Source organism: Cavia porcellus, unplaced genomic scaffold, assembly GCF_034190915.1.
Source record: "Cavia porcellus strain 051 isolate PalLab524CR breed Dunkin Hartley unplaced genomic scaffold, mCavPor4.1 scaffold_31, whole genome shotgun sequence".
Classification (NCBI taxonomy): domain Eukaryota; kingdom Metazoa; phylum Chordata; class Mammalia; order Rodentia; family Caviidae; genus Cavia; species Cavia porcellus.
The window spans coordinates 21,516,344-21,660,522 of NW_026947514.1; the positions used below are offsets into that span (position 1 = coordinate 21,516,344).

The following is a 144,179-nucleotide window of genomic DNA, read 5'->3' on the forward strand; positions in this document are numbered from 1 at the left end:
TTCTGCATGGAGGAGTAGGTAAATGTTTATTGAACAGCATCCTCATACATGGACAAAACTGGTTTTACAATTTTGCAGAGAGGCCGTATCAGATGTTGTTAACCATTACACACTAAGCATGTGAAATTACAGGACTCTGGCAATATTAATATTGTCCATGAACGTTGCTGTCTTGTCACAATCCAATGTGTGGGTCGGGGGCGGGGGTGTTCAATCACCGCAATCAATCACTTAAAGGAGCTAAGCACCTGCCTGGTAAGCACAAGGCCGTGAGTTTGATTCCTGGTACCAAAAAATAAAAATTAGTTACCTATGGCATACGGAGGTATAATTCTAGGAAAATAAAAGGAATTTCATTTTTTAAAAAAAGAGCTCTTGCAGCACTGAAGCCCAATCCACTCTGTGGATCGAGATAGCACTGGCAGCTTCCAGTTGTGAATTCTAAAATATGAGAATGGCGGGCTCGAGTCAACTTTCATTCCCTTTTGAAACTTCCGCACAACTCCGTAAAGGCGCCAAAGCAGCGAAGCTCGCAGGCCCAACCCACTCAGGTGGAGAGATGACTCCGCATTTAAAAGTGTGCCGGGTGCGACCGCGCCAGGGGCCGGAAGCCGCGGCACGTGACCAGCTCTCCAGCGCAGCCATTCCTAACAAGGCAGCCGTCACCGCCCCTTCCAATTTATCTAGCTTCTCTACCGCGGGACTGGGCGGAAACCTCTCATAGGAGGCGGTCCTAGCTAGCTTTTGACTCTCACTGCAATTCGCGCCTTTTCCAGCAATGCTTTGCAAAAGTGGCTCGTCTCAAACGGCCGTCAGAGACTTCCGCCTGAATGCCTACCAGGTGATCACGCGAGACTTAGTGAGGCGGTGGTCCTCCTCCACTACTGTATTCCAGTCCCCGGGCTCCGCCCCCCCAGCACCTTCTACGGCGCGTGACGTCACGGCTTTCCGACAGCCTCCGCCCCGGCGCGCCTGCGCACGTGGCTCTCGCGGTGTCTCGCGCTCAGCCCCACCCACCTCTGCCCCCGCCCTTTCCGCCCCTCCCTCCCCCTCCGCCCTGTCTCTCGGCGGCAGCGGCGGCGGCGGCGGTAGCTCGCGCAGCTTGTTGGCTCGCTATATAAAGGGGAGAAGCAGGCGGACCGGACGGCTGGAGCTGCAGCCGGTGGCGGCAGCGGCGGCGCGGGGAGCGGCCACCGGTGGTTTCCCTCCTTGGCGCGGGGTGGGGAGCGGACAACGCCCCCTAGACCCCTGAAGGGTCGTGTTTTTTTTTTTTTTTTTAAACGATTCTTGAGGTTTTCAGCTCAGGGGAGGAGTGCCCCCCCACCTCCTCTTCGCTCCTCCCCCTACTCCTTCAGGATCAATTTTGTTTAAATTTTTTGCCCCGATCTTGCGGTGACTTGGGTCACCCTCCAGGTCTTTTTTTTTTTTTAATTTCTTTTTTTTTTTGGTTTTTATCTTATTTTCTCGGGGTTGCTCCCCTCTGGTTTGTGTTGTGTGTGGAAATGGCGAACTCGGCAAATACAAACACCGTGGTAAGGACGTGGTTCGGTGGCCGGCGGGGGCTTCGTGCAGGCGGCAGCAACGGCCGGAGCGGGCGGGGGCGGGGACAGCGGCGACTCCCGGCCTCGACCCCGCCGTCCTCCGCTTCCCGCCGCGGGCGGGCCGGGCCAGGCCGGGCCGGGCGGCGACGGCGGCGGGCGGGGGGGCGCCGGGGCTCGAGGGCGGCGGGCGGGCGCGCGGCGGGGCCGGGGCCGCCGGGAGGGCGGGCGCGAGCAGCCTCTGCGTCCCCGTAGGACCCGGCCGCCGGTCTCCGCGGCGCCCGGGGGACCGGGCGAGGCCCGGGGCTGCTTCGGGGGTCCCTTCGGATTTCTCCGGCGGTCGTGCTTTGGGAACCTTCACTGGGGCCATCTTATATATCTTTTTTTTTAAAAAAAAGAAAAAGAAAAAAGGACGAAGGTTGAAAAGCACTTATCTCAGTTCCTTCCGAATGGGTAAAATGGCGAAGGGGAAGCAAAACCCTCACCGTACCTTGCACTAGCAAAAGCACCAAAAACAAACAAAAAACCTGCCGTGGTCCAAGTGCCCCTGCTTTCGCCTTGAAATTTGCCTACTTCCCGCTTGCCCCTTTTTGGTTCCTTGTGATCACGTAGGTTTGCAAAAAGCAGTCACATATATAACCTTTTCCGTCACCAACGCAGTGTGATCACCAGTCCACCCAACTCCTTATTTTTGTTATGACAATAAAACACGTCCTTGCCCGGTCCCGAAGGCTGCAGCCCGGCCCGCGGCCGCCCGACCCCGTACCGTGGGCGCCGCGGGTCGATCCATCATGGCTGCGGCCGCGCACCCTGCTTTTGAGTCCCTCAGCCTTGTGGTCCTCCTCCCTTCGGCTGCCCTGTTTATATAGAGCCATTGCCGCTCTCTAATATAGACTCTGCCAGGATGGGAAGGTGCTTTTCAGGCCTACGTCACCGCCTCTCCATTTAAACACCAGATCCGGCTTTAAATAGTGAGAGCTGCTCCGAGCGGGGCTGGGAGGTGCGTGCTCCCGAGGCGAGAGCGGGCGCGTGCGGAGCGCAGTGGATTTCCAGCTCCTTTTCTTGCGGCTGGCTCGTGTTTTCGCAGCCGATGGGCGCAGCGTTCACGGCCTCAAGTTTTTGTTTGGCTGCAGTAGCAAGCTAGGATGTCTTTTGTTTGTGTGGGGGACATAATACCCGACTTGCCGTGCTTTTTTCCTTTTTTTAAAAACAATTTTAGATGAGATGGTCTGATCGTTTTCCTTGGTGTGGGAAGATACCTGCATTATTGTTGGAAATTAAAAGGCTATATTAAATGTTACTCGTAGACTTTGCTAGTATTTTGTTACTGAGGTACAGTATGCAGGAAATGTGTTAAGAGGTGTAGCTTATATTTCGTTGTGTTTTCCAATAATTGCATAGACCCAAAGCTTTTGACAGAAATACAAGACTAAAAAGCTTCCATGTACAGTATCTATATACTCTTATGTCTGCGAAGGAGAAGTGTGACACAGGAATCTTGCAGCAAACTTCGTTTTGAAAAACAAAAACTAGGGGATGTCTGTATTGCACTGGATGTTAACACAGTAACATTTGTAAAAATGGATCCAAATTACTTTGGACAACATTGTGTCATAGAACTGACACTTTTAAAGGATCCTTCTAATTTATTACTGGATAATGCCACTCATGGGCCTCTAGTTTGAAATATTTCTTAAAGCTGGGACAAACCCAAATTATCCTATGTAATAAAATGCAGTAAAAGACAAAAAAGACTTTGGCTCAAGTAAAGCTTGGAATTTTAATAATTTAGAAATTGGATATTTCGGATGGTGCCTGTATACCAACCTGCTTTTAAAAAACATTATTTTAAGGAACTTCAAATTGAGGAATTATATTAAATTGTTCTTTTGGCATATACATGAAAACAATGCATTTCCCTTTTCCCTTTAACGTTGATACTTTCCAGTTGGCTAAGTGATCAAGTGTTGGGTTCACTAAGGCTCAAAAGCAAACTTTTAAAGTATCATCGATTCATTAAATGGAGAGTATCGAAAGAAGCAGAGTCTCTAAAGCAAAAATATATGTAGGGGTGACTTCAGAAACATTAAAACATTCAGTTTTGGGGAGGGGGTGTGGATGCAAGGTGTGAACCTAAAGTACTGTTAACCCCCCCCCCCCACACACTTCAAAGCACTTAGGCTACTTACGCCACTTCCAGCATGCTTGCCACTTTGTGAAACAGTTGTGGAAGTCCTGTTTCCTGAGTGTTCCTAGTTGTGCAGTTATGGCTGCCTGGATACATCAGATGTATTAAAAACATTTGCCTTTCATGCTCATTTTGACTTTGGGGAAGAGCCAGGCATTGCATGGTACCAAGTCTGGTAATAAAAAGTGAGTGAGGACACCATCATGCCTCAAATGTTTTGAATTGATTCAGGACATTGAGGCAATCATGAAAAGATACTCAGAAAGAATGACTTGCAGAACTGCTTCAGAAAGTGTGGGGGGGGGGGGGATGCGAGTGTTTGAAAAGAGTGGGAATATTTTGAGGGGCATTAATTGCATCATGTCTTTTACTGTAATTTTTTAAACATGCTGTCCTTTTCTGCTCAGCTCTTGTATATATCATCAATTTGAGATCTGTCTTGCCAGTTTGAAATTGTATTGTCTGTTTATAATGCCTTGAATCACAAGGAATAGAAAACACTTTGGATAAACTTTTATAATTTTGTAGTTAAATTACTGTAGAGTAGATACCTATTGTCAAATATGTAATAAGGAGGAGCTCTAGAGATGCAGATTTTGCTGATAAGTTTACAGAGGCAGATTTGGCAAAATAAAACTTGTTGGTGAATACCCAGATCTTTTAATTACTTGGATTGTAACAAAGGAATAGAAAGGAAATGAAAAGTTTTCATGGTTAGGGTATATTGTCCTGACAAACTCATTGTGTTTTTGGCAGGACAAGGACTTTTTTTTTTTTGAGACAAGGTCTCACTTTGTAATTCAGGCTGGCTTTGTGCTCACTATATAGTTCAGGCTGGCCTCCAGAGTGCTAAGATGACAGGTGTGTGCCACCACATCTGGCTGGAGACAGATTTTCTTAAGAGATTTCTCTGTGATGACACTCAATGAAAGAGATGATAGTGAAGCATTCATTTCTGTTTGGGATTTGCTTATAAGGGCAAACCATTGGTTTTATTGGATAGCCTGTAAATTTTACCTTAAGCAAGATACAAAACACAAGTAACAGGAAAGCATTAAGCCAAAAAAAGTTAACATTAGTTCTGTGATGCTGGATAAGATTTCTAGGGAGGGAGCTATTGTCTGACATGCAGACTTCCTTTTGTCTAACAAGTTTAACCTAGGACGTGGATTAGGCTGATTATTTACTCCTTTTTTTTTAAAACTAAAGTACTCTACATCTGATCTCATTTTATTCTTGTAATTATTTAGAAGCTGATCTGTTCACTTCTTTACCCTAACTGCATTACAAGTAATACCAACACAATAAAGGTGTGTTGATTTTGTTCCATTGTATCACTTAGGCAAGACTAAAAAGAGAATATGGTAAACGGATCAGAGTGCCTTGTTCCTCTGGGACCTTGAGACCTGTAATTGTGGGCATAGTAACAGATTAATGGTATAGTTTAAAGGTACAGAGTAGGTCACAAAAAGAAGTGAAGTGATTTCTAAACTGGAATGTTCATTAGCTTGCTGGTTATTACCAGGTAGATGATTATTGGAAATAAAGCTTGTCAGAGTCTTAAGACTATGGTATGATAATTAGATATAACAGGGATTAAACCAAGCATGAAACTGTGGAGCTATTTTAAACATCATGTTAGGTTTTTGACTACAACATAGGAAATTATTAACGAATTGTATGGGCCTTGTATGCATAAGGACTTTCTATTTTAAAATTGCATTAACTCCATTTTAGCTAGGGCAAATAATGTATTGAAATAGCCATTTCAAGTTTTTAAATTCTAAAATACATTAATGATGGTCATATCTTTAAAATTTTAATTCTTAAATATGCTTTAGATCCTTAGCAAAATAACTGTTGTGGTTGGGATTTGTGAAAACCTGTTAACAATCTTTTAAAAGACTTTATTTTTCCTTTAAAGCCTAAATTATATAGGTCTGTGATTGAAGATGTTATCAATGATGTGCGAGACATCTTTCTGGATGATGGAGTAGATGAACAAGTCTTGATGGAACTAAAAACTGTGAGTTCATCTCTTTTGCTTACAGTTCCCCACCAATCTCTTTACCCAAAAATGAGTTTATAACTTTTCCATTAAGATGAATGTTTGACTAGAAGGAGGTAGGATAGTTCAGTGAAGGATGTTAGTTTTAAATCCCAATTCTGCCATTCATTCTTCCCCTGATGTTAGGCAGGGTACTTTTTTACTTTTGTTTTTTTTATATTTCATATTTGATAGTCACAAGTAGATTGAGAAAGAATCAAAGAAGTACATACTAAGAAGGAAGTGCAGGTGCTCATAGGGTAAGACTGTCAAGCTATCCTTACATGTAAGAATTGGTATACTTAAACCTGAAGAGTTGTTTGAGGAGTAAATGTAAGTAATAGCTATATAAAATGCATGCACAGTGCTTAGGAATAGCATCAGCTCTGACTATTGGACAACTAATATGCTATATTTTTTAGTCTGGTTACTTGACATGCATGTAACAGATTTTGTTTTGTACCAGGGATCGAACTCACGATCCTGTGCTTACCAGGCAGGTACTTATGCTCTGAGCTAAATCCTTGGCATGTAACAGGTTTCTTTAAAAAAATTTATGACCCTAATATAACTATATTGTTGAATTTGTTTTAGGTTGTAAGGATCAAGTAAGTGCTTAACAAAAGAATTTAAGGTCCTTGAGTCAGATCCTTGGTCAATGGGCTAAAATTATCTAAGGAGAAATATTTAGATTTCTTAAAATCAGATTTGTGGAATATTTTGCCCTGTTGGTTAGAGTACAGGTTTTCAAAGTATAATATGTCTTTGGATTCGTGGGTTTTCTTCCAAGATTTACTAAATGCCCAAGTCTGAAAAACTGTGATTTGTCACTCTTTCAGATAAAAGTTGTATTCTGTGAGAAAAACAACTGGCTCACAGCTCAAACACACAAATGCTTTTCCTTCAGATAATAGTTCATGGGCAACAGAATTTTACTTTATGCAAACTTTTCATTCTGATGAACTGAATATTAAAAGAATGTTACTCAGTATTGAAGAGATGTATTGATAGTTGAAAGATTGGCATATTTCATTTCAGTGACCACTTTATAATGTTAAAAATCCCTCCAAAGTACAAGATAAATTAACTGATTTTATCTAATAGTACAGACAGCTCATTGGCATATGGTTTCAGATTTTTGCAGAATTTTTAAGAATGCATCACTCAAAATATTTTTTCTTTTCCCAACTACCTGTTGGAGAACAAATTATTTTCATGTACTTTAACCAAAACAGTACCATGCAGTGGAGCGGTGGCATGAGTCACTGCACACTTTTGATTTTATTTCGAAAATATGGTCACTGTGTTTTTAGGAAAAAGTCTTAATTTATGTTAACATGTAATGGATATTTTTATTTCTAAATGAATTAATATTTTAAAATATTTTTATATAAAGTCTGTTCCAATAACTTTAGGTAGTATTCACAAACATAACAGTGATTTTGGGGTCCTTAGAAGTTTTTGAGAGAACATCAAAAAATTTTAGTGTTGCTGGTTTAGAAATTGCATATTGATTCTGTGATGCTAAGGAACGTTTGTTATGGTCTTATTTCCCTATTCACAAAGATGTGGAGGCTGCAACTTAGCAACTCATTATTTTAAATGAAACAAATCTCTTTATCGTGATGATAGAATATGCCTTCGTATGTTTATGCATCCGTTAGTAACTTCTCTAGAGTTACCTATACTCACAAATCTGACTGTGTGAGGAAGGAAAAAATTCAAGTTTAAGTGAAATGTGGAAAACATTTACCCTGAGGGAAATGTAAGGGCTATCAGTAGTGAAAAGTAGATGTCTAAAAACGCAAATGTGAGAATGCTAACTATGAGACATGAAGACATGAATTGGAAGAACACTATATACTGCTCAGACAGCATGAAGTACCTCAGGGATATGACTAATAAGAAAATAAGTTTATTTTGATCTTCAGTATTACTAAAGTAAATGTTTTATACTTTATATTTTCCTAGAGGTTGTGCTTATAGTTTTGAAACTTTTGGTATAGAAAAATCAGTCATAAAGATTTCCAAGTAATTTACCTTAGGTCAGAGTAGTGGTCAGTCTAGATTGTTATCTTCTCTTGCTTTGCACAGTGAAAATCTGGAGAATTGATTTTTCCTATTGGTACCTATAGAAGAAATTCCAAAGAAAATAAAAGTCTTTGAAATCAAGACTTGCATTTTGTTACATTAGACTTTTTAAATATACAGGGATGCTTTCTAGTCATGCAGAGATATTTAATAAGATTTTGATGACAAAAATGTGCAACTTACTGAAATTTGAATCCCCAGCCTTGACCACAATGCCTGTAATATGTAGTTGATATTCAGCTGTACTGGTAGGTAACAGATGCAGGTCTAGAGTCTAACTGAACAAAATAGTTTAATGTTTTATTTTTTAAATGAGTTGTATTCTTCTGGGTTGCAATAGAAGTTAAAAGTAAAACTAAGACTAAAATGAGTTTATTATTTTAATTCTCTACATTAAATTTCTTGAGGATCTCACTAAAATTTCCAAAATATGCTTTGTATTTAACACTAGACAACCGGCACCAGCACCATCCAGAAGACTTTTTTTTTTAAACTTTTGAGACTCATGGTGATCCTCCTGCTTCAGCCTCCTTAGAGCTGGGATGACAGGAATGCACCACCACTCCCAGATCCAAAAGAACTTTCTACAATAATGCTAATGTTCTGTATCTGTGTTCTCCATTATAGCTGTCACTAGTTGTGTAGTTATTAAGCACTTAAAATATGGTAGAGGAACTGAGGGATTTCATTTTTTATTTATTTTAGTTAATTTGAACTTAAATTACCACACATGCTTGGTGACTCTGACATATTGGGCCATGCAGGTTTGGACATTGTTTTATATTATGAATAAAGACTGCAATGTAGTTTTAGCCCCTTCTCTTTATACAAGGTCATTTCTAAAATTTATAGAAACTTGATAAAGCTATAAAAGTTGTAGTGTGAATAAGATACGTGATAACTGTAATTTTAAGAGTTAACTAGAAAAAGTGACGGTTAAAAATATTGTACCCATTGAAATTAGTTCTTGAACTGTTACAGATCAACTTTAATGTGTGACCTATGGGAGACAGATAAGATGTATTAAAAGTAGATCTGTAATATTTGAGTGTGTACAGTGTGTTTTGGATTGGTGAGTAGATGGGGATGACAATCTAAAATTCTCTGCAAAATGAATATTAAATTCCTGTGTCCAGACTCTCAGACATACTGGATTGAAACAGCAGGTACTATGTGAAATACAAAAATATTACCTTTCTTTCTGATAAAACAAAATGAGAAGTTTCCTCAGTCAGAAGTAAATGTGAAATTCAGTTTGGTTTTGTTGTTGTTGTTTTCTGAAATTCAGTTTTTTTTGTTTTGTTTTTAATCTGTAATGAGGATCAAACTCATGACCACATATTTGCAAGGCAGGCGCTTATGCTGCTGAGCTAAATCCCCAGCTCTGAAATTCAGTTTTAGCCGCCCATAGTTTAGGTTCCTCTGCCCTGATGTTATTGGTATTTTGGATTGGTTAATTATTGCAATATTCATTTTGACAGGTTAGCAGCATAACTAGCTTCTGCCCACTAGATGCCAGTGGCATTCTTCAGTTGTGACTAAAATGTCTAACCATAACCAAACCTCTCTATGGGCAAGGTGCAAAATCATTCCCAATCGAGAGCCACTCAGAATTTGTTATTCCAAATGTGCTTTAATTTTATGTAGATGCTTGATATCTACTTAGGTATGTATGTAAATACTTGAACATAAATTGAATAATTCATTTTTTACTTCCTTTGCTCTTAGGGAAACCTTCTGTTGTCTTAACATTTCTGGGAAGCCCCAAATGGAATTACTCATATGTTTTATTCAGGAACTTGATGTTTTATGAAAATAGGAGACTCCTTCACAATTTCTAGCTTAGTATATTGCCAGGAAGCAGTGGGTTCATCGTATTTTATACATCAGAAAGTAGCTTTACACTGTGCTTTGATGAGGATATTTAGCAAGTAGTACAGATACAAATCCAGGTCTTTCGTCTTTTATGACATAAACAACACTGCATAGTAAAGATTCGTTCAAAGATGAGAAGCTTGGCTTAGGGCTGAGGCCTTACACTTGAGTAAGGCAAGTGTGAGGTACTGAGTGCAAAACTCCAACAACACAGCAAACCCTCAGACTGAGTCTGATTGCCTGGGTTATATTCTAGTTCTGCCTAAGTTGCTTCTTCCTTAGGTTATTTTTCTATAAAAAGGAGATGATAATGTCTATTTTATAGGGTTATTTGGTGAAAAAAAGTGTGCATATAAAGTACATAGTAAATATCCAGAACTCAATACATTTCAGTTACTAAAATGTCTTATTTAGCATGTATACAAATATATATCTTAATGATTTGGGGAACAGAATATAAATTTTCTTTGTCAGTTTTAGACACCTGGACAAAGATTGCAAAAATAGGGCTACAAGAAATAATAGTTACTTGGGAAAAAGGGAGTACTGAAAAGATACGGAAAGGGTTCTTCCAATTTTCTAAGCAAAACAAGTCAGTCCTGAATTTCTAGTTGTCTTCCAGAGTATCACTGTGTAATACTATAGCATAGTGATTACTGTTGCCAAAACAATATTACATTTGCTGTTAACCAATAATTAAAACATAGACCTTTTTGGTTTTTTTTCCACTTTAGTCCTGGAGATTGAACCTAAGGTGTTTACCTGGAGCTTTCTCGCTGGTCTTTTATTTTTATTTTGTGATAGGGCCTTGCTAAATTGCCTAGGCTGTCCTCAAAGTAATAATCCTCCTTCCTTAGCCTTCCAAGGTGCTGGGGTTACCAACTAATTTTAGACATTTTAAAATTGTATCAAAACATTCCATGTTTTAGCTGAACCTGGTAGCACACACCTATTTGAGCCCAGCCTGGACAGTTAGCACCTTACTGAGACTGTCTCAAAATTTAAAAAAGGCGGGTACTCTGGGAATGTAGCTTAGTACAGAGATCCTGGGTTCAATCCCCAGTACAATCAAAAAATTTAAAAAAAGATATAAAATGAAACTGAAGAGACACTGAACATACAGTTAATTCAACTTTTACATTATTTGATTACTAAGTTCAGTACTTAATAATGCTAACATGATGTTATTTTGATACTTTTCATGTTTCCTAGTACAGTGTTAGATTCTTGGTAAGTACCAATTCTCAGTACTACTCTAGTAACCCCTGCAGAGCTTTTGGAAATGTTGGGCTGTGTTCTATGTTTTGTGACTAGTGGACACCTTTGCTGTATAGAAGGCAGGGACTGGGAATGTTGATTTCCCGTGGGGCTGGCTGATACTGTAAAGAATTGCCCTGCCAAGAGTATTGGTAGCATTCTTACAGAGAAACACTATTCTGAAATAGTTTGTTTTACCATTTTTTGTGTGTTTGAATTTAGTATTAGATGGCTGATAAATCTTTAGTCATTTATTGGATCCTAAATAAGACAGTCTGCCTTGACGATGTTCATACTTAAAAGTGCAAGCGTAGAAGAGTCTAATACTCATGCGTAGTAAGTGATTTTCTTTGAAGCTGTGTGACTTCAACTTGTTTTGGGATCTGTGAGAGAAAACCGTTGGTCACAAGGAATATAGTTTAACATTAGGTATGTTATATTTTGGGAAATATGCTGCGTTAAGGAAATTGATATTAGAATGGGAGAGAAAATCTAGGGTGCTAGTTAAATGCAAATTTTGGGGTTTCTTCTTCAGAATGAATGTTTGACTTTATAGTGATGGTAAAATGGGATCCGAGAACCTGCTTTGTAAGTGAATATAGTAGATTTCCTTTATGCAGTTTCATTTTTTTGAGATTTCTGTTACAGGTGTCACTGTGGTTTGAAAATATTAAGTGAAAAATTTCAGAAATAACCAATTCACAAGTTTTTTATTGTACATTATTTTGTTTTGTTTGGTACCAGTAATTGAACTCATGACCTTGTGCTTGCCAGGCAAGTAATTGTGCCACTGAGCTAAATCCCCAGCCCTTGTACATTATTTTGACTAGCATGATTAAATCTCTCCTACCAGCTTTATACTGGCCCGGGATATGACTCATAAAAATGTTTAAAAACATTTTACTAAAACATTAATCAATTGTGCCTTTTATTTTTTACCTTCATGTTTTGACTCAAGAGAGATTTTATTTTCTTTTGGAAGAAGAAGAGATACAGGAGGTTTGGGTGATAGAGGAAGAACCTTACTATATGTAATACATTAATGTGTTTTCTTTGACATGCAAGTGCCTATTTTAATGGTATGTTATGCTAGGAGCCCACTTCACAGAAATGAACCAGACAAATTTGAGCTCTTAATAAATAGTGTTTTGTAGAGCTACAAAAGGAAACTAGCTGTTTTTTAATCTGGGGTTTGCAGAGACCTAGATTAATTAGCTGAAAGAAAGTAATTGTATCCAGTTTTTTCTCTTTTTAGATGAGGAAAATGCCTAACCAAGATAAATGATTTTGGGCTTATTAGGTAAACAAAAATTGATTGATTTCCTGACATCTAGTATAATGCTCCATTATGCAATTAAAACCTTCACTATCAATAATATTAACTAAATATTGTTGATCACTAACTTTAGTTTTTATATGGATATAATCATGAATTTTCACAACTATCATGAAAAAATATGGTTACTATCTCTAGAAGAGTAGATTTCAGGCAAGATTAGATATTTAAGGATTCCTCATTTAATGACCAAGTTCTTTCCTGCCACCAGGTCATTAAATCAATTGGTTGCTAAATGAGGAATTGTATATAGTATATACATTATAATATTCAGAACAAAGAAGTGGTCAAAGGAAACTTAAATTTAGTGACTGCTTTTATTTGCATGACTCTCACATGTGCTGTAATGTATAACAACATAAAATTATAGTACCATACTGTACAGTACAATCAGCAGAAATTACAGTACTGAATAAACAAGGTATACTGTGCCAGAGAAGACATTGCAACTATCAGCTAGACATACACAACTGTACAAAAGACAGGTTGTAAATCTGAGCTGCAGTCAGAATAGTCATTAAACAAGGAATTTCTGTACTGGGCCTTTTAGAGGAATGGTTGCATCAGGAAAATTGTTTACTATTTCATTAAGTCATTAAACAAGGAATTTCTGTACTGGGCCTTTTAGAGGAATGGTTGCATCAGGAAAATTGTTTACTATTTCATTAAGTGGTTAGAAATGTGCTAGATTTGTTATTAGCAAGCAGGCATAAATCTAGAATGTTTAGAATAGGAAAGAGTTGGAAGATGAGTAAAAATCTCTGAATGGCAAGGACTTAAAGGATCTGCCAGAAGCTTTGGGTGAGTGAGGCAGTGTCCCAAGAGCAGACTCCAGAGGAGAAAAAGGGTGTGTAGATTTGTATGCAAAATGACGAGATTAGGGGCTGGGGATTTAGCTCAGCGGCATAAGCACCTGCCTTGCAAGCAGGCAGTCGTGAGTTCGATCCCTGGTACCGATAAAAACAAAAAAGACAAAAAAAAAAAAAAAAAAAAAAATGACGAGATTGTTTATTTGTTTTTATTTTCCAGGATTAGTTTGTGACTTGGTGGGAAGTTTCTTACAGAGGTGTTAGATTGAATACTAAACCTGATATAGAGGAAATGTGTTAGGGAGAAGCATGAAATAGTTGGATTTTCTTTTTTGCCTTTTTGCCCTTCATTGGTTTCTTCTAGCAAAATGAAAAAATACAAGCTGGGTATCGCTTACTGGAAATGCTTGTCTTGGATGTCAGATTTTGCCGTATTTATTTGTATATAATCAAATTCAGTTGTTTGATGTACATCTTATACTCTTAGCTTCAGGGTAATTTTGTACATGAAGCAAAATTTCACGTTGTAGAATTTTCCAATTGTGGCAGCATGCCAGTGTCCAAAAAGTTACAGATTTTGGAGCATTTAATTTCTTGAATTTTTGGATTTGAAATGCTCAATTCAACTTATAGAAGTCCATAAACCAAAGATAGAAAAAAATGCTTGTCAGTCTTTGTCATAATGGAAAAGACTATCAAGTACTGCTGTTTATTTTTCCTTATCTGTATGGTTTGAAGGATGAAAAGTTGGGGCTTTTCTTATTTGGGGAATTGCCTCTATTGCCTCTGTTTCTCATTCTTCCAATTTAAGAAGAGATGACTTTTTGTTCTTTATTATTTAAGAAGTAGAAAATTTTATATTAAGGAAAGAATTGTATAAATTGCTTTATGATTTTGATATTGTAAAAGACCTTTTTTTAAAGACAGGATCTTGCTATGTAATTCAGGTTGTCCATAACTCACTATGTAGGCTGATCCTCATGGTTCTCCTGCCTCAACCTTCCAAGTGCTGGGCTTACAGGCATATGCCACCATAATTTTTGATTTCTAAAAACACTGTCATGAAACTGTTTAGTAATACTGTAGAAAATTTGTTGACGATATTTAAAAAAGGAAAATTCACTACTCTAAAATGCAGCAAGGCTTGATTCTTAGTTTTCATTGTTTATACTTGCATAAGAATGATAGGGCTGGGCATGTTGGTGCAGGCCTATAACCTCAGGCTATAATCCCAGCACACAGGAGCCCAGCAAATTTAAGGCCAGCCAGCACTACATAGTGAGACTCTCTTAAAAAAAGGGTGGGGGGAGGGAATTGATGATTGGTTGTATATTCTGTGACTCAGTTTTAAAATGGAAAAATTTAGTGAGACATTCTGTCTTGTGTCTATGGCTCTAGCCTTCTGGGAGACTGAGGCAGGAAGATAAAAAATTCATACCCAGCCTGGGCAGTTTAGTGAGATCCTGTCTTAAAGACACAAGAGACTGGAGATGTAGCCTATTGGAAAGGCCCGAGGTTCAGTCCCCATTTCCACCTAGGAGATGAGGGTGGGTATGAAACTAGTAAAAATACATTTTATCCAAATATCCAGAGTTACATAGTTTTTTGTTTTTTTGGATACCAGGAATCAAACTCAGACCTTGCATTTGCCAGAAGAGTTATGTAATCTTATTTCATTAACAAGTCTTTAATGTTCTTTGTCTTAGCTGTGGGAGAGTAAACTGATGCAGTCTAGGGCAGTGGATGGATTTCATTCCGAAGAACAGCAACTCTTATTGCAAGTTCAGCAACAGCATCAGCCCCAGCAGCAGCAGCACCATCACCACCACCACCACCAGCAAGCGCAGCCTCAGCAGACTGCACCTCAGCAAGCACAGACCCAGCAGGTTCTCATTCCTGCCTCTCAGCAAGGTGAGACTGAATTTGTCTTCCTGGTTGAGTCTGAAGGTTAGAGTTGTTTTTTCTCAAAGAAGAAATACTTTGGGTTTCTTGAATCTGTTTTTTTTTTTTTTTTTTAAGAGGTGCTCAGTAAATAAAAAGTTACATTATTTTCTTTCAAGAAAGCTGTATGGTAAGTAATATGTCAGTTCATGAATGCTGCTTTTTGCAAACAATTCCATTGTCAAGCAAAAACATTCAACAGAATTTTGCTTCCTTTTACAAACTCCACATTGGGTGACAAACACAACCAAATTATCTTCCTTGCACAACCAAGCTATCTTCCTTCCCCCAAATCTTAAAACATTAACTGAGGTACCACTATATATATTTCCTTAAAAAAATCCAATCCTAGAAGTTATTACTAGGAACTTCATTATTTCATTTGATAAAAAGTTATCTCCTTTCTTTATGATGTATATTCCTTCAGAGACATGTTTGAGTGTAGTTTTTATTCATGTATCAAACACTGGAGTTTTATAATGTTGGTAATCTGATGGTAATTCAATCCCATATTCATTTGTACAAGCCTAAACTGACCGATTAGATTACTTTAAAGAGTAGATATAGCATAATGTAATTTTTATTATTTGCTTTAAAGTAATTATTTATACTGTATGTCCATAGTACTTTGCAATGTTAAAGTCGTTTTACACTCTTGTGTTAATACTTTATGTGGGTTTTGTAAAAAAGCTTTCAGCTCCATTTCACAATTGATGATAATCTTGGCCTGAAAGGCTAAGAAGCTTGGTTCATTGCAGATTTTTTCTCTACTGACCAACCTCAATTCAGTTACAAAATTTCCTGAGCATTCTAATTTGATGAATCTTAACTGTAATTGGATAGGAGTGATGGTAAATGAAAAGTTTAAGGTAACCATTTAGACAAAGGTAACCTCTTTGTCTCATCTGATAATACACGTAAGACAGAAAATTGATGGTAACATGCAGTGGAAAATTCTGTTTGGATTATTTTGCTGTTCATATCAAAGACTTTGAATGCCTTATTTTAAATTTGTACCTTATATCAAATCATTGTATCTTGTACATCTTTGATGACTGTTCCTCCTATTGCTTTGAGTCCTGGCAGTGGGATTTTAAGTCATCATAAATTGAAATTTGATTTTCTTCACTCAGAGAATATTAGGATAATGGGGTTATCTGTCTGTTCTCTGAAATTTGCGGTATCAGACAATTCCCTTTACACTTAAGTAATATTGCCATTATTTCTGAGTTGTATTTTTAAAACAATTAGTGAGAGAAACATGATTGTTGTAGTTGTCAGGTTAAAAAAAGGACTATGTAAATTAAAAGTTTTAAATTTTTGAGCTTACTCTTAATAAATTAGCAACTCATTCTAATGGTGTATTAGTTAACTAAAACAGTTAATACTGAATAAAGCAAGATTAATTATATTTGAAAATTCTAATTTATGAAGAATACACAAAAATGTATTTCTTTAAATATTGAATATCTTAGCTATTTCTTGTTTCTCTTATTATATCCTTGTATTGTAATCTAAGTATTTTTATTATTTTCCAGTATAGAGTCGACATAACGCAACTGTTAAGTGTTCTAATACATAAAATTGAAAAACATAAAATCCAACGTGGATATCATTCGTGTGACTATGAAATAGCCTCATGTTTCTTTGTTTGTATTTGTACTTGTTTTTTCTCTTAGCTGCAGCACCACAAGTTATTGTTCCTGATTCTAAGCTGATACAACATATGAATGCCTCAAACATGGTAAGACATAGGACATAACACTTAGATTGGCTCAACTTATTCTAATTCAAATTGTGGATTTGCCAAAGTATCTGGATATTAACAATTTAAAATTATTGAAGACTTGGACAAAATAGCCCCATCACTCCCCAATTTAAATTTTCTAAATGCTGCACTGAGCAGCAGTTTTAAAGTTTAACTTGATACTTAGGCATTAAGATTCACTAAAGAAAGCAGTTTTCTGTTTAAAAAAATACCAAAAGGATAGTGTTTTGTGGTAGATAATCCAACCGCTATTTTTGAAAAGCTGTAGGCATGGGTTGGGGGATATAGCTCAGCAGCACAAGCACCGGCCTGGCAAGCTTGAGGTCATGAGTTCAATCCCCAGTACCAAAAAAAAAAAAAAAAAAAAAAAAAAAAAAAAAAAAAAAAAAGAAAAGAAAAGCTGTAGACAAACCTTGGGAGAATTGCAGATTTCTACATGATAGTAGTTGGCTGTAATTTTTAAGTTGACAAATACCAAGGATCTCTATATTTCCAGCTCTTGTGGAATTCCATTGGTATGCACAAGAACTTTTATTTAGAAAAATTCCATGTAATTCTAAGTTCTCAAAATATCTTTTTAACCTTCATCTTTTAGGGGGAAAAAAAAAGGTCTCACTGTGATTAAGGACATATATAAGAATTTGTTTCAGGAATAATAGAAATTAAAATGGAGACAACAACACAAATTTATAGGCAGAAGCTTTACTTAAAAGAGAAAAGAAAATAAAGAAAAGACTTCCTCTTGAGAAGAGTAGCTAAAGGAAATAGAAGTCTGCCTGAGAAGAGCAGACTGGCCTCTTAACCAAAAGAATGAGACCAGCCAGGTGGGCTAGTAGGTGGTAACTTTGAGTTGTGTCATCTGTGTAGCCTCAGGTTGCAGATTTCCTCCGCAGCTCTTCTTACTGTTGGGGATATCCTGGGTTCCTCCTGTATTCCAGAGCACTTGGTCCTTAGGCTATACCAGTGAGACATGAGGCTGTGTGCCATCCAGAACTGGGATGGGATCCTGCTTTGGACCTGTGGGATCAGACTGCTCAAGGGACAAGGATGGCTGAGTTGCAGTAAGAACAGGGAATAAGAGAAGGACAAATTCTGTACACTGTTAGCCCAAGAGGAGGCTGGAAAAAGAGGAATCTTCTCTTCAGTGAGTAGCAGGTCGTGTGTGAAGGCCTGAGAATCACTGTCGTGTCCCCTGAGAGTATCTGTCCCATAGGTTCATGTTACAGTTTGTGTTACTAAGGTAAGACTGTTCACTGTGGAAAAACTCAGAAGTCATTTTAAATCAGATTTTGGCATTATGACAAGGAGTGTCCCTCTGAATAGTGAAGATTTTAAATGTGTTGGGAAGAGAAGTAGAAATTAATACTATGTTTAAATTTAAGAAACTTGGATAAAATCAGTGGTCTATTTCTTACTAGTTAGATTTCTGGCTCTAAAGGGCATGTGGCGCTGAGTATGGTGGTACACAACTGTAATCCTAGTATTGGGAGGTTGAGGCAGGTGGATAGCTTTGAGTTCAAGACCACACAGTGAGACCTTGTCTGAAAACCAACCAACCAGTCAGTCAATCAATAAATGGCTTGTGTATGGCTTAAACAAATCAGAGGTCAGAAAATAGATTAGCATTTACATATATTTTAGCATTTTATGTATTTTTAATCGCTGCTTTCTCTGTGAATTTTACATATTCAGAAAATCAGTAAAGGCACTTTTCCAAAAAAAAGTAATTTGGATTTTTGTTGGTTTACATTATTATTATTCCCAATTTATAGATACTCAATGAAAATACTTCTGACTTTGCTAATGACTTATTGAAAAAATCAAGTGATTTCATGAAAATGTATAGTGGGAGTATAATATTTGGCAGAAGGCTCTTTGGGACAGTTAGAGCAAACCACTTGCCAGGTACTTGTTTTGAAATGATCTATCTAATGCATTGTGTTTGAGCAGTTTCATAAAATACAAGAAAATTTCAGTAATTAAAATTTGTGTGTGATATATCATTCAAATGTTTATTGGTGAACTTGAATGCATAGAAAATGTGAGTAGTTATGTATGCTGTATAGTCACTACCATGTTAGTTTATTTTTAGAGATAGATCTGTTATCTAAAATATGAATTATAGGCATTTAATGTTTGTAAATAATATTTTTCACTAGTAAATGGTTGTTTAGTATGTCAGACATACTAAATGTAGATTACCTTATTTTGCCTATGTAGATTTTTTTAAAAAATTGCATGATTGGGTATCTAACTTACAGATGGATGAACCTGTTGGAATTTGAAACTCAAGGTAAAGGAATTACTTAAGCTGATCAAGCAGCAACATTGAGTCTGTTTTTGTAGATATTTTGAGAGAGGGTCTTGCTGTGTAGTCCAGGCTGGTCTTGAACTCATTACGGCAGTTCTCCTGCTTCAGCTTCCTGAGTGCTGGGATTGTAGGCATGTGCCACCATGTCTGGCCAAATCTGTTTTCTTGAAAGCTGTGCTTTGAACCCAAATTAGATAATAGTTGTATCATTAACTCAGTACACTTTTCCAAGTCATGTTGACTTCTCTGATATTAGTATCTTCAAAATGTATATATATTTATTTGTCTAAGATTTGTCCAAATATGAGTGCTTCTAAAAATGTACAGATTAAATTGACTATACAGAGCTTTGATACTTTTAGGAAGAAAGAAGGGAGAAGGGAAAAAGACATAGTTGATAGATAAATGAAAATATTTAAAATACAGATTAAAGAAACAGACAATGATGTAATTCTTCTGAGGGAAAGCAAGAGGAAAAAATGAAGTATCCAGAAACAGTAAGTAAATTTATTTTTGGATTTAAAGAAATACAAAGTGTAATCCCAGATACTCTGTGTATGTGGGTTACATGTGAAACATGGTTTAGCTCCATTTTAAGATGCAGGAATTAAAAAAGTTACAACTTTTCTAAGGATTTTAAGGCTTTAAAAATTAATCTATTATTAGTATAGGTTGAGCATCTTTAATTTGAAATATGAGATCCTGCCAGGTGTTATGACACATACCTATAATCTAGCATTCTGGGAGGTTGGATAGAAGAATCACAAGTTCAAGCCCAGTTTCTCACGATAGCTCAGAGTGGAGGTTATGGTTCAATCCTCTGTACCACAGGGTGGGAAAAAAAGACCAGAAAAGAAAATATGAAATCCAAAGTGTTCCAAAATTGGAAAATTGGAGAGCTCACATGATACAAGTGGACAATTCTATACCTCTCCTTATATAAGAATTGCAGCTAAAACTCAGGGCTCACTGAGAATATATAAAATTACCTTCAGGTTTTATATATATATATATATATATATATATATATATATATATATATACACACACACACACACACACACACACACACACATACATATATACATATATATATAAATGCATGTGAAACATAAGTTAATTTCGTGTTTTGACTTGGGTCCTGTTCCCCTGGTATGTATATGAACATAAGATTTCAAAATACAGAGCACTTCTGGTTGTAAGCATTTTGGGTAAGGGATGCTCAGTGGGTATATATTTCACCTAGACTCTGATGCCAGTATGTTTCTTTTTTTTTTTTTTTTGACAGTACAGCATCTTAGAAGGATAGGATTGCCAGCTATTCTTCGATACAGTGTTTTCAGTGGTGATCTGTTTGATTCTAGTAGAAATTTCAAAAATTAAGAAGTGAAGATACAATACTTACAATTTTGCCTCAAATGTATTAGTGGAAGAAATTGTATTTAGGGTATGGGGATGTAGCTAAGTAGCAGGGTGCCTGCGTGGCAAGTGTGAGGCCTTAAGTTTCATTCTCGGTACCAAAAGAAAAGAAATTTGAGTTTAAGGAGGCAACGAATGGGAAAGGAAGCAATAATGTGGGTATGTCTAAGAATATACAGGTTAAATTGAGCCTATGAAGGCCTTAAAGAAAATTGAAGAGGGAGGTTAAAAATAAAAGCTTACCTGTGAGATTTCCTTAGAGTATGTTTCTTAGGGAAAAAAATACAAACAAATAATTATATTGCTTCTTAAAATACAGTAATCAGGTTATTTAGGCTAGATGGTCTTATTTAATAACAGTTTTAGAATTACGTTAAAACATTGTTTTGGTGTGTACTACACAAAAAGTTTTGTAAGCCAATTAAAACGTGTTAGAGAGAAACTGAGGTACTTATATGTACATTTGTGATTTCTGTATTTTTCCATGGTTTTTATATTTTCAGAGTGCTGCTGCTACTGCTGCTACCTTGGCACTCCCTGCAGGTGTGACTCCTGTTCAACAGATACTAACAAATTCAGGTAAATAAGAATTAATGAGTGAGACCATTTCAGAAAATGGCATCTAACCTGTGTTTTATATTTCTTTAACTATTTGGTTTAGGTTATTAAAGTAACTTTGAGGGCTGTCCTACAGGCAGCCGTAATCACTTGAGAAAATGAAAATTGCTCTTGCAAAGTACTCTGTAATCTTTTTTTTGTTGTTGTTTTTGTTACTCAGTTAATTTCTAAATTCATGAATAAATTAGGGACTTGTGTTAATTCAAGATTCTGACTCATCTAAAGCAGTCCATTTGTGAGATACTTGGTTCCATGTATATAAGCTGGTTGTACAATTAGTATTATATGGGACTGATAATTAGTTAAGCAAACTTCGATCGCATTTTGCGGTTTGAAGCAAAGTATGATGTTTGCATGTATGCACATATGTATTTATTTATTAGTACTGGGGGTTGAACTTATGACCTAGCGCTTGCCAGGCAGGCGCCTACGCTGCTGAGCTAAATCCCTGGCACTTTAATGTAATGAACTGTTATGTATTTGTTTTTAAAGTTTCCAATCTGTTCTGGGTTTTTTGTTTTCTTTGAGATAGTGTCTTGCTATGTATTTTAGGCTAGTCTTGAACTTACTGTGTAGTCCAGCCTGGTGTGGAATTCAGGGTGATCCTCCCACCTCGTTCTTTTGGGGGCTGAGATTACAGGTGTGTGCCCCCATACCCAGTTTATAGTCTGTTCTTAAGCCCTTATTGAAACCAGTTGCATGACAATAGTATTGTACATATGGAAAATAAAACTTAAGCAAAATATTTGAGCATGCAGAGAAGATAGGGAAGATAAGATAATGATTATATAATAAGTGATGACTCTCAGTAAGATTTTTAGATTTCTACCTTAATTTCTAAATTCTTTGGTGGTTTGATAATCCTGTATTGTTTTGAGATGATTACTGCTAAAATGGTAACTTGGAATACTTGTTTTGTTTTGTTTTTTCTAGGCCAGCTTCTTCAGGTGGTCAGAGCAGCCAATGGTGCCCAGTATATCTTTCAGCCTCAGCAATCAGTGGTTCTACAACAACAGGTTATACCACAAATGCAGCCTGGTGGTGTACAAGCCCCTGTTATACAACAGGTAAAAAAGAATTTTGGTTGTGAGCTCCTTAGGGTTCTTTTTTCATCTTCTGTATGGGTTACTTGGGTGGTTCTTCTCTTTTTCTCCTTTGTCCTCTAGTACTCCAGACCCTGTTTTAAACTTCTGTGGTTAGGTCTTGCCACTTAATTTATTGGTCAGCATGTTTAAAGCTGAATTATTGTCTGGTTATCCTTTGCTATCTCTCAGGACCACGGCAGTCCATTCAGTCCCCTAAGCTAGTCATTTTGCCTTCATTCAACAAGTAGTTACTGGATCCCAGGGTCTTTCCAAGGGGTGGAAAGACAGACATGTCTAATTTGATAATGCTTATGAGTTTCCTGGAAGGGGAAAGGGAAGTTCTCCCTTGATCTCTAATAACCGAGAAGGTACTAACAGTGCTACCACTTTTTTTTTTTAACCACTTCTTTTTAGTAGTTTTTTCTTTGAAGTTTTGCCTTGTTTACAATCTTTCTTATATTTGAAACTGGTTTCTACAATCTGTTTTCTTAGTTTATGCTGTCATAATTTATTACTAAAAATACTGTATTATCCTCTTAATTTCCCTGCCTCTAGTCTTCTGTCCTCCTAACCTGATTGGGTTTGCAGCCTGGTTTATAATCTTCATAGAGATGTTAAAACCTTTTAGTGATTTTTCAATTGCCTGTTGGAAAAAAGTCTAAAGTTTTCAATATGGTTTATAAGATTTAAAACAAAAGGGGCTGGGGAATTTAGCTCAGCGGCATAAGCGCCTATGGGCGCCTAGGAGTGGACAGGAGTGGACGGTCGGGAGTTCGATCCCTGGTACCGATAAAAAAACGAAAAAGACAAAAAAAAAGATTTAAAAAGATAAGGCATACTGTTTCTTGAACTCTCCAAGTTTATCTGTATCCATGTCCCCAGTTACTTGCTTTAGCTGCAGTTTAAAGTTCACAAATACTTATACTGTACTTACATGCCAGAAATTATATTATTGTATGGCAAGAACGAAGGTGAAAGAAGTGTGGTTATTTCTTAACAGAGCTTAGGTGCTTTAAAAAAAATATTTCAATATAATAGTACTATGATGAGAGAACTAAAATTAGAAAACAGGATTATTAATCCAACCTGATAACAACTTTCAAAAATTGTGTGCTGTTGTCACTTGCGAGTTTAACTTGACATTATTCTTTTACTTAGAATACTGCCTCTGGCCTTCTGTCCCACAACTCCTTCCACTTAAACCAAACAAAAAAAGCCTAGCTAATTTCCTTAAGCATAAATAGAGACTGAAGTATTACTTGTTAGGAAGATAATATTGATCAGTCCTTGTCCTCCAAGCTAAAAGTGGTACCTTCTTCTCTATTCTCAAAACAGCCTACCCTGCAGGTTGTTTCCTTTATCTGAAATGCTTAGGATTAGGAGAGTTTTGGATTTTGGAACTTTCAAATCTTGAAATATTTATGTAGGTTATCAATTAAGCATCTTTAAATTGAGCATATAAAATGGAGTGAAACCCTCTAATACCTTTGCTCTATTACAGTATCATTTTTAGTTGATTTTGCTTTATTTCTCTTGCATATTCAATCTGTAATTTTCTTACGGGAAATATTCCTTAAACCTGATGGCATTCAGTACTTTCAGTTTTTAATGACTGGAAATGTTAGCTATAATCCATATAGTCAGTATTTGTTGATGTATTCAGGCTGTAGTTTACTTTAGAATCTTAGAATGCAGAACCTGGAAGAACACTGAATGTGGCAGTGCACCCTGAGAATTTCAGCACTTGAAAGGCTGAGGTGGCAGGGTTACTGTCAGTTCAAGGCCAGCCTGGGCTACGTGAATGAGTTCAAGCCAGTCTGCATAATGTGGTAAGGCCCTGCCTCAAAAAAGCCAAAAGAAAGTCGGTGGGGTGGGGAACCAGGAAGGAACTTTTTTTTTCCCAAATCCATTTTATTTCAGGGATTAAAAAGAAAAGAAAAAAAAATTTTTTAAACACATTAATCAGGGGGAGCTTTTTTTTTTAAAGGTAGGAAATTTTATTGGAGGAAAGAAACAGGGAATAGGATAGCTCCTGAAAGAGAAGAGAGATCCTAAATGGGTTGCTAGGAAGGAACTTTAATAGTGTTCATGTTAGTTTTTGGATGTGGTTGGATGGAAGAAGCTGAAGAGTTTTAAGTAAGATTAATAGCTTTTATCTCACATCAGTTAATTCAGAATGTATAGTGGAATCTGTGTTCCAGTACTTTCTAAGCTACTAGCTGGTTCTGATCTGCTGCCAGTGTTGAGTGAGGAACGTTGATCTAGCCTAGCAGTGAAGTGACAAGCTTGGAGAAGTTGAGTGATTCACTTCTGCCTTATCTGTATCTGATCTTACACAAAACTGGATCCAGATCTTTAAGTTTTCGTTTCACTTTCATGTTGAGACAGTAGAGTTTAATTAGCATAAACAGGGCTCTAGACTACAAAGACTAGATTCTGATTTTTTTCCTCTTAGAAGACAAGATGTGCAAGTAACTAAACATTTCTATCCCTCAAGCAAATAAGCTAATGACTTGTATAACTTTTGGCCTATGCAAGAATGTCTGACACATGTACGCTAAATTCTAAATGAAACAATGAGCTTTGGATAATCTTTTTCTTTGAGAGTTTTGAATGATAGAGTAGAAATGTGGTGGGTCACTACACTAAAGTTGCTTTGTACTTTTCTAGTTTTAACTGTGTATGAGATAACAGCGACTGCTGATGATTCTTTAACATTTGGACCAATTTCATTCTACTGTATTTGATTCTCTAACCTGTTCCTCGTATGTGGTTTTCTTTTGCCTTACTTAGGTTTTAGCCCCTCTTCCTGGAGGAATTTCACCACAGACTGGTGTGATCATCCAGCCTCAGCAGATCTTATTTACAGGAAATAAGACTCAAGTTATACCTACGACAGTGGCGGCCCCTACTCCAGCACAGGCACAGATAACTGCAGCTGGTCAACAGCAACCACAGGCACAGCCTACCCAACAGCAAGCTCCATTGGTCTTACAAGTTGATGGAACTGGAGATACATCATCTGAGGAAGATGAAGAAGAAGAAGAGGACTATGATGATGATGAAGAGGAGGAAAAAGAGAAAGATGGCGCTGAAGATGGGCAGGTTGAAGAAGTAAGTTTATAGCAAAAACTTGAAAAGAGAATTTGTTCAATCATTTCATGTTTTATTTGGTTCTGAGCTGATGAATTAACATCTTTTTTTTGGAGGCTGTTAGGTGCCATGCAAAATAAAATTTTAAAATATAAAGCTAGATTGCCTTAACTTTAGTTTATAGATTTTTCTGGCTGTATTTATATTCATAAAATATAATTGTTTCATGTAGCTGGCAATAATAAATGTATATATGCTAAATTAAATTTTATTAATAAAGTTAGTGGAGGTTGGAAATAATTCTGATTCTTGGACTGGTGGATTTATAATGTGATTTAAATGTAAGATATTGGTAGAACAGATAGATGTGGTTGATATTTTGCTTTGTAATTTAAAATGTATGGCAACATTTTGAGGAAAGAGAAACTAAAGGTAGCAGTTTTGGGTTTGGCTCTTTATTCCATACTAATTCAGTTTGCATTTTTAATCACTTTCCTCAGCATATGATGTACTTTTGATCCTGGTACAAAGTTCTTGTAAATTAAGTTTAAAAAATTTATTATTAAATATTGAATCAAAGCAGATGAACATTAGGGTTGTTTCTACTTGTTTACTCTTAGAAACAGTTTTATGGGCGTTCAGTGTTTTATATTGTCACAGCCACATTAAAGTGAACTTTATGCCACATATAATCCATAACAGTTACTATATATAAGTAGTAAAACTCCCCTTTTAAAATATTTTTATTAAAACATTTTAAATAGAGCAACAGGAGCACAAAACTAGAGGGGTGTTTAACTTTGTTTTTGTGAAACTACTGCATCATTGTCTGGTTTGATGAAAGTGATTGCTGTCTTAGTTCTCAAGATGCTGTTCAGAAACCTTTGATTTAGCTTTTCTCATCATATGCTTCACCTTTGTAAATGGTGGCTCACCAGTGTATTTACTACCTAAGAAACAACGGCATGCATAGGAGGTGATTGTGAAGTGAAGGAATGTTTTTGTCCAGTATAGTAGGTCTTAATGAATGTCTAATAAAAAAGACATGCTCAAGTTCAATAATTGAAACACTATTCCATTTTAAAATTAGCAGGAAATACATTTTTGTATACTGAAAATGAAACTTTCAGAATCTTGAAACCTGCTCACAAAATGAATCAAAACACAAAGCAGGGCTTCATGTTTTTCACTGTACTCAAAACTGTTTAAATGTATCAAAATGCTTAAAGTCTGCCATAACTCAAGCTTGCCTTACGCTAATGCAGTAGTACAGATATGCTGATTTTCACATTAAAGGTGACTAATACTTTCAAATGAGTGGTCAGATCTACCAAAAATGCTAAATCCGTGAGCCAATTTTTCATCTTTAGGTTCTCGCACAAATTTTTCTTTTGATTCTATAAATAACTTGATTTCACTTTGCAGATCGTAAGTCTTTTCCTCATGTTATTGCGGCTTAGTCACCTTACTTGAGATGAGATCAGGTACTTTCAGAGTGGTATGGTCAAAGACAGCCGCCTTATTTGAGAAAAATAAATGATGTCCTCAAAATTGACATCCATATTAAAGAATTGGCATTCATTTCATCTCCTGACTTATGAAACTCACAGCTCTGACAATTTGAATGACATGCATTTTTAAAACTTGTGCACATAAATTTTTTTTAATGTATGATGCAGTGATAGTACATCAACTCTGACTTGTGAGTGATACTTAATTTGTAGGTCTACTTTTTTACCAGCCATCATCAGGGAATTGGCAGTAGCTATAAAAGGTACATTGATAAAAGTTAAAGAAAATTACTTTAATTTAGTATTTACTGCTTTCCTGCAAGCCAGAAGACTTTCGTTTTGTCTTTTAATGGCACCAAAAAGCCATTTTTAATAACTTTTAACAAAAATGGCAAGTTGAATTGTATCTGTAGTATCATTACTTTCATCTGTTGTCAAAGCATAAAATATGAAATTCACAGTTTTACTCCCAAATCTCTTGATAAATTATCCTGTTTCTTCAGTTCACCTAGCTAGGGTCTGGTGAGACAAAGTGATTTTTAAAAAATCTTGTCTTTTTTTAGGACAGATTATAGCTGCGTGTTTTGTATTTTGAGACAGGGTCTCACTATATAGTTCAGGCTGGCCTTGAAGTCACAATATAATCCTGGCTTGCTTGAATTTGTGGCTGTCCTCCTGATTTAGGCTCTTGAGTGCTGGGGATTACAGACAAGTGCAACCATATGCAGTATATATGTGTGTACTTTGTGAACATTGCTTAATAAACATACACTCAGTAAATGGTTTTGAATTTTTTTGCAGTTAGATTTACTGCTAGCTTTTATAATAAAATCTAGTAAGTATTCCTTGATATAATTTGAATTTGGCAGCATATTTTTGCATGTAATGTCTTCAGATTGTATCTTTGAAAACTGATACAGTTTCTCCACAGATTAAGTACAGTGTCCTATTTATTATGACAAAAATATTCATATGTCCATTTTTTCATTGAACACTTCTATTACCAACAGTTTTTCTTAGGGTTAAATTTTTATTACTTATTTGAACTATATAGTGATTACATTCGTTGTGGGGAATTGGCATATAACACATTTTTAATTTTTTTTATTCCCCATTCCTTCCTCTTCCCTCCCCCTTCCATGTGTTGATTCCTTTCCATTTGCAAAACACCTATTTCTCTTGTTTCCTTATATGTATCTGTCTTTTGCTCTTTACATTATTCATGCTTTGAATTTCTCCTGTAAGAAAACCATATTATATTTAAACTTGCATGTGTGGTTTACTTCATTTAACATTACTGCCTCATGATATATCCATTTTCCTACAAATAACTTGTTTATCCTTTTTTATCACACAGTAGTACTCCTTTGGGTATGAATTCTTTTTTTTTTTTTTTGCCAGTTCATCTATTGGTAGACATATACACCCTTCTAATATTCAGCTATTGTTACAAACATGGGTATGCATTATCACTATAATAGGATGTCTTTAACTTGGGAAGATACCTAAGAACGGAAATTACTTGGTCAAATGGAATTTCTCATTTAAGCTTTTTGAGGAAACTCCATACTGATTTCCATAGTGGTTGCTTCAGGTTATATTCCTACCATCAATGGAGAAGGGTTCATTTTTCCCTAAAGCCTTACCAGCATTTATTGTTATTTGATTTCTTGATGATGGCCATTCTTTCTGGATAAAATGGAAACATAGTGCTGTTTAAATTTGCATCTTTGGGGCTGGGGATTTAGCTCAGCGGCATAAACGCCTGCCTTGCAAGTAGGCAGTCGTGAGTTCGATCCCCAGTACCGATAAAAACGAAAAAGACAAAAATAAATAAACAAATAAATTTGCATCTTTGATGGCAGTGATTTTTCAAGTTTTTCTTGTATTTATTGGCCATTTCTGTTTCTGAGAAATGTCTTCATTTCAGTTGCTCATCTTTGATGGATTTGTTATTTTGATTACTGTTTAATTCTTGGAACTGTTCATTTTTTCCCTTGACTTCTGTGACCCATTGAGTATTCAAGGGTATGTTATTTAATGTTTAGGAGTTTGTAAAATTTCTGTGATTTCTTTTGCAATTGATTTCTGATTTGAATGCATTATGATATGGTATACATGGAGTGATGTCAGTTCTTCTGTATTTCCTTAAGCAGGATTTATGAACTAGGATATCTGGTTTGTTTTAGAGAAAAATTCCTTGTGCTGCTGAGAAAAATGTATATTCTGTTGTCATTTGAGTTAAGTTGGTGTGTTCAAAAGTGAGCTCTGATATTTCTTTAGTTTTGTTGATCTGTTTACTTTTGTGGGATATTGAGCTTGTTCACTATCATTGTGTTGTTCTTTATTTGATCATTTATATTCAGTAGTGTTTATGAAGTTGGGTGCACCGGTATTCAGTGCATATATACATTTCTTGATTTATTTGCTTAGCTAATATTTAGTGAGCTTCTTTGCCTGCCTGTTCCGATCAGGTTTAGCTTGAAGTTTACTTTGAGAATAAAATTGGTATCTCTGCTTGCTTTTGGGATCCTGGTGAATGTTTTATTGTTTTCAGTGCTTTGACTTTCAGTCTGTAAATTGCTTTTTGGATTAAATGAATTTCTTGAATGCGATAGTCATTGGGCTTTGATCCATTCTATTAGTCTGCATCTTTTAATTGGGAATTCAGGTTATTTACATTGAAAATCATTACTGAAAGTTGCTGACTTTTATGTCATGTTATTTTTGTGTTGATTCCTTTATTCTCTTTTTTGCGTAACACTCCTCTTACTTGATGTTCCGCCATCTGATTTTTGGCTTTGTTTCGTTGTTTGTGTGTAGGATATTCTTGAGTATATTTTAGAGAGCTGGTTTGGTGTTCATGAATTTCTTACGGTGTTTTTTTGTCATGGAATGTTCTAACCATCAATTTTGAAAGATAGTTTTGCAGAATATGTGTATTATGCTGGGTTAGAAGTTTTCTTTTAGGACTTGAAGCACTTCACTGGAAGTTTTCCTAGCCTTTAGTGTTTTTATTGAAAAATCTGCTGTAATCCTTCTGTGTTTACTTCTGTAAGTGATGTTTTGCTTTTCTATGACAGTTTTTAAAAATTCTGTGCTTGTGTTTGAGTTCTGAGATTTTGAATATGATGTGTGTTGTGGGGTTTTCATTGTAGTTGTTTGGTATCATGTAAGCCTGGCTTACCTGTGTGTTGAGTTCTTTTCCTGTGTTTGGAAAGTTTTCTGCTGTGTCTGTATACAGATTTTTTAATTTCATTTGTTTAACTCCTGTTAGCCTTGCTTTTTCATTTAGTATATGTTCATAGGATGTGATAATTACGTTTATCATGGAGAGTTTTTACATATACATAACACATCTTAATTCTGTGCATCCCCCACCTGTCTCCTTCCTCCCTTCTCTTTCTCTTGGTTCCCTTCCCATTTGCACAAAGCTCTTTTCATTTTTCTCTTCAGTGTTTTGTCTGTCCTCTTATCTCCGTCTTCCCTCTGTCTCTTATGCTCCTCCCTTTTGAGGAAGATCTCCTGACTTCCTGTTGTCTGACTTTTTAATTTTGTTCTTCATTTGTACAGTAGTACCCTGATCCACACATGTTTTTGTTTGCAAATTCTCCATCAGGTGACAAACACCACTGCAACCATCTTTCCTACACAACCACAAACATGGTATCTTTTCCAAAATTGTAGAACAAATTTAAGTTTGAACGGAAGTACCTGGATTTCTCATAAAAGAGAAATTAAGCAGTATTTAAATATTTTCTTCTGACTTATTTCACTTAATTTCACTTAATGGATATCAAGATATATCCATTTACCTACAGATGCCTTGGGTTTATCCTTCTTCCTCCATTGTGTATAAATACCACATTTTCTTTACCCATTCATCTGTTTATGAGCACATGGGTCATTTCCAAGATTTAACTATATAAATCTTGGTGCTGTAACATAGGACTGCATGTGTCATTGTAATGTATCTTTAACTCTTTTGGGAAAATAACCTAGAAGGGTAATAGCTGTGTTACTTGGAATTTCTAGTTTTAGCTTTTTGAGGAGCTTCCATGGTAGCTGTATGAGTTTACATTCCCACAAAAAATGTAGAAGAATTCTTTTTCCCCTGCAGCCTCACCAGCATTTGTTACTTTGATTTATTAATGATAACCATTCTTTCTGAAGTAAGATGGTATCTCACTGTTTTTGTAATTTGCATTTCTCTAATGGCCAGCAATATTGAACATTTTTTTCATGTATTCATTGGCCATTTGTACTATTTATTCTGAGAAGTGTTTATTCATTTCCATTGTCCAGTTTTTGATTGGGTCTTTTATTTTGGAGTGGTCTAATTTTTGGATCTATATATATATATATATATATTAGACCTAAGTGTTAAAATATATTTAATCTGCTGAAAGGTAAAATAGGTAAAACTCTTGAAGATGTAGGCATAGGCAAGGACTTTCTGAACAGAACTCTCATGGCACAAATGAGAATCAACGTATGGGATCATAGCAGATTAAAAACTGCAGCAAAACAAAGAGCCAACAAAGTGAATGAGAAACTTATTTTCCAATTAGCCTTATGTTTGTCTTTATTTCATCATCTAGTAGATGTTGGATGAAATTTCCTTGTTATCATTTTTAAAGTTTTGTAGAGTGTATCATGTGATTCCATTTTGTTTTCAAATACTGAGACCATTTCCTTACATTCAGTAGAATTCATTTATTTCATGGTTTCTGTGTGGAACCTTTTCATGGAGCACATATTTCTTTGATAAATTTGTCATTCATGTTTTGAATAGTTTGGGTCAGCTCTTAATTTTTTTTTCTTCCATAACCACATTGGTCAGTTTAATTTCATTATCTTTTGGGTTAAGTCATCTTTGAACTTGCTAAATTCCTTACTCCTTTAATCATTTCATGTGGCTCACCTGTTTGGTGTTTGATTTTCTCTCCATGGTGTTCTTTGAATCTGCTCTGGGAGAGTTGGGAATCTGTGCTTGTTTTTTCTCTGTATGTGTGCACTGTAGGTCACATAACGACAATTTTTTGTTGGTGTGAGGATCTCTTTAGTTAGACTCTGTTTTTCAGTGATGTGTTTTAGATTTCATGTGCTAAGATGTATTGTTTACCCCAGCTTAATTGGGTTTTACCCTGCCACTCACTATATGTAAAGAAGAGACTTTCTCCTGAGTATCACAGTATCATTGGATCCAAACCAAAACATGTTTTGATAATTTCACCCTTTTACCACGGCCCCTTTACAGACTATATTATATTTCTGTTTGTGATCACATGTGATGTTGAGGATGAGGGAAGTTAAGAATGGGAAATGGAAGGGGCTATGCCATTGGACAGATAAAAATGTCAAAATGTTTTGTGTGTTGAAGACCATTATCAAGAAAGCAAAAAGATAACTCACAGAATGGGAGCAAATATTTTACAAATCTTAGGTCTAGTGTCCAGATTAAAAGTCAATTTAAAAATGCCCAAAAAGCTTAAGTACACATTGGAGAAGTGCAAATCAGAGCCACATCACTGCATCACACATAGGATGGCTGTGATCTGAAAACAGAGATAGTAAATAAAAATTGGTAAGCATGTGGAGAAAATAAAACCCTTATGTTTGCTTGGTGATAACATAAAATGGTGTCACTTCTATGGAAAAAGAATTTTGCACCAGCAGTTCTAGCCCTGATTATATAATATGCATAAGAGAATTGAAAGCCAGTTTTCAGACAAAAACTTGTACATGAGGGTAGCAGTATTCATGTTAACCAAATGATGAGAACAACACACATGATAAAATGATCAGATAGGAGTCATATGTTGTATTATTATTTAGCCACAAAGAATGAAGTATTAATATATGCTACCAAATGGCTGTGTGTGTATGTATATATGTATATATACATATATACATATATATATATATATATATATATATATTTTTTTTTTTTTTTTGGTCTTTTTGAGGCAGGGACTCTCTGTAGTTCAGGCTGGCCTTGCTCATTTTGTAGCCTAGACTGGACTCGAATTTGCAACGATCCTCCTGCCTCAGCCTCAGTGCTGGAATTACAGGCATGAGGCACATGCCTGGCTATATGGCTGTATCTTGAGAACAAAATAAGAGAAACCAAATACAAAAGACTACCTGCTGTACTCTGGAGGTCTGAGGCAGGAGGAGCACAAGTTAAAGCCCAGTATAGGCAACTTACTGACTCTGAAAAACCCTGTATCAAGGAAATTTTGTAAAGGCCTGGGAGTATAGCTCAGTAAGACAGATCTACATTCAGTCCACCACCAAAAACAAAAAAACAAATTTTACTAATTCCATTTTTATGAAATGTCTAGAATAGATTCATAGACAGCAGATTGGTAAACACAACTAAATTGTATACTTTAAATGATAAGTCTCACTGTTCATTATACATTGGGGATACTGATGTTATTGTGAGTAGCCATAGATATGGTCTCACCATCTTCTCATTTTCCTTTCTACTTCTATTTTGTCTTTTTTCTCCCTTTATTAGATACCTAAATAAAACCTTTTATCTTTTATTACAACTGAAGTATAATTTAACATAGTTGGTCATTTTATGCTCTACTTGGGTTTGTTTGGTCCTTCGTTCTCTTTAATACTGAGATTTTCTAGTCCTTAAGACAGAATTTTAATTTACAATCTATGCCTTCAGCCACAGCCACCATCATAATGATGGACAGTGCTAATTTTTTTTTGTTTTTGAACAATGATAATTTGTATTCAGAGGCCTGGTTGTTGCAGTCCCAGCCCAGACTGCTAGCCCGTTGTAGTGACCTCCTTTCCTCCTTGTTTCACCAGATTTTACTTTAATACTGTTGCTGGTACATATCGTTACCTCCCATTATCTCATTAAACCTCCCATATTTCCTTAGGTTCATCTGTTGGCATCTCGAGCGGTAATATTGTGGTGTTCTCTTGCTGAATAATTTGAGAAATAAAGTTGAAATCTGTACCAGCTTACAAATATATAAACTCTTTTAATTATATTTAATTTCTTACCAGAATCTCATTAACATTAGAAAATAATCATCAGATAACAGCTGAGTAATGATACTGTGCTGTCTCTGGTTTATATAAATGTGCAATTCACATTTGGTTCTCAAATATCAAGGTCATTTTCTAGCTTTGAATATTAGAAGGGGCCCTTTTAATAGAAACACATGAAATTTATTTATAAATTTTTTCCTTACCTGTAGGAGCCCCTCAACAGTGAAGATGATGTGAGTGATGAGGAAGGACAGGAACTCTTTGACACAGAAAATGTTGTTGTATGCCAATATGATAAGGTAAGGGTATGACCTTCAGGTCACTAATACTATTTTTGTTGTAATTTCTTTCCTAGACTTTGATTTCTGCCCCACTGAAACATTTGGGTCACTGAATTATGACTCTTACTCTTTGTAAACAATTTGAAATGTTGCCATATCATAAATTATTTTTAATAATGAATTTCTTAGTCTTAAAAAATAACTAATAATTTTTTTCAATTTAGACTATCTCAAATTGTAAACAAAGCTATTTGGAATGTGTCCTTTAACAATACCTATTTTAATAACATAATTTTGTTTTTCATTAACTTAATCTCAAAGGTAAAAAGATTTAATTGAAATCTCTACATTTATTACTAAGAGGTGGAGTAGGACAATTGACTGCAAAAAACAGTTGTTATACTGAAAATTACTTGAAAAATTTTACATAGCTTTGATGTAATCTTGTAATAATAAGGAACCTTTAAACTGAATCCATGAGAATTAACTGTTGATTCTGTATGTTCTTAATTCTTAAACAGGGTGCTTTTTCCAAGGATTTTGTTCGCTATTGTTGTTACTAGTGAGATTTTCATAATCAAAACATTTAAATTGGAATACATTGTCTTCTGGAGTTACTAGATTTAATTTCAGCAAAAGTCCCTACCAGATGCTGAAAACTCTTAATAGAAGTAATTGGATATTTTGGTAACGATTCATTCAGTTTGTTTAATAAGTGTATATGGGACCTACAAGTAGTAAACACTGTACTGGCACTATAGTTAGAGTCCTGAACATGGAAACTGTGTACCAGTGAAGTTTCCTGTACAGATAAATCTTAAATTGATTTTTTTTAGAAATAAATTTATTCTGTAACTCTGCTTATTATAAACACACTGATAGGGAAAATACAACAGTGGATTTTATTTTCTAATAAAATGATAGTATCATGGCAGTTATCTACCAGTGATCTTTATAAAGTCAGAGGTTATTTAGAATTTTGTTGCATCTGCTTTGTGTGTAATAATTTCTGGGTGAATTGTTTTTCATACTTTAAACATTATATCACATGTGATTGCCTCATATATACATACAAAGCGAGAATAATGGGGTTAAAACAGCAGACACCAGTAAACCTTTCTTTGGGTCAAATGTCTCAGGGAAATAGATTTTAACTAAATTATCCAATACACTGTTTCATAATAGCAAATGTAAGTTTTAGCAAGCAAGAGAAGAGGACCTTTGTCGTAGACTGACTAGAGAGTTTAGTTTTGAACCCTAAATTTTAAAATTCCAACGAGTTTGTGAGAGAAAATAAAAGGAATGCATGATGCATGATGCCAGTCAGATCGGTCTTAATTATTGAATGCTAATAGTGTAGAGTTCTCAAATTTAGGTAGACGATGACTGTTCCAAAATTTGGTGAAAATGACATACAGTGTAGAGGCTTCAGCTTCATTTATAGATAATTTTACTTCAAGAAGTTTTCACCGTAAAATTTAAAGGGCCTTTATCTTGGCGTTTGGCATATTCCTTCATGAAGGGCTTGTGCTAGTAAACGAATTGCTTATCAAATTGTACTCTGTGCTTTTGTTCAAATAAGAATATTTACCATCTGGTGGCAGAGCTTGCTTGTTTTATATGAAGAGCAGACAGTGCAGCTAAATTGGGGTGAAGTGGGGAGTTGTAGACCAACCTAGGGAGGCAGATAGTATGGGTCTCTATAAGGACATAGATTCCTATTCTGAATATATAGGAAAGTTATCAGGTTTCAAATGGAGAAATGGTATGATATGATTTAAAGGATTATTGAAAAGGATTATTTTGCCTTCTTGGTTGAATGTAGAGTGTAGAGAGGAAACCGGTAGAGATACAGTGCAGTAATCCAAGTAATAGAGATCGTGGTGCTGTTAAAGTTGATGAGGGATAGTTGGATCTTAGACTTTTTTTAAGAGTCAGCAGGATTTCCTGCCTTTTGGTTGTATGATAGAGGGGAAAGAAAAGAAGCGGGAGGTGGGGAGAAAAGAATCAGGGTCCTTTGATGACGAACTAGATAAAGAATGATGTTGCCATCAGCTCCGATGGGAAGGGGCTGCACTTGGAGTAGGGTAGGACAGGGAGTTCAGCTTTGGACATGGTAAGTGTCTGTTAGAACTTTAAATCACCTACTGTAAGATGGAAGATCTAACCTCTACTTTTTTGAGATCAGAGCTGTAAGCGATGATGTAATCTGTGGGTCTGGCTCTTCTGTTTAAATGCTTGTGTTCCTGTTTTAATAAGAACAGTTTAAATTTAGAGGAAGAACATGAATGATTTTCAAATACATTAAGAATTTGGTAGTTCTTTAAGTTTCAAAAGACAGAGCTAGAATCAGAAGTGGAAGTTGGAGAAGGCAAATTCCAGTAGGGGAAAGTACAAAAGACAAGCTGTCCCTACAATTCATAACTTAATTTAGAATGCTTTTCCCTCTACTTTTAATCATATTCAGACTGACACTGAACAGCCATTGGCCAACAATATGGAGAATGTTTGTACTGAGAGTTTAGGTGTGGGATTTTAGAGTTGGAATCTCAGAAAATGTCTGTACTTGGTGAGCATTTCTGCATTATTGAATGAGAAGTTCTGTGTTAGGTCTTGAGTATACTATATAGGGAATTAGAATTTCTTTTTTTGTCTTTTTCCTTTTTATTGGTACCAGGGATCGAACTCACGACTGCCTGCTTGCAAGGCAGGCACTTATGCCACTGAGCTAAATCCCCAGCCCCTAGATTTTGATTTTTAAAAATGTTGCTTTCCATGAACAAGCAGTAATATAATACTAATTATAAGTAAATTTACTTTTTATAACCCTTGCAGTGAGAGACTTTTTGGGGATGAGGTGATCAAATTAAACTTAGTAAATTAGAAATACAATATTGTATAATAGGAAGTTTTGTGAATGGGCTTTTCATTTTTTAAATTTTATCACCTACATTCTAATTTTATTTTTGTTTATTTAGATACACAGAAGTAAAAACAAATGGAAATTTCATCTCAAGGATGGCATTATGAATCTTAATGGAAGAGATTATATATTTTCCAAAGCCATTGGAGATGCAGAATGGTGAAGAGTTGCTTCTTTTCTTTTATAAATAAAACAAAAGAAACAAAAAAAATTAAAGTGGATGGTTTGAAACTTGGGACATACACCAACCAGAACTTCACTTCTGCATGTCAGAAAAGTGCAGTAGAAGCAAAGCTACTGGAACAAAGATAGCCCTTGACAGCATAGACACTACGTGTAACTGGCAAGCCATGGAACTATAGTACCTGGGATTGTTGGGGTGGGGGCTGGGTTTTGTGTAGGAAAATCATAATTGTCAATTTTAAATACAGGAACTTGCCACCGGTAATTAGCATGTAAAGCTTTGTCTATATTCCTTCCTCCAACTTGGGCTCAATTAGAAGACACTTGTTGGAATGAACTGAAGAAACTTCCTTTTGATAGATTGAAACGAAACTGCTTATTGTATGTGGTTATATTTGGTAAAAATTACGTGTGAGCTTTTTACAAAAGGGTAAGAATTATGGTGTTGAATTTTAATTCACTTGTATAAGTAAACAGTTTAAAAGTCTCATAATAGGTCTTAAAATTTTTTTTACCTGTTATTCTCCCTCAGTAATATATACCTCTTCCTTGCTTTATGAAACATCTATTTAAGAGTTAAAGGAAGTATAATCAATGATCATAGTTTAGAGACAAAAATTTGACCCAGGAATGGATGTTTATTTTAATTAGGTTTTCGTACTTTAAAGACTTGGGTTTTAGTTGAATGGAATTAAAATGACAGCTTTAATTTACTTACAAAAAACCTGTTTAGTCCTACACTTTAGAAAGAAACTCTCAATTGGCTCCTCAGGAATACATTTTTATTTCATAAAGATAACCACCTAACTGAAATTGTATGTACTTGAGTATATGAAGGTTTTTCTTGTTGGGCTGAAGTGTGTGCTTATATATGCATTTAGTCTTTAAGCTAAATATTCAGATATTCTGTACATTGATTGAAGCATAAAACAGGTGGCGAGGACCTGGATTTTTATTAAACAATTTAGTAATTACAGAGGTTTCTTGTGTTTACTAGTAAAGAATTTAAAAGCCTATTATTTTAATTGAACGAGTTTTTTAAAAACAACTTTGTAATCTGAGGGGGAAATTTGGGAGGGGGGATGAGGGAGGAGGGCCACTAAGTACCTATTTACCTCTTTCATTGGGTGGCTCATCCGGGCCATTGATAAGATAGACTTGGGCTCCAGTTTGCACATGGGATGAAGCATAGAAATTTGACTGTATATGAAAATAATAGAAATTTTAGTATGTATATTAAGAATGCAAAGCCCTGTATTTCTGTTAGGGCTCTGAAGAACAATTTGGCAGTATTTGTATCAGCTGCCTTGGAGAATTGCAGAAACACTTAACTTGACTTTTGTGTTCTAAGAACTAATTGGTTTCTCATGTTTTGCTTGACAAAATTCATAGGTATTTAAGTTACTTGTGTATTGATGGGTTTTTTTGTTTCGTTTTTGTCTTCCGTTTTTTCTTTTGCCTTTTAAGTATTTCCAGAAGTAACAGTAAAGTGTATATTACCAAGGAGAAAACTGTGAGCTATTACAGCATTTTATTTTAAACAAATTTCTCTTAAAGGCTAATAAAAATTTTTTTTGTCTACTTCCTACCCCTCTTACCAACTGATCTTTTTAATTTATGTTCTAAACTTCGGTGCAGGTGGTGGTATCTAGCATGCTCCTTAGGTTTTATTTAGATGCCACCACTGGTAATAACTGCTTTTATTTTGACAGTATTAATCTGTCTTTTTAAGGGGACGCTTATTTACCCCACTACACTCATAGCACACACAATTTTTGTTCTTGTGTTTTCTGTTTTAATAAGACGGGGAGGAGAGAGGGGGAGAGTAAAATCACAGAAGTCTTGTTCAGTTGTCCTTCAGTATGGTTACTAGTAGGTTTGTATTTACTCAGTGAAGAAGTCAGCAACTTGAACTACCTATGAAAGTGCGGCAGTGCTGCGGTGTTGTGTAAGTTGAAACCCTTTGGCTATCTAGTAGTTCTTATGCTACTAAAACTTGGAATACTGTAGCATGTTTTGGCCCTCTTTGTAGACAAGCATTCATATTCATAGCAGCATTGTATACTGGCCTGTTACTATAACTGTATTTTCAAACATGAACAACCACTGCTTTCAGAGTGACTCACTAGTGTTATTTTGAAGCAGGAAATAATCATTCGTATTTGCACCTGTGTGCAGCATATTAATTATAGTATACTTGCAAATGCTTTTCTTTTACATGTAAAAATGCTGAAAGCTGGTCCAAACAACACTGCATATCAAATTGTGTTCTTATATATTACTGCATTATGCTCCTTTTTAATCAAGTAGCATGTTTTATTTTTATTATAGTGGCTTTTGCCATATGAATGTTACTTGCTTTGAATTCTTAATCATGCTTTTAACATATTTAAAAAATAATTTTGTTAGGTTACATTAAAGTGTCATTCCTTTGAAAAAGCAAGGAATTCCTTCAGGATTTTAAAATGAAAGTAGTTTGTTCATCCAAAGGGGGAAAACAGTTCTTCTGACTTTGTATTAAGAAAATAAGTAATGGTTTCAGAAGAGGATTTGTTTAGATTTGCACAGATGGTGACGGCACCTTTTACTTTAAAAAAAGTAATATTAATCAGTAGCGTGAAGGAAAATTTACAAAGTTACTGAAGTGTGGAATGTGTGCCTTTCAGTATCCAGACTTGCTTAGTGGTCGTTTTTAGAATCGGATCACTTGAATGCCTGAGAGCACATTTAATTTCTGTGGAGTGCCACATGTGGCTAAAACAACTCTTTAATGTGCAATTAGTTTCTAGAGCAAAATGTCTGTTTATGAGGGGGATCTTTATATTGGGCTTTTATATTTTTTGAAATACATTTCTTTCTGTTTAGTGTCATCATGTCACATTTACACTATTGCCTTTTTAAAAATCAAAGCCACTGATAACTCTAGTATTGCATCATTTTGAGCAGTGTATAGTGATTATAATGTGTTCTTAAGCATAATAGACTGCTTTTAGAAAATAACATAAAAATATAATAGCTTTTGTATAAAGATTTTCTTTTGCTATAGTGAATATCAAGGATTTTTTTCCTGACTTTTAGGGAGGAATGAAAAGAATTATCTCCCTCTAAGAGTAATTTTTTTATTGTCTCATAGCAATAATGTCACCATTATTATCAGAGAGTAAAATATGCCTTGTATGAGAAAACAGACATGATTTCCTCTTGGGAATTCCCTTTATAACTTAGTATTTTCTTCCACTTGAGAAAGTTCCTATATTTTCAGATTATTTCACCTTGAACTTTTTTGAGCTTTCGTGCAATGTTTTATTGATCTGTTTTTGTACAATTTCATTTTACTTCATATGTCCGTCTTCTGCCTATTTGAATCAGCTGTAGCAGATTTTGAATTTGTTGGTTTAAAAAGTTGTTTTATGTGTTGCCTCATGGATTTGTGTTACTTTTAATCTTATACTATTCTATGGAAATTATTCTGAAGTTTATATTCTTGAAGTCTGCCTTAGTCTGCCATTTGTCATTTTCTGTGGTTTAAGGAAGAACACCTCAAACTTAATATTTTTGTGTATCTTGAGGAACAAAAACTTCTTTGCCTTCTCTTGTAAGGGAAGAACTATGTTCAGTTAGTAACTACTTTCAGTTAAGTTTTCTTGAATCAGTCCAGTATGCATTAGCGCTACGACTTGGGGGAGGAGCTGATCCTTTTTGCTGTTCTGAGCTACTATTGTCAACTGCTGTTGTACATACTGTTATGTGTAAGGACATGAATATATTTATTATGTTTGTAAAATTCATTCTGTACAATTGCAGATCAAGGTTGCTCTTCTGTGATATATGGGTATTATGTTTTAAAGACCATCTTGAAATACAGTTAGAGAACTTAGTATTTTGATGTACTAAGACCTATTTTAAGTTTAATATTTTACCTTTGCAAAAACTTTAATTAAAGATGTTATTTAAAAAAGTAATGTTGCTTGCTTTGCTTACTAGTCTATGTTATTGTTACATAGATAATGATAAAATTACAAAGTTTAGAAAGGAAAATGCTTTACCTTGTTAATGAGGATAAGTTTAACAACAATAAGGGTATCATTAAATTCTGTACTCTTAAGATGCATTGTTTTGAATGTTAGTCTCAACTATTAAACTTATAAATTCATAATAGCTTTTTAAAAAAGTTGTATTTTCAAGGCACACAGGAATTTAGGTTGGGATAAGCTCACACTAAGTGTAAGGATATAAAATTAACATACTGTATTACATGGATATTTCTACTCCAAAGTATAGATTACTTAGGATAAAATTATTCAAGAACATTGTTTCTTATTTGTCTAGCTAAACCCTTTCTCTTAGTTCATAGTTTGTAAATAATTGCTCATTAGGAGAATTGGATTATTGAGGTTTATATTATATATTGAATATATTTTGTGTTATTTTAGAAAGTATTGAATAATTAGGTATTTTAATTTTATAGTTAATTCAAATGAATCATTAAGAAAGAGCTTGCCTTTTTGTAATTTTTTATCCTGTTCTAGACTACTTTATCAAGGAAACATGCAAATTTTAACTTTTAAAATAATCATAATAAAGATATTTTATTTATTGTCAGCACATCTTGTATTTTGCAGTTTAATTGAAGTTTCTGCATTGATTATGATCTTAACCTTTGTGTCCTTAAGTTTTCTGAAATGGCAAGGATGAAATTTTGAGGATTAAGTAAGATAATACCTACAGTGTTCTTAGAATGGTGCTTGATACTTTGCACTCTTCATAATTTGCTTAATTTCATAATTAAAAAAGACTAGAGCTGAAAAACATTTTAAATAGTCAGAATAAAAAAATTCCACACAGCTGTAACTGTGGAAGTCACAAAAGATAACAGTTGCAACCAGAGTAAGCTTGGGAGGTTGAACTGATGAGGCAGTGCATCTGACTCCAGTAGACAGGAGAGGGATGGCATTTTATTTATTTATTTGAGGTAGGGCTACCACTGGAGGTGCATTTGTACGAAATGATTCACTTGTTCCAGAATCATTAATGTCTGAGTCTGTTTAAGCTCAGGTTTCCCTGCCGTCTCTACAACTTTCTCTCCTTTATTGTGAACATGTATCAGATCCCATGCCTATCCTGAAATGGCATATGCAATCTATAGTGTATGGAGTATATGTTTACCCTGATGTGTACTTAGTATTATTTTCATGTTCTGAAATTTATGTTTTTATATCCATATATTCTGGAACCTCCACGTAGAATTTCACCTCCCACAACAAAAGAACCTCATAAGACAGTTCTTGTTCTCAAATGGGGGGGGGGGATTAAAACTGGAAGATGACCAAAGTGCGGTGGTGCATACCTGCAATCCCAGTACACTGGGAGGCTGAGGCAAGAGGATCACAGCTTTCAGCCCAGGCTGGGCAATTTAGCAAGATCCTCAAAAATTAAAAAAAAATTTGAAAGAAGACTGAGGAGGTCGGTAGCTCAATGTAAAGGCCCTGGGCTAGTACTCTTTAGTCCTGAGAAAGGGCAGCAGGGAGGCCTTAGACAGATTTCATAGACAGTTCTTGGTGAACCAGAAAGGTATGTTGTGTGTGGGGGGGGACACAAACAAACCTGGTTTTAATGGAAGGATAGGGACAGGGATTAATGCCAAATAACCTCACCTGTTCTTTTCACAAAAGCCTGGAAGAAAGGTGTTCGTCATTTTACAGATGAAATTTGTGGAAGCCAAGTAACTTGTATGAGATCACAGTGCATGATGATAATGAAACTTGGGCAGACTGGAGAGTGAGGTCAAGATGCTTTACCTTTGGCACAGTTTGGATGAAATAGGTCTTTGGCCCCCAGTTGCCATGAACAGGTGGTTTCCCCCTTAGACCTGCAAATGAGAGCCCATGGCCCTGCAGCAGCCTGGTCTTGGTTTCTGTTTAGAGGAGGCATTTTAGGAGCACCCTGCACTCCACTGTACTCATCGCCCTGAAAAGACAAGGTGATAAATAAAAACCATGCTGACTTGGGAATCAGCAGTGAATTATGAGATTTCCCCTCCCTTAAGAGTTAAGTAAGTGATTAGAAGGAAGAGTGTTCTTTTCTGCAGGGGAGAAAAATGGTGTTTTGTGTGAGGCAGAGTTGTCCTTGGATGGATCTGACAGCAACAGTTTTTGACTGTATTAGCTTTTTGTCCCTGGGCCAGATACCCAGCATTCACAACTAAAAGGAGGAAGTGTTTGTGCTCAGGTTTCAGAGGATTCAGTCCTTGATGGCCACGTCTAAGGCAGAAACATGGTAGAAGGGTGCCGTGGAATAGCTGCTCATGAGAGAAAGGGGCCGGGGGGTGGGGGCCCATACATAGCACCCAAAGCCCTCTGCCTCTGCCCTCCCACACAACATCAGAGTGTGCTTTACTATAAAATCCTAGGTGGCTGTCAGGCAAATTGATACACCAGTTTGTCACTGTTCCTGAGCTTCCTATTGCAATCAGAGTGGCTGTCCTGGTAGCCAGGCTTACAGCTGCCTTCTCTCAAGTTGAGTTTTCAAATAGTGCTGCATGACGGAAGAGCCACATGGCATGGCTGTTGCTTGGTATTGCTGTAGTTTGTTCTTTCATTTGGAAAAGAGTAGAGGGCCTGGAAATTACCAGTGTAACCACTCACTTAAAGTCGGGACTCCTCCTTTTACATGGTACAAAAAACCTAGTCAAACTGGTTTATGCAAAAGTAGAAATAGGAGTCACAGAACTGGAATCACAGTTCTGGAGAATCACAGAACTGGAGTCGCAGGCTTCGAGGAAAACTAGAATTGGCCTTAGGTTACTAGTGGTTGTCTTAAAGACATTGATGAGCAAGGGAGCCTCTTCTAGGAATGTAATCCTAGATAACTGCTAATCACGGGTTCTCCTGTGTTGGCATTTAGGGCAAGGGAATAGAGGGAAAATGGTCTTTAATTTTTAAAGCATCTTACTGAGTTTTGTGTGTCATCATATGTAAGCTTCGGTAGGCTCACGATGAGATGGGAGAGAAAAACCTACTCTATGACAATGAGAAGATACTGTGAGAACTAGAAGGCTTGATGGAGAAGGACTAGGAAAGGAGAAGGCTGATTCCGAGCCAGCTGTGGGAGTATGGAGGTCCCTAAGGATCAAGGTGGTCCAGGGACTGTGTGGAGCACAGGTTCTATGAGGGAGGCACACCTGCCCCCATCACCACAAATCCCCTTACTCATAAGCCTTCAAAACACGTTCTGATTCATTCACATGGTTTGGCATTGTAGTGACTTTTGAGGAACCAAAGGTAAAAGGTGTTGGGCTTAGTGAGGATGAAAAGGAGACAAAGCTTCAGGGGCAAATTGGAGTAGGTGTGAGGACTCCATGGATCAAGAAAACCTAAAATCTAGGGAAGCCAGAGCTGTTTGGCATGGGAGCCAGCATGCTATGTTCCCCTCTGTGTTTGAATGGAGCCGTTTTAACTGAAAAGTTAAAAATACAGTGATCTTCAAGGACTAAATTAAGTTATAACCTTGTGGCTTTTGACAAATGACAAACCTGAGGACCATGAGGCTTGAATGACCTGCATGAAGACAGAGGAAGTGACAGGTTCCAGATTTGAGTCTTGATCTGGTCAGTGGTACTCGATGGATGGGTCCTTTCCAACTAGAGAGAAAACTTTGTCCCAACACACACTGTATGCCTGCTGCTATGAACTTTTATTCATAGCAACCAGGATGGTTGAATGGGAAAATGCAGAGGGACCACGGCAAATTTCAGTCGTTCTTCTTTACAGTAGTTTTGCAGCTATCAGGAATGGCTTGGAAAGTTGTGGCAGGGTTTATGACTAGTATTTAAGTTCCACCAGTTTAAGTGTTAGATGATTAAATTTTATTAACATTATGTTTCTTTTCAGTAGTCTTTTTTATGTCTTCCCACACAGAATAGACATAGTATAGGCCCATTCTACTAGAAAGAAACCTCTAGTTTGACAGGGAGAAAGACAGATGGGCTGGGGAGGGGAGGGACAGAGAGAGGGAGGGAGGGAAAGAGAAAATACGCCCCCCAGGGATAATGGGGGAAAGAAGGCAGAAACTGATTGTTTCCTTATGTGTAATAACCTACCTTGTAAGATTGTTACAAGGATTGTATGGTGGTAAGGATTACATGAGTTAAGTAAAACACTTAGGACACTAAAGAGTGGATATAATATGGTGTGTTAACTGCTGTTGCATTTCAGGCAGGGAAGTTTCTAATTCGCCATTGAGGAAGGACTGAAGATGGGTAACAGAGTCATATACTGAGTTAAATACTGAGGGTCAGTATTATTACACAGTCAAGTAGACACTGAAATTCATGTAGTCTTTAGAGTCTGTACTTTTAGCCTCTACTCTGTACTACTTTTCAAGGAGGTGTGCATCTACTCAGGGCTCTGGAGAAGACCATCATCTCCCAAGAAAACTTAGTTCCAAGTCTATGTACAGAATTGAGATTTACATTTAATGTGGACTCTCAAAGCTAATAATAATAATAATAATTGACCCTGGAGCTATACTAAGTATATAGTAGAAGTAAAGCAATATTTCTGCATATAATGCTGTCATTCCTTTGGTAAGATGGAACTCTAATATCGAAAGTCAAGCTTTGTTTATGAGTTATTCAGAGGCAAAATTAGAGATTACGTGTGAAGCCGGTTCACTCTAAGGGAACACCGGATGTCATCATCAAGAGGACTTACAGTCTAAAATACAAAATGATAGAACAAACTACAAAATTATATACATATAATTAAAATCATTAAGTAGGTAAGTTAAATCCTATATTTACAAGTAAATAACACTATACTAAAAGGTCATCTCTGGAAACAGTAAAATACATGGCCTTAAAAGAACTTGTGGGGGCTGGGGATTTAGCTCAGCGGCATAAGCGCCTGCCTTGTAAAGCAGGCAGTCGTGAGTTTGATCCCTGGTACCGATAAAAAGGAAAAAGACAAAAAAAAAAAAAAAAAAAAAGAACTTGTGAGGGTGAACTTTCTGTGCCATCTTGACTAAGCCCAGGGATGCACAGATAGTGATAAATGTGGTTTCTGGGCTTGTCTGTGTGGGTGCTCCTGGAGGAGGTCAGCACTTCAGTCAGCCTGAGTAAAAAGGATCTGCCTTCTTCAACTTGCATCACCCAGTCTCTTTGGACCAAACAGAGCAAGAAAGCAGAGGAAGGGTGACTTCTGTGTGCCTTAAGCTGGGACACACATCTTCTCCTACCCTTGGTCATCAGAACTGCTGGTTCCCATACGTGTAGACTCATCCTGAATTGCGCTGTCCACTTTGCTGGCCCTCCAGTTGCACATGGTATATTGGAGGCCTCTCAGCTTCCATAACTGTGTGAGCCAGTACCTATAATAAGCCCCCCTGATTAATACATGCCTGAGAACCCATGTCTTTAAAATTAATTTCAAAAGGAATGAGTTATGTGGGAGAATATTCATAACTAAGAATGATTCTATGAAAGTAGCTTTTGAGAAATTAAAGTGCAACCCATGAAAGACATTAAAAGTTGGAAAGGTTGCTAGGAATAGGGATCATAATGATAAAGCCTAGCATACATTTATTAGGAGTTCCTACAGGGAGGCATGGGAGGAAGAAAGGCAAGATTGAAGAGATGCTGACCAAACTTTTCTAGAAAAATAGTAGCAACACAATTCACAGATTCAAGAAGACATGTACTCCTGAACCAGATAAATACGAATGCTTTTATAACCAAGACACTAGCTATATAATACATGAATTTTCAATAACAATGTAGTATTCCATTTTACAAATAGGAAAATCGAGTCACAGCATTATAGAGCTTTTTTGTGTGTGTTTGAAATGTTTATTTCAGAAGGACCTCATTCTGACCTTATGTTTAATTTTTGAAAATGTGTTTTATCAGTATGAATGAAAGCAGCCCACAACTTGTTATAACTTTAAAGCACAAAACATAGACAATAACTGTTTTATATTCCAGTGGAGTTAGAAGGAGAATGGTGGACAGGCATCTGTATTTAAAACTTCAGATGCTTCTGCCTGTGTTTTAAATCGTAAGTACCAGAAGAAATAAATGAAAGATCCAAGCATGTCACGCTTGCTTTTAATGCTTGAGAATATGTGTTGAACACAGGACTGAATCCCCGCTAAGGATTTGAGTCCTTTATAATTCATCCTAAAACAATGTGAGACTTTTATCTTTTTCGTGTAAAGCATGTATTATTTTCAAAGAAGCATTAATAATTTCATGGCCTACATTAGTATAAACAAGGCAATAGCTAGTGGCAATATGGTCCCCAGAACTGGAGATCATATGTATTTTTGCACATGCCTGAGTTCACGAAGATTTGACGAATTGAGGGCACACACATGCACACATAGGCACACGCATGCACACTAAGAGAACAAACATTAAGGTGCAAAGGTGGCGGGAAGTATAGCTCAGTGACAAAACACTTGTCTAGCATGACTGAGGCCCTGGGTGCAATCCTCAGCACCGAGGGGAAAAAGAAAAGACAATCAAATAGAAGAAGCAGAAGCAGGAGAAAAAAGAGAGGAAAAAAAGTGAAATATATTGCCTCTGTCAATGTCCTCACCATCCGTACTTACAGAGTTCTCCCAGTCCTGTGATCTATAATGTGTTGGAATTAGAGGAGAAAGTTCCATTTTACAGAGCCAGACAGTTGTCCTTTCAAATGCTGGTAGAGGTAGAAAATAAAAGAACATAATAAACAAAAAAGGAAATCCATGAACATTTTCGTATATACCAAAAGGCAAACACTATGACAAAATGTTTGCAATAAGAAAAGCATGTAAGAAGAATAAATTCTATCATTAATATATTTTAAACATAATTTTATTTGCTCACAAGAAGTGGGTTAGTTTTTGTTTCCTAGGGTAGGATTCTAGATTTGGTCCAAAGGCATACAACAAGTAATAAGTGCCAAGTCTGGGCTCCGTCTGACTTTAGAGTCTATCTTCTTAACCAGTGAAGAAGCAAGAACAGTGGTTTAGTTAGTGGGATCAAGTGTTAATGAAAAATAGTTCAACCTAGAAATCTATGCTAAGCTAACATTTTTGATGAGAATGAAATCAAGACATCTTTAGAAAAATAGTTTTTGTGAAGATGAAATAGATATATTTATTACTTGTATGACCTCTGGGTTAAAATAAGTAATAGAAAATTATTTTTAGGAAAAAAGATTATGAAAATTAATAGGACAAAAGAATGAAGGGAAAGAAATTAATAAACATGGGTAAGTTTACCAATTACAAAAGCAATAGGGTAGGAAATCAAAGCAAAATAAATACGAAGTAAGATTTAATTACTCTGACTTGTAGACAGTGAGAGTTCTTTATATAAACAATAGCATAAACTTTTCAGTCTAATTACAGAGCTGGTAGCAAATAAATCTTAGGTGTAAATATGTAACAAAAATTAGAAGATAAAATAGTATCAAAAGTATTTTGTTTATGCCACTATTACCTCTTAAACTAAATTAATTCTACTTGGAAAATGCAGTTTGGTTACTTAATTTTTGATATTTTACTTTGGTCTAGCAGAGATTTATAGATGATTAACTCTGTTCCTCCTCCTATGGATTTTGAGTTGTATTTGTTCTAGGGATATATTGATCTTTTATTTAGGTCAAGTAACTCTTATGCAGCATTAGGGCAGGTATCAAAGTCAAAACTATTCTGAGAATAAGGTTTTAATAAAATTTCTTGTATAATTTGAGAATAAATGGAATTAATAGGCTGTGTGTCAATTTGATTGGGCTAAGTGTTGGGAAATCAAATTAATTTCCTGTATAATGGAGAGGTATTTATTGACAATAATATCATGAAGACAAAATTTACCTTTTTATGAAGTCTCTAGTGAGAAATTATTTAAATTTTTAAAATTTTTATTAGTAAAAATAAAATATGTTTTGTGCATGTTTGCAGTATTTAATGATCACATTCATCATGAGGAGTTAGTCCATGTACATCACATACCTTAACTTCTTTATTTCTTTCCCCACTCCTCCTTTCTTCCTTTCTCCCATCTCTTGGTCCCCTTCTTCTTTGCAAAAGATCTCCCTGTTTTCTATTGTCTTATCTTTCATTTTTTTCTTTAAATTATTTTAATTTGGGTTTTGTATAAGAGAAACCATGCATATTTAAACTTATATACCTGATTTATCATACTTAAAATTATTGTCTCATGGTGGATCCATTTTCCTACAAATGACTCAGACCTACTCTTCTTTATGACAGAGCGTATAAATACTACATTTTCTCTGTCCTTTAATCTGTTGATGAATATACAGAAATAATAATGAACCTGGGGATTTCATTCAGCGGCATAAGCACCTGCCTGGCAAGTGCAAGGTATGAGTTCAATCCCCGGGACCAAAAAAGAAACAATGACTCTAATACCAATTAAACATTTTCTCCCAACTATTTGTTATTTGGATTTTATGCCAATTCTTTGAGAATATTTTTATTCTAAATTCACGATAATGAGGTAGCGTGTATGTCTGTCAGCTTTGCATCCCTGTGACGAATACCTGAGAAGACCAACTAAGAGAAGGGAAGAGATTTACTGTGGATACAGTTTCAGAGGGTCCAGTCCAAGGTCTGTTGGCTCAGTCATTTCTGGATTTAAGGTGAGGTGGAGCATCATGGTGGAAGGGTACGGCAGAGCAACACTGCTCACCTCATGGCTACCAGAGCAGAGGGAATGGGAGGGGGGCAGGACAAGATGTAGCCTTCAAAGACAAGTCAGCTTCCTTCTCCAACTGGGTTCCTTTCCTGACAACCCATTCAGCTATGAATTCATGATCTGGTCACCTCTCCAAGTCCCACCTCCGAACACTGCTGCATTATGAATCAAGCCCTCATGAGTCTTTGGGAGATGCTTCATACCTAACTCATAACAACATAGTTGCCTAAAGGATTATGCAAGACGATTGCACAACTCTTGTGTTACGTGCTGTCAAATTGTTTCAACACAGAAGGACTCACCTAACTCAAGTAACATGGACAAAGAATTAAAATATGTTTTAATTATGGACAAAATAAATACATGTTGTCCATAGTTGTTAGAATTCTGAAATAAGGACAGCATACAGTGTAAGACTATGAGTTATTCTAAGAAAGTAAACCAGCAATATTCATGTAATTCAAGAATTCAGCAGCTGAGCTCAATAAAAATTCGTTGCCTCTATTTGTCACTATCTGCTACAGTGTCGTATTGCTGTGTAGTCATTCAGGGACGCAGGCGATGGCTTACCTGACACACACTTTGCCCTTTCCTAGGCTCCTTTGCACCTGTCTGGTAGGTATGAAAGTTCAAGAACATTGTGTGGAAGGGCTTACGGGGATGGACGTAGCAATGCTGACCCTGGGTCTATTCTACCTGGAAGATCTCTGTCACTGAGAACATGCTGGTGAATGCATATGTAAGCGTGTGTCCAGCATGTGGGGAAAATGTGTTTGGTGAGTATATATTTTGGCTTTTGCTATAAAATACTTGACCATGACTTTTTTTTGCAAGTATGCAAAAACGGTGATAGTCAAATTATACAGTGGTCATGTTTATAATTCACTGTTGTTAAGTTTTTCCAAGTTAATTACTCTGTGTTGTTTCTTAATAGCCATCAGCATAAGCCAAATTTCCTAAAACTAGATTTATTTATGTGTTTGGACAACTTAGTATTCTGTCACATGCAGCTTGTACTTCAGTTTATGTGATGGGCAAAGTATAAATGTTGCCTTACTTGAATGGTCGTTTGCCAAACATTTTGTTATATAAATTTAATTCACCTTTCACCTACAAATATGCATCATCTTCAAGTCTGTATTTTAAATACAATATTCTTCATTGGAGGCTTAATGATTGACAAGCATTTTATACTTCTGTGATCTTCGGAGCTCTGTGAACTACAAAGGTTAGTTTCTGACTGTGAATTTTCATAGAAAAACAAAGAATAAGTATTGTCAATTCAAGTCTGCCTTCTCTCATAGACGCTGACAATGCTGCCTGGAATTATGTTGCTTTATACTTAAGATTTGGCCAAAGATTTCAGTACGCGTGGGTTGTGTCATAGGGGCCTAAGTCAGTGGCTGTGGCATCACTCTAGTCTGATTCTGATTCTTGTGAGAAACTGTGGAAGGGACAATCCTGCAAAATCTAATGCTCAACACATAAAATTATTAACCTGCAAGAATCATTTCTATCTGCCATAATTCTTAATTTTTGCCCTTTCACTATTTATTTACAAAGCAACCTGCTGTCAGGTTGCCCTAGAATTCAAAAGTCCTGTCCTTTTTGAGAAAGGGAACTTGCTTTCAAAAGCACCTGAGTAGTTTACAACAGTGTGTATGTGGGGAGGTGGGGATTGGAAAGAGATAGGACTGTCTACTATTTCCCAGTTCTCCTCTCGTTATTAAGCGGGACAAACAATCTCTGAGAATTTCAGTTAAAACAAGAAGGTGCTGAGAGGGCTCATAAAATGATGGAAATCTCTTTGACTGGTTTTCCGGTACTGTTAGGGTCAGGACAGCATGGGGGTGTCTAACTCATGATCTCTACTGAGGACCAGATAACTCTTTCAGGCTCACACGTTACAGTGGTTTTGCATTCCCTTGTACGTGAACCTGCAGCAAAACAACTAGTTGTTATGACAGTGTGCTGGCTCGGAGAACGACAGGCACGGCTGGGGATTGGGAGACATGTCAGTCCCGCATGGGGACCGCTGTGAGCGGTGTCTTCCTCTGAGTTTCAGCAGTGCAGCCTGTAATGGGAGAGTGTGGGGGTTCTATATGTGACATCAGCCAACTGCGAATACATTTGACAGGTCACTAATTCGCTGGCAGGAGAAAAGGGGAGGAAGAGATGTTTAAGCAGCCCTAGAAAGAAGGCTGTGCCTTATTCTCCACTCCTGTTCTGTCTTTGTTCCATTGGTTGACAATGACTCTTCAGTTTGGCAAGTTCTTGACCTCATTCACTGACCTGACAGACTTGCTGAGTAAGTGTCTATAATAAGTACTTAGTGACGCAGGTGCACTACATTCAATCTCTCTTTCTCTCCCTCCCCCTCTCCCTCTTTTTCTCTTTTTTTCTCTCTCCTCTTCCTTAAATTCTATGTAGAAAAGTTATTTGTTTAGGTCAGTCTTCTCCCCATTTGGAATAAATTTCAGCCCCCGGCCACATTTTGATTCTGAGACTCAGTCTGCTGAATCTTCTTGGGCTACTTTTGTAGAGCTCAGCTTCCTTGCAGCTGAACTTAACCTGGGACGCAGGTGAGAGCTCAAGTGTACGAGACACAACATGTAAAGAGTCAAAGACCTCTTCAGAGATCACGAGTGCATTGTGAATCAAGCCCTCATGAGTCTTTGGGAGATGCTTCATACCTAACTCATAACAACAAGGCTGCCTAAGGGATTGTGCAAGACGATTGCACAACTCTTGTGTTACATGCTGTCAAATTGTTTCAACACAGAAGGACTCACCTAACTCAAGTAACATGGACAAAGAATTAAAATATGTTTTAATTATGGAAAAAATAAATACATGTTGTCCATAGTTGTTAGAATTCTGAAATAAGGAAAGCATACAGTGTAAGACTATGAATTATTCTAAGAAAGTAAACCAGCAATATTCATGTAATTCAAGAATTCAGCAGCTGAGCTCAATAAAAATTTGTTGCCTCTATTTGCCACTATCTGCTACAGTGTCCTATTTCTGTGCAGTCATTCAGGGACGCAGGCGATGGCTTACCTGACACACATTTTCCCCTTTCCTAGGCTCCTTTGCACCTGTCGGGTAGATATGAAAGCTCAAGAACATTGTGTGGAAGGGCTTACGGGGATGGACATAGCAATGCTGACCCTGGGTCTATTCTACCTGGAAGATCTCTGTCAATGAGAACATGCTGGTTAATGCGTATGTAAGCGCATGTCCAGCATGTGGGGAAATGTGTTTGGTGAGTATATATTTTGGCTTTTGCTATAAAATACTTGACCATGACTTTTTTTTTTGCAAGTATGCAAAAACGGTGATAGTCAAATTATACAGTGGTCATGTTTATAATTCACTGTTGTTAATTTTTCCAAGTTAATTACTGTGTTGTTTCTTAATAGCCATCAGCGTAAGCCAAATTTCCTAAAACTCTAGGTTTATTTACGTGTTTGGATAACTTAGTATTCTGTCACATGCAGCTTGTACTTCAGTTTATGTGATGGATGCCTTATTTGAATGGTCATTTGCCAAACATTTTATTATATAAAGTCAATTCACCTTTCACTTACAAATATGCATCATCTTCACGTCTGTATTTTAAAACATAATATTCTTCATTGTAGGCTTAATGATTGACAGGCATTTTATACTCCTTTCTGTGACCTTCGGAACTCTGTGAACTACAAAGGTTAGTTTCTAACTTTGTGAATTTTCATAGAAAAACAAAGAATAAGTTACAGCTTTAAGTTAGGTTAGGCCTCTCCAAACAGGTGCTATTTTGGCAAAAGTCTGATGGAGGTGAATGTTTATCCATTCAGCTGTGAGCCAAGGCCATGGTAGTTGTTGAGGAGTTTTATTCCTGTAATGAAGGAATAGCAGAAAGCCACAACAGCTAGACTGAGGTCAGCAAGGAGATTTGTGAGAGATAAAAACAAAAAAGAAAGCAATCAGGCCACATCACTCAAAATACCCATAATAGGCTTCTTCTTTTCATTTTCCTCCACCATTTAAAAATAGTTATTTTAAGCTCTTAGAATATATATATAAAGAGAGTTAGTGGGCCCAATTTCGCCCCTAGGAAGTAGTTTGGCAGCTCTTGAATAAATTATGGTGGAGGCATCAGAAAAAACAATAGAGAGCATTTAGCAATCCTAAGAAGACAGAAGATGGCCCTGTAGACCAGAATATTAGTAAAGAGTATATAAGAAGTGGCCATATTCTAAACAAAGTTTGATGGCTAAGCCATGAAGATTTGTTGGTGGTTTGGATGTGGCATTTGAGAGAAAAATCAAGGAAGATTACAACATTTGAGTCTGAGGACATTGAGGATGTATTTTCATTAACTGATATAAGGAAAGCTGAGAAGTGGGTTTGGGGATAGGTAAAGATCAGGAGTTTAGTTTCAGACCTCTTTAGTTTGAGGCCTCTATTAGATGTCAAAATGGAGATTGATGGGAAGGCAGATGGATATAGAAGTTTGGAGTTTAGAGAACAATCTTGTCTGGATACACACTTTTTAAAAAAAATTTTTATTTTGAAAGTAGTAAAAATGCAACAGCGCAAGACAGAACAAAGCCAATCGAGACAATGCAGAGAAACTAGTACAGGATTTCACAGTAGGACACTGGGATAGCAGGTACTATGGTATATCTCTTTAACTTCACAATAGTTGTCCAGTCAATTAGGTATAGCAAAATCAAACCAAAAATAGAGCATTATAAAACCAATTGAGAGTACTGAATAGAGCAAAAGAAACATAACAAAACAAAACCATGAAAACAACCTTTGCCTTCAAACAGAAGACAGAAGGAAATCCCCCATATTTGCTATACTGCATATGGTCATCCTCCCAAGAGATGCTGAGACATCTGTCCCCAGTAGCTATGGGGGGGGGGGCTGAAGGGTGCTTGATTTTCCGCCCGCGTGGCAGTAGGCTCACAGGTAATAGTTTTCCTCCAGGCCCATGCCGCAGGTACTTACCAAGATGGCGGGTGAATAAGCTGCCTGAGTCCCACCGTGGCTGGATCTCGGGAGTTCTGGTTTGAGAACAGGCCATGCTGTGATGTCTCATGCTGCACAGGCTCCTGGGTACACAGATGCCATAGTCACCAGCCAGGTGCTGTCATCTCACACCCTGCTGTTCCTCCGGCATGCTTGCCTCCTCCTATCAGCACGCCGACACCCCTCTCCAGGCAGCCACCTCGTGAGGGCACCATCCTCACCCTGCTCAGCTCCGAGTCTCCATGTCTTTTGATTCCAGAGGTTTCAGTCTATCTCTGCTTCCTGTCTTCCCCTTACTCTGGGCCTGCGGTGGCACTGTACAATCTGCTGAATGTGAGTGGCAAACTTGCTGTCCACCTCCTTGCAACTGGCCTGCAAAGAGAGAAAGAGCTGGATACACACTTTTAAGAAGCATTGCATATATACAGTAGTCAAAGCTTCGTGATTCCATGAGACCATTTAAAGAATAAATCTTAGTAGGAAAGACGAGAGAGCCAAGACTGAACTCCTGGGTATTGTAAGAGGTTGATGGGAAGAGAATAGAGCAACACAAGTTTGTAAAGGAGCAATCAGTGATGGCACTGAAAAGCCAGAATATTGTGGTGTCTTATTCACACAAGGAAGAAAGGGTATGTAATGATTGCTACACAGTGCTAACTTGAAAAGTTTAGAAATTTAAGTGACTCAATAGGAAACCAGGATCCTTACTTTGTAAACATCCTCATCCTGTGCAAGAGGAGGGAGGGAGATGGTGTGAGTGCTACACCTGCCTGGGAGGTGTGAAGCCCGCTTACAATATAAGGGAAGAAAAGAGGCTTGTCCTTTTTTCACTCTTGCTGCTTTTGCTGTCTTCTGCCACCTTGAAGCGCTGTCTCTGTGCCGTGCACCTTGCTTTGGAACCAGCTAATTATGGACTGAAACCTCCACAAACTGTGAACTAAATAAATCTTTCCTTCCTTAATTTTGAGCATGGAGTATTTTGTCAAAGCAACTAGAGAAAAGTAACCAAGACAATGTATCAAGGAAGAAATGTTACCAACCACTCAGGTCCGTAGCTCAGGTTTGTTTGCTTGCCACTGATTAAACCAAGGAGGCTGCTTGATTTGGAGAAAAGGAAAAAGATTCATTAAAGCTATCACTAAGGAGATGGAAGGCCCTCAAATCACCACCTCCTCTTCTACATGTGGGATTTTATAACAAGGAACTGAGGAGTGAAAGAACAAAATGAGACACTACACATATTGAAGCTTGCTTTACGACTCCTCCTTTTCCTGTGGAAATGAAACTAACTTAGTTCACTGATTGGTTTAGCGTAGTTCTGGGAGTGAATAATGGGGAGGCACTCTTTGGGTGTGGGTGGCATCATTCAATAGGATTGTAGCCTGGATGGGATCAAAGTCTGGAAGCTTTGTTGCTTGCTGCTTCCTGCTTACCCTGCTATGGACTGTTTCTCTTCTGACATGCCCCCCCTACCACACCACCCTGCCGTGGAGTCAGCTGACTATGGACTGAAACCTCTACAGACTGTGAGCTAAAATATATCTTTCCTCCTTTAATTTGTGGGTGTTAGATATTTTGTCCCAGCAACAGGAAAGCAACTAAGATAATACATGTTGGAGCGTTGAAGTTAAATATACATGCAGGTCTGTGGCATGGCCTGGGCATGGCTGAACTAAGAATGAGGAGAAACCTCAGGGGGCAAATAGGCCACAGCTGAGACCACCTGGAGACTTTCTGGATAGTTTTCCTTAGTTAACATCGTCTATTGCTCTGAGGGGATCCTTGATCCCCTCCCAAGACCCTTCTCAGGTTTCCTGCATTTTCCACTCAACTCCTTGCTTATTCTGATTAAATACGGGCTGCCCAGGGTCAGTCAGTTGGCTGGCTAAAGAGTTATGAACACTGCAGAGATGTTAGTCCTGGAGCCCTAAAGATCATGCCACTTGTCTCCTTCCTTTGGGCCTTCACTATGCATCTGTTTGGGGGATTGGGGATCCAGGCATAGACCCCAACAGCTTGGTGACCAAACAGGCACTCGATGGTGGAGATGTCTGCTGGAGAGGGTGACTTACCTTCATTGTGTTCCTGGGGTTGAACATGGCCCCCAACATGCATCTACTTCATTTTACCTCATTTTCTTCCGAAAATCACTTTTCTGAGTAAGTCATGGGGAATTCCCTGTCTGAAGCACAGCGGAAACATAGTGTAGAACTGCTTTTCCTTCTTAGGAAGGGGAGCCATGTTACCCCCAAGCGTAATATAGCGCAATTTTTGTGGGAAATTCATGATCGTTGTCCTTGGTGTTCTGAGCGGGGTACGCTCATTATGGGGCATTGGGATAAGATGGGCAAACTGCTGCATGAAGGGCCTTGAGTACTGTCTCTGTTTTTCACACCTGGTTTCTTTGCTGGGATGCTGTGACAACATTTGGCAGGTGAGCAGATGGAACACTGCGTGGTCGGCTTCCTGGTCTTCCTGGGTGCGCTGTTTCTGCTTTTCTATGCCTCTCCCATATGCTTGTCTCCTCACAGCTGCTGCCCTGTGTAATCTCTAGGCAACTCGCCCTCAATTCTAGCTCCCATGCAAAAGCTGTCCCAAGAAGTTAAATAACATGGGAAATTAATTGCTTGTCCTGTTTTGTGTCAACAAGGACAAAAGCCTCGCTTTGAAAGTTTGCAATACTCTGTGTTTAAAGAGTTAAAAAAGGATGTTAAGGAATATGGACTTAAAAGTACCTTTGTAATTGGCATTATTGACAGTAGCGGTCACAGTTATGAAATGACTCCTTTTGATTGGAAAGCCTTAGTGCGTACTGGATGCACAAGCTATAGACAGGGTGAGAGAACTTTTTCAGACATGGCAAGACATGGCAAGTTTGTTGCCACGCCTAAGCTTATTCTCAAATGGCTCAATTGCTTTAGAAGTTTGGAGAAGAATCCCTGAAGCAACGGATGTAAAAGGTTCCTTTAATACTATTAAACAAGAGGCCACTGAATCTTTCCTTACCTTTATAGAGAGATTAAATAGAGCTATTGAATGCCAGATGGATAACAGAGCTGCAGCCTCTATCTTGTGAAAGCAATTAGCATATGAATATGCAAACCAAGACTGTAAAAATGCTTTAAAAGATACTTATATAAAATCAGCTACTACCTTGGAAATGCCTGGTATGGTTTATAAGGTTCCCACTACTTTTCATGATCCTTTATTGCCTGGGACAGCTGGCCTAGTTCTTCCCTGTTCACATGCATCAAAAAGAGGTACCTTTGTGATTCCCGGTCTTATAGATACCAATTATCCTGGAATATCGTTGCTTAGAATTGTGATCTCTCTTACCCATTCAACTAAATTTCTGAATCTGTAGCTCAACTTATTGTCTTGCCTTATGTCTCCTCTAAAGCTTGTGATGTGACTTGTGGAACTCAAGGGACTAGTGCTACTGTGGTGGCCACTGCTATTCCCCTGGGAGATGAACACCCAAACCCCTCTTTATTGACAACATTTCCTTTTCAGGTTTGCTGGACACTGGAGCTGAAGTTTCTGTTTTATCCCACTCACCTGGCAATACTTTATTTCTCATTGTCAATGCTATTTCCTCTCATCTTTCGAGGACCTACTTGAGCACTAATACTCCTTGGAATTGATTTAGTTGATAGTCTTACCACTTGCCAAGGCTTGCTTTTCTTTTTTGCTGTCCTCTACTGTTTCTCTTCAAGTCACTCTGGCTATGTAGGTTCTATTTCTTCCCACATGCCCGATGATCCTCGTTTGTTTTTGTGTATCCTACTTCCGTTTTCTCTTCAAACAAATTTGGTTCTTACCCCTTTAAAGGATGCCCTCACTGATGGATCCCCCACCATCGTGGATTTTTAACGTGCTTTGTTGATAATACTTGGCAACACCTGCATTCTCTACCACAAACCTCTGCTCAACGTAGTGAGCTTGCTTTGCAAGTGTTTTCATCTGAAGCCCTTAACTTAGTTACTGACTCTTTATATGGACATAATCTTGTGCTGCACTTACCTTCTGTTATTTCTCCCACAGCAATAGATGCACAGGGTCGCGCTGTGCAGTTCAGGCTGGCACTTTGTAGCCTAGGCTGGTTTTGCACTCGCAAGGATTCTCCTGCCTCAACCTCCTGAGTGCTGGGATTACGGTGTGAGCCACCACACCCGGCCTTTCTATCCTCTTTTTGATAATGTTAAAGAAAGCCGTGCCTTTTTTCACCAACCTGCTCATTCTTTGCATAAATTCTTTCATGTTCCACCTCCTAAAGCTAAAGCTGTTATTTCCACTGGTTCACATTGTGGCTGCCAGGCCTCACTCAGTCTTTTCTCTTTGATGCTGTCAACCCTCGTGGCCTCTGCTCTAATGACCTTTAGTGAACAGATGTCACACATTGTTCCTCCTTAACACCTTTTGCATTTCTTCTTGTTCTGTTGATACCTTTTCTGCTTTCATTTGGGCTTCGCCCCTGCTTAACAAATCTATCTGATATGTAATTCAACATCTGGCTGTGTTTGCCATCATGGGTATAACTTTCTCCCTTAAAACTGACAATGGTCCAGCCTACACCTCACAGGCTTTTGCTTCCTTTTGTTCCACATAGCAAATTTATCATGTAACGTATCCCCTAAAATCCCACTGGGGGTTATTTTAAAAGGTGCTGATCCAGTCTGCACAAGACTTGCTCTGTGTGTCTCAAGAGGAACCAACTTCTAAAATTTTTTTGTGGCTGTACTGACCAAATTGACAATGAACTCTTTAATGCTTGCTCATATTTTTTATTATGCATTTTGCAACTCACCATGGGGATCTTAGTGTCCCCCAACCTCAAGGATTTTCTCTTTACTTGAAGAACCCCTACAGTTCTTTTCAAAATCCCTTTATACAAGATCTCTGCTAATTTGCCTATAACAAATCCAACTGGTTGATTTATAGTTGTAGATTCTTGTAACTCATTTTGGTTAAGGATGTGTTTGAGTGCACTCTGAGTTTGTAAGATGTTTGTCAGTCTGTCCATGTATCTGTTGTTTGTTTGTCCAGTCTGTTTGTAAGCAGTTGCTGGGAGTTGCTGAGCCAGATTGTTCATGCATGTAAAGCAGAAAGCAAAACTGCCCATACAGGAGTGCCCAAGTGGCATGGAGCACCTGGGAAACGCCCTGAGGGCATGGGGTGCCGGAGCTGAACAGGGGTTCCACACTGAGAGCATGGGGTGTAGGAGGTGAGCCGGTTAGCAAAGAGGCATGGTATGAGTACATAAATGGCCGGTGGGGAACTTTAAGAGTTCTCACAGATCCTGATGGGCTATATGCTTGTTTCTGTTTGAGTCTGTACAAAATGTCTATCTACATTTGTCCATTTGTCTCCTCTCTGAACCTTTCCTTTTGAGTGCAACAATTTTTCCCCTTTTTCCCTTTTCTTTTTGCATTTTTGGATCATTTGATCAAAGAATTGTTTGGGTTGTGGATTCACAAAGCATTCTTGCACCTTGGTTGCTGCTTGTCCAAATGATGCAAAGACTGGTTATATGAATGTAATATGTTGTTATTTATCATGGAATTGAAAGTCACATTATTTTAAAAAACTAATATTAAATGAATAAACAGGGTCCCTTGGGGTTGGGATTGTTGGACAGGACTCTCAGCTTAGTCTTGAACCTCCTGCAGAAAAGTGTGTCTTCAGCAGGTATAATGCAATGTAAAATGTTGGCTGTGGGAAAGCTCGGATCACTGACGTCCTCTGACAATTGCTGGCTACACTGGTAACTGACGACTGTTATGGACTGATGGACTACGTATGCAGAGTTTAAACTGCGGGAGTTCTCCTAACACAGCTTCTCCAGCTTCAGCTGGCCACCTGTCCCGTGTAGCAACAAAACAAAAAAGAGGGACGTGTGGGAGCCGGTGAAGCTAAATACACGTGCAAGGCTGTAGCATGACCCAGGCATGGCTGAACTGAGAATGAGACACCTCCGGGGGCCAAGATAGAGCACAGCGGAGGCCGCCTGGAGAGTTTCTGGATCTATTCCTTAATTAACATTGTCTGTTGCTTTGAGGGGCCCCTGAACCCCTCCCAAGATCCTGCTCAGGTTTCCTGCATTTTCCACTCAACTCCTTGCTTGTTCTGTTTAAATATGGGCTGCTCAGGGTCACTCAGCCTGCTGGCTAGCAGAGTTATGAACATTGCAGAGGATATTAGCTCTCCCGGAGCCCTGGAGATCATGCCACTTGTCTCATTCCTTTGGGCTTTCGCCACGCACCCGTTTGGGGGATTGGGGATCTAGGCAGACCCCAATAAATACATATATTAGTTATGAAAGTATAGCCATTTTGAGATACAGGTTCTGCGTACCCAGAAATAGATAGTATCTTTCCATTTTTCTGATGTCCTCTTTAATCTTTTTCAGAGTGTTTTAGTTCCTAAGTATTAATTTTTGATGCTATTGTGAGTGGAATGTTTTCCCCAAAATTTCTAGTAAATGCATCATTGGTGTACAAGAATAGTATTAATTTTTGTGGATTGATTTTATATCTTGTTTCATCACTAAATTTGGCTATTAATTCTAGGAGTGTTTTGGTGGATGTTTTTTGGGTTTTCTGCCTAGCGGATCATGTCATCTCTAAATATTGAAAATAGGATAGATACTCCTGCTTCATTTTGAATTATTTTCCCATTGCTCATTTCTTTTTCTTCCATCTGCTTAACTGCTCACAATTCCTGGAGAATTTATTCTATAAGACTTCTTGGCTTTTTTTTTTTTTTGCTTTATTGTGTCTTTCTTAAATTTTGGGAATTTTGATTTGGTGATCATGAATTTCTTCAGGTGCTCTTTGGAATAGACAGAACATACTTCTCCATCAATTTTGAAAGGTAGGTTTGCAGGATGTATCAGGCTGGGTTAGAAGTTATTTTCTTTTAGAGATTGAAACATTTCACTGAGACCTCTCCTCTCCTAGAAGGTATGTATTGAGATGTTTGCTGTAGGCTCTAACAGTTTTAAGTTTATAAATGACTTGTTGCTTTTATCTAACAGTGCTTAAGATCCTGTCCTTGTGTTGGACTGCTGGTACTGTGACTAATGATGTCTCATGGAAAATTGTGTAATCATGGCTATTTTGGTCCCACATACCTCGCTTATCTGTATGTTAAATTCTTTTCCCATATTTGAAACATTTCCTATTGTTTTTGTTACAGTTTTTTATGCCATAATATATGCTGTTTCCTGATTTTCACTAATTTTAGTTAATGTTAGATTAATTTTTTTGCATCATCTAGCAGCTATTGGATCCATTTTACATGTTCTCTTATTATTAAGGTGTCTCTATGTTTCTCATAGTTTTAAGAGAATATATCATCTCCCAGATTTGGTATCTTTTCATCGACTCCAATTCTTTGCTAAACCATTTATTCATGTTTCATATCATTTTGTTTAGCTCGGCTAGCTTTTTATTAGTGTCTTCTGTAAACTGTTCTCTTTATCAAGTCTATTATCTATTTTGTTACAAGTGCTGTAAGTTCACTGAGCACCCTATTGATCTTTTAAAAAAATCTTTTATTATTATTTTGAATAATTCAACAGATAGGTTTTGATTTCCTTCCCATAGATGCCTGATAGATCAGCTTTGGTGGAGCTGGAGGTTTCTGGAGGTATCTTGTTGCCTTGTCTTCTCATGTTTCTTTTTTTTCTTTGTTTCTTTTCTTGTCTTTTTATTTAGCCTGTGTGTGTAGCTGAGTTCTGGGAACTGATTGTGTTGGGAAGACTTTGTTGCTAGTACGGACATCTGTTCAGTCAGTATGTGCTTTGCTTTTCAGTGATGCACTATGGGCATGACTCACTCTAGGCCTTTGACTCTGTATCACGATACAACCCATTCCATTAATCAGGGAGGGAAGTATCCAGTGTAATTGGCCCAGCCCCTGGTCCTCTGGGAATGGACGACAATATTTTTAATGACATAAAGAAAATCCAGATACAGCTCCGAAAGAAAACTAATAGCCACAACTATGCAACCCTGGAAATAGCAACAAAATCAGCAACAATAACAGAGTAAGAGACAAACTGGATACAGACTTGCTGTAGGAACCAATGATGTACCATTCTTAATATAGAAATCTGTAACTGTAGCGGTAAGACAAACCCATTACTGACATACAGTAAATCTACCTAATGCAACAATTATACCTTCACTAACAATAGAAAATAATTCAGTGGTAATAGCATAGTGTTAATTAAATATCTAAAGCTTAAAGTTTAATGGTTACACAGTAAAGACAGAAGGGATGGAGCATTGAAGAATGAAAGACATAAAATTAGAAAAAGAAAAGATGAGGGGAAAAATTGAGCTGAAGATCTTGTTAAAGAGTAAAAGCAGACATAGAATTAGATATAATAACTGCGCTGTCTCTCCAGCTTCTCCACGGTTTTTAGTGTCCCTGTCAGTCCTCTCCCAATCCCTTCGCGTTCACCTCCTTCCTTCTCCTCACCAGAATATTGTCTTCTAGGTCTTTGGACCCCAGCTCCTGGAGAGGCCACACTTCGCTGCCCATCTCTATTTACAGTCTTCTCTCTCAAGAAGGTAATATTTAAACATGGTAAAGCAGCACATATTGGTACACTGATTGAAGGTACAAAGAAAGCCGAACTCAAAGTATGGTAATGTTATATTTTATAGTAACTGAAAAATGAAAATCCATACTCCATTTATTAGAGTAATTATACAAAGTGTATGATATGTACAGAAAACATAAAATATGCAAACCAGTTAAAATAACTAGCTGTAGCCAAGGATTTAGCTCAGTGACATAAGCATCTTCCTGGCAAGCGCAAGGTCATGAGTTTGATCCCTGGTACTGGAAAAAAAAAATCTAGCTCTTTTATGCCTTTCTTTTTTTTAGACGGGTTCTCAGTAGTTCAGAATGGTCTTGAACTCAGCCCTGGCTGACCTCAAACTCATGATGATCCTCCTGCCTCAGCCTCCAGAAGGCTGGAATTAAAGGCCTACACCACCACACCTACTCTGTTTTTCATGTTTAACTGACGGTGTTTTTTTGGTCACATTAGAATTTAGAAGGTATTTTAAATGATAGATTGTATGACTCAATTATCTTAAAAAAACTTAGCTGATTTTCTTTTCTATTAGAGAAAATAGCAGCTATGCAGTATCATAAGACCCAACAGATACCAACATTACCCTCATTTACCAGTAATTTTGTTATCGATGTCAATGATTATTTTTCCCCTAAAAAATATTGTTATACATAAAGTTAATACTAGTTTCCCTACTTTCAGCTCTTTTTCTTTCATGGTTTATTCAGATCAAATGCAGTAGAGGAAATACAGGCTAGAAAACAAATTAATGGTTATTAAGTCATTTGATTTCCAAGTTGCAATTTAACAGTTTGTTGATAGCTCTCAGAGGACTTCACAATTGAAAAAAAATAACATCTTAGGAACAGTCATCAGCCTGTTTACAGATTTTTCAAAAATAAGTTTCTAAAAAATAAGTTTCTAAACGTCTCTGTGGAATTAAAAGCAATGTTAGGAAAATCCATTAACTTTCCAGCCTGCTGGTGTCTCCCTGTGCCCAGCTTTTGAATAAATGAATGAAAAGAACTTTATCTTTTAATTATTTAAAACAGGAGATCTATTAATGTACAACACTACTTTGTGTAACATAAAGCTGATGATTGCCTCAGGCATATTTGGAAAGTTATATTTAATAAAACTTTGAAGAAAATACATGAATTATACATTTGTGTACATTTCTTTCAACCATTGATTTTGTGGTAGTTGGTAACTTACCAGAAAGTTAGAGAATCTTTTTCTGGAAATATAGCTAATACTAGACAATGGTTCTGAAGTGTAGGCTTACAAGAGAACTCTTCTTTGAATGGCCCATCTTCCCATGGTGATGATTCTCTTTTTTCATGTTAATTTCATTAGTACATGACGTTTGCATTCATCTCGGGCAGTGGGTGTATGCGCATAACATAGGCTTGTTTTATGTTGTAATTGCCTTCTCCGTACCCACACTCCTCCCTGTCTTTACATCCCCATTTCCTTTTTTTAATTCTCGTTATCATTATTCTTAGCTCATGTGTATGGCGTGTCATGATTGCAGTCACTGGGGCTATTTACGACTTGTACATGGTATATCTTCAGTGTTTTTACTGCTCCTTCTGTCCCTCTTCCCTCTCCCGCAGTCTCCTGGACCCCTTCCCATTTGCAACGGATCTATCGCCTTATTTCCTTCTATCCATCTTTTATTTTGTTCTTTGTCCTTTTCATTACTCAAACGAGAGTTGCCGTATGATGTTTAAGGTTCTAGAAATCTTCATACTGACTTGCACAATGATTGTGCTGGTTTGGTTTCCCATCAACAATGTAGAAATGTTCCCCTTTTCACCACAGCCATACCTGTCACACTTTGACTTTGATGATTATCATTTATTCTTTGTAAGATCATTCTTGAAAAATTTCTCAGTGTATCCTAGATGCAGCATCAACCACTACAAATCCCCTTTTCCGTTTCTGGCACGATCATAGACGTACCAAGGCCTCCACCAAAAAGGAGACTTCAGCAGGACTACAATGCCTGGGATGGGCTGGAGAGCGGGTGTTAGGGCTTGGACAGCCTGAAAGGCTTGGTGTAGTCCGAGTATCTTCCAATGTGACGCATGGGTGAGTGGCTTTGGAAGGAACTTCTGGCTACCATATAGGCTGAGTAGGCAAATAGTTAAGAGAAACAGAATGTGCTTTAAATACCTCCAAGTATTGCGCCCATTGGTAGCTCAACTGTACTGATTAAAATAAAGCCAGGTATCAACCTGGGAAGTCTGGAAAGACTTGCGAGTGCCAAAGATGTGTGATCACTGTTTCCTTTCACCAGAGTTGGCCCACAGATGGTGAAAACAGGTATGATGTCAGGCAGCTCCTTTTCCACTTGGAACGAACGGCCTTGATTGGTCAGGATATCTCATTTCTCCACATTTGTTAAAGCTATAAATATTTTTCTTAGTTTCTTTCCTGTCAGAATACTTAAGGAACTCAGAGAAATCAGAAAAAATATCCGAGGGCAGATAGAGCAAAACAGTTCTACTGATTTTTAATAAGAAAACCCGGAGTCCTGTGTTTCCACAGACCTATGAATCATTTTGTCAATGTCTACTTTTGCAGTTTCTAAATTTACCCACTATCATTAAAGAATCCCTTTTCACATATCAGAGGAATTTAGGTAAGATGTAATGAAAATGAAACCTGGGGTCTGCTATAAAGAAATACACACCAGTCTTGTTTTTCTCAGACTTTACGTCATTCTGTTAATAAGACCCTTAGATTGTGCTAATTTATATTCCCACCAACAGCACTCAAGTTTCTCCTTTTTTCTGTATCTGTTTTTATCGTTGCCTTTAAGTGATGGAATACTATTAAGCCTTAAAAAGGAATGATATTCTATAATTTGCAACAGCACAGTGAATCCAGAGAACATTGTGCTAAGTGAAATAAACCAAGCACACAAAGATAAATGTTGTATGATCTCCCCTATTCATGTACAATCAAAAACAGATTGAACAGATAGCAGAGAGCAGAATGATGGTTAACAGGCTGCACAGAGTGTGGAGGAAGGGAATGGAATGTTCTGATCAAGGGGCATACATTTTTAGCTAGGAAGAAGACTTATTGTGAAGCAGGGTGAATATAGCCAATAGTAATATATATTTAAAAATAGTGAAGAGTGAATTTCAAATGTATCATGACAACAATTCAGGGAAGTGAAAAAAAATAATTTGATTTAATCAAACCATGTATCACTCACGTATCATAATCAAAATATACTCAGATCAAAATATCACACTGTCCTCCATTAATGTAAACAACTAAGATTTATTCATTAAAATAACATAAAAAGTTCCATCATAACAAGTCATTAATGCATCACTATATGGTTTCCATACTACTGAACCATCTTTTTTAAAAACCGGTACATAATATTTGTACATATTTATGGGGTTCAGTATGATAATTCAGTGCATGAATACAATGTGCTATGTCCTAGCCATTGCTATTAGCACTTCATCTCCTCAAGCATTTATCATCACTGTGTGTTGGGAACCTTCAACTTTTGTAGTTATTTTGAAATATAACACAATTCATTGTAGATGACAGTTAACCTACTGTGCATGTTGTATACAAGTATGTATACATTTAGGCACTTGTGTTTTGAACTATAGATATGTGGACATTAACTTTTTTTATCTAGAAAAAAAAGCAAAACAGAAAAAAGGGTAGAAATAATACAGACTTTCAAAAAAAAAAAAAAAAAACCAGAAAGACTGTCCTCATAAGTGAAATAAATCACTCACATTTGTAAATATTATATTATCTTTCTAGCATAAAAAATAATAAAAAACTGAAAGAGTACTAATATACAAAATATATAATAGAGTAATAATGAAAGGGAAAGAAAGTGGTCTAAAGGATACAACTGTATGTATATTTAAGTGTGCAAGACACACATTAACTCTTTTGACTGAACATAATGATTAGGACATTAGTTCATTTAATATTATCTCTTCTCTTGGTTTAAATTTTTTTGCCCATATTATTTTTAGTTTTTCAATCAATTGACTTTGTAACCTTAGGAAACAAACTTCTGTTTTTTTTTTTTTCCTGTGAAGTCTGGACAATCTTCTTTTTTATGCTATTATTCAACTAATAATAGCCCCTTTAGAGGTCCTGTACCTGTCTCCCTTTCCCTACACCATTACTTCATCCCTACTTTGACTTGTCAAGATTAGCAATATTTATATTCTATTGGTATGTATGACTGGGCCTTATACAATTTGATTTAAAAAGTAGAAATATTAACTATAAAACCAATAGTACAGAAGCTGCCGCTCTCCCAGGGCAAGAATCACCAGCATCTCCTGAGATCCGTGCCATGTTGGAACTTAGGGCCCTGGGAAACCAAGCCACCAGCTCACCTTCCTGGTAAGCAGTTGTGAGCCTACTGGTGCATGGGCTGAGAATCAAATATCCCATCACCCCCATTAGGAGCCAAGGATCTGAGCATCTCTTGGGAGGTTGACCATATGCAATATAGCAGATAGGAGGATTTCCTTCTACCATCTCTTTGAAGGCAAATATTTTTATCACTGTCCTGCTTTGTTCTTTGCTCTATTCAATATTCTGTTTTGATAAGTTCTATAATGTTCTGTATTTCATTTGCTTTTGCTATATCTGATTGAAAGAACAACTATGGTGAAGATAATGAGATATACTACGATACCTATTACTATTACCCAGTAACCCGCTGTGAAGTTTACCAATTTCACTACACTGTCTAAATTGGCTTTGTTCTGTCTTGTTCTGTTGTATTTTACTACCTTTGAAATAATAATAATAAAAAAATCAAAACAAAAACCAGTAGTACATTAGGATCCATTGAAAAGGAAATTATATTCCACCTGACATACAACTTCAACTGATTTATTTCAAAAAAGGCATATGGGGAATTTGGAAAAAACAACTCTGATATGAGAGAAAACAAGCATGTGTCAACTTATATCTTAATGAAAATAAAGTTTTTTAGGTACTGTTCTGCATGTGAGTCTTTTCATCATCCCCTTACCACTAAGGGATCACTATCAATCTTTGCCTGCCAAAGAAATTTTTCTTCTTCTATTCTTTGGTTATTATGTCTTCTATGCTTTCTCTAGACATCCTCTCAGATAGATGTTGAACTAATTGTGTCTTTCAACTTCTGTCTCATGTCTTTATTCTTTTAACATTTTATTTTTTTAACATTTTAGAAAATGCCCTCTTCAATTTCCAATCCTTCTGTCAATATTCTAGTTTTGGAAATCTCATTTGCCAAGATGCCTTTTAATTTTATTTACTACTTTAAAAAATATTATAGCTTACTATTGTTGTGTGGTGATGTGGCTTCCTTGTCTACCACAACCATTTGTTTTCTTGAATATCTTGACTTCTGCTTGTGGCAAGCACTGAATGTCCCTTGTCCTAGATGACTGAACTGAGGAGGGTTGGGTGAACCATGCAATAAGATTCTCAATTAATTGCCCTAACCAGTTCCTCAGTCCTGTGATCTTCAGGCTAAAGGGTCTCTCTGGGACTCTTCAGGGACGGCAGCATCCTGCACAGCTATAGCCTTATCTTGGGAGATTGTCAGAGGTTACAGCTTCCTCTATTCTTGAGTGATAACTCAAGATATGGATACATCAACTGAAATCCATATACTTGCCTCCTTTCAGAAAGTCATCAATGTTTGCTTGGTGGTTCCATTCTACCTGTTCACCATTCAGTTTTAGCTTGATCTCAATTCTATTTCTTTGCTGTCATTTCAGTGGAATTTGAAAGTGACAGGTTGGTAGATGCAGGGACTCAGTCAAGCACTTCAAGCTGGAACTCTTATAGCTTTTACAACAGAATGAATTGCTAATACATGTTTCTTGTCTCATTAGATTGTCAGAATGAATGACTCACTTTATGGGGTTATAACAGTTTTCCCAGAAAACCTCAAACAGGCAGGAATATTTGTTCTCAAACTATTACGGTTATTTTTAAATTGTTAAGCCTATAGTTTTCTTCTTTTTGCATTCACTTTTTCCTTATTGTTTGTCTCATAGGGCTATCCTTTAATAATCTTTTCTCAGGGGAGGAGCAAAGATGGCAGATAGATAACAACTGGCTACAGAAGTTCCCTAAGATAGCCAACTTAGAATTCAACATAATACAGAGTGGGGAACCCCAAACAGAGGGAGGTGAATTCTCTCATCCCAAGAAGAAATTAAGGCGACTTGCTGACCATCTGAGGTCTCGCCATGACTGGCCGAGGTCCTACTCCGACTTGCCGAGATCCCGCCATGACTTGTTGGAGTCCCGCCTCGAATTGCTGAGGTCCTACCGCAACTTGCTGAGCAGTCTGAGGTCCCACTGTGACTTGCTGAGCCATCCCCGAGGTCCTGCCCCTTCGACTCACTGGAGGCACAGTTACATTGAGTTCGGGGGTCAGCGAGTCGAACAGAGGGCTGAGTTGGCAGGGTGCCTACATCGACCTGTGGTGAGTTACAGGTATGGAGCCATTCCATAAATAGGGGGGCTTCAGCAGACAACAATCTGGGACCAGGCAGGACTGGCAAGTGCAAGGGGCAGCAGTGACTTCAGTCAGTTGTTCCCTTCCCAAATGGGATTGGTGGAGTGAGCTAGACCTGGGTCATGTGACCCAGCTGAGACCAATAGGTTATCCAAGGTCAAGTCCCTGCAGCCTGGCGCACATTAACCACACTGGCCCAGTGGGACCTCAGAGGTTTGGCTGGTCGGGAGGGGGGCCACGCATAGTAATACAGTAGTGCAGGCCACAGCAGCTTGACTGATCTGGAAGGGAGGGGCCAGCATATGCTGTCCCTGTCTGCAACTCATTACCATACAACAGTGTGAAGGGTCATCTAGCCAGCATGCTTCAGAAGAATTGTAACCAACAAAGAAAGAATCTGGGGCCTCCTGGAAGAAGCAAAAAAGATGGGAAGAGGAAGCAACAACAAAAAGTCCCCAGGCCCCAACCCTGAGAACATTGATCCAGGACAGGTAAATACAAAGGAGAGTGAGGACAGCCAACATACAATATCAGACAGCACCAGTGGACATAAAAAGATATATTCGGGACCTCATAGGCGAGTTCAAAAGTGAAGTATTTAGCCAAATAAAGCAAGATATAAGAAGATTAATAAAAAAGATACTAAGCACCCCTCAAGCAGACACAGATGGAAGAAGGAAGGAACTTAAACACAGGAGAGAACCATTTGGTGAAGAATATAAAAAAAAATAGAATACATGAAGCAGATTAAAGAGATCACCAGGAAATTTAAAACTCTGTGGAAAGATGGCAAATCAGCCTGAAAGAAACTAAGGATAGATTATCCAAACTGGAGGACAATTTTGCAATGTGGGAGTATGAAAAGGAAAACTTTTAAAAAATAACAAGGAAACAAGCAGTAACAATACAAAGGCTAAAGATGACAAGAGGATCTACAACTTGAGAATAAAGACTGTGAATGAAGAAACTGGGGTACAAACAAAGGAACTACAAAGGTTATTCACAGAAATAATTAAGGAAAACTTCCCAAACATAGGAAAAGGAAACAATATTCTGATATATGAAGCATACAGAACTCCAGCTACCTACAACCAAAACAGAGCTACACCGGGCATATAATAATCAAGATCCCAGAAATTCAATATAAGAACAGAATATTAAAAGCTGTTAGAGACAAGAAACAGATCACCTACAGAGGAAGGCCCATCAGAGTCACGGCAGACTTCTCAACACAAACCATCAAGTCAAGAAGAGCCTGGAGGGAAATATTCCAAGCCCTGAAAGAAAATAACCTCCAGCCCAGATTGATATACCCTGCTAAACTGTCTCTAGAAATTAATGGAGAAACAAGAGGCTTCCAAGACAAAGAGGAACTTGGGAAATTTACAACCACCAATCAAACTCTACAGAGAATACTCCAGGGCATTCTAGAGAGAAAAGTACTAGGATTCCAGGAACAGTGGCAGAGAGGCCTCAATGAATGGAGCAGAAAACAGAATGAAGAAGTTAAACAGACAACTGATGGCAAAAAAAAGAGCATAACAGAAATGAGGCAGAGAAGATTTTATTCAAAACTGATATGATTGATAGTATCAAGTCTGAGAGTATAGGCAACTACATTGAAGATGACAAAACTCTACAATACACATTCTGGTTTGATAACTGCTGGTTTTTGAAGTTTTGTACTATATACAAAGTTGTGTTTTTATTAATACTGTTATGTACTGACATATTCAATTATACTATGTCTGATGATATAGCCAATTCTATTGGAGATAATAACACAGGAACCATGGTAGAATGATTTGTACAATGGTCTTATATGTTTATTTTGTTTTATGTGTTTATAGAAATATGTTTTGTTTTGCCTTTGTTTTGTTTCTCCCTTTAATATAGAAAGGATAGAAATACATGTTAAGATTCATGTATGTGTAGAATCTATAAACAGTTTATGAGAACTGATCATATGACACATGATGAAATGAACAGATACTTTGAAGAAAAAGAGAGACTAAAATACCCAGTGAAATAATGTGAAACCCAGCAATAGTATTATTCTTTGTTCAGAGTGATAATAGCCTGCTTGGGTTTATTCAATCTCAACATAATTGAAAAGATGGATAACTGCATGTATGTTTAAGTGTATAGGATTGATAACCATATTTCTAAGTTTTTGTTGGATCGTTGAACAGAACTGGTTGCAATTGTACTGTTTGAATCCTCTCTTTATAAGCTCCACTTTAGTATCTTGAATAACTATTTGTAAGAAGACAATCTGTAATCATCAACTAGTGATTTCTGTTAATTTTTTTCTTTGAAATTATGTATTGTTTCTACCCGTTTTCTGTTTTGTTTAGTCTTTCTTTAAATTAAAAAAAAAAAAAAAGACACTACAGTACCCAGTGCTGATCATGAAGTGTGAAACCCAGCAATACTATTGTCCTTTGTTCAGAATGATTTTAACCTGCTTTAGTTTGTTTAATCTAAACATAAGTGAAGCTATGCATAACTGCATGTTTAAGTGTATAGGATTGACAACCATGTTACTAAGTTTTTGCTGGACAGTTGAATAGAACTGTTAGCAGTCTTGCTGTTTGAATTCCTACTTTACACACTCCATTTTTGTATCTTGAACAACTATTTGTAAAATGACAGTATGTAAATAACTAGTGATTTTTTACTCTTTATTTTTTTCTCTGAATGTATGTATTATTTCTACCTATTTTCTGTTTTGTTTAGTCTTTCTTTAAATAAAATTAAAAAAAATCTTTTCTCTTCTAACTGGCCACTTCTGTTACACAGTAGACACAATAGATTACCCAGATTGCAAAGTAAACTTTGAGAGTATGTATTCAAGACCTACTCCTTTGAGCAACATGCATGAGCTTTAGGAGATGAGTTTTGTGACGTCTAAGAGCAAACCCATAGGTGTTTATCCTTACTAATTTGAATCTCTCTTCAGTTAATTAAAAGATGCCAGTTAAAGTGAACCCTGAACTGGACTTACACATTTATTATCTTCAGTAGAACACTATTTAAATCCTAGGATGAGTACTAAACATTTACCTCATATATTGTGTTATGGTTTGTGTCTGGGTATCCCCCCAGAGCCTCATGCAGTCATGGAAGTGGCTGAGTCTAGCATTTGCATCTAGTGCTGGGATTGGCAGTCTGAGTGCTGCACCTGCCCAGGGGTGAGTAGCTGGCATACACTATAAGGGAAGGAAGCATGATTTTCCCTTTTTGACCTTTTGCTCTTATCATTTGTGGTCACCATGAAATGCTGCCCCTCAGTTGTGCCACCCTGCATTAGAGCCAGCTGAGTGGACAGAAACCTCCAAAAACTGTAAGCTAAATAAACCTTTCCTTCTTTCATTTTGGGCATAGAGTATTTTGTCTCAGTAATGAGAGAAAAGTAACCACACATATTGCTTTACTTTTTTCCTTAGGCATCATTATCAAAGAACCATAACTGAATTCACCAGGAGTAAGTTTTTTTTCACAGAAAGATTATTTGTAGTTGGCACAATTTTATACTTATGAATTGATAGTCAACAATTTATCAATATGAATTCATTAGCGAATGTGCCAATTGTTTTCCCCCTTAAGCCTTTTTATTTTGTGTGTGTGTGTGTGTGTGTGTGTGCCAGGGATCAAACTCACAACCTTGCTCTTGCCAGGCAGGCACTTATGCCCCTGAACTAAATCTCTGCCCCCCACTTAAGTCTTAACATACATAATTCCCAAAAGAAACTAACAAATTACAAAAAAAAAGGACTCAGCACAATGATTTCATATGAAGAAAATTTATTTCATGTTGTGAATGTAAATTTTAGTAGCAATTCTGTCGAACTCATTTTTCTTGGACTGTTTCCAAGATATTAGTTTAGCCACTCAAGATAAAATACATTATCTATTGATGTTTCAAAATGTCACAAGAGAAACATATACCAAAAGTTAAAACATGTTTGGATTCATTAAGTACAAGTGAACTGCTAGAAAAGCCATGATTTTAGATGTTTGTACTACCTCTATGGAGTTGCACAAGTGTCAGTAGTTATCAAGAATGGTTATGGTTGTGAAGATACTCCAGGTGAGTGAGGTGGGGACCATCTCTGAGAGCCCACTAATCCTGTTCCACACGTTTCAACTGGAAAACCCCATTTGTTTCATGCTGTGGTTTATAGACAATGAGAAGCAAATGTCATCTCTGCTCAGAGACTGTTCTAGCAAAAAATTAAAGGGCTACCATGGAAAGTAACTTGGAGAGTATATCCATAGATAAAGTTCCTGACTGTTTTAAGTAGAAAAGTGAAGAATAAAAATTTTATGTCCAGTGAGCACCTTAGCTATAAGGAGCCGGCAGTATCAGCAGAGAAGTTATTGTTCTTGTTAGTTTCTATGTGAGATTTTAGACTGAAAATGACAAACAATCCTTGAAGACAGATGACTTTTAAGGTTTTCAAGTGGCTCTGCATACTGTAGTAACTCCAAATAACCAACATTTGCAAAACACTTTTTATCCTACTATATAAAGAACAACTTATGTTTAACCCCATGATTCTAGCAGTAGATGAATGATTTGTAACCGATCCACTCAACAGAATTTTGGTTCAGACAGCATGACCAAAAATGAAATACAGAAAAAATTTCCTGGGTCATATGTTTAGGGTCCAAAAAGAGGGAGAAAGCAGCTCTACAATACAGAAAAAAAATCAATTAGTGGTCTTCTTTGTCTTTGTCACAGAAATATATGTTTTGAGTTAAAGAGATATACAGAGATTATAAAACCCAGCTCCTTTATTTTTGGAATTTTGGGGCCCAATGACTTATTCCAAGTCCTGTAACTAACTGGCATCTAACTCATTGTATCAGTCAACAGATAATTAAGTGTTCTCTGCTCTTAATTCCTATTTAGAAATGTTTTTCTATTTAGACATAATTTATGGAGTTCATATCTTTTATGCTATTGTCTAGCCAAGAAGACACTGCTAGGCCAGATAAGGTGAAACCTTACCAGTTTCTCCTGGCAACACATAACAGCTGGATCACATCAGGTAGATCCCAGTGAAGAGATGATTAGTAATTTAGAGTCCAAAAAAACAATTTAACACTAAAACTGCTTCCTCCTCCATGCGTCCCCGTAGCTGCTGCATGGCATCTATTCATGTTAAGCTTTTCACTCTCAAGACTCTAACACTCTCTTTGGTCATTTCGGGGAATATGAAGTTGGGTGGAGTCAATGCAAGGCTGATTTTATATTGTGATCACAAACTCAATTAATAGCAGTGACCAGTTACTGAGTCTTTAGTATGAAATTCTATATAAAAGCATGAAGATCAGTGTTAACATGACCCAGTAGATATGTGCTGAACATGTCACACAGGGCCATCTCTGAACTTAGCATCAGACAAGTCCTGTGGAGAGTGCAGATTGTTTTGACATCACCCAGGATTCAGATACGCTGGTAGATTCTCTTCCTTCTTGTAGGCAGTTATTAGTTTAATGTTAGTTACTCTCTACAGATGAACTCTGGCCTCATGAAGCATCACCTGCACAAGAATTAGGTCAGCTGTGTGTGTGTCACGGGCTTGGACACATTCAATAAAACCAGCCTTGTGTAAAGTTCCTCTACCATTGTGAATAGCTTGGGTTAAATTTACAAAACTGTTTGCTTATACTGTTCTGACATTTGACTCTGCTTATGTTGAGTTAGGTGGGAGTTTTCAAGCAGTTCATAGGCATCTTGCATGTTGGGGAGACTCTGCTTCCTGCCCTGGGTAGCCTTTTGGTTCTGAATATCAATACTGTTCTTTGAACAAACTCTCTGCCCCTTGTAAACCTGAGCCTGACGTTTACAGACTCCAAACTTGCTGAGTAGGATGAACACATCCCTTTGGAAATCCTTGGTGAAAATAGCATAGAGGAATGGGTTGGCACAGGAGTTAAGAGGATAGAAGAGTACTAGCAAAATTTTAGAGTTGGTGACAGTGATGAGAGGCTTGTTCATAAGCGCTGACAGAGCATAGAATGAGATGGGAGCCATGCACATGAAGTCGGTGAAGATCAGCACTGCCATCCTCTTAGCAATTTTGGTGTCTTTGTCCCCAGGGTTGTACTGGGGGTTTCTGACTGTGATATAGATCTTCACATAACAGGAGCAGACAATGATGAAGGCGACAATGTTGAGTGACAAAACAAGCACAATGTATGCCAGAGCAAGAGGGGTCTCTGTGTCCATGGGCAGGCAGATGCTGACCTTGGCATAGCTGCTTATTCCCACCAATGGGAGCAGGGCAAGAAGGAAGCAGAAAACCCAGCCTCCAACCATGATGGCATATGCATGCCTGAGATGGAGCTTCCGGTCCAGGCGCATGGCAAAGGTGATGGCGTACCAGCGCTCCAGGGTGATGACTGTCAGTGTGTACACTGACAACTCGCTGGCAAAAACAGTGAAGAAACCAGCTGTGTTGCAGCCAGCGCCAGTCTGCCAGTCAATAGCATGGTTATAGTACTCTGAGCGAGTGTAGAGGTCCACGGAAGCGATGAGGAGCAGGTAGATCCCCATGCACAAATCTGCAAAGGCCAAATTGCACATGAGGAAGCGTGGGACGGTCAGTTTGTAGTGGCTGGTGAGGAGGATAAACAGGACAAAGACATTTCCCAGGAGAGCCAGCAGGCTCACAAACCACACCACAATTCTCAGGAACCTGTAGCCCATTATGTCTTCACAGGGGTTGAACTCATCGGACTTGGGGGTGCACACCATGTCTTCATTGTCCCCACACACAGTGTAGTCGTAATGACTGTCAAAGGCCTGGAGAGTCTCTTCTTGGGGATTTTTGAGCTCCTCGCCAAAGCCAATGATCTCATCCTCTTGTTCTTCAAAGAAGACATAATAATGAGAGCTACTGGGGTTGTCCTGGAGCTGGGAGTTTTTCATGTACCCAACATTGCTATTGCTAAGATCTTCATAATCTTGGTAAGTGGGACCATTCAAGGCATTCACAGATTTTATCTGACGTAGGCTTCGGATACTGCTTTCATTACACATCAAGGACTCAAGGATTCTGCAAGGCAATGGAAATGAGTTACTGCTTGCTTAAAATCTGTAACATACAGAAAAATATGCAAATTACTTTCTCTGATGATACGACTCTTCAACACTCCACATGAGTTGGTTGGGCCTGTCTCACCCACATCACTGCTTAATTACCTCCTCTCACCTACTGAATTCCAGTGACACCAAGCTTATTTCTTATCAAGAATAGCAGTGAAACCACAAATATCAGTGATAAGAAAGCATGGAGGCTGGAGCCACACGACTTGGGTTAGCATGTGGCCAATTAGTTATTAGCTGTTTTACCTTGGCAGGTCTCTGTGCCTTGATTTATTCATTTATAAAATGGATAATATAGGGCTACAGCTGCAGGAGTGCTATTTGTTTGCTATTATTATTATTATTATTGAGAGCTCTAGAATTCCACATTCCTTTGCCTAGAAACACATGGCTGCATGTACTCATTACTCAGTTTTAAACTCAAATGTCTCTTTCTCAGAAGAGTCTTCCATGAGCTCCTCAACTAGATTGTCTAACCCTTGTGTTTATTTCCTCCAAAGCACTATTTGATATTTTCCTAAGTTTCCTTTTCATTTTCTAGTTTACTTCATTAGACTGTAGATAAAATGCAAGAGGGGCTCTTGTCTGTCCTGCTCACTACTCTGGATAGGACAGTGCCAGGCAGAGAGCAGATGACAAATAAATGTTTGTTGAACAAATGAATAAGTGGGCCCTCCCATGCAGATATGCTCATAAAAAAGATTCTGTTTTTCTGCAGATCACCAGACTTACCATAAAAGAAATGGTTTAACTTGATTCAGCTGCCAAGCAGATATGAATTGATCTAAACTGTTTGAAATGCCCAGTGGGCTAGCTGTTCTAACCTGTTCAGGGTTCGATGCACAGCTTGGTCCCTCCCCTGAGGTCCATCCACATTAGCCTCCTACTCATCCCTGATCCTTTCCTAGTCAGTGCCATATGGCACCAATATAGACTCTGCTGTCACCATCCCTGTGTTCTCCTCCTGGTTTCCTGCAGTTTTATGCCCATATTGGCTTTTTTTTGCATAGTGGTTGAGCTTTTTGTTTGCTTCTGCCTCCACAACTGGGTCTCCACTCTTTTCTGATGATAAATATGAGTATAGAAAGTCGATCAGCAGATACTTATACAGAAGCTAAGATGGACTGAACTAAAAATAAAGGTACCAAGGAATGGTACAAGTCATACAGAGGGAAATGTACAGGTAAAAGTGTGGCTGAAAGGAAGAGTGACAGCAATTATGTAGAGAAAAAGGGCCATCCCTCCTTTGAAACATTATTACCAGTCAGATATTAAAATAGTGTATATTACAATCAATGTTTATTGAGAACTTATGCTATCTAGGCCATCCCTTTCCAGATAGTGTCTGTTCAGCTTCTCCTTTTATTTTCTCAAAACCCCTATAATGATGAGCTTACGATCTTTTTAGCTCAGGGTAGTTATATAACAACTAGAAACTGGTAGGACTAGGGTGCAAACCAAGATTATTGCAAAGCCTGTCCCATGTAGCCAGCGAGCTGTGACATTTGCAAGGTACAAGCTGATCAGGTAGCCCACTTGCTTGTTTTTGTAAGATTGTCCTTCCTGTTTGGAATCTAATACGTGTTGCTTCTGGAAATGAGAAATAGAAATCACTTCTGGATAACCTCCATAAAGCTCTACATGACCTGGTCATGACTTTCCCTATCATATCACCCCTTATGAGCTCCCATTCCCCTGCTATCCAGAAATGTTGGCCTATTTTCTTATCTGCAACTACTTTTCAGTCACAGTCATTGAGTCTCAGGGATTTCTGGTTCTTACCAATGCTCCTAACGCTTTGCTACCTGACTCTCAAATCACAGACATTCTTCTCCAAACCTAGAAATTAATTTAACTTCTGCTATGGGCTTTAGTTAGTTATTCTAGGACCCTGAACACTTACCCTCTGATTTTCTTCTGGTTCTTAAAAGCACAGCAGTGGCTTGAATAAGAAAGATCAGCCCGGATGAGGTGCAGGAACCTCAAGGAAAGGGGAAGTTTCTTGAGAGTCCACGTGTTTCTTGCTACCAGCTCCTTCAGGTGCTCCAGGCCTTTGGCCGGCAGGGCAGTAACACTGGTGTAAGACACATCCCTGGGATGCAAGAGAACAGAACAGCACACAGAGGCAGTGAGCAGCCAGCGCCTTGCAGTCTTTGGGCAGAAAATAAACACACCTGAGATTACTGGGTAACTGATAGGCTCCTTCCTGCTACTGAATCTGCAATCTGAATTCCTAGTCTAAGGAGGGATATTAGGCATCTAAGTCAATAGTAGTTATAAAGCATTTCTCTTTATATTGCTTGAAATTTGAGTATTCACCAGCCACATTCTATCTCTACAGACATTTCATTTCATTCATCAGAATACTTTCAACTCTTGGAGTCAGAGGTGATTGTCAAGTTCACTCTGCAAAATGACACTGTCCACCTATTCAAGGGTCCTAAGAGGCAAGTGAAATAATACTGAACAGGCACAAGTGGTGTTACTGGGACTGAGGAACAGGGTTTTGGGACTGATGAACAACTCACTGAATGGATCAACACCAGCGGTACATGAAAACAATCTAAACATGCAGAATTTGAAAGTTCTAATCAGTCACATTGTGAGTTCATGGCTAAGAAAAACTTTTCCCCTCTGCCCCTGCATGCAATTTATTTAGAGTACTGTAAATGTATTCCTATAGAGAAGATTCAAGAATTTATAAATGAGATTCGAGCCATTTCTTCATACTATGAAATGCAAGAGTGATGGGACTAGGAATCAGTATTACATATTAATTACTAGAGTACAATTAATTCATAGCCTTTATTTTGACATTCATTGTTCTTGTCCCAATCCCAGAGAGTCCAGGTTTATGTCTTGTGCCATGAATTTTACTTGTACTGAATAACAGTTTGCATCAGACTGTGAATAATTAATCTAATATCTTACTATGTATTTTATCAATTAAATTCATTAAGTAGCATTTACATTTTAAAATATCCAATATAATTAGTAATTCTGGGTAAAATGAATTCTAAAATTTTCAGCTTCTTCTTAACACAGCATTACAATTGGAATTGGCTGGGATTTATGTTCTCAAGGTCCAAGGTGGCCGAAGTTTGCTTTTGGTTTTTGTTTATTTCCTTGTTTATTTTTACAGACACAAAGCTCGTATATTAACCTCATTCTCACCACAGAAGCATGACTCTAAGGGGGCAGGGTGTGAAATTTGTTAAGTGTATTGTACTCGATTTAAAATTCTGTAGCTCAGTATTTTCCAAGCTTTCCTGGCGGTAAGAAATACCTTTTGCATTTGTTGCTATGTGATCTCCAGGTAAATCTAACCAGGAAAACTGATACAGATGAGTGACTTGGATTTCTGAGAGATTGGAGAGATACAGAGTCAAGCTTCAGTGCAGCTGAGAAGTGGGTGAAGCCAGACTTTGCCTTGCTGCCTCGCCTGTTCTTTGGATGGTTCTCTTTCTCTTTTAGCTGTGCTGTTTTCAAGGTGCAGTGTCTTTCCAGAAACCTGGAAGCAACTTAAGTTTCTCTTTACTCCACAGTGCTTTCATGTCAAAGCCTCTCTTAGCTCATTTTCCCTGCTCTGCTAGTTGCTAAATGCAGCAGTTGTGTGTATTCACTGGAAGGAGTTTATTCTTTTAAGGGGAGTGTCTGTGTTTTAACATTTCTTGAGCAAACACTTTAATGACCATGCTAATTACTGTATTATAATCCCAAGCCAAGTGACTTAAAACAATTTTTTTATTATTAGTATAGCTTTTATGGAGCAGAGATGTGAATAGGGCTTAGATCAGAGATGACTGTCTCTGCTCTGTGATGTCTAGGCTCAGTGGAGAAGACCTGAAGGCTGAGGTGATCTGATAACCGGTAGCTGGGGGTAGCTGCAGGGCCCTTCACTAGCTTCTCTAAAGAATAGACTTAAACCCTGAGTTTAAATGGGGTTATTGATACGACCATTACATGAGACTTGCATTTCTAACAGTATAGCAGCCAGATTTTGAAAGAATTAGCAAATACAAGGCAAGGGACATGAAACCTGACTCCTAACGGGATGTGTGTCAAAGACTTATATGTGCCTTACTTTAAAACCATCATAGTGATCTAAATGATAGAGATTCCACTGAGGCAGATACTTGGAGCAGAGGGACTATTGGCTCATCACTGAAAATCAGCATTATTGGTTGAGGCACTGCCCTGGAACACATCAGAATCACCTGCAAAACAGACTGAGCCAAACCTCAGGCCAATGTCTGCAGATGGTTCAGAAGCTTCAGTAAGAGGGACTGAATCTGGCGGAGTACTGAGCTGCACTCCCAGTCCTTTTCCAAAATTTTGAGAAGGAGCTTGTTAGATTTCCCAGGTTGGTCCTGAACTTGTGATCCTCTTGCCTTGAGCGGAGGCCTCCCAAGTAGATGGGAGTCTAGGCCTGTGCCATCACACCTGGCGTAGAGAATGATTATGAAGCAGGTAGACACTGAAATTTAGACAAAGAAACAAGGGTGTTTTGGGCCAAAGAGGTTTAGGAAACTAAGGGTGGAGTTGGAACAGAAGCTGGGGGATGGATTTCTCAGCTTCAGCGTCCGCAGTGGGTATCTTCAGGTGGCCTCTGGCTCTGTCTTTGTCTTGTTGATGTGCAGGAGGGTTTGGCCAAGCATGGAGATAACTGGCATTGGGGAAAGTGTATAAGCCTTGTGACAGAATCATCAACAGCATGATGAGTGCTTGGCTTTTCATGGGTGCTCAGAAAATATTCACTGTCTCTCTGCTCTAATTCGGAGTTTATTTGTACTCAAGACAAAAGCATAGGACCCATCAAATATTGCGCCAGCCCAGATTTTAACTTGTGTATGCAACTGACTATTTGACATTTCCACCCGGAGGCCTCACAGGAATCTCCAAATTAGGGGTTCTCTCCAAAACTTAGCTTGTGACTCCCTCCTCCCACCCTCACCACCACCTCCTCCTTTTCCTCCATCATAGTAATCAGCACTCTGAGAGATATGTGTGACATCTCAAGATTCCTCACCATCATCACCCAATCAACATTAAATCTATCAAAAGTCCAGTGGATTTGAACTCCAAAATGATTACAAATCTACGTACAGTCAGCCCTCTGAATCTGCAGGTTCCAAAGCCATGAATTCATCCACTACATATCAAAACTATCAAAACAGAAATGGCACTTGTGCTAAAATGCAGGCCTGCTTAGTGTCACCATTCCCTAAGCAAAAGTAGAAGGTATTTGCATGACATTTATATTGTATTAGATATTATAAGCAATCTAGAGATGATTTAAAGTATACATGAGGATGTGTGTAGTTTATATGTAAATATTGTGCCATTTTATAAAAAGACTTGAGCGTTCCCAAAGTTTGGTACCTTCACAGGGTCATAGAAACAACAGAAACCAACAAGAACTGCATTTGCATCACTAACAAAAGCTTTCTATTTGTAGCCACAGCTTTTTTGTTCACTTTTACTCCCTCCCAATCCATCCTCCACAGAATAACCAGAGCAGTCATAACACAGGAAATGAGTAGGAGCATGTTTTGCTTAAAACCTTGCAGTAACTTCTTGATGTACTACAAGTAATGTCCATTCTTTATGTCAGGTCCCTCTCAGTGCTGGAGACCTGGCCCTTGACTACCTCTCCAACCTCATTTTGGGTAACTGAGGCCACTTGATGCTCTGAAGCACTCATTAGGGCTGCTGCTCTGAAGTATCCAGTGGGCGAGCTGCTGGTGGGTACTCCTATGGAGCTGGTCACTTCTCCTGCAGCTCACCCAAGGGTCAAGTGGAGAGGAACTATTATTTTTTTGTTTTTAAACACAAACTGGGTGTTCTCAGAAAGCAAGGTATTTGCTCTGTTTACTTCCCAATGATGTAGTACGGCCTCTTCTCTCAAAATTTCCCAAGTGCAGTAAATTTTCTTTCCGAGCCTACCAGTAGTTTTTTGTTTTGTTTTTAAATTCTCTGCTATTTTCTTACCATTTTCCCAGGACTTAAAGCTTTAATGCCCTCAGGGAATCTCTCTTGCCTTTACTCTTCCTTTGTGTCCTAAATATTTACAGTAAAATACCACTGTGTTCCCCTCACCCATCAGATGCCATCAAATGTCAACTATTTATGTGTCTACAGCCTCACGGTTTTCATTAGTATCCCCTTAGTTTAGGTCTCAATTACATTTCTCTTAGCTTTGTAAAAGCTTCCTGATGGTCTCCCAAAAATCTTTTACAAATCCCAATTTCAGACTTAGAATGTTTCTTCTAAAATGTGATCTCATTGTATGTTTGCAATCCGTGGCTGTCCCAGAGTCTACAAAATGAAGTTCAAGCTCCTTAGAAGAGTATCCCTCTTTCCCTATGGGTGTCTCTCCCTGAATTCTGTCATCTGATTTCTTGATTGTTTCTTTCATTTCAGTTGGAGCACATTTTCAAATAACATCTTAGGTAACACAAAAAGACATCTTCCATGTTCCTACATGTCCTACTCTCCCATTCAATTGATGTTTACCTGGTTAATATTTTTTTCTCCAGGATCCTAAATGTTTTACCCTATTTGCTTGTAGCAACTAGCACTGTTTTTGGTATGCCATTCATGTGCTTGTTCTTTGGTTGCTGAGTTGTTTTATGACTCTGGAAAAATTATTTTATTTGGGCTGGGATTGAATCCAGCATCTCTCACATTCCAAGCATATGCGGGTTTTTGTTTTGTTTTCTACCAGGGATCAAACTCACAACCTCCTGGTTGCCAGGCAGGCACTTGTGCTATTGAGCTAAATCCTCAGCCCTAAGCATGAGCTCTACAGCTCTACAACTGATTTATATTTCAGCTCTCTGGAAGTTTACATGACTTTTTCTTTATCCTCGGTATAAAATTTCATACAGATGAGCCTTCATATGGCTCTTTTTACATTTACTGAGCTGGGCAAAGGATGTTGAAATAATCTTTCAGTCTAGAGATCTGTGCTCTTTGGTTCTTGAGAATTTTCTTGTATTGCTCCTGGGGAAACTCACTCTTCTCATTTTCTGGAATTCCTAGTAAGTGGACAAGGGACCTGCTGGACTCTTCAGACATAGCTCCATCTTTTGTCATAATCTTTTCCTGTTTCTTTTACTAAGTCTTCTGGTATAATTCCTTAACTTTACTTTCTCATATTTAATTTTTGATTTTCACTTTGTGAGAGCTGGGACTCTGCTTGTTGTGTTCATGGCAGAACTGTGGACACCTAGGATGATATTTAGCCAACAGAAAGACCTGAGTACATTTTTGTTAAACACATAAGTCACTTCTAAGAGGACTTTCTTGTCTTCATTCCTTCTGTGATGGGATACCTGAGAACGCTCACCACAGTGCACAGGGGATGGGTTTTACTACACTTGATGCTGGCCAGAAGATCAGGTAATGATGGGGCAGGAATTTTAAATTCAGATGATCTGACTTTGAATCCCAGCTTTTGAGTCTGCTATCAGTCCTCTAACTTTGATGTGCCTTAGTTTCTGTATCCTGTGATTACTGAACAGTACAGATAGTGTGTTCTCAGTAAATATTAGCTATTATCACTGTCATCATCATTATTATAATAGAATGTCTGCAGATTGATCTCAGGTCACCACTTACTGCTTTGTTGAAAGTCTGGGTCTGTTCTCTGCAATGTCTGTGATTTCTTCAGCTCAGTTTCCCACATTTGTCTCAGTTTCAATTTCTCACATTAAAGCCTTTTTTGATTGGTGGTCCTTGGGTACACATTTCTACATAGGAATGAGGTTTTTCACTGCCAGACTTTGCTGTAAGGCCGTTGTGTATGAGGCTAGCCATTATGATGATGGACCACAAAATGCCAGACTGTAGATGTCTTTTTTGTTTTAGAATTTTCCAGTTTCTTCATGAAAGGGATTAGAAATCTCTACCTTAGGGGTCAGCTATTTGGATACTGGCACTTTATGTGAATGTAGTAGTAGGATTAATATTTCCAAATATAGACCTTCACCTAATCTTTTCTTGATGTTTTTAGATTTTGTCATATGCCATGCACATCACTTCTAAATTCCATATCTCAAAGGTTCTATGCAGGACAAGATGGCTGCCTCTGTTTGCTCCTGATAAGCTCACTAAGTTTCGCCTTCCTCCTCCTCTGTCTCTCCCAACCCTCAGAATGTTATAGCTATTCACACTGTGGATATGCTCTTACTTACCCTTTTTCCCCTTGTGGATTATGAATATTAAAAATTCCTTTTCATATTTTTAGGAGTATGTGAAGGAGAGGAAATATAGCCTAGGTTTGGCTCAGTGTATCATCTTTTTGAATCACTACTCTGCTTAACATGTAGAACTGTGTGAGGACTTAGAACAAATACAAGTGTAGTGCTGAGCCATACTAGACAGTTTCCCAACTTTGGAGGTGATGGAGAAAGAGTCTTAGTCTCAAGATGCTCCAACATTTAACATGTCAGGCATCATTTTAAGTCATCTGGAGCTGTACCTCTTCCTGTTCACACAGGTTTCTAGTTTACCACTTTGAATGCAGGGTTTTCTAATAGGGTAACTTCTTTACTAAAATAAGACATTAAATGTACCATTAAGATGATATTTTTTCAGAATGAGAAGGATATAGAAAGTTGCTACCCAAACTAAAAGATCTGAATTCATTTGTGAATGTAGCCATATCTTCTACGAGTCATATCTACTAGTTGGAGGGTTTCTCTCTCTTGCTGACTCTGGCACTGTCCTTAAAGACCTCATTAAGTGATGGGTACCAACTCACATGAGAATTCACCTCTAACAAGTATTTATTCACAAATTAGGATGCACCTAAACTGAGCCTGGTAAACAGTTTGAAGGCTACTTCATAGGGGTCATTGCAAGTTAAGTCTTTAAGGAAAGTAATAGGACCTGAATTTGGAAAAAGATGTATATACAGTATTATACTCAAGGCTAGAATACCACCAAAATTTAAAGGTGTGTGTGTGTGTGTGTGTGTGTGTGTGTAGAGCAACAGATATTTGATGTCATAGGAAGAATACATTTCCCCTCAGAAACAATTATGTGCTCTAGCATGCAAAATATTGGAACAATTTCCTTTTTGTGAAATATTTTGTCAGTGATTATTATTTAAGATTTACTTTTGAAGAATGCCACTGAAAATTAAATAAATACTAATTGACTTGCCAAGGTTTCAACAGCAATTGCAAATTAGGATTTGGTTGCTCCATTATAAATATGTGGTCTCATTTGTAGATGTATTGGTGGATAAAACACATCTAAAAGCAAAAGATTAATTTACTCCTTAAAAGAAAATTAACTTATTAATATCAAATTAAAATAAAGGTTTAAAATTCATTAAATTCAAGGCAGTGAGGTTGCCTCTTAATGTGCTCTGGACCCTAGGAGTACAGAAATAGATTAAATTGGCCGACATTCCTGCTCTTTTTTGGGCTTGTATTCCAGAGGGAGAGACAGGCAATTAAGAAAAAGAAAGTAAAATGTATAGTGAGTATAGATGATAAGTACTGTGGGTAAAAAAGAATACAAAGAAGAAAGTGCAGAAGGGGGGTCACAAGTCGATGTGAAGGGAGAATTTCAAGGCTTGCTGAGGTGAGGGTTGGGCAAATGTGTAAAGGAGTTGGGGAGTCACGTGGGCAGGGGTCCACCAGGCAGAGTTACCAGCAGTGTGAAGACCCTGAGGTGGGGCTGTGCAGGATGTTTGAGGAACCAAGGATGCCAACCTGCTGGAACTGTGAGACAGCCAGTAGGAAAGATGGAACAAGTCAGAGAGGGAGGGAAACCATCAAGCAGACACTGTTTTGTTTTTTTTCCAGACACTTTTTTTTCCCATTGGAGTGCATTTAGGGAGCCTTCAAAAGAACTGTATGATCTGATTAATTTTTAAGGTATCAGTGCAGGGCTTTGAGGAAGAGGCTAATGTTACAAAGTGACTTAGAATGCAGTCAAAGAGACAGTGTGGACAGAAGAGATGGCACTTATGGTAGTAGGAGCATACAGATTTATCTCTGATTTTATTCTCTGTGAAAGAAATCAAGGTGGGGCCTGGGGATTTAGCTCAGCGGCATAAGCGCCTGCCTTGCAAGTGTATGGTCGTGAGTTCGATCCCCGGTACCGATAAAAAAGAAAAGGACAAAAAAAAAAAAATCAAGGTGAATAACTGGATATGACAATGAAGAAGAACTAGAGAGCAGAAGAGAGGGGCAGGGATGACACTGTCATCCAGAAGCACGGAGAACAAACAGGGAAACTGATTTGAATGCTGTGTGACACTGAGGGCCCACTTGGGAGGAATGGCTTAAAGTTAAACAATGCTGAGCTCCACAAATCCAGGCCCAGAGTAGTTGAGCAGTTGTGTTTAACCAGGGTTAGGCTTTTCCTGGTAGGGATGAGGAAATAGCAACAATCATAACAGAGACAAGACAATTAGTTACCTACATGCCCAAGTGAGTGTTTATGGGGTAGTTACAGGAATTTAAGATGCATAGGGAAGAGGAGACACAGTGAAAGGTTAGTAATGCATTTAGATTCCACTGGGGGGGGGTTGTTGAAAAAAGAGACCGAAAAACAGTAGGATGTTTGAGAATGAGATTATGGATAATTCGAGGTCAGGAAGTGAGGTCTGGAGGTGGAGTAGAGGGCAAATTTGCTGGGGGAGCAGAGATCAGAGCCCCATAGGCAGAGAAAGACAAACCGTGTGGATTTTGAAATCACTAAATCTTAGGAGAGTAGTGCTAGAAAAGTTAGTAACAGTGATGCAGGAGCTGAACCCTTCAAGATTCCCACTGCTAGTAGGACTGTAAATTTATTCTATTACTATGTGAAATAGAATGAAAGGACTTCAAAAAACTAAAAGTAGAACTATGATACAGCTCAGCAATTTTCTGCTGGATATACACCCAACGTGAATCTTGTAGAGATATTTTCACTCCCCTATTGCATCATTCAGAATAGCCAAAGGAAGGAAACAACTGAAGTGTTCACTAGTGGATGAATGAATAAAGACAATGTGATATGTATATATCTTTCCTATTCACTTCCCGCCCACTATTTAGCACTCCCTCAAACAAAAAGAAATCCTGTCATTAGCAGTGATCTGGCTCAACATAGAAGGCACTACCCGAAACAAGTTAAACAAGTTAGACATAGAAACACAATGTTGCATGATTTCACTTTTAATGTAGAACCTAAGTAAGTCAATCTAATAGGAAAATGGAATCGGATGATAATTTTCACGAACAGAGGGAATGAATGGGGGACCCAGGGGACTTTTGATCAGTTATAAGATGAATAATTTCTGGAGATGTATTATGCAAAATGGCAATCATAATTAACAATATATTAAATGGCACATTGTATTAAACTTTAAAATTGCTAAGACTATAGATCTTAAATGTCCTTCATAATAATAAAAATAGTATTATAAGAGGTGATAGAAGGTTAACTGTGCCAATTGCTTTAAAATATGCACATTAAATATATATATTTACTACCTGTCCAAAAATTTTAATGTAGAAAAACAGAAAAATGATACAAAATAGCCTTGAGTGCTTAGGTAATAACACAAAAATGGTATCTGGGTGCTAATGTCTGAAGGCCTTAATTGAAGAGAGTTTTTAAGAAGTGACAGGGACAAGGCTGTAAAAGCCACAGTTCAGAGAAAGGACGTCTGCCTCAACTCCATTTTATGTTTCTGATATATGGGTCAATAATTTGTGTGTTTTTGAATTAGATAATCTACTGTAATTAGATAATCTACTTTAAGAGATCTTTCAAAGCTGTTGGTTCCCACCTACACGATGTTAGTTTGGTCCCATGAAGATTAAATTAAAACATGAATTTCCAATTGTTCATCCATACTAGTTAGCTACTGTGTGTTCATTTTCAAAGAATTCATAAGGAAAGAACTGTTAGGATTATAATTTTAGTGCTATGACATTTGGCTACAAATTGTTCACCATTTTTCAGATACGTAATGGATTTTTGCTGTGGGCAAGGCATTGTTCAAAGCATGGTGGGGAAAAAAACAGTGATAAAGCATTGAAGAAAATTCCATGTCTCACTGCATTTATATACTTTTCTTTTTTTATTTTTTTGGTGCCGGGGATCAAACGTACCTCCTGTTTGCCAAGCAGGTACTTACGTCCCACTGAGCTAAACACCCAACCCCTGCATTTATATACTAATGGAGGCCAATAGAGTAATGTAAATAAATGTCTAGAATATTAAGCAGTGATAAGTGTTAAGGTGAAAAACAAGGCAAGGAAATGGAGTGTAGAGTAATGGGCAGTCTGGGGAATTAAAAGGTTCATTTAGGAAAGACATCAATGAGCAGCTGACACTTAAGCAAACACAGACTTGAAGGCAGTGAGGGCGGCAACCTTGTGGTTATCTGGGAAAAACAGCTTTCTACATAAAGAAAACAGCTAGTGTAAAATCCTCAAGGTGGAGATGTGTGAGAGTGCTCTTTGCATTTCTCTGGAAGAGAATGTTCAGGTTGAGGGACTCGAGATGGAGCTAGATACAGAGTGTGGAGAGGGGACAAAAGCATGGTTTGGATGCCTATTTTGAGAACTTTGGCCTTTATTTTGAATAGAATAATAAACATTTTTGCTGTATACTAGCAAAAAGAGCTTCGTTATTGCTCGATATATTTGTGTTATACCAAAGTACCTGTAAGGCTGCCATACTGTTCTGTATGTTTTTTTCCTCTGGGTGACCTAATTGATATGTTAATCAATGCTCCTCTCTATAAAGAATTGTAAATCCCTGGGAACCTGACCTAATTGATATGTTAACCATTGTTGCCCTCTACAAATAACAGATGTGGTGCTAAAATAAGCTGACAAAAGATTGTTAATTACTGCTAGACTTCTCTGTTCTCTGCTAAGGGAAACAAAGGTCTTCCTCATTTCCTTAGCAGATTTCCTGATCCACGCCCATAACCCCTTTACTTTGTAAACTGTGATATTTACAAAAGGGCTGGAAAAGTTTCAAAGGGACACACAGCTTTTGCAAACTCCAACTGCTCTGTGTCACTGGGCCCAGGATAAAATAAATCAGCGTCGCTTTTTAAAATATGTTTTTGCCCCACTTTTTGAACTCGAGTTTGGGGGCTCATTTGTGGATTACAAGAATTTTGAGCAGAAATTTAATAAAATGATCAAGTAAAGTTAAATAACTATAATAGGTGCAAGGATAAGCATACATGAAGGAAGTCGATAAGAAGAGATTGTGTTTCTAAATTAGTGCTGGATTTGAATCCTAAAGCTGCCCTCACGACCAGTTGAGCTTAGGACACTTATGCAATATATATCTTTCCTTCAATATCCTCATCTATAAGAGTAGTTACAGCTAATATCAAATAATTTAAAAAGGCTCAAGGCCATAAACAATCTGTAAAGAACCTAGCACATAGTAAAAGCTAAAAGTCACATTAATAAGAACATAGTCATCTGAAGACTCAAATGATCATACTTTGCTAACGTTTTCTCAAAGATTAGGTATACATACAAAATTGCTTTGCAGCTCAAATATCCTCTTTTTCTCCCTCTTGGGTTTGCCTAACTATATTTCTTTAGAATGTATAGCTTCCATGACTTAAGAAATTTCATAGAGTGTCCTATTCTAACATAATGAATCCTGTGATGGAGAACTGTTTATGTACTGTAATTCATTAAGGTCCGTGCTCTACCACATGGTGACAAGGGGAAGCAAATAGCCATTTGCTGCCAATAGCAGATGCTGAAACACAAATATGTCCCTGTCGTTAGTATTGAATCCTTTCCGCTCTCAACCTTCTACCTCTCATGTACAAACAAAAATGCCTATCTCCATGATGGCAAAGAGTCAGGCTTAATGTAACCTGTGAGAAATGAAAAATACATTTTCTTATGTTATTTATAATGTTTAGACTCAGAGGCAGAACATAATTAGCATAATTGTTGTCTGTAACTTGTCAGAGATAGTATGTCATAGTGAAAATCCATACTGCTTGTCTCCTTCTGTTCTAGGACTAAAATTCTCAGAAGAGTCAAAGAAATAAGTACTCAACCATATTTACTTGAAAATAATTGTGTGCTCAACTGTATACATTAAAACCACTTTGTGTATATGTTTGTAAGTTATTTGTTGAAAACTTTAACCTCAGATTAATTTAACTCCATTGGTTAGATTACTGCTAACATTTTCTAGTTACTTGTATTATCATGAGTAAAACTTACTGCAGAATATTGCTGTGGTCCTAATGCAGTCTCATTTCTCTTCTTTTATCACACAAATCACTGAGACTTTATATGGGCAAATATTATGAGAGGAGGATACTAAGAGAAGGCACAATCCTTTGAAGTTGAGAAGATAAAATAAAACATATGTAAAAATATTTTGCCCAAAGCATAGGAGGCACTCACTAAAAGGTATTTATACTGAAAGATGCAAACAAGAAGAGAAATACCTGTGTTTGCTCTTGTTTTTCTGATTGATCACTGTTGAGGGTTCCTGACTATGAGAGATATTGAGTTAATAAAATAGCTATGTTTATATGGTTTAGAATTTTTTTCCAATATTGCTTACCTAAGATTGATTCAGCAAAAATTCCTTTATATTCTGTCAACTTTAGTCAAGGTAAAAAGCACTTTCTTGAATAATTAACTTCAGCAAAACCATGTTATAAGAAACAGTTCATAGATTTGTGAAATATTCCCTTAGACCTGAAAAGTTATCTAAGTAAATTTTTGGCCTGTTGTATATGAAAACATTGATTCAGGCCAAATTCCCAGATGTAAAATGCCTGATTGATTGAGGCCATTAACTTAAGATAGTGATTTCTAGTGTTTTGGTGAATTTTTCCTTTGTTTAAAGTAAAAAACTCTGAGGATGATAGTAGTTGAACATTTGTACAATCGAAATACCAAGGTTGGTATGATTCTGAGGGCCTTTGCAATATCTCCTTCATCTCTCCCATCAGAGGGCAGGGGAATTGGGAAATGCTTTCCAAATGATTTCTCATAAGAAGTAGCCCTGTCATTATAGTCTGCTGTGACTTAAAGTATTAACCCTTTTTTCTCAGATCAGTGGCTAGAGATACTACTCATTAATAAATTAGGGTTGGTGGAGGAAAGCAAGTGTCCTGAGTTGTCAACGCAATCACAAGATTCCTAGGATTAAAGCAGATTACCTCTTTTGTTGTTAATAAGCCAATATGTAGATAATTTGGGAAAGACAATTGTCTGTTCTTTCTTTTTAAATTCTCCTGTGATCTTCTTCCAAGTTTTTTTGCAATACCTCTGGAGACATGAGTGTGTGGATTAAGAGGGTTATTGTACTTTGATTACCCAATACCTCCCATGGGGCACCCCAAGAGATCTGTTGGCCGTGTGTTTACAACTTATTTCAGAGAAATAAGTAAACAGATCTGTCTAGCCGACAGGCTTCCTCTGGCTTAGCACGCCTAGGAGGTTTCTTCTTCAAGAGGGCTGCTCCAAGGGCTTTCTTCTAAGCAAGACAGAAAGGAAGACATGATATTCCAGGCCGAGTAGCTCATTTGAGCTCAATTCCCTTTCCTTCTCATAGTGGTCAAATTCTCCTCGTCACCTGAGGTCCATCTCAAGTACCACTTCCACTGATCAGACGTTTGGTAAATACCCTAACCATAATGATATCTTGAATATCTAAATATTTCTGTATTAGTTAGCTTTCTTGTTACTGAAGACAATATTCAACATCAAAAACTTAAAGGAGAAGTGTATTTGGCTCACAGTTTTAGAAAGTTCAGTCCGTGGTAAGCTGGCTCCAAGACTTTCAACATCATGGTAGGAAGGTAAGGCAGAGCAAGCCTGCTCAGTTCATGGTGGCCAAGAAGCATGGTGGTCAGGCAGGGGATAGTGCCAGAGAGGAAAAGGAATTGTTGGGGTCTTGTTGATATAGTAACTAAGGTCACGCCTCCATGGTCGCCACAGACACACCAAGAAGTGTGCTTTACTAATCAAATCGACACAATTAGCTTCACCATCACATTATACCCCTGGTCAAATTGACACCCAAACATGTCTCCTTAAATCATACTTAAACTCAAAACACTCACAAACAGGGTAATAATTCCACCTAACTATTACAACTATCTTATATACAACCAAGAATTCTATAATTCCTCCCTCAAAGTCACAAAATTTCTTTCAAAAGTTTAAGTCAAAGCATTTTCTGAGATTCAAAGTAAACTCTTAACGGTGAACCTCTGTGAAAATAAAATATCTGTTACAAATCCCAAGGTACAATGGCATGAGGTAAATATTCCCCTTCCAAAAGGAAAAAACAGAAGGATAGAAAGAATTAGACAAAAGCAAGAGTGGAACCCAGTAGGCCAGTTCTTATAGCTCCATGTCTAACATCCAGGGCAGACAGTGGTGAGATAGGGGTTTCCCAGGGCTTTCCCAGGGCCTCATCCCTGTGGCCTTTCTGTTTTCAGCCAACATGGCCCCTCTCATGGACTGGCTCCACTTGTATCCTGCAGCTTTCTTTGTCAGACATTATATGTTCCTGACATCTCTGACTTTCTGCCGTCCCCACTTTGGCGTCTTCCCCATAGCTTCATACGTTCTGCTCTCTGAGGCGCCTTTCCTGGACTTCCAGATCATTCTTTGAAATACGAGATCAGAGAAGTTTCCATTCATATTTCTTGCATTCTTCATGTTGATAATACTAATACTACTACTAATAAAAACTCAACATCAGGTGGACAATGCCAATGTCCACCACCTGTGAGCCCAGTAGCCAGGGCTGTTTTGACTATGGCTGCAGTAGCCTCTCAGTGCCTGGATGGCTGAGCACGGTGAAATAAATCCCAGGGAACCAAGTCCCTAAGAGACTTCTCTTGAGCAGAGGTCTCAAGCAGAAAAGAGATCCTAACGACTCTCTTTTTCAAAAGAAAACTTTACAGTTTTGCACCCTTGAGCTAGCAATGGGTGGGGTCTTGCTGTTTCTGAAATGCCCTCAAGAGACATTTTTCTTCTTATCAATATAAAAAGTAGTTGGTTTCTTTTGAAATAAAAAGTTGAAAATTTCATTGAAATTGAAGTCTTAAAAGTCTGAACTTGAGCGTATCTGAAATAATTCTGAAATCTTTAAAAGTATTAAGAAAAATCAGGGTTTTTTAAATGGCATGTTTGTCATTACCAAATGGAGATTCTTTAATAATAAATAATAAAACCCCACACTGCCTAGATAATGCAGATAGTTGTAATTATCTGGTTAATGGACAGAAATAAAAAAAAACAGTGAAGATCTTTAGCTCCAGTCTTTTATTTCTAATGGCTGGAATTCCATATTAATTTCTCCTCACTGGATGACCTACTAGGTGCTGACAGATATAGTGAACTGACACATAGTGTTGCCCTTTTAGGTTCTAGGAACAAGAAGGGAGGAATTTTCAGTTGGTAAAGAGACTGCTTTTTGTCAGTCATTCCACCACCCTTAATTTCCATTTCCTATGAAATATCAGAACACAGGATAAATGTAGATAATGTCTTGCCAAAGTGTAACACACAGGACCCCTAGTCCAATTGCCAGTGGAACCCCACTTCCCTACTGAAACCTCCTGAGCCTGGCCTTTGCTGCCCACATTCCTATCAGCATTTTGGCCTTCTGAGCTCCAGCCAGAATTATCCATTAGTCTCTTCTAAGTCTTCTCTAATCTATGTCTCCAAACCTTTTCAAACTCCTCCTGCAAATAATTTTTGAAGGATACTGAACTACATGGCAGGTACAGTCACAGTAATACCCATGATTTAAAGAAGGAGAGGTATAATTTGAGTCACAGTGTCAGGGATTCAGTCCATGGTCGGCTGGCTTCAAGACAGACGTCTTGGGTAGAGCAAAGATACTCAGTTTATAGGGTGAGGAAGTAGAACATGAGAATAGTGTCTGATATGGTATTTAAGTTCAAACCTCCACGCCCCACCAGACATACCCAGAAAGAAGTATGCTTTACTGATCTCTTTGGAGCCCCAAGCCAACCAAGTTGACACAGTTTAATTACAACAATCTTTTAGGGCTCTTCTTACAGTAAACTTATAGTTGCTTATTTACATTTATTTTGAATTTGATTATAACATCTTTAAAATCAGGGTTTGTGGGTTACCCTTATAACTTTCATGGAGTTCAGCAGGGATTCAGTAAAATACCTGTGAGTAAGTGAACTCCTTTCCCTAGGTTATTTTAGATAAACAATTTTTCTCAGGAAGGGAAGAGAACAAGAAAAGATACGATAAATTAGGATGGCAAAGAGCTGGTGGTTAGAATCAAAATTTATTTCATTTAGACTAAAAATTTTATCAGGAATCACAACTCAATAACAAGAAAAACAAAGAACCCAATAGAAATTTGGGCAAAAATTTGAACAGAGAGTTGTCTAAAAAAACATAGTAATGGTTAAAGAGTACATGAAAAGATGCTTAAGTCACTACTAATCAAAGAACACAAATCACATCCATAATGAGATACTACCTTATAACGACAAAAATGCCCAGAAAAAAAAATTGACAATAAAATTGTTCAACCAGGATAATGATGTCATACCTTGCTGGTTAAAATAGAAAGTGGGCCAGTCACTTTGGGAAATAATTTGGTAGTATTTTCTATAAAATAAAACGTCTGTCTTATGACCTGGCAATTTTACTCCTAGAGTTTTACACTTATAAAAATCAAAAGATACATGGTTTTCTGTCTAAGGGTGGGGTATAAGGGAAGCTTCTTGGTAATGAAAGAGTTGTAAGTCTTTTTTTTATTTTAAAGAGAATAGAACAAAACAAAACAGAACAAAGCAGATCAGAACAAAACAATGCAAGCAATGCAGGATTTCAAGACAACAAGAAACCTAAGTGGCTACTGCAATGTCTCCTGTTCTTCCAAAAATAGTGGTCCGTATCTTCACACACAATGAATTCAAATCAAAATAATGTAAAACTGATCAAAACAAAAGAATGAAAGAATTATCAGCCTTCAAAACCAGACAATAGGAAAATCAACAATGGCTATCATAATGTCTCTTGTTCTCTTCAAAATAGCTGTCCATACCTTCACACATATTGAAATCAAATAATAGAAAACAGACTAAAACCAATCAAAACAAAGAATAAAAGCATTATTGGACTTCAAAACAGGACAACAAAGAATTAGCAATGGCTACCGTAATGTCTTTTTTTTTTTTTTTTTTTTTTTTTGCCTTTTTTCCTTTTTATCGGTACCAGGGATCAAACTCACGACTGCCTGCTTGCAAGGCAGGCGCTTATGCCGCTGAGCTAAATCTCCAGCCCTGTAATGTCTTTTTCTTAAAAGTAGCTGTTCATACCATTGCAAGTAATAAGACCAATTCTTGTAAATTCTTTAGGAGAAGTTCTAGTCATGTATAATCCTATGCATGTACATCTGTCCTTTCTGTATTAGGGGGGAAAACAAAACAATATACAAGAAAAAGAAAAAACATAGGAGACAAATAACAATAATAAAGAGCTCAAAACAATAACAATGCAGGCTTTCAAAACAAGGTGGTAGGAACATAACTAAGGTTGTTATTTTGCATAGTTATCTTCAAAAGAGTTATTCAGACTACCAGATTTAAACATGCAAAATTGATCTAATCCTACAAATATTAACTGTTTTGTTCCAAGAACTAATAGAGCTAATAGTATAGTCATCTTAGCTATCATATCATGCAGATTTATTTGTTTTTTCTTTTCCCTTCTTTCTTTTCTCCTTTTCCCTGAGTTACTTTTTCCCTTTGAGCAGCTATTTAATCTTTCACAATATTTATTGAAGATTTTGTATCTTATTTACTTTTTCATTTTCTTACACTAGAGAGACAGTACGATATTTACCCATGTGAATTGCATTTATTTCATTTGTAAATATCATCTCAAGTTGCATCTATTTACCTATAAAAGCCTCAATGTGATCTTTTAAGTAGGATAGAATAATCAAGACTTTTACTTAATTAAGACACACAAACACTGTACATATTATTATCTATATATTATTGTCAATAAAAATAAATTTTCCCTGCATCACCTCAAAAATTACCTATTCAAAACACCTGTGCATTTTAGGTAAAATAAGTATGCTTTAAAGAACTTTGTCACAAATGTTCAGCCTAATATTATGATGATTATAAAAAGTTTTTAAAAGTCTTATTTTTCTTTAGGTTAAGAATTCAGGATTTTCAAATGATTAATTTGAGTAGCTCAAAGTAAAAATATTTACTATTTGAAGTTTAGTTATTTGAAGTTTTTTTGTTGATATGTATAACGCAAATGCAAGGATTTTGCAAAGATTCTACTTTCTTAAGAGGTACTTAAAATAGTAATTCAAACTATTACATTACATTATAGTAATTTTCATCAGTGTGCTAAATGAGTTATATAATCTGGAATTTAGAGAATGCCAGTTATTATGGAATGCTTTTCTTTGGCATTACAGACATCGAAAATTTCTCTTTCAAAACCAAACGAAAGACAAGGTAATCAAAAATAATATAAAAGTGGAAAATGAGATTGCATATCTTTTTTTTTTTGAGATTGCGTATCTCTGTTAGAAAAATCAGAAAGTAAATTCCCAAGCTAAATTTAGAAACCCGCTCTCTTTGAAATCACAAAGATTTCGGACATGTTGTACCTTGTTTTTTTTTGACTATTAACACGTAGGTATCTTTGTATTTATTTACTTAATTTATTTAGAGAAACAATACAGAAAAAAGGGTAAAAATAATATAGAATTTTTTAAAAAAGCAAATTGCTAGTTGATAAACTACATATTGCTGTCTTAGAAGTAGGTGTTTAAATTAGATTCTCTTCTGAGAAAGGACTTAGAGAAAGGTGATAGACAAACTGGGCAAATTTGATTGTTTCTGTTGATTGTTAGCAATAATTATGTTCATTTATGTTGTACTCTAAGAAAATAGCTTCGTTATATGTGTATTATAGCAAACCTGCAACGTGGCTTACTAAATGTGTTTTTTTATCCTTTTTCCCTAACTGATATATTAAGTGACCTAATTGATATGTTGAGCAATACTCTCCTCTGTAAAGAATTGCAAGAATCTCGCCTAATTGATATGTTAACTATTGTTGCCCTCTACAAACTACAGAAGTTGTGCTAAAACAAGCTAACAAGGGTTGTTAATCACTGTTAGGCATCTCTATTCTCAGCTAAAGAGCTAAAGAAAACTAGGATGGCCCACTAATTTACATTTGTTTGAAGTAACTTGCTTGTGTGCAGAGAGATTTATGTGAGTTTAACCCTTTACTTGACCTTGATTCCCTTCCCAGAAAGAAAAAAAAACATAACCACCGTTTTCTGTTCTGTATGGCACCTTATTGCCTTTCTCTCCCCTTACCTATCTATCTAGGCTAGGCCATAAAGAATTTGGGTTTCTGGTGACCTCTTCCAGACCTGGTGATGATCTGTCATAAAATGAGCCTGCCCCAATTTTAAGAACTGTTTAGCTTCAAAGAAATTACCGGGAAATTCTATGGCCCAAACCCCAATCAGTGCTTTCCTTTTGTTCTGTATGCATCAAATGAGTTAGATATCAGATCTTTGTAAAACTTAACTTTCAGCTTCTTGTCACTCTTGACCCCTTCGCACCCACTAGTGAAAACGAGCTGCCCTGGAATAATTAACTCTCCACTTTCTTCTCCAAATATTGTTGCAGATGTGCCACTCCGAGATTGTCAGAGCTAAGTGGACAGCAGTACAGTTTCCAGATTTGGGTCAACAACTTTGATGGTTCTGCAGGTTTCTTTGTTTCTCCCACTTCCCCTTTTCCTCCAGCCTCTTTTTAAAGTTCTCCCTTCAGTCTCTGGGGGGCAGTCTCCAAATTGGCTCCTGGAGACTTGTCGCCAGGCCTGGAAATAAAGCCTTTGCTACCTAAATTTTCGGTCTCTTGCTTCCTTGGATTTTATACCGGGGCCTGAGTTATAACAATTTACAGAAGCTTTTGTGAGGCAGAAATACACAGAGCAACAAATTCTCTTCTTTTTAGGTAGGATTTCAGGTTTTCCAAGTTTGGTTTTTACACCAAATAATGACCAGACCAGTGCCTTTCAAAAATTCAACTGCAATTCATCAATTATTTTATTGGGTGAAACATAGTCCATTTCTTCTGGGATCTTAAAATCTAATGATTGGAAGATTTGTGGGAAATAAAGTACTATTTTGACAAAAGTTCAAGGTAAAAATTAAGTAGATGTCACAGGCAATGAATGATTAGTTAATGAATGTATTTTAAGACAGCTGTGCTTGGAATTTGAAGAATGTGACTGGATTGCTTTTTGCTTTCCTACTAACCTTTCAAATACAGACATTTTGCAGATTTCTCTTTCTATGCTTGTGACTTTCTTTTCAAATTTAAATGTTTACCCATATAATAAATAGATTTATTTTTTAAAAGGTAAATTACATCAGAGACTTGATAAATAGCACACCTATCCTGTGCCTCCCTGTCATCTGGTTTCTGATGTCCCAGAAGTGATCCATCTCAACTTTGGCCATTTCATTCCATAGCTGTAAACATTTCATCTGCTTGCTTCCTACTATGGAAGCTGAGGAGGTCACTTTCTTCTATAACCCTTCATCAACACACATTCACTCTCTTGAAACCCTGTAAAATAATTTTAGGGCTTATTGGTGAAACCCATATTCAATAATTTCATTTCTATATGTTATGAGTTTATTGACTTTTTAGTGCATTTTTTTTTGTTTCTGCATGACATGTCTGCCTGCTTCTTCTGTTTTATTTGCATATTTTGCTTTGAATGGATCTAATGTTAAGTCTTCACACATTTCCAAAGTTCTGTAAGACACTTCTAAAATTAGTTTTGCCACATAGTTAATCCTGTCACAAAATTTAATAATCTCCTTTTGTCTCTAACAGACCTTTTTAGAGCCCTCTGCCCTTCAGCTCTGATGCTACATGTGGAGACCTTGAAAATTCTGTTAGTTTCTTTCCCATGGTGATCACTGCCTTTTAATTCCTCAATCTTCTCTTTCTTGATTATGCATCAAGAAAGGGCAAACAAAATAAAACAAAACAAAACTATGTTTCTACAATCTGAATGTTCCAAAATGTATTTTCTTATCATACTTGATGCATCAGAAAGATTCACAGAAAAATGGATTATATATATTTATATAAAGGATTTACAATGTAGGCTTACAATGGCCACCTGTGAAATCAGGGATAAAAAATACAAAATGGCCACCTGTGTGCTGGATCCAGCCAAAGGCTGAAGTCCCAGAGCTCACTGTAGACTGACACCAGTATGTCAGAAAACTGAAGGGTCTCTGTTGGAAGATCAAAGAGTCTGCACTGGACGCCTGAAGAACCTGGAGACAAACATCCAAAGGTGATGGAGATGACCAGACTTCTTAACACAGAAAATGAAAGAGTTCTTTTTCTTTTCCTTTTTCATCCCTGCAGGCTACAAGCCTATTGGTTGTGGGTCTTCCCTCCTCAGTTTTTGGCTTGTGTTCACCATCACAGACAGACCCAGAGTTTATCATCTGCTGGCCCATTCTTACTCATGTTAAACTGACATAACATAATTCATGAGCACACTGACCATAAGTTTGGAAATCACTTCTTTTCAGAATTTGAAGGGTTTTTTGTATCATCTCCTTTCCATGTCATTGCTGAGAAGACTGATCCCATTTTGATTCTTTAGCCTTCAGAAGTAACATGATTTTTTGCTGGAGAAACTTTTGGGTCATTATTTTATCCCACCATGTTCATGTCTCATCATGTGCCTTCATGCTTTCTGTTTTTCAGCCATGTATCTTCTTTGTAGGTTTTTTTAATTCCAAAAACTCATTTTCTTCATTTATGAAAAATAATCTCCCACTGTTTTCTTTTATGGTATTTGCTTTTTCTTCCTAAAACTTGTTAGGTAGGTATTTGACTACCTGGCTTGGCCTTCTAATTTTCTTATCTTTTCTTCTTTCTACTCTACATTTTTCTGGCTCTGGGAGATGTTACCCACTTAATCTTTTACAACAAAACTTGCTTATTTTATTTGTTTGCTATGGCTATCATAATTTCCAAAATCTGTTATTTTCTAAATATTTCTATAAAAAGAATTCTTTCATTTATGTGAAAGATACTTGTTATAACTTTAGAGTTTTTCAATTTCTTCCCTTGTCTCTGTTCCATTCTCTCTTTTTTGTTCTTGTGTCTGTTTTCTATGTTCTCACTTCTACCCAATATAGTACTACAGTTCCTACTCAGAAAAATTGGGTAAGCAAAAGAAACAAGAGGAGCTGGATGTGCTTGTGATTTCAGTACTGTTGGAAGCTGAGGCAGGAATATCACAAGTTTAAACTCAGTCAGGGAAACTTTGTGAGATCTATCTCAGAATAAACTACAAAAGGGATTTGGAGATGTAGGTCAGTGTAAAGGCTTTAAGTTCAATTGCCAGTACAGAAAGAAAGAGAGAGAGAGAGAGAGAGAGAGAGAGAGAGAGAGAGAGAGAGAGAAGGAGAGAGAGAAGGAAGAAGGAGAAAGAGGAGAAGGAGGAGGAGGAGGAGGAGGAGGAAAGGAAGGCCACCCAAATAGGAAAAGAAAAGAAAAAAAAAGAGCTCTGCCATGATATGATCTTATATACACTAAAACCCCATGCCAAATCTGTTAGAATTAATAAATCAATTTAATAAAATTATGAGATGACAAAATTGACCTAAATTTAGTTGCACTTCTATAAATTAACAGTGAGCTATGAGAAAAAATAAAATGTTCTCATTTTATAGTGGCATAAAAAACAAACAATACCTGAAATAAATTTAAACCAAGAAAGTAGAAGATTCATACACTGAAACTTCAAAGCACTGATATTTTTCATGTCAGTGGGTTTCCTGAAAGACTTGGTTCTTATTTGTTGTTATGGTTGGTGTTTGGCTGTCCCCACAAAGCCTCATGCAGTCATGGAGGTTGTTGAATCTAGCATTTGTGATTGGTTAATTGTCTAGCACTGGGATTGGCAGTGTGAGTGCTGCACCCAACCAGAGGTGGTAGCCTGCATACAATACAAGAGAGGGAAGGAGGTGTGCTTTTCCCTTTGTGACCTTTCACTCTTGTTGCTTGGGGCCACTATGAGCAGTTGCCCCTTAGCCAGCCATCTTACTTTGGAGCCAGCTGAGTATGGATTGAGACCAACACAAACTGTAAGGGCTCAATAAACTTTTCCTTCCCTAATTTTGGGTGTTGGATATTTTGTCTTAGCAATGAAATAAAAGTAAGCAAGATATTTGTGAAAGAGTTGTATAGGAAGTGTAGACTTACTGGCTTATGAGCTTGACTCTAGCAAATTTAGAGGACTATGAGTGATCATTTCTGTAGGTTCCCCCTTTTCTTTGGCTTGTCAGCCATTCCTAAATTCTGATCTCCTGCCTGATGCCAGTACTTTATTGAATTATGGGCAGGAGGTTGTTGATCTTGTATGCCGGAGTACACATTTTCATATCATCTTCTTTTCAAAAACAGTGCCTCATTTCAGATTTCAGTTGTGCCTCTTAACCTTAGACTTTTTTGATGACATTTTTAACGGAAAGAAAATGTTGCTCTGCTCCTGCTGTATGTAAGTAGCTGTTGACTATTCAGGATAAGAGTGGCAATCTGGAAGAAGAAGATTTCCAACTTCAATGTCACCTACTCTTTTACCTGTAGAATACTTAAGGTTTGCTGAAAAATCTTTCTTAGATTATGTGATTTGAATTATCTTGCTTACTATTGGTCTCATCCATGCAAGTACTCTGTCTTAGTCTTCAAAGAAATGCATCATTTATTTACTCAATCACATCTACTCTTTGCAATTGGAAATTTATGCTTTATAATTTAGGTTTGAGACAGAATCTTCTATTTTTCCCAAAAGTACTCTCATTAAATTAAGATTCTCATTTTTCAGTAAAGTTCAAGAATTAAATACATGCTTTGATTGTAATTCATATTCTCTGATGTCAGTTGTTTTTGTAGATGAATCTGAAGGCATTTCATTTTCACACTCTCTACCCATGGATTTTAAACCCACTGAATCACATTGCTCTATTTCTATTACTTTGCTAGAGTTGCTGTCTTAGCTGCCTTTTTTTGTTGCTGGTAAACAATACCTGACACCTACAATTTAAGGAAAGAGAGTTTTATTTTGGCTCACAGTTTGTAGAGGTTTCCATCCATAGTTGGTTGTCTGCAACACAGGGTGGCATGACAAAGGGACATATTAGAGGAGAGCACAGAGATGCTCACAGCATAACAAATAGAAAGCAGGGACAGATCAAGAGAAGAACCAAGGAAAGAGATAAACCCTTCTAGGCCATGCCATCAGCAACCCAGCACTTCTGACCAGAATTTACTTCCTATAAACAAGTCAGCTATAAACTCCCATAATCGAATCATCCTTTAAAAACTCCACCTATGAGCATATGAAGATCTTGGGAGATGTCTAGTTATAAGTCATAATGCTTAACATAAAAACTATTATAGATTTAGCATTTTAAGAGATCAACATTTATTTTCTTATTATTTGGATGCTGCAATTCTTAGACCTTAGAGGCATTAGCATGTTTGGTCTCTCCTGAAGCTTCTTTCCTTGGCTTACATATAGCTCTGCTTCTCACATGGATTTTCCTTTGTGCATTTGCCTGACTAATTTCTCTCTGTATGTTCTAATGTCCTCTTCTTTTAGAATATTAGTCAGATTGGATTAGTTGGCTAACAACTTTATTTTAATTGAATTACCTTTTTAAAGACTATCTCCATAGTGCCACATTCTGAGGTGCTAGATGTTAGAATGTTGTTAGTCAGCTTTATGATTATTGGAACATGATATCCAACATCATCAATGTAAAGGAGGAGAGATTTAATTCGCTCATTTTATCAACCCATAGTCAGCTAGCTCCAAGGAAGAAACCTCATGGCAGAAGGGGATGGCAGAGAAAATTGTGTATTTAATGGTAGTAGGAAAGCAGAGCTGTGGGACAGTGCCAGAGTAGAAAGAATAAGGAACAAAAATATAATCATAATCTCATGCCTCCACGACCCACCCAAATATACCTGGAAATGTCCTCTACTAACCTAGGGTGGATCCTAAAGCTAATCAAATTGAAACTTCACTGTTACCGCCACATCCCAACCCTTGTCAACTTGCTTCCAAAATGTGTCTCCTTAAATCATTCTTAATCTCTAAATAAAAACAATAGTAAGTTCATAATTCTGTCTAATGTAATATAACTATCCCAAGTACAGCCGGAAATACCATAATTCCTTTCCCAAACTCTCTCAATACTTCCAGTATTTTTCAAAAGTCCAAGTTTCTTCTGAGACACAAGATGAACTCTTAGCAATGAACCTCTGTAAAAATAAAAAATAAATCACATAATCCCAAGGTACAATGGCACAAGATAAATATTTCCATTCTAATAAGAAAGAATAGAGGAATAAAAAAGAATTGGATCAAAGCTAGCCAGCAGAGCAAACATTAAATCATGTAGCTCTATATTTGTCCTTTGGGGCACATGGTGGTGAGATGTGAGATCCCAAACACTTGATTAGCCCCATCCGCGTGCTACTGACTGCAGCCACTTTTGTCTTGGTCACTTTGTACCTTACAGCTTTCCTTGGCAGGCCTTCCATGTTTCTGGGCGTCTCCAACTTCCTGGGTTTCGACAGCAACTTTGATTTCATTCTCACTCCTTCACAAACTACCCTTGGGGGCTCCCTGCCTGGCTACGCAGGCCTTCCTTTGAAAGCTTAGTGGAAGTCTCTCTGACCCTACAACTCTTGCATTCTGCACACTGATAAAATTAGTGTCACACAGCCAATACCAAGGTCTGATTCCCATTCCATGGCTACAGCAGCTTTAAAGCACTTGGCTTGCTAAGCATGGTGAAATGAATCCCAGGGAGCCAGTTTCCTAAAAGGTTCTTCTTGAGCGGGGGGTTTCAGGAACACTCATCTCAAATGAAAGACTGACACTTTTGCACCCTTGAGCTTGACAGGTACAATCATAGAAATAATATCACTTGTTTGGCACTAGCTTTATGGACCCTGAGACACAACAGCCAACACTCACAATACGAAAGAGGAGATACTTAATGTGCTTGTTGTTTTAGTCTATTTTTGACTGGCTCCACACAGAGACATGGTAGAAGCACATTGGGGGAATAAAGCTGCTTAGTTCATGTCAGTAACAAAACAGAACAGGGAAACAGTGCCAGAGTGGAAGAGACAAGGGGCCAGACATAGACCTCAAAGCCATGCATGCTTGACCCATGTAGAAGTGTGTGCCACCAATCCCCATGCTAGATCCCAGAGTCAATCAAGTGATATTCTATCCCAACCATCATAGGCTTCAACATTTTAGTTTGATGGGGAATGTGTCTGTATGTGATACCATGTAGCACATACAAACAATTTGATAGATTTTAAAAGTTAAATTTTATTTCTGATTTTTAAAAAGGAATTTTTATGGCATTCACCATTCATAACAGGAAAATCACAAAACACATTAAGGTTTCCAAATGTGTTTCTCAAGGGTTTCTCCAGTATGAATTTCTTTAGCAAAGCAATCACTTCCCTCATTAATTGTTGATCTATCATCTTTGCCTTGAAAACACATATAAAGATGATTTCTAGATTAAAAAGAAATACTAATGGAGACTTAGCACAGAAAAAGGTAACACATTTCCCCTCTGATGGGTCTTCTGTTTAAAAAAAAAACCGTAATGCATTTAAATATTTTGTGATGAGTTACCAGTGACTCCTCTCCTGGCACAACAATGTTTAATAGGACCATAAACCACTTAACTGGGTACATTTAATCTAAAAGTGAGATACAATTGTTAAATGTGAAATAGTGAAGGTGTCAAACTGTAGCTCATTCACTCTCCTCTCTATGCCCTCCCTGACACCTGAGGGCCAGTGGTCATCTGCATACAACATATTGATAAAGACTAATTTGTTTTTATTTAAAAACATAAATGTAAATAATTTTTTTCTTGAGTAATGGTCTTGCGCATCTTGGTGCTGGGTTACACTCTGGCAAGGACTAGGTTAGATGCTCAGTGATAGATTCTAAACTAGGGCAAAGCCAATGGGCGGGGAAGATGGTGGCGCACTGATGAAGACCCTGGAGGGAGCCAGATGTGATGGTGCGCACTTGTAATCCCAGCATCCTGGAAGGCTGAGCAGGAGGATTGCAAATTTGAGTCCTGTTTGGGGATCTTAGTGAGACCCTATCTCAAAAAGTAAAACAGGCTGGAGGTGTAATTCAGTGTAAAAACCCTGGGTTCATTCCTTGGTACAGGGAAAAAATAACTAGACAGAACTTTCTTACTGATGCAATAAATGGTTTCAGCTGTTTTTAAAAATACATATATTTTACCTTCTTCCCAACTAATCAAGGTATCACTTGTATTCACTAGGTATTGTAAAGTACATATGTAGGTGTGTTTTCCCTGCAAAGACCAGAGTCTGTTCTATCTATATGAATAGCTCACAATTTTGCAGTTACTGCTCCATGAACCAAAACCTGTGTGAACACCCATGCTAACCTGATCAGGCATCAGGAGGACCTGCTATGGCTTTTAGCCTTCTGAGTGTCAAAGAACAAGAACTTTCTTCCAAGAAGTAGTTTGAACAGACAGATAGACAATATGAGCAGAGTTTTTTACCTAAGGCAGCAGCATTCCCTGCCTTTGAATATCAGCTTCTTTTCATTCCTCTTTTATTCAAACAATGTGAAAGAAAAGACCCCACTAAAATACTCTCTTTTATGTTTTACTCACAGTAGGGTTGGTCCACTGTGGACTCCTCCAAATGCGTCTTTGTCAATAACTGTCAGGAATCTATTTTTGTTGAGGTAACTAAACAGAAAAGGAGAAAAAGGGAATGAGTTAGGTGAGTTTAAGCAATCATACCAAATTAGTACAAACACCAAAATAAAACGTGAACATAGTTTCCCTACCTAATAACTGCTTTTTAAGAATCCAGCAGATATTTTATCTTTTTCCTAGCTTAAGCACTAGAAATATTCTATGCTCTAGTTGCTCAAGATGTATACACAATTGTGACAGATGTCTTTCAACATGAACATGTTTATGATCTGATATGCATATCTAAATTTTATCAAAGTTTTCTAAATTTCTTATTTTTCTGGCCAGTGCATTGTGTTTTCAATCCTCTTCAATACCAATGGGTTTAACTTTTGTGTTTCAATATTGATCAATATTCCCATTTGTTTTTGAAGACAGGGTTTAAATTAGAAATGGAATGGAAGTGGTGAAGGTGGTGGATGATGACAGAGACTCAAAGATTCATGTCTTTGAGTACAGCTGCCTGATTTAGCAAATAAAAACACAGGATGTTGGTTAAATTTAAATTTTATTATCTGTAGATTCTTTATAGTTTGAATGTATCATGTGTAACTATTCGCCAGGCAATTTTCAAAATGTTTGTACATCAAAGAGTTACCAGGTTTTTATTTGAGATTCAAATTAAGTTGAATGACTGGTGTTGTATCTGACAACTCTATTTTTGATAGTGAGAAGAGATGTTCAGGTAAATAAGATTATAGCACATACCTTCAATTGGAAAGGATTTGATGAGTAAATTGATCATTCCATTTTGAAAACACTTTGGACATTTGAGAGTTTTATATTTTTGAAGCAACTTAAGTTAAAAGGAGTTTGGGAACAAAATTTCATACAAGTAGATAAAAATTTTCAAGGATTTTTGACCCCCACAAAGTTTTCTTTTTGGTACTGGGGATTGAACTCACAACCTTGCACTTGTGAGTTCAACCAGGCAAGTGCTTGAACCACTGAGCTAAATCCCTGCCCCTCGAATAGAATTTAAGAGAACAAAATAATCTGAAGATTAATAGAGTACGTATACAGTTGTTATAGATTATTTCAGTTTACATATTAAAGAATTCACAGGCTGAGGCTGTGGCTTAGTGGTAGGGTGTTCACCTGCATGGGCAGGGGTTGGCTCCACAGCACCAGAAAATGAACAACCGAAACCTCACAGCATACCTAGTTATTAAACACCACGGATGTTGAAGAAGGAACATGGCAGAGATCCTAAAGTAGACTGTTTAGATACAAATAATGCCTGAACTGTTGTAATTTAAAAAGTACTGTGAATGTTTAAATTTTAATAATTTTATTAAATTTTGTTCTTTTTATATTCTAGATATTAGTCTTTGGTCTGAGGAGCAGTAAAAGACATTGCCATTAATTCTTCTCAAAGTAACACCCCCTCTTGCTTTGAACACGCTTATTCTTGTCACTTTTTTTTTTTTTTTTTGTCTTTTTCCTTTTTACCAGTACCGGGGATCGAACTCACGACTGCCTGCTTTCAAGGCAGGCGCTTATGCCGCTGAGCTAAACCCCCAGCCCCTATTCTTGTCACTTTCTGAAGCAATCCTGGAAATCCTTTTGGATAATGTCTTTACTCCCACTTTTGCATCTGCTTTAATGTCCTAGTTGAATTAAGGCACATACTTTTCATGGTCATTGTGACTCTGGGAAAGAGCCAGAAATCAGATTGAACTAGATCTAGTGAATAAAGAAGTCAAAGACACACTGCAATATTTTAAAAATTAATTTTATTGATACATTTTAGATATATATAGTGATAACATTCATATGCAATTTGTACCTATACATATATCTTGATTTTTTTTTTTTTTTATCGGTACCAGGGATCGAACTCTCAATCCTGCGCTTGCAAGGCAGGCACTTATGCCGCAGAGCTAAATCCCCAGGCCCGATTCTTTTTTTTCTAATTTCCTTCCCCTGCCTTGACCCCACTTCCCCTTCTTATTTATACAAGCTTTGTTTCCGTTTTTCCTTCCGTTCTTTTTTCTTTTCCCTTCCTTCCTTCCTCCTTCCCCCACCCTAGTTCCTCTTCCCATTGGAACATTTTCTTTCTGTTTCACAGTATCTCTTATACATTTTAGTCTTTATTTTCACTTTCTGTTTCTCGCACAAGAGAAACCAGTGATATTTGAGCATGTATGTCTGATTTGTTTCACTTAGCAGTGTGGTCTCAAAGTGTATCCCTTTACCTAGAAATGCCTTAAGTTTATCCTTTATAGAAAAGTCGTACTTACTCTATTGCATTAATTTAAAAAATGCACATCTTTATCCATTCTTTAGTTGATGGGCACTTGGGCTGTTTCCAAGATTTAGCTGTCACAAACTATGCTGCTCTAAACAAGGGTGTGTGTACATTGGTGTGGTTCAGTGCTTTTAATTTTTTTAGGAAGATACAAAGAAGCAGAATAGCTGGATCAAATCGAACCTCTAGTTGTTTTTTGAGGAATGTATACACTGAATTCCATAGTACTTGCACCAGTTTACACTCCCAACAGTGGAGAAAGATTCCTTTTACCCCATGGACCTACCAGAATTTGTTATGTGTGATTTTATGATGATTTTCTGGAGTGAAGTGGAATCCCAGTGTTGTTTTAATTTGCATCTCTAATGACCAGTGATGTTAAACATTTTTTCATATATTTATTTGCTATTTGTACTTCTTCCTCTGAGAAGTGTCTATTCTTTTCAGATACCCATTTTTGGAGTAAGTCTTTAAATTTCGGGGGTTCTGATTTTTTTTTTTTTTTGAGCTTTTATATTCTAGATAAGAGTCAATCACCAAAGGAGCAGCTGGCAAAATTTTTTCCCATGCTACGGGTTGTGTTTTCACCCTGTTGGTGGTTTCTCTTGCTGTGCAAAAACTTTCTAAATAAGATGAAATCCTAGTTCTTCATTCTTTGTGATATTTCGTGTGTGATTGTGGTTTTGCTCATGAAGTCTTTGCCTACACCTATGTCTTTAAGAGTTCGACCTATTTTATCTTCCAGCAGATTTAGTGTTTCCTCTGGTTAACTGTATCCAGGTGAGATTTCTGCTGTAGGAATGGGAAGATCTTTTGATAGCTGGAATTCTCAAGAGCCACATTGGAGACAACAAGTGGAGAGAAAATCTTGAACAGCACAATTTTGTAAAAAGAAGACTAATCTCAGCATCAGGGCTACATTGGCTTGCAGTTCTTTTTTTATTCTTTGGAATATGCAATTTACAGATCACATTCTGTTCCCAGACTCTTGAAAATCAAATAAAGACCTGGTGAGTTCATCACAATTTTTCCTCCTCATTCCCAACTCCTGCAAGTGAAAATCGGCTTGCTCCAATCAGTAAAAATTATTATAGAACTAACTTATTGCTAGTCCAACTCTGCAGTGTTTTCATTTGATATTCAATACACCCTTGAGGATAAGGAGACTGGTTGATAAGACTCGAAGTTTACCAGAAACACTGCATAAGACTTCAAACTGGGAAAGCCAGCCAGAGTCCAGAAGGGGAAGGGAGGAGGAAGGGAAGGTACAGCCAACTTGAGCAGAGGTGAACTGACCTTGCAGGAGGCTGTGTTCTCAAAAACCAACACAGTTGGTTAGGAACTTAATCTCTTAGCGATAATTAAATGCTTAAAAATGAAATCACTCTATCTTTTGTAGATCTGAAGGCTGTTTCCTTTACCTTTTAACTTTGCATTTAGATTTCTCCTTCCACCATCCATCTGGAGCTAGGAGTTGGGTGAGGAAACATATATGAAGAAGCTTTAACATCCAGGAAGAAAGTACATTCATCAGTTCGATTGTGACCTAACACTTTCTGGGGACGTCAGTCTAGTTAGACTGACTCTCTCCATGACATACCCTTATTCTTTGGGAGTACATATTCTGTGAATCTGCTTGGATAAACCTACCAGTCATAAATGCTACTCTAGACAGTCATTCTGTAGGGGATGATAATTTAAACCATTGTAAACAGATGAACATAAATGAATTTAAAAGAGTGCAGCAAACCTTGCACAAAAGGGTGACAGGAAAGAATTCTTGAAAGTCAAGATTTCTGAATATAAATAGTGGGATGAGCTTATGTGAATAGAACAGATATTTCATTTAAAAAATGCAGCTATGTAAATGTGTGTTCAATGCATCTTCATTGTTTGAGGGGGTATGCCACTTTGAGAACCTGTTCAAAGAGATGAAGTCCTTCCTAGAAAAGAGACATTGGTTTTTCCACATAAGGGCTAAAGAGGCCATGTTCTGAGTTAAGATGGTGTACTTTATGATACTAAATGAAGAACACTGTAATTAGAAAGATGAAAATGGTCAGGAATGAGCTGCGAAGAATTGACAAACTCAGTGTGTACTTTGTGTACCATTTCTATTGAATTCACTCTTGGCATATAGCAGGCATCAATAATAAAGACTACTGAATCAATAAATGAAAGCTTATTTGCCAAGTAACTCAAAGACAGAGTCACCCACTGTGCTGTGTTTATAAGGAAGTGGATAATGTCAAAGAGGTTGTGATACTGTAGCAAGGAAATTTGCTGTTGCTGTTGAAGATTTATTTTCTGAGGAGTTTAAGGATATGTTTCAGCTCAAAGATGGCATTTCAGCCTGCCATTCAACCATCCTTTAAGGGTAAAGTTGGGTGGCATCTGGTTATATTGTGAGACTCCCAGTGAACACTTGTGTCAGGAACTGTGCTTCTTTCCCACAGTTCTGGTTATTCAGAAAATTATAGGAATCCAGCTCTTACATGGGTCTGAAGAGAAGCTGGATTACTCCATTTGGTTGGGAATCCATTTGGTTGCAGAACTCAGGACACCTGTTTATAATCTCAACAGGTGAGCAAATGCTCAAGATTGAAATAGGCAGAGGGAAGGCCAGTCTTGGAGAATATCCTCCAAGCTGTTCAAATACTTATCCCATGAGAAATAACAGCTGCTTAATCCTATAATCTTCTCTATCGTCATCTTCCCCAGCGCTCCAAACTGTGGTGATACCTCTAATCACTTAATGTGTGGTGCTCATTACCATGTTAATTTGTGATGACTTTTCTGTTCCAGTTGATTAGTGTCTTTTTAGGTTCTTAGCACATCAAAGTGGCATATATGTATTTTTTTCTGCTAGAGTTAGACAATGTAAGTACAAAGAGACTCTGACATTTTGTAAAAAGCAAGCTAATTCCATGCAGACTGTGGAGAGAGCGGGTGAGGAGAGGTTACCAGAATGAAAATGTAGTTTAATTTGCAGCAAGGACGGATGCTTGTATTAATTTCACATCTGAGTGATGACAACGTGCTTGGCTCCATTTGAAATCACAGGACCCTGGGCTTTTGTGAAAATCTCATGATTTTCACAAATTTTTAACTAATTACTCAATTGCTGCTGAAACATCAGTGCTTGTATTTAGCCTGGAATTTGTTCAATTTGCTGCAATAATATTACTCAGTTACACTAAAATATGGGTGTAAGTGAGGTCAAACCTGCTAATCTCAGCAAAAAAAAAAAAATGGCATAAGGTAGATATTGAGGAATGATTTCTTCTTCTGGATAACACATTCAAATTAAATTACAACCTACAGATATATTATTTTGAGACAGACTCTCACTAAGTTGTCCAGGCTGGCTTTAACATGCGATTGTCTTGTCTCAGCCTTCTGAGTAACTGGGATTACAAATGTGTACCACCATGCCCAGTAAAACCTACCAATATCTGAACATTTCTGGATAAATTATCAAACTGCTCAGTTTCTTTGTACTCTCCTTGAACATTATTAGGATAATTACATAACATTGAACTAAAGTTTGCTTTAGTTTGAGATCACAAAAAGCATTAAGATCAGAAGCAGAAGTCCTATGTTCAAAACACAAAGTGAATACTTTTTTTATTATTACTATGGAAACTTGACCTCTATCTCCTCTACATACAACCCAGCCCTGGTCTATTGTCAGTTGTAGTGCTTCTTATAACAACCATCAGTGTTGTTACATATTGATTTATAGGATATCATTTATTTGTGTGGTTAAATCTAGGAAAGAAGAGGTCCATGTCAACCAGGAATCAGAAATTTGGGGGTAGAGTCATGATTGGATGGAACACAAGGTTTCCAGTTGCATTCACAATACTCATTGGAAAGAGAGATTTTTGTTTCCTGTTATGATTGGATCTGAACTTTCTAACCCTGAAGTATTTTTATCCAGATAGTTTTTGGTGTGGTACTGGGGATTGAAGCCAGTGCATATTAGGCAACTTCTCTGCCACTGATATTCCCCTCCAGCTCTCAGATATTCTTATGTTATAGTTGTCCTTTAATTTTTACTGGGAATTGAGAGACAGATGGCATAATTGACCACATAATGGTTGTCTTCACTAAATAATGTCACCTAGACCAGAGATCTGTAAACTACTACTTTCCAGTCAAATACTGCCTTTCACCAGTTTTTGTAAATAAGCTTATATTAAAACACAATCACAGTCATTTGTTTCTGTGTTGATTATTGCTACTTTTACACTACAGTAGTAAGGCTGAGTAGGTGCGCCTGAAACCATTTAGTCCCAAAGCTCAAAAATATTTGTTCGCTGGGCCCTTTCTAGAAAGATTGCCTACCCCTAACCTAGACTTTTAAAAATCAGGAAACAAAAAATTGATAGCTAAGAAATGTTTGTTATATTTGTTTGACTCTTCCAAGTAATTTTAATATTTAATATAAAATGTTGAGAATATTAAAAACCATATACTGATTTCTTCCCTGTGTTTCAAGGGGTAGTTCTGGTGACTAAAATAGGCTGGAAATAAAGGAACCAGTGAATTAAAATTGTCAATCCACCAACCCGCCCTCTTACAGAGCTCGTATGACCTGAGAAGAATCTACTGGGAAGACAGAATCTCTGCATCCTCTTGCTCTAGGTTTAATTTCAGAAGACTATCAGATAATCTGAAACGTTTAGTAGTCAGATGACTATCTCTCTGCAGGTTGCCTCTAGAACACACCTTGTTAAATTTACTACCTCCCGGCGAGGCGGTGTATTAAAAGATTATTCTTCAATAGTGTGACATTAGTCTCAATCCCTGTTTTGTAGCACACAGCTCCTAAACTCTTGGAATCTCCCAAGTGGTGACTGTCTTTTGCATGCTGACTGGTGACTGGCTTCAGGACAGGGGCTGGTCACCAGAAAGATTATGGCATTATTAGAGGGTCAAGACTTCTAACTCTGTGCTCCTACCCTAAACTCTGAAGAGAATGGAGTGGCTGAATGTTCACCACCCCAACCCCTGCTATCACATGGTTTTATTGAGCTTACAGAGAGCTGAATGCATGGAAGTTTCTGGAAAGTGGCATGTTCAGAGAAGGTATGGAAGTTCTGTACATATTCTCTTGTGCTTTGCCTTATACATCATCTCCTGGATGATCCTTTCAATATCTTTTAGCATAAATAAAGTATGTCCCTAAGCTATGTGAGTAGATCTAGCAAATTAGTTGAATGGACAGAACACAGGTTCTGAGTAGATCTAGCAAATTAGTTGAATGGACAGAAACACAGGTAATAAACAGGATTGTGAATGGTATCAAAACTAGGGGAGGTCTGTAGGATCACTTAGTCTGCAGGATCTGACACTGTCTTTAAGTAGGTAGTGTCAGAATTGAATTAAATTAATAGAATATCCTGTTGATGTCTGCTGCGGACTTGGGTTGTAGCTGAAGAAAAAAATCCCCTCCTATTCTGGTGACCCAAGACAGAATAGTTTACTTTGAGATTAGGAAATACATCTGTTTTTTTTTCTTTCTCCTTGAAGCAATGCCCTCATTCCCCCCCCAAAAAATATTCGTGAAACATCATGCCAGAAGTGATGCTACCAAAACCAGAACTACCTGGAAAGGTCTCCGTACTGCATATCCCTCTTTTGGACAGAGTTCATATTGTTCTGAAAGACCTGAAAGACCTCTGTATTTTGTTGACTCTTATTAGATCACGAGTTACTTCTTGAAAATAACACTGATTAATTTACCCTGGAGAGAGAGTTCAAGGAACATACTTTGGGAAATGCTTCCTGTCCCCCAATTTGTTCTTTTATCGTGAAATCTGGACCAAGATTATTGGTCCCTTGTTAGTTTTTCCATCTCTCTCTACACCCTTTTGATATTCTGCAGCTGACTTTATGGTCAAAACAATAAAGTAATAGGCTGCTAGGTCTCCACTGAGATCCACTTAGCACAGCACAGTCTCCTCATTGTGGAACAGCCCTCTTGAAAAAGCCCTTGAACTCTTTGCAGAGTTCTCTAAAAATAGAGATCAAAATTGGTCTGGAGTACGATATTTGAAGCCAGTGGTCAATATAAGGGGCCCAATTTCAACCTCAATTCTTTAAATTTGATAACATTAAAAACTAGATTTGATAACACTTACCATTCTGCCCTATTCTTCAACTTTCATTAGAAGCTCATTGATGGGGGGGGGGTCTTGCTGCATTGATAGAGTCAGAACCTCACTGATCAGTGACACTGTTTCTTAGTATGATTGTTATCCAAAACTCCTTCTGTGTTCTGGAGAAGCTCTGAGTTGAATTCTTTCTCCTCCATGATTTTCTTCTCTATAGGAGCCAACTATTTTAGCTTCAGTATTTCATACTTTTCATGGGCTGAGCTAAGGAGTCTCCATATTCTCAACTAAGAAAAACAAGCACCAGCGGTTGGAGAAGCTGGATTTCCGTGCTTTGGTGGTGGCTGGTAAGTCACCAGTGACGAATTATAGCAGATGTCAGGGAAAGTCATGCTGGGATCTAGGTCTCAGCATTGGCCTAATCCCTAGGGTGCTCCAAGGAATTTCAAAATCATATAAAAAAAAGTTCTTTTTTGGGTTTTAGTTCTTTCTAATATAAAATGTGAAAACTGGACAAAATGATTAATAACATATTCCATAGAAGTAGCTTTTTTTTTAAGGAAAAAAACCAATGAAAACAATGGTACAAATTTTTAAAACAAGATTATAGTAAAGTAACAATGGTTAGCATGCTGGGTAGTTATCTTCTTTTCATCATCTTGCAGCTGTTGAATTGTTATTTCCTGATTCCTGGTTATTTTTAAAAGATCTTTCCTCTCCCGTTCACTAGCTGCAATCTTGTCTTTGAGGTCTAAAATTCTATCTTCACTTTCGTTGAGGAGGTTTTGACAACTTTCAATGGAATTTTTGATTTCCTGTATATCTCTTTGCATCTGCTTCATGTATTGTTTGTTTCTTATATTGTTCATCCAGGGATTCTATCTTTTTGTTTTGTTCCTCTAAGTTTTTAACTCTGTCTTCTTTAGATGCGTCCAGCATCTCTTTCATTACTTTTATCATTCTTCTTTTACCTGGGAGATTATTTCTAGTTTGAATTCCTTTAAAGCTTCCGGGAGTTGCTTCTTTATTTCAGTTGCTATTATTTCAGGTATTTCAGGTGTATGGCATATATTTTCTTCTATGTACATGGCTCCTAGGTTTTCTTGCGATGGGCTGGATGTTTGAGATTGCATTTTGGTCTTTTGTTTTGTTATTTTCCTATATTTCCATGTTTCAAGTGTTGTTCCAAGGCTTCCCCTGGGCATGCTGGAAATCATCTCCTATGCCCTCAGCCGCTGGGCTGGGACTGAATGGAAGTTTCTGAGCATGGTCTAGTCAGGCCCACAGGACCTCCAGTGTACCAGGAAGCTGGGTGGGCACCTAACCACTGTGGATGATGGTCCAAAGCTCTCCCTGGGTAAGGATCAATGCGCTGGAATTCACCTCACATGCCCTCAACAATCCTGATTGAAGAAGGTCACTGGGCATAATCTAGTTGGGCACAAAATCTCCCAAGCCTAGGCTAGTATGACTGGAAGCTGGACAGGTCTTTGACCACTGAAAGTGATGATCTTAAAACTCCTGGGACTTGGGATGGTGTGCAGGAACTCACTCCTCCTTATTGTTATCTTCAAAAGAGTTGCTCACATTACAAAATAGAGGCATGAAAAGTTGTGCAAGCAATATAGGCACAAACTTTTTTAAAATGAACTAATAGCAGTTAGTAGTAAAACCGTCTTACTATTTTATGTGTGTGTATGCATGTATATACATATATATGTGTGTATATATATATTTTTTTCCTTTTCTCTTCCTTCTTTTTTCCTTTCCCCCATCCCAGTTTCTCTTTCTTTTTGAATACTTTCTTCCCATTTCACAATAGCTATTGTACATTTTGGATCTTATTTACTCTTCCAGCTTTGAACAGTAGGGAGACAATACAGTGTTTACACAGGCAAGTCTGGTTAATTTCACTTATGAGTATGATTTCAAGTTGTATCTATTTACCTATGAATATCTGAAATTTATCCTTCTTTATGGCTGAGTTATACTACATTATATAAAAAGACATCTTTTTATCCATTCCTAAATTGATAGGCAATTGGCTATTTCCAAGATTTAGCTATTAGAAATTAGCTATTAGAAATGCTATAAACATGGGTACACATATACCACGGTGGTATGATGTTTTTAATTTTTCTGGGAAAATACTCAGAAGGGGAATAACTGGGTCAAATGAAACTTGCAATCCTAATTTTTGAGGAATCTCCACACTGATTTCCAGAGTGGTTGCACCAGTCTACCCTCCCACCAACAGTGGATGAAAATCCCTTTTCCCCCACAGCCCCACCAGCATTTGTTATTGATTGACATCTTGATAACAGTCATGCTTACTAGGGCGAAATGGAATCTTGGTATTGTTTTAATTTGCATCTCTCAAATGACCAATGATGTCAAAGATTTTTTCATATATTTATTTGTCATTTGTATTTCTTCATCTAAGAAGTATGTGTTCATTTTAGCTGCATATTTTTGGGATGGGTCTTTGAATTTTGATGGCCTGATTTTTTTCAATTCTTTATATGTTCTAGATATAAATCCTTTGTCTGAGGAACAACAGCAATGCTTTCCCACTCTGTGGGTTGTCTTTTTACTTTTTTGGTGATTTCTTTTGTTGTGCAGAAGCTTTTTAATAAGGTTAGATCCCAATTGTCTCTTCCAGTAAATTTAGTGTTTCTGTTTTAGTATTTAGATCTCCGATCCATTTTGACTTTAGTGTATGGTGATAGGCACAGGTCTAGTTTTAGTCTTTAGCATGTAGAGAGCCAGTTTTTCAGCACCATTTATTAAAGAGGCTATCTTTCATTGAAACATGTTTGGCCCCTTTGTCAAAGAGAAGGTAGTTAAGTGCCTTTGTAGTTGTGTCTGCATCTCCTAATCTTTTCCAGTGGTCCTCAGATCTGTCTTTTATTTTTGCCATTACTATACTATTTTTATCACAGTAGCCTTGTAGTACAATTTTGAGTCAGGGATTATGATGCCTCTTGCCTTACCTTTGTTGCCCAAGATTGTCATTGCTATTCTAGGTCTCTTTTGCTTTCAGATGAATTTTATGACTTTTTTTCCTAGTTCTATGAAGTATGTTAATGGTATTTTGATCAGGACTGCAGTAAATCTGTATAACAATTTTGGGAGCATGGCCATTTTCAATGTTGGTTTTCCTATCCATGAACAAGGGATATCTTTCCATTTTCTATATCTTCTTTGATTTCCTTTTCAGGATACTGTAATTTTCATTATACACATCCTTTGTTAGACTGGTTCTTAAGCATTTCATTTTTTTAATGTTACTGTGAAGTCCACGGTCTCCCTAATTTCTCTCTGGATGAGTTTCTTGTTTGTTTACCAGAACGTGATTGATTTTTCAGTGTTGACTTTGTATTTAGCTACACTATTGAATTTGATTATTAAGTTTAGGTGTCTTTTGGTAGAGTTTTTGGGGTCTTCTATGTACAATATCATGTCACAGAAGTGGCTCTTAACTTTGGCTCCATATCATTTTGGACTCACCTAGAAAGATTTTAAAATTTTCACTGACTTGGTTACCTCCAGAGTTTCTAGTGGGAAAATGTTGTCAGGAGTGCTTTCAAAACTCCTTGGATGATTCCAATTTCTGGCCTAAAAGTTTTATCTGTATTTTATTCTCTAAATCTCTGTACTTAAGAAATGGCTGAGAAGGTTGGATGATCACACTTTCCAGTAACTAAGTATGGTAAGATAAAGAAGCAAATAATTTGAAGCATAGCTCATTATCTTGAGATTTAATATCCTTTGCCTGCAAAATTTTGAGGAATGAATTGTAATGTATCCAATGTTTTAGATCCTTTTGCTCATCCAGATTCTAGAAAAACAGTTTTGATTCAAGCAGTAATCAGCAGGATATAGTGAATTCAGGAGCCACCCTCTCATCTCTGGTCTCCCTACTTGAGAGTTTCTTTAATATCCCATCCTTGTTAGTGTGGTTCTTTGTTGTCCCAGTGCTAACCTCTTGATGTCCCCAACACCTAGCAGAGCATGATAGTCTTACGTATCTTACTTTAGGAGGTTCCAATATTCTATTTATAGAAATTTTGAATCAGGAAGACCATTTCCCTAACAATTATGGTTTTCTAGAAACACTGGAATCAAAGAGGAAAATATTTGGTGAGATTCATGTAATATTAAAATTAAAGGCCAACAATAAAAAAACCAGGAGATAAAATAAATCCAGAGAAAATCATGCTTATCTCGCTCATCAAGGATACCAGGGTTCTTGGATATTTAGCATTTGGTTATTTTCGGGTACACATTTTATATTTCTCCTTAGTGCCCTTTGAGATCAATATCACTGACCTTCAATTGACTACAAGAATCTCATGTTCATTGTGGGCAGGGAGTACATTGCTTTTATTTATCTTTGCATTGCCAGTGGACAGCAGAGTTCCCAGCACCCTGTAGATGTTTGATAATTATGGTAAAAAGTAAATGAAGGATTGTGTGAGATTAATCAGTGTGATAAAGTTAAGATGGAAAGAGAGCCTCTATAATTCCATAAATAAGGATTATTGACAAGAACTCATGCTACTCTATAGACTATATATATAAATAATTTTTTTTGTATTGGGGATTGAACTCAGTCTCACACTCGCCAGGCAGCTGCCTATACCACTGAGCTCAATCCCCGGCCCTATAATGATATATTTAAAAAATAACTGAAATCAACCCTAATGAGGCCCCACCTCAATCCCAGCAAGACAGTTGAGAGCACAATACTCTAACTCTTCAGGAAATGTGAAGGGAGGGTGATGGTCTCTATTGCTACCCCTGACTTACACAGCATCCAGGTTTGTTCCATTGAAAGCATGTCCTTGGATTGAAGTAAAGCCGTTGTTATATAGTTTCCTACAACCGAAACAGAGAAAGATAGATAGAGAGAGAGAGAGAGAGAGAGAGAGAGAGAGAGAGAGAAATCAGTGTTTTATAGAAGATGATGTGAGCCTTATTTTTTTGTTTGTTTGTTTTTTTGTTCTTTTCCTTTTTATCGGGACTGGGGATCGAACGCACGACTGCCTGCTTTCAAGGCAGGCGCTTATGCCGCTGAGCTAAACCCCCAGTCCCGTGAGCCTTATTTTGAATGGTCAGGCATCATTTCTTCAGTGTCAGAAATGTGCATAAAGTTTCACAGGTCACACACTTGCACACCACAAGAAAACTTTACAATATATTTTGGACATAGGATAGTAGTTTCCAGTTTAAATACCCGTTCTCTAGGATTCGATGCTTGTAAAAAATGACCACATATATCCTAAAAACAGGAGTCTAGGGTAATAGTTAACCCATTGTTACTAATGAAGGTGTAACTGCAGTTTCTTAAGATGGACACAGTAAAAGACATTCATCTGGGTGCATACATTTTCTATTTAAAACGTTTTTCTCTTTTGTGTTTTATCCTCTGAGTTGATTCAGATTAAATACTTAAGGCTTGTGGGTATCTTAAATGGAACAGCATTTTAAAAAGTAGATTGATCCTGCCCTTCTGTGGAAATTTTAATATTCTAACTTGTTTCTGCAACTAATTAAGTCATACATTGATTCCAGAGAATCAGTCTGACAGTTACCATCTTTCAAGGTAACTTGCCCATGAAACACTGGTCTAGAACTATCAGGACTCAGCATTCCTCATCTCAATTCTCCTCACTTATCCAAAGCACAAACCTTTTCTGCACCAGAAGGAGCTCCAGCATTAGGAACCCAGAGACACACAGGGGTACGGGAGGGTTACTTGTGGTTGTAGGCCTGAAGGTAAAAGACAGCCATGACCACAGTCTGCCACAGTCAGTGAGAATGCCTAGTGACAGCTGTAGGGAAATCATGAAAATGACTGTAATCTACAATTCTGGTAACACATTGCAGGAAGCTGGGTGAGGTATTGCATGTAATTCCAGCACTAGGAGGCTGAGGCAGCAAGATGTCAGGTTCAATATCCTAGCCTGAGCAACTTAGTGACTGTGTGAGACTATACTTAAAAAATATAGTTCAGAGCAAAGGACCTGAGTTTAATCCCCAGTACCACAATAAAAGAGAAAGAGAGAGGAAAAAAAGCATATAGGTGATTTCAAATTTGAAACTAGACCTGGCTATGCAATTTAATATCTAGCTGATCCTGAGAAGTTATCAACTTCTTTAATCATCAGCTTCTTTATTTCTGAAATACCATACCAGCTAATCAGAGGGTTGCTGGGAAGACCGGATCCTCATATATATAACACAATGAGAGCTATGAGGTGATCTTAAGACTTGGATTTATACTGTATACCTGTGGCGAGCTGAGGAATAATCTTGTAGTTTTGTTGTAGTTTTGTGTTTGTTTTTCTTTGTTTTATGTAATTGTGTAGTGAGTTTAATTCCACTGCTGAAGTGTCCTGGCTAAGGATTTCAACACAAGCTCCAGGGATTCACACTGATCACGTGCTAATAGATAAGCTTACTTTTTTCTCAGGCAGAGTTGTTTTATAAAGATGTGAAAATCATGCATTTTTATTTCCTCAAACTTTGTTGAGCATTGTGGACATTAAAAATGCTCTTTCTTTTTGAGTTACATTTCTGAGATAAACTTCATGGACAAATGGCCTCAGAAAATGTGTGAAAGGGGACAGCAATGTTCTATAAAAGAAGCCGAGAGTGCAGCAGTTTGCTTATGATTAAGATTAAATGCCACAATGGAAAGCATTCCAGAGCAGCTAAGTGACCCTGAGGTTTGAGTCTGAGCAAGCTAAGAGCCCAGGGCGTTTCTGTGCCGTAAAAAAACCAAACCAAAACAAAACAAAAAAAAACGTGGCTGGGAATCTCTTGTCTTCTCAAGAGAACTCTCCCTGTGTTGTAAGATGGATCAGCTGAAATTCTCCAACTCCCAACAGTTGAGATAATTCATAGGACCCAGATAGATTTGGAATGGCTTGGAAAATTACCCCTGGAAAAGTTGTGTGGAGGCTTGGGTCAGTTTTTCTAGGGAGTTATCAGACTATGCTTGCATGTAATAAAGAACCTCAGACTGTGTAGTATAACCAGACACAGGGAGCTTGGTGATCCATGCAAAAAACCTTGTGGTCCTGAACATGAGCAGCAGTACTGAAAATAGAGACGGGATCTGCACACATGGCCCCAACTCTACTTTGTGGCTCGTTCACTGCCTACTAAATTTTATTGGCTTGTTGACATGTTTATGTAAGTGTATGGTTGTTTTTGCCTTACAAAGACAGAGCTTAGCACTTGGTCCAGAGGTCATTTATTAAGCCTTCACCATAAAAATAAATGTGCCAACCACTGCCATACAGGAACATACTTGTCTTGTTACCTAAACCTGTTTGTGACCACAGAGTACTAATGGCAATATACTTCCGTATTTCATGAAATCCTTTCCATACTAAAGAGTAAGTTAATACCATTCCTATGAAAATCCTCCTCCCAAAACAATTCAGTTATTGGCAGGAGTGAAACCACCAATACTCACACTGTCAAAGTTTCGTTGCACAGCCCCTGAAATGCATTTACAGGGACTGAAGTCATGTAAGGGTTGTCTGCAATTTCACTGCAACAGAAAAAGGGACAAAAATATTTGATGAAGAAATCTTCCTGGAAATAGCCTTTTGTTGCACACAGATATTAAGTCAGCTTAATACAGCAAATCTTGTTTTATTGACCTTTTCTAGCCACTGATGACTTGGAGGTCAGGTGAAGTGGTGAGAGCTGTCCTAGATGGGCAGGAATTCAGAGCTCCAAGTGAACAGTCAACAAGCAAGAGCTTGAAGCTTATCACTCCACATTTTTCTAACTCTATAGCATAAACTTTCCCTCTGTAATTCTCTCTGTATGTGTCCCTTTCGTTCTGTCTAGTTAGATAAGACAATTCATTTGTGTCATAGGTTTTAGGAAAGAAAACATAAGACCACTAATTGAAAGTCACAAGAAGTAGTTTGGGAATGATTCCTGACTGTTCCCTGACATCCTCCTCAAACAAAATCACTTAGATTTCCTATTATTCAGTTTCATATGTCAAAAAGGAAAACAATAACTTCCTTCTATGCTTTGTAAGGTGGTTAAGTAGGACAAATATGATTCATGACAAAGAATTTGAAAGTTATTTAAGCCACCAGGAAAAATAAGGTAACATAATTATCATTAATTTCCCTGTATTCAGTTTTTCCTATCAACAATCAATAGTTTCTCCCATTTAAAAATAAAACAAACAAGATCTTGTATCCCAATCCTCTAACCATTGGGGTATTTCTTCTCCCTTTTAATAATAAAACTTCTCAAAATTTTATTACAATCAATTTTTGAATTCTTCCTCTTTGGTTCTCTTTTGAGCTTTCACAAAAAGTCAGTCTGACTTCCCCATCTACCACTCACTAGAATTATTCCTGTCGGAATCACCAGTGACCCACATTATTAAATCCCATGGCCATTTCCCCGTCCAGTCTTGCTCCATCCATCAGGGTTGCCACAGCTGATTACTGTGTCCTCCTTGAAACAATTGCTTCAGTTGGCCAAACCCTGTGGTTGCACTCTAGTTCTTGTCACTAACAAATAAAAGTGTCAAACATTGCATGATATGTATACTTACAGTATGAAGAATACGTCAGTGGAATAAACTTTGGTCAGATCAGGAAATATTGTAAGTCCAGTGTTGAAAATGCCCCTAAATTATAGGAAAAGGGAATAAATAGGGTCAGTTTTAGGTAAGAAAATTAATACACAGCAAACAGAATAGTGTAATGTGATAGTCAAAAGCATGAATCCTGAAGTCGATCTGGAGTCAGCTCCTAACTTTACAGAACATCTGAGTAACCATAAGTAAATTCTATCCCAGTTGTCTTAGTTACTTTTCTTATTGCTGAAACAAATTTCAGATGCTCCAAGTTAAGGGAGGAAAGGTTCATCTAGCTTACAGTTTGTAGAGGTTTCAGTTCCTAATCAGCTGGGTCCAAGGAAGGGTGGTATTGTAGAGGAGAAACAGTTCACAGTAGGTACAAGGGACAACCACAGATTTTTCCAACACTTATTTAGGTTGGGTAGCACTCACACCCTTAATGCTAATGCCCTCGGTCCTAGCATTGCACCATTAATTAACTCCAGTATCACACACTCTAGATCCAGCCATTTCTGTGAAAGTCCCACCTATGACTGCCTGGTATTTTTCAGGGACATCTAGACACAAACCACTACATTCTGCTCCTGGCACTCAAAGACTCATGTACATCCCTTTATGCAAACATTTAGGCCATCTCTGAGAGTTGCCAAAGTCCTAACAGTTTCAGCATTGCTGAAAAGTCCAAGCCAAAGTCTCCTCTGCAATTTAAAGCACTCTTAGCTGCAAGCCCAAGTGCAAATGGAAAGAAAGTTAAAACTTCCAACATTCAATGGCACATACTTTACCATTGCAAAAGGTACAAATAGGAAGATAGTAAGGAATGGGGCCAAAGCAAGGTTAAAATCTGAGGCAAGACATGAACTCCAAAAGGCTCATATACTCTAAAGTGACCCTTCCCACATGGCTCTTCCAGTGGCTGTAGCTCCCATGGCTTCTTTCTTGGGCCAACTCTGCTTCCTCCTTGCAGTTTTTCTCAGATGATCCACATTCCTGGCTTCTCTAAACCTCTAGGTCTCCACTGTACCTTTGGCCTCACACTCACACACTGCCCTCTCTGGGGCACACTGCCTAGTCTTCTAGGTGTTCTTCTGAAATCTGGGTGGAGGCCTTCTTGACCCTACAACTGTTGCATTCTGCATGCACCTAAAACCAGCATCACATGGGTGATACCAAGGTCTACTGTTAATAGGAGCAATGGCCAGGTTTCTCTTCCCTTAGCCATCAATCCTGAGAAGCAACTTTTCTAGATTGCCACAACTGTGAAACATGATACTGGGGGCTCTTTTCTTAAAGCAGTCTTTCACTTTTGCACCCCTGCAGCTGCAAAGGCTAGACTCCTGCTGGTTCTTGTGTTGTTCTCAGGTCATTTTTTTCTGTTGTCTTCTGAAGTACTTGGCTTTTTCTTCCTAGTTTTTCAGTGACCAATTTCTCTTCTATTCCATTCTTGCAGGCTGCAGCTTTACTGCAGTGTCCTTCCTGGCCAAACTCAACAACATTTTGAATCGTTCTGTTGGGATTTTTGCTCTTGATTCTTAACATAAAGCTACTTTAAAAGCCCCAACAGTAGCCATGCCACTCCCTCAAACTAGACTGCCTTGAAATTTCTTCTGCAATATTAATTAGTCCGCCATCCTTAATCTCAGTCTCAGGCAAAGTCTCTGGAATGGAGCAAAATGCAAACAAAATTTCTGCTAAGCCATAACACACACGATCTTAGGTCCAACAACCAATGTAGTCCATCTTCCCAGCAGAAACCTCTCGAGCCTGTTCTTTACTGACAGCATTTCTGTCAGCCTTCTGGTCTTCTGAGCTTTGACCAGAATCTTCCTTCATGTAAACCTAAGGTGTTCCAGCTCTGCCTTTTCAGCTGGCATCCTCAGACTTTTTCTAACTCTTCCCCTTCCCACAAGCCAACTCCAAAGTCTTTTAAACCACATAGTGAAGTAGAGTTACAGCAATGACTCCATTTCTCTAGTACCAAATTCTCTTACTTACTTCTTGGCTGTTGAGACAAGATACCTGATTCTCAAAGTTAAATGAGAAAAGGTTTATTTAGTATGCAGTTTGTAGAAATTTTAGTCCATAATCACCTGGTTCCAAGACAGGGTAACATCACAGAGGAGAAACAGTTCATGGCATGCCAAAAGTAGCAAAACAGTAAGGGGCAACCACAGCTATTTCTATTCTTAATATTTTATTAAGGCTACTGAAGGCAGTTAGCACTCACACCCTTAATCCTAGTGCCTCTCATCCTAATATTGCACCATGAATCATTTTCAGTCTCACACACTCTATATCCAGCCACCTTTGAAAAAGTCCCATCTATAACTGCACGAGGCTCTGGGGGACATCTAGATACAAACCATAACATTGATTAAATGATATTCCCTTGAGGCACAATCATTTAATCCAGAACATCAGTGTCAGTGTGTCTGCTTTGCTTGGAGAGATTGTTCTGGGGATTGTTTGAACACAGTGGTATTCTTAGAAATAGAAATTTACATTTCTTTTGTGCCTAGGGGAAATGGATAAAAGCAGGCTGGAAGAGGAAAACATGATTACCCAACTCCAAGTCAACCATCCTCTTTTACACATTTTTTGGTGTTATTGTTTAGCTATGACTTTCCTAAAGCAATGACCAGAGAGTACCACTGCAGCAGTACCACTTAAAAAATCCAGAAAAAGAAGGCAAGGTTCCAAAGTTTGTGTCATATAGGAAAAAATGTCAAGATTAAATGACATGAAAAAAACAGCATGAACACAAAAGCCCTCAGGCTCCTGATGCCTTTCAGATTTAATTGGTTTGAAATTTGTTGGAGATACTAGAATATAGCTAGTGGAAGCAAAATGTGTTTTGAGAGGCTTGGCCTGGGATGTACAATTTCAGACATAACTCCTATAGAGAGGAAGGCACAGGATCTGAATGGGCAGCAGGAGCCACAGGACTCAAAATGAGCCAGTGGGATAATGCGGGTAACAAAGGAGAGGAAGGGTATTCTGCAGGATATATGGATGTGCACTAAATGCACTAATTCAGCTGTAATAGAGGTTCATGTAAGAGGAGCAGAAAGAGCAGGGAAAAGGCCAGGGTCAAGTGGGGGACATGAAATAAAGGGTTAGGAATGCTATCTTAAAGAAATTTGCACTATAACCTTTACTTTTCAAAACCCTGAAGGAGTCTTCTTTTTATATTTCTTCCACATACCTTATTGATTACTGATTGATTTTGGAACTCAAGGTTTGTAAGACTGACTTCCTTATCCCATAATTTAGTGGCCTCCCAGATATTCTCTTCCCTTCTCCTGTGTCTCACACTCCTGCGTCCCACAAGGCACTGTTTATCTTTCTCCAAATGAGCCAGATTGCTTGTTGCCGCCAGGTGTTTGTCATGTTGTTCCTTCTATTTGCATTTCTCTTCACCTTCCCCCTTCTTTTCCTTAGAAAATTCTATTCAGCCTTACAGACTTAAGTCATAAAACGTTCATGGATGTATATGTCATAACTCGGGCCCCGGTATAAAATCCAAGGAAGCAAGAGACCGAAAATTTAGGTAGCAAAGGCTTTATTTCCAGGCCTGGCGACGAGTCTCTGGGAGCCAGTTTGGAGACTGTGTCCCAGAGACTGAAGGGAGGACTTTAAAAAGAAGCTGGAGGAAAAGTGGGGGAGAAACAAAGAAACCTGCAGAACCTCAAACTTGTTGACCTGAGTCTGGAAACTGTATTGCTGTCCACTTAGCTCTGACAATCTCGGGAGTTCCTGGTGTTTCTCAAATTACTCCCATCCTACAGACTGACATTATCTCAGAGTGGCACATCTGCAGCAATATTTGGAGAAGAAAGTGGACAGTTAATTAACCCAGGACAGCTCATTTTCACTAGTGGGTGCGAAGGGGTCAAGAGTTAAAAGAAGCTGAAACTTAAGTTTTACAAAGATCTGATATCTAATTCATTTGATGCATACAGAACAAAAGGAAAGCACCGATTGGGGTTTGGGCCATAGTATTTCCCGGTAATTTCTTTGGAGCTAAACAGTTCTTAAAATTGGGGCAGGTTCATTTTATGACAGATCATCACCAGGTCGGGAAGAGGTCACCAGAAACCCAAATTCTTTATGGCCTAGATAGATAGGTAAGGGGAGAGGGAGGCAATAAGGTGCCATACAGACAGAAAACAGCGGTTATGTGTCAAGGTCAGGTAAAGGGTTAAACTCATACCCAAATCTCTCTGCACACAAGCAAGTTACTTCAAACAAGTGTAAATTAGTGGGCCATCCTAGTTTTCTTTAGCTCTTTAGCTGAGAATAGAGGTGCCTAACAGTGATTAACAACCCTTGTTAGCTTGTTTTAGTACAACTTCTATAGTTTGTAGAGGGCAACAATGGTTAACATATCAATTAGGTGAGATTCTTGCAATTCTTTACAGAGGAGAGTATTGCTCAACATATCAATTAGGTCATTTAACATATCAGTTAGGGAAAAAGGATAAAAAAACACATTTAGTAAGCCATGTTGCAGGTTTGGTATACTATACATATAACGAAGCTATTTTCTTAGAGTACAACAGTATACTTTTATTTAAGTTCTGAATAGAAACAAACTGCAAGTTAATAGTGATTGTTGTTTAGGAATCAGTCCCTACAAGGTGTATTTTTATTTTCTTCATGTTTTGTGTTTGTTTGTTTTCTAATTTTATAATGCAGATAAACAGGAAAGAGGATGCTTCCAGCTGGTGTCTAATAGGCTTGTGACTATATACATATTTCCACTGACTTTTTTTGGATTTTAACTCTATGCTGGTCAGTAAAGATGCCAGAGAAAACAAAAATGTGATTTCCGCTCTTGCGAATCTATAGTTAGCTCATAAGGAATTGTCAAAACAAACCAGTAAGTGTTGTCCCTTTAATTTTTGTTCTGTACCTGCAAGAGATTAAATTTTATCATCTGTGACTTTTCTTTTCTGTGTAACAGCTGCTCTCATGTTACAGTACCATTTCTAGATAAACGTTGACCACTTGGATCTCAAGACTATTTTGTTCTCTGATGACATTTTCTCCTTCATGTCTTGTTGGAGCAGATGTTTAGTCAGGTTTTGAAAATGTGAACCATTCACCTAATACCTTGCCCGATGGGAAGGGTGGGAACAGAATCACAAGAAGTGATTTGATCCAAGCCATACGTCATTAAAATGACACTAGACCACATTGTCCTGAAGAGGTCTTGGAAGATGACAGAATTAAAATTATTAAAAAAGAAATAAATTAAAAACTAAAACATGGGATGAAAAAGGAGTTGATACTTACAGGAACTTTAGGAGGGGGAGCTCTTTTAGGGCATCATGTTCTATGTAAGTTAAGCTTCTGGTATTCCGAATTTCTCTGTAAAAGTTACAAGGAATGTAGTCATTATAATATACCCATTTCTGTTTACCAAAGCATACAATGTAAGTCAGGTTTAACAAATATTTGTGAGAAAGAAAGGGCACTCGTGGCACTGCAGTGATGGTGGCTCTCAGGAATCAGTCCTGCCAGCCACAGACCACTCCAGCTCTGCACAGGGACACCCTGGCTATGGTCCCGCTTCCCTACCCTCTGTGTGTTTGAATTTATAGACGTACTTTTTCAAAATAGAGTAGTTCCAGAGGGGATTTTTCCCTTTTATATTTTATAGAAAAGAAAAAACCCTCCAATAGCTTAAGAGCTGAGGACATATATCTTTAGCATCAACAACAGCCAGCATCCTGCCCAAAGTAACGAGCCCTGAGTGGAAGGTCGAATATATGGTAGATGGCCACACAGCGGGGAGGGCAGGGTGCTGCTGTCAGCTATTTCACAGGAAGGGCACACATGGGTTTACTTTGCAATGACAGTTAAAAGATTCTTCAGCATATATGTTGTGATCACATATGTGCCTGTAACTTACATACTTAGATTTCTGTCTGCGCATAATTAGCATTAGTAAAAATAGCTAGAAATGGGCTGTCACTAGTGAAATTAAAAATATCACCATATGTAGATTGGCCAGAAAAGTTTAAAAGCCTACCTGTTACATACAAAGTGTGTAAAAACCCAATGAGACCTGTGTTCTTTCTCCTTAGAGACAGCTCCTAAGGCTTGGTTCCAGTCATTAAAGGTGCCAATTGGAAAACTTGAATCTGACTTCCACAATTTTGTGTAAACTGTTTTATTCAAAGAACAATTGCATCCCATAAAGTTCATGTATTGTAGGAATACAGCTCAACAATCTTTAGTAACTTTGTAAAATGGGGCAACTATCATCAGAATCCAGTTTAAAAAGATTTCTTTTGGTAAAAAAGTAAGGTTGTGTCCCTTTACAGTTAACCCCATTCCATCCTTCATATCTATAAAATGCTGCTCTGTTTTCTGTCTCTATAAATTTGCCTTTTCTGGATATTTCCTGTAGAGAGAATCATGTAATACATAATCTTCCCTGTTTTCTTTCTTTCCTTTAGCATGACGGTTGGGAGGTTTGTTTCTGTTGTAGCTGGTAGCTGAAATTTGTTCCTGTTGGCTGTCAAATAGTCAGATGGACTTGAGATACAATATTGGCTCTGCCATTCTGGCTGCCTGAGGCCCTTGGCCTTTTTGAGATACAGTTTCCTTGTATATAAAATAGACACAATAACATGACCTATTCCTCCAAAGAGCCATTTTGGAGATTAAATAATATCTATAATGAGTTTGATATACAGCCTTCCTACTGAGGAAATCCTCCTATAAATAATGTTTTATTATTGTTATTTTTAGAAGTACAACAAATGCTATAACAAAGATTGAGCCTTGGAGATGAAGGTATGGAAATGATCTTGCAAAAATAAACTAACCTTTGCTAGCTTTAAGTATTGTAACTAAGGACATTGAATATGAATCAGATGTTGGAAAAGAGAGGCTGGAATTAATTTTGAGAAAGAATCTATCTGTTCCTTCTCCCACCACACAGAGCTTACTGTCAATAGCAAAACAACCTTACTGGTCCATTGCCTACATTAAGGTAACTGCACTATCCCAGGAGATTTGTGCCCAGGCAAATCGCTTTATTTCTCACTATAGGAACTTCTTAAGGACCCATCAACATTTCAATTGAAAGCATCATTTCACATCTCTAGGTTCTTGGAATTGTTTGCTTCAAAATTCTCACCTTGCTGTGCCCACCAATCTTGAACTATTATACTTTACTATACTATATTATAATTCTTGTTTTAGTACTAAAATTCCTACCTAACCAAGACCTTGTAGTGAAAAGAGCCTCTTAAAACCAGTCTTTAAATTTTGTTTGTAGTAAGATACACTGGAGACACTGGCCACCCTATTCCAAAATCTCATGAGTACCCTGACTTGCCTCTTCAGAATGCTTGTGGTTCCATAAACCCCTTGACAGAGCTTTCCTTTGGAGGAGGAGGGTTTGAGCTGCTGTCAGAGACAAATATATGTAAGATAGGGAGTTTGGAAACTGTCTGAGTGTGGCTTGCTGGCTGGAAAATTGTTTCAAGAAAGATAAGTTTTGAACAAGTGTACTTGAATGAGTGGCCCCAAAAATTGTCACAGTGAAGTAAATGCAGCTCACGTGTTTCAGCGTTAAGACCAGTGAGTTGAAGGGAAGGGAAACACGATTGTTAGTAACAGTTGATTACAGGAGGCTGGCAAAGCACAGCGGATCTGGAAGGGAATAAAGAGAAAGCAAAGAGGGGGAAACACGAAAGAAGAGATGGGTTTTGTAACAGGACAAAAGACATAAGCAGTAGGAAAAAAGATAAGTGAACAAGATGTAACATGCAAGGAGATGATGTTGCTCACTCAGGAAAAAGACAATCCAGTCAGCTCCACATTGGCTCTCCAGTGACTTTAAAAAAAAAAAAAACCTTCTCTGAAGCAAAGCTGGAATGGAGTGGGCATAGACTAACTAGGAGCTTAGCTAAATGGAGACAGATCACCTAAGAAGCAAAAGGAGCTTGTGTAATTTATAAGCCAGACGTGAAAGAACCTCTAAATAGAGAAGGTGGAAAGCAAAGTCCTAATGTGAATTAGTTCCAAGCATGTGTGGGAGGGTGAACTTGAAACACACAATTTTGAGTTAAGCAACTGTGGCCTAAGAATGTGGGAGGCCGGTTCTGCTTCCAGAGAGCTGGGACACAAACAGAAAGAAATATGGCATGTGATTCAGTGCACCCCTCCAGAGTAAGTTTGCATGCCTAGGTGACTGCATGGAAGATAGCTGCCTGGACTCTGCTCATCCACCCAATCCTGTTCCATGAGCAAGAAATAAATTGCATTCACGTTAGGATGTTACATGTCTTTTTTTTCCACATCTTTTTTTTATTAGTGCATATTTTCTATAGAGGTAATGAGTTTCATTTTGACTGGTTCATACACGCACATAACATACTTTGATCTTGGCCCAACCTCCCCTTAGTTTCATGTTTTGTGGAGCCTTTTATATATATATATATATATATATACATATATATATATATATATATATATATTTTGATCATATCTGTCTCTCCTATTAACTGCCTTACCATGTTTTTATTTTTGCCTCTTACAGTAATTTTCCTGTCCAAACAATACAATAAGCATGAATAAAATTCTTAAAATACAAAGCAAACTATTTCTAGTGGTCGTTTTTAGTTCATGGGTTTGGTTTTATTCAATGTGCAATTTTTACTTTCTGTTTAATTTTGCTGAAAAGAAGAAACACACACATAGAAAGTATGTAAACATCCCCAAATTTAATACTAAAACAAAGCAAAGCAATATGTATATATATATATATATATATATATATATATTCCATATTTTTAAATATCTTTAGAATATGCAGTGCTAGATTATGTAAATACGCTTTTCTAGAGAGTTGGGTTATTTGTGCTGGAGAAATATGAGGCTCTTTAAGCTTACTGTTTAGAAAAGTCCAACCTTAGGAAATTAAGGAGTTAAAGAGACCAGGTGTATTTCTTACCACTTAGAATAATTCCACAAATAAGCCAGTGAAAGAATTGTCTATGTAAATCAGGGAAAGATCATGCTCATTTTGTAGACAAACAACAACATATTTAGAAACATTAAGTGGCTGATTTGTCATACAGTCAAAGGCAAAAATAGCCCTTAATCTAAGGCGTTTTACTGTAAGGAACAGCCTTTTATTTTTATTTATTCATTTTGAATGGTGTTTCAAGAAGATCATTCACGGGAACAAAAGATATTTGAACAATAGATTATTGCTTGACTCTCCTTCATTAGATTTTAAATACAATGGGCCTGTAAATGAAGAGTGTGCCACGGATGACTGGGGTAAGTGTCGTCACAATCAGCAGACCAATAATTTGGCAGATACTAGGTTTACGTAATCAAATGTCTAAGTTCTGGTTGTTCTGTGTTTCTGAGAAACGTTTGCTAATTCTCAGTAAGAGCTCCGAGCAGAGAAACTGTGGCAGGCATTGGGTCTCCACACACCTAAAACTTTAAGCAATGTGGGAAAACAGCAGAGAGAAGAGAGTTTCAGGGTGGGGAAAGGTGAACAAAAGGAGAGGAAATGAAGGCTTAAATTCTACCTCGAAGGAGCTTTCCAGCTACCCATTCACCTCATTGCCCTGCCCTCACTGTCACATCACTCAACAGACAATGGCTTTTGACCATGACCTTCAACATAAGGATGCTCAGCCACACCAGTTCTCCAGTGACAAACACTCCAAGCCCAGAAACGAGCAGAAGGCAATAAAGAAGCCAATGTAACATATCACCTGCAAAGTCACACAGGGCTGAGGGCTGGAGGCTGGGGGCTGGGGGCCAGGGGCCGGGGATTTAGCTAAGTGGCATAAGCGCCTGCCTTGCAAGGAGGCAGTTGTGAGTTCGATCCCTGGTACCGATTTAAAAAAAAAGTCACACTGGGCAATAGGCACAGAAAAGATGTGAAACTTTTTCTTACCCATTGTGAGAGCCACAGCCAACACACCTACACCAAAAAACAGATTAACGAGAGAAAAGCCTAGCAAATATATCTAACCAAGGTTTTGCATGGTATGGGAGCCTTCAGAAACGAAAGACCCAGGGAAAAACTAGTGTAAATTCAGGGACAAATGGGGCAGCCAGGTCCCAAGTGTAATTGGAAGGATGGGCACTAGGGGAAAGGTAATAGACAAGGAGAAATCCAGTAAAAGCTGGCAGTTCAGATTCTTCTTGACCTCTCCATAGAACAAGGAAATGGTACACTAGATTTTTTTCTTTCCCCAAACAAAAGCGAGGCAAGCTTAGAATAATATTTCTAGGTTTTGTGGCTGTCATTGAGGGGAGAGAGGTTTTAGTTTCTCCAGAACCCACCTTGGGTTCTGGTTTCTATGCTTGCTTTGGGAGAGAAAAAGAGATGAGCAGGAGTGGAGAAGGGCAGAGACAGAGTTTAATTCTGAGGCTGCTTCTGAAGCTTTCCAATCTCCTTTTATTCAAATTACTTAGAGACTGAAGCACTTTATTATGTTAGGATACTTTGTTTCTGAACTCTAACAGGATAAAGGAAAACAAGAAGGCTTTTAGACTAGCACATGGAGAATGATTTATAATGAGATGTCCATAAGCAAAAGAAGCTATCCAGCCAGCATAATTGCACTTTGGAGAAATGCATGTCCCTAAGAGAATGGTTTTAAAATTTTAAAAATCTGAATGAGGACATCAGCCATAAAGCTGGATCTCAGTGTGTCCTCAGCTGAAAGTCTTGCTTCTATTTTATTTTCAGTTTTTTAAAATTGCCTGATTTCAAGTGCCTATAATACAAAAAGCTGGAAGATAGGTCATTTTGATGAGGTCTGGTTGTTCTAGTGAGCAGAGAGGTTAAACTAAATGAATATTATTGAACATCTATTATGTGCAACTTTATCTTTTGATCTGGGAGGTATAAGGAAATAGTTGTAATTATTTGAACTTCATACATATTTTAAAATCAAGTATTAATTTAAACGTTAATGCATATTGAAGCAATCTTAATTTTGAAAATTTTATTTGTTTCATCTTACTCTAATTATAATACACACTAATTGAGCTCCCCGCTGTAGAGACAGGGCTGTGAGCCTGGGGGTGCTGAGTGGGCTGAGGCAGAACACTCCCCACCTCCAGGTAGGCTTGGGAAAACCAGGAGTCTACACTGACAGGGATACCAAAGGAAAACTGTGATTTCCAGATCTTTGCAGAATTTATACCATCATGTCACCAGAGGAGGTAGCCAATGGGGAAAAAATCTCACTGGGCAGAATTAGAAATCTCATGTATGGCGTGGAGCTAACGTATGCCACTTTGGTCACTGATACACTCAGCAATGCTGCGCCTGCATGACAATTAGCTTATTCTCATTTCACGTGATATCGCCAGACTTCATTCTGGTTCACCTAGATCTGAAATCCAATAAATTCAGAAGTTTATCAGCCAAACTAGGAAGCATAGTGTTTCTCAGTTAAATCACAGTATGTTACAGGCTTTGCCTTCTAAATTTGGTTGGCTCTTCCAGCTACAAACTGTAGGTTTGAAAGGCAATGCTTTATTACGGATATTCTTAATTTACATGAGGACCCAGATGGACCCCAAAAGCTATTGAAATTTCATGCTTGGCAATCTTGCAGTTCATCCAGAGAAGTTTCTGCTGAGGTCATAGATTACATTAAAAGAAGGAGACCAAATTCTGTTACCAGCATCATTCATGGTTATGTGTTACAATGTGTTAAATGATAAATAGGCTACCCGGCAGTTATATGGCTATTGCCAGTCCTAGGCATTAAACTTCGAATACCGGAGAAAGGAAATTATGGAAACACTATTAACCATGATGCAGATATTGTTAGTATTCAGAAAATGGAAACAGAGCAATACTTCACTTTCCAAGTGAAATATTTCCAATTGAACCAAGTGGCAATGGCTAACTCATATAGAATGATGATAATGCTGCTGCTATGGCATTAGAGGCCCACAAAGAACCATTTAGAGCAGGTGTGAAGCTTCTTCATGCTGCAGAAAAAAATAGCTGCTTCTAGAGGCAAATGGGTTCACAGGGGCCCAGAGAATTCTGATGTGAAATTTTTCCAGATCATGATGTTTGTCTCAGAGGTTAAAAACATTCTGGAAAAAAACCTCAAGTAAGCCTGGCAGCCCAAATGCAGATCCTAATTCCATCCCACTGCTGCTATGTGCAGATTTTAACTTACTGCCAGGTTCAAGTGGAATATGTAAGCAATGGAAGAGTAGCTGGCTACCATAAAGACTTCAAGGAACTAAGGTACAGTAAGTGTGCCTGATGAACTTCGGCTGCAGTGGAAAGAATGGAAGCTCACGAGGGAGAATCACATGAGGCTTCCAGAACTGAAGAGCACCTATGAAAATAACTTGATGCCTTACACTGATTACACCTTTGATTTCAATGGTGTGATTGACTGCATTTTCTATTCCAGGATTCATGAACGTAAGTGGTCTCCTAGGGCCTTTAGGTCCTCAATGGCTCATTATTTTTTTTTTAAATTTTTTTTTAAAGAGGATAAAACAATAAAAATGATCAAAACAAACCAGTGTAAGAGATACAGGACTTCAAAAACATTACAAAATCAACAATAGCTACCCTAATGCCTTTTCATGTCTTCAAAATAGCTGCAGAAAACTTTGGACATGGTAAAAATCAAACAGAACAGAATAGAATAGAAACAATGAAAACAAAACAATGAATGCAATAAAGGACTTCAAAACAAGCCACTAGTAAATCCCAAATGGCTACCATAATATATGTTGCTGTCTTTGAAATAGCTGCTCCTGCCAGTAGATTTGGCATAATAAAACAAAACAAAACAAACAACAAAAAAATAAAACCCAACCCAACAAAACAATGGAAATGATACAGACTTCCAAAACAAGCCCATAGGGAATTAACAGTGGCTGCCACCCTCAGAAAGAGATTCCCTCTAGATGCCACACTATGTACCAATATCCTCTGCATCTATGATCAGACCACTGGCCCTAGACCTGCAATGCTAGTGAAACGCCAAAGCACCAGGCATCCAAGTGCATTTCACCTCCGTAGCTATCATCACAATGGCTCAATATTTTTAAGATGTTTGTATAAAATGGAATTTAAATTTCACTTATGATTGTATATGAACCAGTGAGGGGCCCATTTATTGACAAAAAACTTTTAAAATAGTTAAATGTAGAGAAAAAATTTAAAAATTGGGAAACATTGCAAATGGCTTAAGTTTGGTGCATGACTGAGGCACTCTGTTGCAAGGGGTGTGGGATTGGGTGACACACACACGTGGGGCGTGGTATCGCAAATTACATGTGCAAGTTTTCCTTTTAGCCCACTGTCCCAATTTCACACACCCTCCAGCCTCCGTTCCCTTTGTAAAAGGAGTTTTATCAGTTCTGAGCTGCCAGTTCAGATGATCCAAAGTGCTGCTGTCCTCGGCAGTGTCTTCTTAAAATGTGCGACATTTGGAACTTTGACAGCAAGAAGCCAAAAGGAAGAAGTGAAAGACACACAGTATATATGCAAAAAAAGTAAAATATATATGCTCGTATACCTTCTAGTTCTCAAAATAAGTTAATAAGCTTTATGTCGTTGGGCTGCTGCATATTTTAGGTGAATACAAAAGTAAGTTGGGCAGTTTTAGATTTTGATGTTTTTTTAAACTTATTAAACATGATTTCTGATATTTAAGAACTGGAGTGTTCTTTAAATTTATTAAAACTCTGTTGTTTGAGGAAGGAAAACCTGCACTGTTTGCCACTGTCAATCAGACAAGCGCATGTCACGACACTCCCACAAGCATCAGTAGCTGCTTCATAGTTTTAACTATTTCGATGTGGAATATTACGGCTTCCTCAGGACTGACATCTGAAAAAGGCTCAGATCCATTTACTGCTCCTTGCTTGTTGACTTTGTTTTAAAATATTGTACTTTTCTGATATTCATAGGCAGATATTTAATTTCACTAATAAGCATCCTTGTGAATGTATTTAAAAAGCCATGTGTTTTAGTTTGCAAAAAAATAAAGTTTTCTTCCTTGAAAATACAGATATTTAGCCTAAAACTTTTACATAAAGAAAAAAAATGAGATCACTCATCATTCCACAATACAGAGAAAATGTTTTTCCTCTTTCTCTAGACAGTCTCATTTGTTAAAGTGAGGTTGCATATAAAAATCAGGCAGTATTATGCTACTTGACTTCAAAACATACTAGCAAACATACTGTATATATAGTAATGAAAACAACATGGTATTGGCATAAAACAGATGCATGGGCAAACGGAACAGAATAGAGCACTTAGAAGTAGGGTAAACCCACACATCTACGGCAGGTGGATCTTCAACACAGGTATAAGAAGACACATTGAAAAAAGGACAGTCTTTTCGATAAATGGTGGTGGGAAACTGGACAAAGAAGCTATATCCTCATTTTTATACATAAAAAAATCACCACAAGATGGATCAAACATTTAAATGTAAAACCTGAGACTCTGAAAAAGTAAAAGAAAACACAGGGAATATGATTTAGGATATTGAAATGCACAAGGATTTTAGGTAAGATCCCCAAAGCACAGGAAACAAGAAAAGAAAAAGGAAAATAGAACAAATTAAAAAGCTTCTTCACAGCAAAGAAAAGGATCAACCCAGTGAAAAGACAATATACAGAATGGGAGAAAATATTTGCAAAATATACATCAGGTAAGGTATTCATATTCAGAATATATAAGGAATTCAAATAACTCAGTAGCAAAAAAGCATATAATCCAACTTAACAAATGGGCAAAGGCCTTAATAGGCATTTCCCAAGAGAAGACATGTAAAACAAGAACACACAAAAAAAATGCCCAGTATCACAAATATCAGGGAATTGCAAATAAAAAGACAACCATCTGTCGTCCCCTTACTCCAGTTACAATGGATATAATTTTTAAGATAGTATATGCTATCAAGGGTGTGGAGAAAAGAAAACACACAGTAATTAGCAGTTGGACTTGCTCCAAAAAATCAAAAATAAAACTATATGATACAACAATCCCATTACTGGGTACATAGCTGAAAAAGCTATTATTAGAAGTAGCTGCATTGCCGTGTTTTATACAATATTCACAATGGCCAGGAAATGGAGACAACCTTATTATAGCTTTATAAAAGTGATTCTCAGGCAAGGGTGATGGTACATATCTGTAATTCCAGCACTCTGGGAGACTGAAGCAAGAGAATCACATTTTGAGCATAGTCTGGCAACTCAGAGACTTAGCAGGATCCTACAAATAAAGAAGGGCTATGGGTATGGCTCAATGTGGAGGCCTTGTATTGAATCCCTAGTACCACACAAAATCAATCAATGAATCAGTCAGTCAATCAAAGAAAATGACTTTCTAAACTGCCTAGTACTTACTTTCACGATTACTTAATGATCAGTGCTAAGACTGGTGATCTTGAAATCTCCAATGTCACATGATTTAATTTTGAGAATCCATGAAATTAAGTCTTATCATACTATGTATCATAAATTATATAGTTTACCTACCCAGTTGTAGAATTTTTATTCACTTGTGATTTTTAAGAAAAGTTGCATGAAAATGAAAGCATCCTTTTAAGGTGGCTTTTTATTTCATTATTTCAGTTTGAAACTGAAGCGATGGTATTGTTTTGGTTTTGGAGGCAGGCACTCTTTGGTTCACACTTTGACTAAAAATTCCTTAGCTGGGTAAATTTGGGCAAGAACCCATGAAGTATGCAGAACCATCTTCACTTGACATAAGTGTAAATTTCAGCTGAATAACATTAAATAAGGCAGTGCGTAAAGAGAACTTTTAGCAAAGGGGTGACACAAAAATGGCATTTGGATATTGGTACCTACTATAAATAGAAACAGCTGTATGTTATTGGCTTCTTTACAGAGGATATTAAATGGGAAATGGAAGTGTTCAAGGTTTTATAATTTTACCAGGAGACATATCTATCACATATATACTTTTGGGTCCAAACCATATCCCAGAAGAAGTTTAAAACAAAAAGAATTGATTTGCATTCACCTCGAACCCTCAATAACTTACAGAGAAAGCTACCACTTAAGTAGTTTTCGCTTATAAGTCTGCAAGGTCTTTTATCCATTGTTGTCAGATATATAATTGCCACCCCTTTCTGAATACCTATTGTTGTATAATAAATTGCTCTAAGTGTTTAAAATAGCTATTTCATGGATCAAGAGTTCAGGCAGTGCTAAACTGGGTGATATTTCTGCTGCATGTAGGAACCCCTGGGGTCACCAGATGGTTTTCAACTGGTATCTGGATCATCCTGCAGAGTCCAAGAAGAAAATGTACTCTGATGCCAGACTCTAGTGGACACTGCTGAAGGCCTGGCTCACTTGGGCCATTCTCTATTTTTGTGTAATCTCAGGACCTCTCCAAATAGTTTCTTCATCAGCAGTACTGGATGTTGTCATGGTAATTCAGGGCTCCATGAGTCTACAGTGAAAAGTGTCAGTTCTCTTGAAGACCGGTCCTAGAACTGACATGGTTCACTTCCAATGCACTCTCACAAAATACTGGACAAAGTTTTCCAAATTTGAACAAAACCAATCCGTAGATTATGAGAGTGTGTGATGTGGGTAGAAAGTATCTGAGATTTGCATCAAGTTGAATAGAAGCAGCACATTGTAGCTCACCAAACTCTGAAACAGTACTAGATTTCAGGAGGACAATCAAGAACTCAGTTTAGAATATTTAAATACATTGTGAGATATATGTGTGACTTCTGTGAAATAATGTCAGGTGGACCAGTAAACATGTGGTCCAACACCATGACGAGCCTGAAACAAGTATAAATTTGAGAGTTGCTGGGTAAAACCACAGGGGGAAGAATGTAGGAGGAGGAGAGGAGAAGAGAAGATGCAGGATTGGGCCATATGGATCTCCAACAGTTAGAAGTGGGAAATCAAAAGTCAGTGATGGAAAATGAGAAAGAATATTCTTTATTATTCAACATGGGAGGAATATAGCCAGGACTGTGGTATCACAGAGGCACAGGGAGGAAGTTCTGGGCAAAAATAGGATAATCCACCATTTTGAAGCCTGCCTGCAACTTTTTTAAATTGCAGTGGTCATCGATTTGACATAGTGTCAAGCATATGATATTTACTGAATGAGTAGGTGACTTTTAGTTTTGAATGCTAGCTCTGGCTCATTAATGGCAACAATTTCAGTCCTTATATTCTACAACTCTACTTTATATCATAGTTCAAAACTAAACTGAATTTTGAAGCCATTCAGAGGATACATGCAGATCTTTCTCACAGAAAGGTTGAGGAGGCAATGGAGGTTGGTTAGTAGTTAAGCGATGGTAAGGAGGAAGCTCCTGTGATTTTCTAGTTCAGCCTTCCATGTACCAACCACATGACTCAAAGTCAAAAGGAAGGCAGCGGAAGAAAGTCACTTACGAAATGGAATGACATTTTGTTCTTTTACTGCTGATGTTTTGTTCACTAATGACTTTCAATAAATACTAGCAAAAAGCAACAACGTTGGAAATACGTATTCTTAATTGAGTACCTGTTTCTGAAGAAAATGACACATGATGATCTTTTTGAATAAGCCAGAGCTCTTTTAATTCTATTTCAAGAATCGGAAGTAAGTTTGGTAGAATGCTGCTACATAATCTAGAGATTAAACAAATGATTCTGTGGGTATATTTGTTTCCACACCTTAATTGACACAATCCCACAAAACTGTTCTCATTTGCTTTATGGAGGGCTGGGGATTTAGCTCAGCGCATAAGTGCCTGCCTTGCAAGCAGTCAGTCATGAGTTTGATCCCTGGTACTGATAAAAAGGAAAAAGGCAATTGCTTTACGGAAGAGGAGTAATTTTTCTACTCTGTTCTTCTCATGCAAGAGGTATTATACGTTGTTTACAGTCACTACTTAATAAATGGTTACAAAATAAATGTATTAAACACGAGGGGGGTATGCATACAAAAAGTTATGTGTATCTTTTCTGATGACCAAAAATGCTTGTAAATAATTTTACACGTATATTAGGAAAACTCATGAATGGAAGATTCATCACTCCTTTTATTTTCTAAGATATCAAACTCTCACTTCATATATACATACATCAATATATAATAGCTTTTATACATTCATTTATGAATTATTCTTTTTAACTATTGTAGTTTAATAGTTTCCTTTGCTCTAGGAATTTAACACTTTGGCTCAGTGGGGGATCAATATTTATAAGACAACTTTTAAATAACAACTGAATCTTTATTAAAAAACAATTTTTTCTGAGATCAACAAGTTTACATGACTTTATTGCAATTTGTTGCTGTCATTTTTTGGTGGGGGGCAGAGAATGGCTTGATGAATGGAAATTACATTTGTAGTCAGAAGATTTGGTTTTGAATTTTGTCAACTAATGTTTCTATTGTACTGGATCCCAAGTTTTCTTGGACTTCAGTATTATTTTACTTTGTTTGGTTTTAATTTACTGTTTTTATATACATTTCTTGTAAAATATATGTTATTTTCAGTCTTTTAAAGCTATGCATTTTAGTTGGAATATGATTTTAATTGCATCCTACAAGTTTCATGTCATATTTCATTACCATTTAATTTTTTTCTTCATAGATTGTAGTTTCTTTCTTGACCTGTGGTTATTTAAAAGTCAGACTCATTTAGAAGCCAGGATATTTATTAGTCAGGAAGATATTTTCATTTTTTGTAGACTATGGAAACATGTTAATGAGTCCACTTATGATCAATTTAGGCAAATATTATATGTGTTCTTGAAAATCAATATATATTCTACAAGTTTTGAATATAATATTTTATTAACTTTATCAACATAATTATTTACTTTGTTGTTAAGCTTAGCTACCTGTCATTGGTAAAACTATATTAAAATAAGTTTCCACTTTAATAGTGGAATATCTAATTCTTTTTGTAGTTCTTCCTGTTTCTGCCTTATATGCTTAGAAATTATGCTCTTATAGACATTAAAATTATATTTTTTAAATCTTTTGGTTTATTATTTCCTTTTATCATTATGAAGCATTCCTTTTTGTATATAATAAGGCTTAATTATATATAATGTATATTTCTATATATTTATATACTATACTATATATAACTTTATATATATATAAGTTTTCTCTTGGTTACTGTTTACATATTATACATTTTTATCCTTTCATTTTCAATCTTTTGGTATTATTGTATAGAAAATACATCCCATATAAGTAGAATATAGTTGGATCTTTAAAGTTACCCAATGAGTCCACTTATGATCAATTTAGGCAAATATTATATGTGTTCTTGAAAATGAATATATATTCTATAAGGTTTAAAGTAACCTTTGTATTTTATATAAAATATTTAGTCCTTTATAGTTAATGCAATTAACATATATACTGATGATTTGGCATCAAACCTACTCTTTGCTCTAGTAATTCATTACATCTCATTTTGTGCCCTTTGCTATAATTTGGGTCTTAAATGTTCTCCACTGCTTCATATGTTCAAGACTTGGTCACCAGTGCATGACATTATTGGGAAGTTATTGCACCTAGTAGTAGGCAGTTTGCACTGAGGATGTGCCCTCGAAGGGAATTCTGAAGCCCCAGCCCTCATCTTTTTCTCTTTCCTTCCTTGTTACCGTGAGGTAAGCTGCTTCCATGTGCTCCCCACCATGATATGCTGCCTAGGCACAGGCCCAAAGGCAATGAAGTCAACTGACAATTGACTAAACCCTCCAAAACAATGAGCTAATCATATGCCTTTTTGTATCAATAAATTTTCATTATTTTATTTCCTGCTACTATTAGCTTGTTACCTATCCCTCCCCTGTCTGTCTTATACTAATGTCCACTATGACTGGCCACACTTAACCATTTTTCTAGTACAATTATTGTAGTTCCTATTCCATGTATTAAAACACTTATTATGATTTATAAAAGTCTCTTATAAATTATACTTTTAACACTTTTCAGA

At 37.5% G+C, this 144,179-nt stretch overlaps 2 protein-coding genes, 1 non-coding gene and 1 pseudogene across 3 annotated transcripts in view; 3 read left to right on the top strand and 1 right to left on the bottom strand.

The window, feature by feature from the left end:
• The first annotated feature begins 1,400 nt into the window (after positions 1–1,400).
• Gtf2a1 (general transcription factor IIA subunit 1) lies at positions 1,401–41,259 on the top strand. The gene is made up of 9 exons (XM_063241230.1): positions 1,401–1,532; positions 5,651–5,752; positions 14,848–15,052; positions 16,762–16,826; positions 21,084–21,159; positions 22,132–22,265; positions 25,077–25,397; positions 34,120–34,209; positions 37,170–41,259. Exons 1-9 carry the CDS (start codon positions 1,503–1,505, stop codon positions 37,275–37,277), a joined length of 1,131 nt encoding a protein of 376 aa, XP_063097300.1. The 5' UTR covers positions 1,401–1,502; the 3' UTR covers positions 37,278–41,259.
• Positions 16,132–16,275, top strand: LOC111757585 (small nucleolar RNA SNORA79). Its single transcript, XR_002791897.1, has one exon. It is a non-coding gene; the product is annotated as a small nucleolar RNA SNORA79 (small nucleolar RNA).
• A 32,671-nt stretch (positions 41,260–73,930) lies between the features above and the next one.
• The window catches only part of Tshr (thyroid stimulating hormone receptor), a 154,324-nt gene continuing 84,075 nt past the window's right edge, over positions 73,931–144,179 (bottom strand). Inside the window, exons 4-10 of the mRNA XM_003472460.5 lie at positions 129,478–129,552; positions 124,153–124,227; positions 123,040–123,117; positions 120,363–120,431; positions 107,091–107,168; positions 79,168–79,356; positions 73,931–77,214 (exon numbers count right to left, since the gene is read on the bottom strand). Coding sequence (XP_003472508.1) covers positions 75,804–77,214; positions 79,168–79,356; positions 107,091–107,168; positions 120,363–120,431; positions 123,040–123,117; positions 124,153–124,227; positions 129,478–129,552 — 1,975 coding nt within the window. The 3' untranslated portion in view covers positions 73,931–75,803. The remainder of the gene's footprint in view (positions 77,215–79,167; positions 79,357–107,090; positions 107,169–120,362; positions 120,432–123,039; positions 123,118–124,152; positions 124,228–129,477; positions 129,553–144,179) is intronic.
• LOC134474252 (CCR4-NOT transcription complex subunit 6-like) lies at positions 133,816–136,672 on the top strand (annotated as a pseudogene).

Excerpts from the sequence above, each read along its gene's own strand:
- Gtf2a1 (XM_063241230.1), top strand. The coding sequence starts at position 1,503 with ATGGCGAACTCGGCAAATACAAACACCGTG. Across the intron at positions 1,533-5,650 it reads CGGCAAATACAAACACCGTG|CCTAAATTATATAGGTCTGT; the intron begins GTAAGGACGTGG and ends TTTCCTTTAAAG. Across the intron at positions 16,827-21,083 it reads ATATGAATGCCTCAAACATG|AGTGCTGCTGCTACTGCTGC; the intron begins GTAAGACATAGG and ends TTATATTTTCAG.